Genomic DNA, 133,963 nt, shown 5'->3' on the forward strand with positions numbered 1-133,963 from the left:
ATGGGAAACAAAATCTACTCAGAAGCCAGAGTGCCTCACACACACCCCTACACCTGCTCCTGGCGGCACAGCGCCCCATAGCCCCATGCTGGGGCAATGGAGTCCACACTGACTTAGCGGGGACAGCGCCCCTACTGAGCCCCGCCTCCTGCTCCCTGCAAGCAGCCCCTAGCACCACGCTGGGGCCTTCACACTGTACTGACTCTGACCCTACAGAATCACCAAAACCCCTTCCTGCAGCGACCCGTAGAGCTGCCGTCTGCCAGGCCCGACCCTGCTGAGTCTGGCAGATCTGAGGAGGCCCCGGCCCAGAACGAAGCGGTTCTAGGCTCCCCAAAACAGCAGTGCGGGTGCAAAGTGAAAATCAGCAGCGATGCCATTGGCTCCTTAGATGGGCTGATTGAGCAGCTCCACGGGTTGTTTGCAGCCCGCCCCCATGCCCCCACAACGAGTTCGCTCCAGACCAACCTGTTCAAACCAGATCCATAGTGAACCTGCTTTACTACCGTGACCGCAATACAGAAACTGTGCAAAGGGAAACCCTGCCCACTGAATTCTGACACATGGGGATTAGCAGCCCTGGTAAATATAGTTCTGCCCTGGGCTGGCACAGGGAGCGGGGCTCGCCTGCTTTGATATGGAAATCACTCTTGGAACGGGCTGGCTTTATTCTCGATGGAGGCTCTGAGCGGCTGTGTGTTTTCTCCTCTGCTCGCATTTCAGGTCCTTTGGCACAGCCTGTTAGCGCTGCCCTCTGGGAGGGGCTGTTGATGGCAGAGATGTCCAAGCATGAGATCAGATTGTTGTTTCTTTATAAGGATGAAACAAATAGTTGTTTCAAACAGTAATAATCTATCGGGGGAATAAATTCTCCAGCTGTTTACAGGTACAGCAAGTCTTGTCTTCCTTGGTTTTGCTGGAGAACTTGTTGGAGGTTTCTGAAGGGCATCGTGAGCTTTCCCATCCTGAAACTTTCACAAAGAGGGCTTTCTTCTCCAGTGTTTGTTGGACATTTGAGTTAAAGGCTTTCAAACAAAACAAAAACCTAGAATTTTAAACAATCTGAATAAAAAACAGCCCTCAACTAGGTGTTACTTGCATGGTATCTGGGATGCCACCATCCTGCCGCTTCTTCAGTCATCCACACAGTTTTCCAGGAAATGTAAAAAATAAGCAGGACAAATGGAATTCAGGCCTTCTTTATAAGAAAGAAAGAAAGAAAGAAAGAAAGAAATGTCATAAGCCCAATTGTTTTCCTTTGTCCAAACCCTTAGTACCCAGCTTTCCACCTCCTGTTCTGTAGGTGTCACGGATGACAGCACGTACCCAAAAAATGGTCTTTCCAAAATGGATTTGGGATCCTCATCTCCAGAGCTGACGGCTGGGGCCCCGATTCAGGAAAAGATCTCTATTCAGGACAGCATATGACTATGCACACACTTATGCTTACAACCAGTGCATGCCCACATGCTTTCCTGAATCAGGACCTGACTGTGTTAATGGAGACCCCCCTTGTCTAGATGCTGAGCTCCTATGAAACGTGCACTGGGCTTTGATCAGTGTCTTCCTGCTCAAGAGGAGACTTATCCGGGATTCTGAGTCTGGCAGGGAGGCGGCGAATTCAGGCTGAGGAATAAGGCAGGAATGAAACACACCAATATCAGAGACCTCAGCAAATGGGCCTTTTCCCGGCTCTAAAAACATCAGGTCCAGTCTATGTATTAGCTCCTTCTCCGTCACTCAGCCAGCCTGGGTTTTGCCTACATGACCAGCGGGGGAACGATGAGTCATGGGCAAAATTGCGAAGGTGGCCAGGCTGCTCTGTTGTATTATCCCCTAAGGGGGACTCTTCCGAGCTGAGACACAGCCATTGGCTGGTTCTCATGTGGCAGGCAGGACCCCCAGAGAGCGGTAGGTCTGCAGTCAGAGCGGAGGGGATTCACTGAAAAGCCCAGCAGCGGCAGGAAAGCCTGGAGGGGCGTTTTCCTGCGAAGCACCCTAGCAGAATGAGCACATGTGCGGCCAATGTGTGTGATAACACCCACCTGCAGGTCTGGGCTGGAGCGGCCCCTGGAGAGGGGTGTGACTGGGGGGGGAAGGCCCAGGCCCTTGCGTTCTATCTCCACATGCTTCATTACGGAGCCGCCGTCAGCGTGCTCAGTGCTGCACAAATATAGAGGAAGTCCTGGCCCCTGCCCCAAGGCGCACACAGAGTAAATCGGGCCCTGACAACAGCATGGAGACACCTACGAGACCCAAGGCGAGGGCCAAGCTAGACGCAAGGCAGGTTCAAAATCCAGTCTCTCCGTGGTGGGTGACCATTGGGAGGAGAGTTAAGGTGGGATCTGAAGGCAATTGGACAAAATCCTGAGCCGGGTTTTCTTGCTCTGAGGCCTTGGTATCTCAGCTGATTGATGAGGGGCTGCAGAGGCCTTCACTTTGGGGGAACTGGCTTAAATCTGGGCCCAAGTCAGCTGCGAGCTGCCCTTGGATGAGGAACGGACACTGCCGGACAAAGCCCCACCACTGCAAACAGATTCTCAAAGGTCATTAGGCGCCTAACTCCTACTGATGTCAATGGGAGTTAGGTGCCAAAATACCCTTGGGGAGAGGGGCAAATAGACAAAGGAGACAAACCCCACACTGCGAAGCCCTGTCACGCCAGACCTCTGCCAGAAATAGGAAGGCAGGTCTTGCCAGCCTGGGTAAGGCGCAGCTCCCTCCAGCCCAGCAGCCCGTCTCTATCAGGGGCAGCAGCCGTCACAGATCTGGGATAAACTGCCCCTGCATTCGGTGGTCTCTAGAGAGTGATTAAAAGCCTTGAAGCCAGAGGCTTAACAACCCTTCAAAAGTAGAATATACTAGAATAACTCTGGCTATTCTTCATATCCATGTGAGGGTCCAGTCTCTCACTGGATCAGCCTAAGTGCATAGAGTCGTAGATCCCAAGGGACCAATGTGATCCTCTAGTCTGACCTCCTGCAGGCCAGAGACCTTCCCCAAAATAACCTTCTCAGCCTCAATGACCTCCTGCGGCAGTGAGTTCCACAGGCTAATCGCACGTTGTGTGGACAAAGTCCTTCTGTCTGTTTTGAATTGCCCGCCTTCTCATTTCATCGAACGTGCCCCTGCGCTTGTGTGGCGAGGCAGGGAGAAGAGAAGCTCCCAATCCACTTTCTCTAAAGCATTCAGACACCCGAAGGGCCTGTCTCTGTTTCACAACTCCGGTAAGCACTTGTCACACCTCTCTGGTCCCGTCGAACCGACTCACGTCATGGCCGTCGAGTGACCTGCTGAAGTGGAGGGATGGGGGGCCAGCCCAGCTGCCTGTTGACTGTCGCTGACTTCATGACAGGTACTAGATGGCAGGGCCTGAGGACAAGCCAAGGACTCAAGGGACCACTGGGGAGTGAATCCTTCTAATCTCATAAACAGCTCTTCCCCCAGGGCAGGGGCGAGGTGCCCTGGTGGGATGGGCTGGGGAAGTTTGCCCTGCCACACCTGCTCTGTAGATTAACGAGTTGTTGATCCAGCCCATTGACCAGCAATACAATTCACATCCTGCTCGCCTCTGTCCCCTCCTCGCTGAGCAATTTCTCCCCCTCCCTCCTAAATAACTTGTGGTTGTTAAGCGCCAAATTCCAAACAAAGCTTTTGAACCAGCGTGTGAGGGTAACAATGCAAGATACAGAGGAATGTGCTCTGCCGGGAGCAATCACCACCCAGGTGTCTGCCAACAGGGGAAGGGCCCATCCACCTGTTTGCTTATTAGGGCGGGTTAGTTTACTGGGGTGGGGAAATCTCAGCCATCTGCACCTGGATTTCCATTTTCTGACGTGGATTTTTTTTTAAGAGCTGTCCTGTCAGTTGTCCCCAGGTGTAGATTTATAAATTAAAATAAGATAATACCTAAAATAGATTCCAAAGCCCTCGGGGGTTGGGGTCTGAGTGTGCACACTGGACATCAGAACTACTAGGGGCGGCAGTGGGGTGGGGAGGGGGACGTGAGCTGAGGACTTATTCTCCCCCTCATCGGATGACTTTGATGGGAGTTATTCGTACCCTTGGGAGAATGGAGCCGTGGGGATTTTGGAACCTGTAAATGGCAGCTACTTAGTGGTGGTCAAACAACTGCTTGAGCTGAGTGAGAGGGCAAGTGCTCCCGGCAGAGTCCCGGAGACCCCGTATAGGCACTTCGCCACATGCTGTGCACCCAAAGGGAGTGCCGTGCACTGCCCGGACAGTGTGGGTCAGTCTGAGAGCCACGCACCATCATGGGTCCATGTGCATGCATCTGGATTCTGCGCACACCAGAAGCACAGATGAGCAGTGCAGATAACACAGGAAGGGCAATCAGCGTACCCAGGTGAACGGCAGACTGGAGATACTAACTCAGATCCTGCATGGGACTCACTGGTTTGATGCGTGTTATGTGTCTCCCCGTTTCACCTGAGAGGACAAAATTCTACCATGGTAACCTGCTAAGGAGTTACTCTTTTTGATCAAATGGTAGATGTGATGCACCTGGGTTCAAACCCCACCTTCTCCTGATTCAAATCTCTCCTCAGGAACACGCTTACCAAGATCCCTCCAGTAAATGAATCAACACCAGAATTTGCATATTACTAACAATTATTTTCCATGTAACTAAACTAAACAAAACGTCTATTCCCTTCCATGCACAGAAACCGGATCCCTGCAGCACTTGGCAATCAGTGCACCCAGGTGGTGTCTATGCTCCCCAGTGAAGCTGTGTGCTGGTACCCATCATGTGTACACTGGCAGGTGGCGAGGATTAGTGAAGCTTGTGTTGTTATATGTGCAGCGATACAGCCTTTATTCTACGCACACACACATAATTTGCATTACTGTGGATTCTGCACGATCAGTTTTTTCTCTGCTAGCAGGGTGGATCTGCAAATGGGGTCTGTGCCCTAGTGCAGATCCTGTGCACACAATCAGATTCTTGGTGCAGGACTTGTGTACTCACGTCAAGATGAAAACATGGATGCAGATCCTGGCCATTTGACTGAGTCCTGGGCACCCAAGTGAATACACTGGACGAATGCAGATCCTGTGCATATGTACAGATCCCAAGCACGAATGCAGACCCCGTATGCTTAATTGTGATGCTATACAAACCTGAACCTGTGCGCTGTGCACATCATACATGCTAATTGGGATCCTGTGCACACATGCAGATCCTGTGCACACAGGCCAATCCCATGCATTAATGCAGACCATAAGAGCAGCCATACGGGGTCAGATCAATGGTCCATCTAGGCCGGTCCCCTGTTTTCTGACAGTGGCCAGTGCCAAGTGCTTCAGAGGGAATGAACAGAACAGCCAATCATCCAGTGACCCATCCCCTATTGCCCATTCCTGGCTTCTGGCAATCAGAAGTTAGGGACACGCGGCGCATAGGGTTGCATCTCTGACCATCTTGGCTAACAGCTATTGAGGGACCTGTCCTCCAGGAACTTATCTAGTTCTTTTTTGAACCTTGTTACTGTTTTGGCCTTCACAACATCCCCTGGTAATGAGTTCCACCCTGCACTGTGTGAAGAAATGCTTCCTTTTGTTTCTTTTAAGGAGGCTGTCTGTTAATTTCATCAGGTGATCCCTGGCTCTTGTGTTATGTGAGGGAGTAAATAACACTTCCCTGTTCACTTTCTCCACTCCAGTCATGCTTTTATAGACCTCTGTCGTATCCCCTTAGTCATCTCTTTTCCAAGCTGAAAATTCCCCAGGTTTTTAAATCTCTCCTCATAGGGAAGCTGTTCCATCCCACTGATCATTTTTGTTATCCTTCTCTGAACCTTTTCCAGTTCTAACGTATCTTTTTTGAGATGGGATGACCAGAACTGCATGCAGTATTCAAGGTGTGGGCATACCATGGATTTCTCTAGTGGCATTATTATATTTTCTGTCTTATTATCTACCCCTTTCCTAATGGTTCCTAACTTTCTCTTAGCTTTTTTGACTGCCGCTGAACATTGAGTGGATGTTTACAGAGAACTATCCACAATGACTCCAAGATCTCTTTCCTGACTGGTAACAGCTAATTTAGACCCCATCATTTTATATGTATAGTTGGGATAATGTGTTGCAGTATGCTTTACTTTGCATTTATCAAGACTCAGTTTCATCTGCCATTTTGTTGCCCAGTCACCCAGTTGTGTGAGATCCCTTTTGTAACTCTTCATAGTCAGCTTTGGACTTAACTATCTTGAGTAATTTTGTTTCATCTGCAAATTTTGCCACCTCATCGTTTACCACTTTTTCCAGATCATTTATTAATATGTTGAACAGCTCTGATCCCAGTACAGATCCTTTGGGGATACTATTATTTACCCCTCTCCATTGTGAAAACTGACCATTTATTCCCACCCTTCGTTTCCTATCTTTTAACCAGTTACTGATTCACGAGAGGACCTTCCCTCTTATCCATTGACAGCTTAGTTTGCTTAACAGCCTGTGGTGAGGGACCTTTCAAAGGCTTTCTAAAAGTCCAAGTACGCTATTTCCACTGGATCCCTCTTGTCCACATTTCTTGCTCTCCTCCTCAAAGCATTCTAATAGATTGGTGTGACACATTGCACCCCTCATGATCACCCTTGTAGTGTCACTGAGTATTGTTTAATGCAGTGGTTCTCACCCTTTCCAAACTATTGTACCCCTTTCAAGATTTTGATTTGTCTTGCGTACCCCCAAGTTAAAAAGCTACTTAAAAGCTACTTGAAAAAAAAAGCTACTTAAAAGCTACTTGCTTACAAAAAAAGCTACTTAAAAGCTATTTGCTTACAAAATCAGACAAACACAAAAGTGTCACAGCACACTATTACTGAAAAATTGTTTACTTTCTCATTTTTACCATATAATTGTCAAATAAATAAATTTGAATATAAATATTGTACTTACATTGCAGTGTTTAGCATATATAAACAAATTTTAGTTTGTAGTGACTTTGATAGTACTTTATAATGTAGCCTGTTGTAAAATGAGGCAAATATCTAGATGAGTTGATGTACCCCCTGGAAGACCTCTGCATACCCCCAAGGGTACATGTACCCCTGGTTGAGAACCACTGGTTTAATGCAAAGTATGCCATGTAAGATGTTTCTGAAATGCTCATGAAGTACTGAACATTATTGTTATAGTAATATGTTTGTTGCAGTTCCACGTGTATGGTTATGAGGCTTCGCTATGTGATATGCCCAAAGATGTGTCTCATGGCTTAAAACATATCCAAGCAAGACTCTCTGAGCAGAGGGGCAGTTCGTGCCTCATTAGGGCCTGCATAGAACAACCCAGCTCAACATTCCAGGAACAAAGGACTGGCCTAGAAGCCAACGAATGAATCCACAAAGGACCTCAGTGACTCAGGGAACGGACGGAATCATACAGGGACATTGTTTGCCACCTGACCCTGAAGGGGAGGGGGGCAAAGCCCCAGATGGAGAAGGAACATTTTAAAAAGGAGACGCATTTTGCTGTTCTCTCTCTCTTCTATCTCCATCTACAAACACCACCAAGCAACCGAAGTGCCTGGCTGAGGAGCCTGGCTGAGGGCACACCCGCCAGCCTGTGGTGAGAATCATCCGAGTTTGTAAAGTTGTTGAAAGTGTTAAGCTTAGTTTAGAATGCGATTTGCCTTTTGTTTTCTCTTGATCAAATCTGACTTGTTTTCCTCTGACTTGTAATCACTTAAAATCTTTCTGTACTTAATGAATTTGTTTGTTTGTTTTATCTAATTCTAAAACAATGCATTTGGTTCCAGGTGTGCTAGAGACTCCATTTGAAGTGACAAAGCTGTTTCTTTGTTAAATTGATGAACTGATTATGAGCTTGCAGTGTCCAGTGGGCAGCACTGAACATTGTAAGATGGAAGTTGCTAGGTCTGCATCTTGGACTGGGAGATATTGGCTGGCGTCCTTCTGTTACATGATCTAAAGAGTGGCTTGCCAGAAGCACTCAATCAATTGGGAGCCACTGGCTTGCTGGAAGCTGTGCATGATCTGCCCAGGAGTGGGAGTCCACACAACAAAGCAGAGGTTAAGATGGGCTCCAAGAGGGGGAGATTGGGGTGATATAGTGATTCACCAGTCCAGACTGCAGAGGGGAACGTCACAATTGGATCCTGTGCCTACATGCCCATCCTGTGCATTAATACGGTGTGGCTCCCGTAGGCTAACTCGGATTCCATGCATGAATTTGGATTGTGTAGGCTAACGGGGATCCTGTGCACACCAGCCCACCTGGGCACTAATTCAGATTGTGTAGGCTAACCAGGATCCCAGGTTGCCAACTGTCTGTAAATTTACGGACAGTCAGTAAAATAATGTACAATTTTAACACTGTCCATAAATCCCTAAATAAACGAAAATGTCTGTGAAATTGGATAGAAATAAAATACATTGTATTCTGACATTGTTGTCATTCAGAATCACTTCTTGTATCATAAAAGTACACTGACTATGACTTTATCAGTGTCCTGTTTTCTATTATTGCCCACACCCAAAGAACCTGATGGATCAATTAACTGCAGCTAACTGTGTACTTCTGAATTCCTGTGTACAGAATATCCGGAGTACAGACTTGTGTGACATTATTGAATGGTTTATGGTATTTTAGTGATGTCAGTAAAAAGCTGACTGCGTCAGTAAAAAAAAAAAAATCAACGTCAGAGCTTCATGTCAGTAAAAACTCAAACGCAAGGCTGGCAACCCTAGCACTAATTCAGATTGTGCAGGCTAACTAGTATCCGAGGCACCCACCCCACCCCAAGCAGGAATTTGGATTGTGTAGGCTAACTGAGACCCCGTGCACACCAACCCACTCTGTGCACGACTTTGGATCGTGTAGGCTAACCAGGATCCCGTGCACACCTGCCCACTAATTCAGATTGGGTAGGCTAACCAGGATCCCGTGCACACCTGCCCACTAATTCAGATTGGGTAGGCTAACCAGGATCCCGTGCACACCAGTCCACCCTTCCTGTGCACTAATTCGGATTGCGCGGGCTAGCCGGGACCCCGTGCACACCAGCCCCCCGTCGGGCAGTAATTCGGATTGCGCGGGCTAGCCGGGACCCCATGCACACCAGCCCCCCGTCGGGCAGTAATTCGGATTGCGCGAGCTAGCCGGGACCCCGTGCACACCAGCCCAGCCCCAGCGGCCGGTCCCAAGCGCCGCGCGCGCGACTGACGGACCCGGCCGAGGGGGCGGGGCCCCGGGTGACTGGGGCAGGGAGCCGCGAGGGAGGCGTGCGCGCGCAGCCGCCCACCTGCCCCCGCCCCGCCCCGCCCACCTCCGTAGCGGAAGTGACGCGAGCCGCGAGGGAGGGGGGCGGGGCACAGAGCGGAAGCGGCGGCGCAGGCTCGGGCGGGTCCCCGGTGCGCGCAGCGGGCTCGGCTCCCTCCCCGGCCTCGCTCCCTCAGACCCCCCCCGGCCCGGCCCGTCCCGTCCCCGCCCCGCCGCCGGCCCCGGCCCGGCCCGGCTCCCGCGCCATGATCCTGCTCGAGGTCAACAACCGCATCATCGAGGAGACGCTGGCGCTCAAGTTCGAGGGCGCGGCCGCCGGGTGAGCGCGCGGGGGGGGGGCGCGGAGCAGCCCGGGGGTGAGGGGCTGGGGATGGGGGGTGAGGGGCTGGCATGAGGGGGGGCCGGGCGACAGACAGACAGCCAGACAGCCAGAGACGGACAGACACGCCGCCCGGCCCGGGTGCGGCACTTCCGCAGCCAGCAGGCGCGGGGGCCCCGCCCCGCCCTTCCCCGGGGGCGGTGGGTGCGACCGAGGCCCGGGCAGGTGCCGCCTCCCTGCGTGCCGGGCCGAGCCCTGCCGTGCGGGGTGGGGTGGGGGGAAGGGAGGCGCCCCCCTCTTCCCGGCTCGCAGCGGCTCAGCTCCCCCCCTCCCCCCCCGTGCTGGGGGTGCGGGTGGGTCTCAGCGGAGGAGCCCCGGTGGCTTGTGTAGGAAGGCGTGGGCCGCCAGCTCCTGGCTACCTGTCTCTGAGACCCAGCCCCCCCAGGCTGTCTCGGAAGAGGCGGGATCCTGCCAGCAGGCAGCGCGGGCACCTCTGGGCCCGGTCCGCACACCCGTCCTGTGGGCGAGGAGGAAGTTTCAGTGCAAACCATCCCCCGGTGTTGGGGGTACAGCCCCTCGGGGGGGCGCAGGTATGCCAGTGCAAAGGTGCTTGTACTGGGGTAGCTTAGTCCCCCTAGAGCACTAAACCGCTCTGCGCACTTCGAAATCGGAGTTTGCACTGCTATCGTTACAAGCTGTACGACTCCTGTCTGTAGAGAAGGCCCCAGAAAAATCAGCGTTTGCACGGAAAGCATTGGCGTTACTTTTAAAGCGTACTTCCTCTGTTAGCGGAGATGGAGCTGCCAGCCCCCTTTCTGCACACTCACAGGGCATCAGACGGGAGCCCTTGACAGGCCCCAGGTCAGGCTCAGGGGAAGGAACCCAGTCTCATGACTCTTCTGCTTTTTCTCTGTTACCCAAAGGTTTCTTTGAAGTTGTTTGCCTGGTGCGTGCAGAACAGTAGTAACCTGGGCAAAACATGACCTGCTTCTTCCCACTCCCCCCAAGCATTCAGACATTGAATAGACCTTCACAAAGTAACATGCCCGTCTTTCATCCTCGTCCACTTGTAATAAAATAGGAATCTGAACAGTCACCGGGCTTTGATCCCCTGATGAGTTTCTGTAGGCTGTAGAGTGACTTAGCTCTAAACAAACAGCTTTTCTCCTTACAAGCATTTAATGCAAAGAGTCCTGCCAAGACATGGCAACCGCATTATACACACAGCCCTCCGCTGACCCTGTTAAAGCACAGCGATTGCCTGGCCTGTATAGCACAAAATATTGTCTGTTAGAGGTTAAGTGTCTCTCAAAAGTGCTCTTGCCATGAGGCTTCTACTGAGGAGCTCTTCCTGTAGTAGGCAGCTTGGAGGACGTGTGTCACCGTTCTTATCTAATAAAGCGATTACAGCTCAGGTTGCAAAGTACAGCCTTTGGAAATTGTTGGCTCATACCACTAAAATCACCATGTTACCTTCATCCTGTAACAGTTGCATGCCTGCAGATTTCCATTTTACTCCACAATAAAACATCACTTCTGCATTGGCCATACTTACATGCAACACCAACTGTTTCTGGATTGGTTCTGCTTTATCTCGGCAACTTGGTTTGCTGATGTGGTATCTGTCTTTGCTTTATGTTAATCTAAAAACTGCTTTTAGGTTTTAAAAAATGAATCAAATAGACTTTATTTCTGTATAATCTTTGTGCCTTGGTCATGGTTCTAGTAGAGAAGAAGTTGTAACTTCTGCATTTTTTTCCTAGCTGATACTAAGGTACTCTTGTCCAGGCAAGCACAGGGCCAAGACAAGGATCTGAAACATGCAGGGATGTATTTTTCAACCTGTCATGTTTCTTATAAGTCACATGAAGTGGATTTCACTCTATGCCTTCATTAAATTGAGATCTCAAAATGCATTCCATTATTCAAAGTCAAACCGTAAATCTGGTGTGCATCCTTTTGGAAAATGGATGATTGTCCACTGTGATATCTTAAGACTTTGAGGTGGCACAGGTGGCATTTGCTTTATGTGATTTAGCTATTGTTTTATCAGGGTATATCTTAGGAACTGTTGCAGGGTGGTCATGATGAGGGCAAAATCATAGGAATTCAGTAATAGGAAAAATCAAGTCTGAACATCTTACCTGAAATAATCATTATTTTCCCAGTTTAGTCCAAATAACTTGAATTGAGCAAGTACTGTGGTGAGGTTGAACAGACTTGAACATGCCTGCTGTCATAGAGGCTGTCACGTCCAAGGCTGCGAGTCTGTCATGGAGATTGCGGAAGTCACGGATTCCATGACTTTCCACGACCTCTGTGACTTCCGCAGCTGCAGTGGCCAGTGCAGCTGGCCCCGGGGCCAGCCGCTGGGGCTTGGGCGCTCCTGGGGCCAGTCATACCGGCTGTTCCCAGGGTCTGCCTGAGCAACAGTCCCGGGGGTGGCCCTGGGGACTGTCGGAGAGCAGTCCCCGGGGGCCTCTGAATGGTGGGCTGGGGGCACTTACCCCTGACTAAATCTTAGCTGCTCTGGGCTGTTTATAGTAAAAGTCAGTCATGTACTGGTCATGGCTGTGAATTTTTGTTTGTCTGTGACCTGTCCGTGACTTTTACCAAAAATACCCATGACTAAATCTTAGACTTAGTTATATCTAATGGTTAGAACACAGGACTGGGAATCAGGAGGCCTGAGTTGTAGTTCCAACTTATCCACTGATTGGCTATATGACCATGGTCATGTCACTTAACTTAGCTTTGTTTTCCCAGCTGTAGAACAGGGATAATATCCAACTTGTGTAAAACTTTCAGAACCTCAGATGAAAGATACTTTGCACTTTCATAGAATTATATTAGAACTGATTTCTGAAATCCAGTTTAGCTTCAGGTTAAGATATAGCTTATAGCATCATTGGCGTAACAAGCACTTTATAGAAAAGCTGGGCAGCAAGGTACCTGCTCTGAGAAATGCACTGTGTAAATGTGATCCTTCAGAACATGGGTTCCATTTACTCCCATGGAAAATTATCAATGTGATAGGCCCCTGACAAGATAGATTAATAGCACTTTGCAGGCTAGGGCCCTATATGTCTCTTTAAAAAGAATCTTTCCCTTTCTCTGGAGGTTTTAAGATTTTACTAAGAATTTACTGATCTGGTTTCGTATATTTCTGAGCTCCTCATTCTGTCTCCCACTCGAACCCTGAGAGCTGCCAAGTTGAATGAGATTCTTGATGGTTCATTGCATCCACCCACCAGTATGCAATAATCCCAGAATGTCAAGTCCTGGATGTTCTTTATAAAGAAAAACCCATGGAAACTATGGAATCCATGACTCCTGTGGCAGCCAATGGCAAAAATCCAGCCCTACCATCTTTAATGTTGGGTTTAGAGAGCCTTTAAAGCAGTAACCACACAACTTATTGTACTTATTACTGCATCCATGTCACTTTAACTCCTTCATTGCTGGACTTGGTTGCATCTTCTACAGCAGAACGCTTCAGCATTTATGCCCTACAGTGAGAAAGCAATCCTAGAAGTGAAAGTGGTTAATGTTACCTATTTGCATTCATCTTCACACCTGGAAAGTGGTTTTAGAACTATTGGAACTCTGCAGGATGTCATGGTTGGGAGTTTGTCGTAGACGTGCTTCCGTCGAACAGTTTAATTTAAATCATCCTGGTTATATTGTCTTAGATAGGCTTAGCAGAAACTGCAGTGGAATCAGATTGTCTGATTTGTGTAGCCTATCCGTTTAGAGTGTAAGTGTCTCTGGGCATGCACCATGTTTGCACAGCACCAAGCGCACTCTTGTTAATACAGAAAAATGCGGGTGCTAGCCAGAGGACTAAACATGCTAGCCAACGGTAGGTATAAAATGGATGGCTTAGATCCTCATGCTGTTGGGGGAAGCCTTGCAATAGGTGACTGGCAAAGGGATTTTTCAAGCCTGGCCTTAACATAACAGTTGGTTCTCTCATGGAGTCCCGCAGTGCACAGCACAAGGCCAGCAAGGTGAATACTTGCAGTGTGTCTGCTTCAAACCAGAAAGGAAGTGTGTGTGGTTGTGGCATGCTGTATGTGACAGAGCAAGACTCCAGATATTACAGCTACGTTTCTTTGGCTGTGCCATGTCCCAGTACTCTTTATACACTGAACTTCTGTCGTGCCTTTCCACTCAGGATCTCAGAGAATTTTATCAACGAGTCTCACAACAGATTGATATCTCCAACTTACAAATGAGGGGGAATACTACAGGATGGGGAGGTGACGTGGCCAAGATCAAGGAGTGAGCGAGTGGCAGAGCTAGGAATAGAATTCAGAGTTCCTGAGTCCCAGTCCCCTGCTCTGACCACTAGACAATACTTCCTTGCTTTGATTCTTCCCTAGGTGTAATGAAGGTCATTGCAAGCTGTATCAGGCATCATGAGATGCTATCTTACCCCTCTCAGATAAACTTGTACATAGACTCCAATGACTACAAAGGGATGCTTTGTCCTGTAAGACTTTGAAGTAGTTTATTTTTATCCTTCAGAGTTGGAGATTAGCATACCTGTGCATAGCTCCTTCAGTACCATCAATAGCCTTTATTTGGTGCAGGCATTTATGAACTATGTGGTCCTCTCATCAGGCCGTCCATGTGATTACTAGCCCAGTCTGCATTTGCACATGCTCTTGATTAATATAGAAGACGAGAGGACAGTTTGAACAAGATTTATAATTCCTTTCCTCTTTTTTTAAATGAATTATAGTTACATATGGCTGCAAGCATATGTAGCCTGAGTAATGAGGGTGAGGATCTTGGAATTGTCTGAGTCAAAACTGAGGAAATGCTGTCAGATGAGGATTTGCTGTTGATAAGTGCATGTTGGAAGCTGCAGATCTTCTTGAAGCTATAGCTCTGCTGGGGGTGAAAAATCTGATTTGGAGTTCAACGTACATTGTTACATTAAGTCCACTTAATCTTATAGAAGAATCAGTTGAGGTAGGCAAGAATGGTGGGAGGAAATTTGGGCAGGCAGAAATTGTACCTGCCAGAACCCTTTTTTTATTCTTGCATCTCAGCACAGAGCAGATGTTCTTGATGGAGGATTCAGTCAGTATTTGACTGCATGTGGGTGGTTTGGACTTGATTAATATTAACACTGGTGGAAAATGGACAGCTGCCTTGGGTAAGAAGTGCTGCCATTTTGGGTTCAGAGTTCAGAAGGATTTGTCAATCAGGTCTGTCTTGTGTTTCGAGTTGGTCACAAAAAGGGAGCTGTCTGAATTATTTTTGGCGTGTAAGCCTTTTTTGTTTGCCTTTTCGCACAGAATGTAGCAAAAAGAAAAGATTGTTGTATTTTCACAGTACAGGTGGATTTTGGCTGCAGAAAACTTGAGATAGCAACTTAGCGATAAAAGAGGAGCTCATTATTCACTGTAGCAGAAGACAATGTACTGTCTGAAACCTTAAGGTTATGGAAAAACCTAGACAGTCTGACTCCAGAGAGAGCTATGTGGATCAGGGATAAGTGAACTCCATGTCAGTGCCAAATTGAGTAAACTTGATTTTGAGGAACATGGTTTCACAATGTTAAGAGGTTCAGCAGGCAGTGTCTGTTTACTGGCACAGAAAGGGAAAGCTGAGGGCGGAAGAGCAGGATGCAGAGAAAGAAGATCTTGGGTGGAAGATGTAGTATTCTGCATGGATCAAAAGGACTAGTCATCCACAAAGAGATGAGCAGAGGATCTCACAGGCTGGGCTACCATAGTTGCAAACCTCCAGTAATGGAGATGCCACATAAGAAGAATAAGGTTCCATAGTACAGACCCCTTGGATTTGTGGGCTGATATACAAACTTAGGTTGCGGTGATGCTGTTGGTGCTAAACTGCTAGCTCTTGTAGTTGTGAATTTAAAGGAATCCCTTCCGTAAGCAAGGTGATGTGTTTAAGTGTAAGAATCTGAAAGGAGCTTTTATAATGGATTTTGCCAGCAATTTGCAGGCTAAATGCTATGTGCTCTTCATCATCAGTATGATCAGGATTAGTGATCCCAGCTACTTCACCTGTTCTATTTGGAGCCCATTTTAAAGGGATAGTGTTGTGTGAGCACTTCCATTGTAACCCCCAGTTTTCAGTTGCTTGTCCGCTTCTGAAACTTTTACCTGTGGGGCTGATGTTTTTTTAGGCTTGATCTCTGCCTGGGGGGCATTTTAATTTAAGAAAAATAGTTCAAGTACTTTACTCTAAAAAACTATGGTGCCAAAAATGGCTGTGATTAGGAAGTTGAAATCTGGCAGGGAAACTCCTTGAGAAATGCCTGTGAGTATTTATTTTTCTACAGGTGCAAAGTAAGTAGGTAGGGACTCTGCTCCCTTCTTAAACATTCCTTGCCTCATTCACTGCACGTATTGTGTATAACTTGCTTTCCTGTGGTCTGGCATGCACAAGAATAGTACACAGTAGCAGAAGATATTATACTTATAAGAAAGTTTCTAGAAAATATTGATTCTGTGAGCTTGGCAAATGGTGTGTGATCATGTAATTAAAAACTGCTGTATTACCTATGCATGAGGAAGGCAGAGTTAAGGTTGCATGTGCACCCTTAACTTTAGTATTTCCTGACTCTGGAGTGTTTAACTTTACCATCTTAATGTTCCCTATGTGGGTTTTTGCTGAAATATTGCTAGTCCACACGCTTTCTTAAATTTGAGTGAATTTAATGCTCACAGAAACAAACTGATGCACTCTGCATTCCTTGCCCATGCCTTATTTCTGCTCTATTCCTTTGCATTACTTCCTATCAAAGAATGATCTATTCATGGCTGTGGTGTCAACAAAATACTTTGGGGAGGTGCTATGCACATTATTCACAATATTTTGCTCCTGGCCCCCAGGACCTCTTTGCTATTCTGCTCATGGACCTCCCTTGAGCAGAGCCACCCTGCCAATCACCATCAAGTGTGTGGTGAGTTGATGCGCACCAGTTTAATTTTTGTTTATCTGCTGTGGGCTGATTACCCAATGAGCAGAGATTAATTTGACGTGACTTGGGAATTGCGCCCTACTTCAGAACAGAAGTTATAATATAGAAGTGCCTTCTGAAGTGGAGTGGGGAGCAACTTCCCAAGACTCAGCTGGCGAGCAGAGATTAGAGAGAGAGGTCAACAAGCAACTGGTAGTCATTTTTAAATTAAAAATCTGCCCCAAGTCACTTGCATCACTTCTTCCAAGTGCTGTGTTATCTTTGCTGCTGTAGCAGTGCAAAAGATTGAGACTTTCCAGTTTCATAAGGAAGGAGGCTATTGCCTTTTACAGCTGCTAACTTACAGAAAGTAGTGACGGCTCATCATCATGCCATTGCCAGTGAGGGCTGGATAAGCCCACCAAGTGCACTTAGACCTCAGCCTCCGGAGAAGTGCCTTTCCTACCCCAGCAAAGCAATGATATGAAGTACTTGGAGCCCTAGCATTAATACTTTTCATTGCATCAGTCTTCCCATGCATCTTTGCTGAGCTTTGGCACACCTTGCTGCATTCCTGAGTCCCCACAGCAGTGATTGAAGTGGAGCTGTCTGCAAGTGGAGCAGATGGCAGGGCAGAGCAATGGCTTTTATCTTGCAAAAAAACCCATTACAATTGTTTGGTTCTGAAACAAGGTGACGAAAATAAATTCCAAGCCATTGCTCTCCCACCAGCGTTCATGTAGTTTCCCTGATATGCCAAGGTTTTCCTGGCATCTGCCAGTGTGCTCTTGCCTACAGTGAGTGAGATTCAACAAAAGGTCCAACATCTAGAGAGGGGCAGCCAGTTTGTGACCACAGGCACCCTGAAAGACATGTCTGTGTATATAGCAGCTTGATTTATTTGCTGAACTGGGCCTTTTGCTTCATTACTTCGATACATCTGGGTGAGGAGGAAAGCCAAATGCCTTATCTTCAGAGTTCTTTGGTCCTAATATTTTATGCAGTGTTTTTCATTCAATTATTTGCACCCAGTCCATTAGTGGCTACTAGATTCTGTTTTAAAAATAAACAGAGGTATAACTGCAAAATGAACAAACTGTCAATCCTCAAATTGTATGCAGTGTTGTAGCCGTGTGGGTTCCAGGATATTAGAGAGACAAGGTGGGAGAGTTAATATCTTTTATTGGACCAACTTTTGTTGGTGAGAACTCTGTGTGTCTCTCTCACCAACAGAAATTGGTCCAATAAAGGATCTTACCTCCCCCGCCTTTGTCTATCTAATCCCCAAATTGTCTACCTTGACCTTCTGTTTATCCTCTGTAGAATTCCCTGCCCATACCTTACCGCTACCTTTGTATTACTTCGCAGCAGAGAATCCCATATTAATGGCTCTGGTTTCAATAAAACCTCTCAGGATGCAGAGGCAGCAAGCAAACCACTTATGGATCATAGCAAGTTCACCCTTCATAAGCACTCAGATCCATCAGAGTAGTTAGTGCCAGTTTAACTCCATTGCCTAGAGAAATGCAACTTTTAGTGCATTGTTATTAAGCCTTTAGGCTTAGAGCATTTAGAGGCAAAGTGAAATGTTTCAAATGTCTGGTTCTTTGGGATCCTAAATTACAAACAGAAGCCTAGATACAGTTTAAATTTATATGATGAGATACACATTTGAAAAGCTTCTTGATCTATTCATCTACAAGGATCCAAGCTCCGAGGAAGGGTTTTTCTCTCCCGCAAGTCCGTGGCATCGCTAACACCTAAAGTATTGTAAGGGCTGCACTTCCCTGCCAGGCTTTACATGGCTGTGGTGATGTCCATGCTTGTAGGGGAGCCACTGACTCAGGAACTGTCCTCTTGGCAGGCTAAAAATAAAGAAAAATGATTTTAAAAATGCATGTCTTAGTAATTGTAAAGGTATGCACGCGTTGTTAATTACTTAGCGTCTTCGACTGTGATGCAGAATTCCCGTATCTATGAATAGACTCTGAGTAATATCATACTAAAATGGCAAGATTCTTTTCAAAAGCTGGGTATAGCAGTTGAGGTAAGATCATTGCTTGCAGTGAGATAGTGATGGGGAAGTACAGGACTCTGGTCGGTAACATCTTTCCTAATTGACTTGCATTAAGAAGTTGGGGCTTGCAGAAAAAGCCACTTCTCCTAATCAGAAACGTGGACATGTGGCTTTTTAAAATGAGTAAGTCAATGTTTCTGCACAATTCTAAGGGGGTTGCAGTTTGATTTTTGACATTGCCTGTTTTCTATTTTCTAGAAACAAACCAGAGGCAGTAGAAGTAACATTTGCAGGTACGTTCCGCAAAATTTTCATCTCCTTGAAAGAATTCAAGCTTGAATGGCCTGACGACATAGTGTCTGGTGTACCTGAATTCCTCTAGCACCACATGGAGAGATTTGTTTAATCGACGAATTTGCGCCGTTGTGTGTCTGTGCCACACAGTATAGTTAGTAAGAGTTCCTGTTGGCTGAATAATTCAAAGAACTGTCCTTGGAAGCGGTTAGTTTCCTTTCTCCATCCATCCTTCTCACCCAATGCATGTGCCAGTGGCAGTGAGTTAAATGGTCACAGCACTTGCACAGTGAATTAACTAAATGGTTTTAACTTGTTTACCCTGTGTGCCTGGATGTACCCATAGTGGCATGTGTAATGAGGTATGTAATGCCCATCTGGATACAGCAGATCGGAGGCTGATTTAGGACTATAAGCACTCAAATGGCCAAGATAAACAGAGCCTATTCCCTGTAGCTTACTCTCCAATGAGATGGGATGTGACTTGAAAATTGTAAGCAAGTATTCATCCTGCAATTCAAATGTTAGATTCCACGTACCAGTTAGGGTTGTACTGCTCTTAAACAGAGCATTTAAGTGAAACCAAACAGAGGCCATTCTGCCTTCTGAACCAAATGGGGAACCTAGATCGCAAACTGCCCCAGGAGACTGCCTTTGCTCTGGCTCCACTCTTCTTAGGTGCTTTCTCTTTCTGATGTGTGTAACCTACATGGTGCAAGAATGTCAGAGATTGTGTGGCTGCCAAAGGAAGCTTTCAGGCCACATGAAGAGACAAAAGTTAGCCATCTGAGAGAGCTCTTCATCTCCGGACACTTGCCTGGATTAAGCATGTGGCAGATTTGTCAGTGACAGTTCAAGCAAGGCCGGGTTGAACTTGAGAAACAAAGCTGTCAGGGATCTCTTCAGTCTTTGTTACTAATATCCAGTATCCCTACATAACATTCCCACTGTTTCCTTAATTACAGGCGACTGTGCTTGAGAGCCCAGTAGTGTGGGAGATTTAAAACAGTCCCTCTTTTTAAAAAACTATTAATGATCCAGTGCTTTGGCCCTATGAAACTACAGAAGAATTCTTAACCTCCCTCTGTTCTGCTTCCTTCCAAGATTTCGATGGAGTCCTTTATCATATTTCAAACCCCAATGGAGACAAGACAAAGGTGATGGTCAGTATTTCTCTGAAATTCTACAAAGAGCTACAGGAGCATGGTGCAGATGAGGTAAGTGAGCACACTTCCTATTTTCCCTTTCTTCCTGTTACTCTAGGCCCTGGTCCGGCAAACACTTTGTGTTGTACATGCTTACTTGACTCCCAGGAGGGGTCCCATTGACTACAATGGATCGGGACCCTATCAAGGCCCGGTGGGTTAGAAAAATGTCTCTGTAAACTAGCACCACTTCATATTTGCACTACGAAATAGACACCGTGTTACTCCTGTCGCCAACACAGAGCATCCACAATTCTGTAAGAACAGGCTGAATTCTGTTCCTGTCAATATCTGATGAGTTCCAATTACAGAGCCTTTGTTACTGGTAAAAGCATAAGAGGCAGAAGAGCACAGCTGACTTTTCAGATCCCCCTAACGGCATGTAAGACACTGGCAGTTAGAAATATCCTCTTGTAAACTGAACCCACTTGCTAAGGAAGTCACTGAGTGAATAAATATGGAACCCCACAGTGCTGCTTTTCTCATTCTAACCGCACTTGATAGCAAATGAAAGGCTGCCTTTAACATGTGTGAGCCTTTATCTGCAGGCTGCCCTGCCTCGTTCCGCTTTTGTAGCTGATGTGTGAAGTAGCAGGTTTAGTTCCTGTTCAACTGTGCTTATGCTGCAGAGAGCCATTTATGGTAGAAAGAAAAGGCCTTTTATGAACATCCATGCGTTGTGGTTGGATCTTGAAGCAGGAAGTATGACTCAGTTCCTGAATTAGTTTTCAAATCTCTTCATGTTACCTAATGGTGTTCACTCAGCAGAAAGACGCTTTGGGTGTCTTCTGTTTGTTTTTCCTGGGAAAATATGGGAAAATTGCTCATAAATGAGTTTTACTTACTAATGACTGGAAAGCGTCTCAAACCTAGAGAATTCCAACAAGGGGAGAGTTGGTACAGGAATTGTCAAACAGTGCTTGAATAAGTACAGGTGATTTGCTCATCTTGTTTCTGCCCTGTATTGACTTTGTTCAGGAATACTCTGTTTGCTTGGCCACGGGGAGCATTGGGAACTTGCTGAGAGCCAGGAGACCACACTTACCCAGTGTGGGATGGAGCAGACTGAAGATGCAGCCTGTGGAAACTGCAGGCTCCAGAAGTCTTGTCTGCATTTATCTTTTTATTAAAATCTCCCACTAGTGATCACAATGCTGGCAGCATTAGTGTAAACTGCCAGTGTTTTTACCCCATGTGGCTTAGAGCTGCTCTGAGCCAGGCCTACACTTCCAGTGGTAAAGATGCCACACAAGCGCTCTGACTATTGCATTACAGCACTGGTGAGATAGTTTAACATCAAGTTCAGTGTAGACACCGCTGGAATGTCATGTTCCATCTTCACTCAAGCAGCAGTGTGGGATCTGTAGTGTCTGTGGGCTGAAGGTCAGGGGCTCATTTCTGACTTCCCCAATGTACGTTCTCTGTATATTTCTTTATTAAAAGGGGAATTGAAATAATCTGTATTGAATTCCAAATCACTAACCGAATCCATCACATGCTCGTACTTGGAAATGAAAGGATTCTCTGAATGAAGTGAAAGGATTCTCTGAATTCTTGATGCAAAGGCCTTAGCAGATGGGGTCACCTGAATGTCTATTTTCTCCTGTCACACAGAGTAAGGACACTTGATGGCAGAATGGGGCCAACTTCTGCAGCAAGCACCCTTAAATTCTGCTGCAGTGTTAATTTATTCTGTTGCCATGAAATACTTCTTATTCCCAGCTCCCTCACAGACCCACACAACTACAGCTCATAGTTGAAAATAATCATTGATGTTAATTCAGCAGTGATTATTTCTGAAGATAGAGTCTTTCACTATGTTGTTTAGATGGCTTCATTTCCTGGGATGTTATCCAAGTGGCTTGGCAGAGACCCTCCTTCCCCCAGCTCTATATGTGTCAGGGAATGGGGTCGAGGAGGGGCTGGCTTCAGTGGGTAATCTCCCTGGGTGCTGCAGTGTGCTCTGTTGTCTTCACTTCTGGTTCTCCCTTAGTCTGGCTGCCAAGCCACTGCTGCCTGACTCCGTGGAACAGTGCAGGGATCATGCACTGGAATCAACTACCCCTCTGAGGGAACTGCAGAGCAAGGCCTGGGTGCAGGTCGGTCCCGGCAGGGTGGGAAGATGGTGAATTTTGCATCTTGGAATCCTGGCATTCACAGAGATGAATGAGAGAGTCCAAGAGGAAGCTAGTTCTGTAAAACATGGTATCCTGAGACTAATTTTCAGTGAGGCCAGCCACAGTGTTGTTGGAGCTCTAGCATGCAGAAACCCATAGTTTGGGGCTCTGGGTTAAGACCAGACATGGCCTAAACCCGTGTCCAGATAGCTGATGCAGGGCCTTCTGAGAGAAGGGAAAAGGTGTTAGCAGTGGGAAAAGAGTGTAGGGTCTGAGGGGAAGGCAAAGTCTCACGCTGCCGACGTTTTGTCTGTTTCCTAGTTATTGAAGAGAGTCTATGGAAACTTCTTGGTAAATCCAGAATCAGGTAAGCCTGAATATAATTTTTTTTAAATGTTTGCCGAACGCAACAGTGACTCTCCGCTCTCTCGCTGTTTTATAAATAAGGTTCAGATGAGCACTGTGCTTTGACACAGTTGGGCTCTTAGTACAACTGAAAAGCTTTTTAAAACAAAACAAAAAGAATCAAGGTGGGCTGGGGATAGCGGGGCCGAGTTTATATGCAGCACAAACCATAATTCTTGATTCCACCCCCGAGAAAGCCTCCGTTCCTCACAATAGGGAGTTTTGTTCTGTGTGATGAGACTGACAAGCCTTTAATGAGAGTCAGAAAACCATGGTTACTTGTGACAACCTCTCTTCCTACTCACTCGGTATAAAACTTAGGAGCAGGAACTACTGAACCATCGCTTCTATCTTTATGGGAAAGATGGGGAAATAATGCGTAATCGTACCATGGCCTCGCTCTGAGTTCAGTTAAATGGCTGCTCCCTGCGCTGGGTTAGAAAGTGTCAGACACTGACATTCGTGGGAGCCCACACCCTTCAGGGCTTTGGAAGAGGTGAGAAGGAGATAATATGGAAGCAAATTCATATGGTGGGATTTGCGTAGTAGGATTTTTGCCTCAGAAAGTGTCTAATTTCTCTCTCTCAAGTGTGATTATAAATGGTAACGGTGGGCTAACCTCCCTCTGCAGGTTACAATGTCTCTTTGCTATATGATCTGGAGAACCTTCCTGCGGCCAAGGATGCTATTGTGCACCAAGCTGGCATGCTGAAGCGGAACTGCTTTGCCTCGGTATTCGAGAAATATTTCAAATGCCAGGAAGAGGGGAAGGATGGGGAGAAGAGAGCTGTCATCCATTACAGGGACGACGAGACAATGTAAGTATGCAGAGTACATCCTGCCGCTCCCAAAGCGGTCATCAGCACAGGAAAGATGTGTTTAACTCTGCACCAGGCCTTTGTGTTCCCACATGTAGGGAATACTGTGGTAAGCTGCGAGGTCCCCAGTGTTTTATGCATGGGTTTGCTTATCCTTCAGCTTGTCGGGTGTGTTGCTAAGGCAACACTTGCCCATCTGATTGACACAGGTTTAACACCCAGTGACCTATTAGTGACATCGCTTTTTGCTGCCTGGGACTGACACTCAAATGTTGTGCCTTGTTCCTGTGGAATGCTCAGTGTCCAGGCCAAGGGGGGATTCAATATGTTCCATCACCGGTCCCTGCATATGGCCAGTATCTCCTGCAGTCACTACAGTTCACTCCATAGAGCTCACCTTGTGACTTGTCACATGAACACACTGACACGCATCACCTGGTGGCTGTGCCTCTTTCATCTGGTTTGTATGTGGCAGCAGCAAATCATTCTGCAAGCTGTGCCTGTCCCCGTGGGACGTTTTGAGCCTGTCCTCACGGTGGCTTGGTTTTCCCCCTAGGTACGTTGAGTCAAAGAAGGACCGCGTCACGGTTGTGTTCAGCACAGTATTTAAGGATGACGATGATGTGGTGATTGGGAAGGTGTTCATGCAGGTATGGAGCCTGAAGGACGTTGAGTTGTTTATGGGTGTTTATAAATGGCATATGCCAGAAATAGAAACACTTCTTAAAGTAGAATTGCTAAACAAGAAGATACTGAACTGAAATGAGATCACTGGTGGCTTAATGCATGTAAATGCTTCACAGCAGCCTGTTCTCTGTGGGATGGAATTCTGCTGGGTGGCAGAACCATGTTAATAAGTTCAGACAGTCTCTCTTCTAATCTGGTCTGTCGTATTGGTGTCTTTAATGATTGAATTCCTTGCTGGCTTAACCCAGTTGATCATATGTTACATATTTATGCAACTCCTTTCCTCCCAAAGTACTTCAGCGTACACGCAATTCCACTGAAATGCAGCCACCTCTGGTGGTGGTATTCAGCAGTAGCCGGCTAGAATTCAGCATTGGCGGGGGAGAGGTTGAATTTTGGCAAAGGATACCAGAGCAGACCTTTGTTATTATGGGAAGTGCCCTGGCATCTCTTTGGGCCTGCCTAGTAGACAGGACCATTCAAAAGTGCATTATCTCTAAGCAAGTCCAGTCCTCAGCGGATCAGTGTTATGCTGTGTTCAGGTATTAGGCTGTTATCTTCTTTGTTCCAAGAATGAATCCTATTAAAGCATATAACTTATCTCAGTGTTCAAGGGAATGCTATAGCCAGCACAATTAATAGGAACACAAGCCAATGTAGGAAAAGAACAGGTTAAAGAATATTCAGATAAGTCAGATCTATTCAAGTTGGCAGAGCCTGATGAAATTCATTCTAGGGCACTTCAGGAACTAGCTGAAGCAATCTCAGAACCATTAGCAATTATCTTTGAGAACTCCTGGAGGATGGGTGAGGTCCTAGAGGACTGGAGAAGGGCAAACATAATACCCATCTTTAAAAAGGGGAACAAAGAGGACCTGGGGAATTACAGATCAGTCAGCCTAACTTTGATACCTGGAAAGACACTGGAACAAATTGTTAATCAATGTGTAAGTACCTAGAGGTTAATAGGGTTATAAGGAATAGCCAGCATGGATTTGTCAAGAACAATCATGCCAAATCAACCTCCGTTCTTTCTTTGACAAGGTTACTAGCCTAGTGGATGGTGGAAAAGGTAGATGTGATATATCTCGATTTTTAGTAAAGTGCTTGGCACTGTTCCACACAACGTTCTTGTACTAGGGAAATGCAGTCCAGATGAAAGTACCATAAAGCGGATGCAAACTCTTTGTAAGAGAGCACTCTGAGTAGTATCAATGACTTGTTGTCAAACTGGGAGGGCACATCTAGTGAGCTCCTGCAGGGGTCAGTCTTAGGTCTGGAACTAGTCAGCATTTTCATTAATGACTTGGAGTGTGTGCTTATAAAATTTGCAGATGACACCGAGCTGGGAGGGGTAGCAAGCACTTTGGAGGACCGGGTTAGAATTAAAAAGGACCTTGACAAATTGGAAAATCAGTCTGAAATCAGCAAGATGAAATTCAATGATGACAAATGCAAAGTACTTCATTTAGGAAGGAAAAATCAAATGCACAGCTACAAAACGGGGAATAACTGGCAGGGAGTCATACTGCTGAAAAGGATCTGTGGGTTCTAGTGAATCACACATTGAATACGAGTCAACAGTGTGGTGCAGTTCCGAAAAAGGCTAATATTCTGGGAAGTATTACTAGGAGTGTCACGTGTAAGACATAGGAGGTAGTCCTCTCTGAGGGGAGACCTGATAAGTCTTCAAATACGATAAGGGCTGTTATGAAGAGGACAGTGATCAGTTGTTCTCCATGTCCACTGAAGATAGGCAAGCAGTAATGGGCTCAATCTGTGGCAAGGGAGATTTAGGTTAGATATTAGGAAAAACTTTCGAACTCTATGGGTAGTTAAGTGGTGGAACAGGCTTCCAAGGGAAGTTGTGGAATCCCCATCATTAAAGGCTTTTAAGGGCAGGTTGGACAAACACCTGTCAGGGGTGGTCTAGATTTACATGGTCCTGCCTCAGCACAGGGTGCTGGACTTTGACCTCTCGAGGTCCCTCCAGGCCTACATTTCTGTGATTCTCTGTAAATGTGTTCCACCTTAAAAACCGCTCTAGTCTGCACTAATGGGCTGTCTGCAGCGGTTGCGGGGTCTGTGTGTGTGGTATTGCTTGTGTGCGTTTTGAAAAACTATAAATATACCTAGAGCCTGGGATAAGTGCTTTTTCATATCATTCTTAAACTAAATTATTTGTAGACCATTTTTCCCATCATAGTTGTCACTTAGCCAAACTAGAGTTCTTCTCTTATTCTAATAAACAATTAGCATGTTATGTAACTACTTTCTCAGTTTGGCATGCTGAAATTTCATCTGTCTGACGTTCTGCCTGCACTTTCCGGGTTCTTATATGTCACTTAAAACAAACACTTTTGTTCACGCAACGACTTTTTCCCATCACAGCCATTTGTCAGACATGTTTATCCATCCATCCCTATTGTGCTGCCTCTCAGTGCATTGTGGGAAAAACCTGGGCAGCTGTCCCATAATGCCTCAGCAGGGAGTAGATTGCTTTGAGAACCTGTGCGGAGAGGCACAAGACATGTGGAGCAGTGCACTCTGGCATGTTCTGTTGCACAGAGAGCTGGGAGGGAGGAGGACCAGCCAGTTCAATCACATTGGCACAGCTAAGAGCCCTGTCCACATTGCAAAAAGAGTGCCAAACTTATTACGGGAGAACAGCCATGCACCATTCTAGGCTGCTGGCGGGGGTGAAACACAGTTAACAGGTATTAACCCAAGTGTTCACCGGGTCGTGGTTTAGTAGGTCTAAGACTGGGATTCCAGCCCACATAAGCTTGCATGTTCCAGCGTAACGGCTGATGCTGTCTTCTCAGCTCGCACTGTGTGTGCGTCTGCATGAGTTCAGAGCAGAGTATCTGCTTCAAACATGAATTCTCTAGCTTTTGTCAAAGTCCCCAACTTTAAGTGCACAGTGCTATGCTGATTCTGGTGTCCCCGAATTTCAGCTCTGTGAATGAGGGGAAACCCTTTAGTTGTTAAAACAGGTTTTAAGGCAGGTCTCCAAGGCGTTGCTTGGAGCCTTCCATGGGATGGGCTGCTGTAGACTCTCTACCGCGTCTAAAAACTTGCTATTCAAGCCACAGGAATTTCCACTCTGAGTCATGCTAACACCGTCCTGCAGCTCTCGCCCTCCTTCTGCTCAGTTATGTAATGTGGCAGTGTCTAACACTACCTATAACTGAGCTTTCCTTTCATGGAGCTGATACTCCCTTAACCACCTCAGCCAGAGTGAAGCTCTTTGAACTGGCTTATCCAATGGCCGTAGCAGTTGGATGTCAAAGCTGTGACGTTTAATACAAGGAGATCCCAATAAACGGCACCAGTCGATTAATTAGTAACCAACCTGAACTCTCCCAAAGATGGGATGCGTGTGTTTCTCCTTCCGTTTCTACAGCAAGGAACCATGCTAAGGATATGGAGGGTGAAGAGTTCAGACACTGGAGATGCTGTGCAGCTAACGAAGGACAGCTGATGATATTTATGATATGTTTAATGTTGAGTTAGTGATGTGCACCTACCGCGTGTGAAGGGGTGAAGTTGCAAGTAGTGTGTACGTGGTTAATTAAGGAAAACAGCACTACATTGCCTGGCGTCTGGGTGATGCCAGGAGGAAGGGCCCCCTCTCAACCTGAAAAGGATGTCTGCAGGTCTGTCGCTCCTGTGTATTCATTATGTTAGAGCTGTGGGACAAATCACTTTTTTGTTTATTTTATTTCAAATTAGGATAGTGAAAAGGGCCCATGTACAAGCTGTGAGCACAACGCCTAGGATCCTGTTACCAAATGAAATGCATGTTTGTCAGCTCTTCTGCCAAACAACTGCTCTTCATCCACCAGCCAGAGCCCCCCACCCCATGTCAAAGGACACATGAAACAAATGCGCCCTGAAAGCTGACAAATCTGGGCTATTTTGCAGGAGGGTGAGAGAGAGATACCAGCGCTCCGGGGCCCATCTGGGGAGTATCCTGCCAGCAGCCTCCCATCTGTTACAACCTTGGGGAAGTTAGCATCTTTGTAGCATTTGGCTGTGTTTCACCTAGTTAGCGTTGGCTTAAGGCTTACAGTTTCAATTAGGACCCATTCTTTCACATGCTTCTCGTATTCTGCATGAAATGTGCCGTCATTGGTAGGTGACAATTCTTAAATTCTTTTGCCTTAAAGAAGGAAACAGTTTTGCAAGGAAACTGACAGTCAGAAGCAGCTCCCGTGGGAAAGCACAAATGACTCTTACTAGTGACTGCTCTTTAGCCTCTCCTCCCATGTTTTGATTTTGTGCGTTAGTTTTGTGTGAAGTAGGAAGCTTTCTACTCCTGAGTTTCATGTCCCTGATCTCAGTTTGTGTTACTGTTGGTTAATTTGGCAGGGTTTTAATCTAATAAACAAAGCCTGCACGGGATTAGGAAATCTCTGGTATAACAGGACTCTGATTCCACTGAACTAAATATTTATTATGCCTGTAAAGGAGGGAGGGAGAGAGAAAGAACGCGAACGAATACACACTGCTTGGCATCAGAAGCCAGTGTTCACACTTCCTGCAGGCGTGTGTAGTGTGAGAGGCTGAGATTGCAGTGGGGAGACCCTCAGTTTACACTGGAGTGAATGCATGCTGGTTTTATCGTGTCTTCTCAGGAATTTAAGGAAGGTCGCCGTGCCAGTCACACAGCTCCACAGGTGCTCTTCAACCACAGGGAGCCACCCCTGGAGCTGAAAGACACAGACGCAGCAGTAGGTGACAACATTGGCTACATCACCTTTGGTAAGTTGGGCCTAGCCAGGGCAATTTATCCCGGCCCTTCAGTGCTCACTGCAGAGAGCTGCTTCGCACTGTCTGGTAGCTCAAGACAGGAAGTGAAGCTGTGAAACTCCTCATGACAGTGTTCTGCATACGGATTGGGATGTGATACAGAGACTGATGCTGCAGTCATTCACCGCAGGGGATCAGTTTCATATCCTGCTGGGCAGTGAGTCTTGCACTCATGCTAACGTAAGGTGCCTGTAAACTTCGGACAGTTGTCTTCTTACATGTCCGTAAAGTGCCAAACATGCAACTGGTGATGACTGTCCCTATTGGAGACGAGTTCCCATCCTAAAACCATTGATTGCCCATCTTGCTGAGCCAATCTGCAGCTCAGGACTGAAACAGGAATGCTGCAAGTTCAGACTGGCAGATTGGTCAGAGCAGTGTGGGAAAACGTTCAGAGCTTTTGCTCCACAATTCTTGGCTCCAGGACATGCTATTAATGTCATGTTGTCGCGGTGTGTTTGGGTCCAAATGTACCACAGCTTTATATGAAGTAATAATAGTAACCATCTGTCTGGATATTTCTCAGTTGGGGCAGAGAGAGACAAATGGAATTCCTGTAGTTTGAAAAAAATTGTTCTGGGGGTAACAGAAGTCCACAGTATCACATCTTCATCTGTCATCTCTCCCCTCCCTTCGAGAAGAACATCCATTTGCTGTGTTCCAAGTTTTCTTTGTTCTCTCTAATAGAAGATAAAGAAATGGAGAAGAGAAGGTTAATCATTCATAGTCCAGGTCATTAAGCATGTTAAATAATTCGAAACAAGGGAAAGATAGAAACAGGGTTATGGTTTAATGCATCACAGTATTTTAAAAGTGCAATTTCAGATGACGACAAAAGGGTATCGCTGTGAGTTATTCATTCAGGAGATGATGTGCATATTTTTTGTATAATTTCTTTGGCCACAGATGTTTTTTTGGCAAATATTCTATTAGAGGCATGGTCTGAATGCACAGCTGGGACCTGGAACTTCCATCTCGGCTCTCCAACATTCTTGTTGGTCTTCGACAAATCATTGGAGCTCTGCCACTAACTTTCATCTGTAAAGCAGAGAGACTTGTGACACCCATCCGTGCCTAGGGTAGCCACCTGAAAATGCCAAGGTCAGGACAGGCTGCAAAAGGAGAGCAGATTCTCCCACCACTGGTGGGTGGCACTGAAGCCAGACTTCCCAACCAGCCACAAACTGTGCTTCTGATTCCCCCAAACCGGTTATCGAGAAGCCAGTACACAAATACACACAGCCCCCTTTACTGCATTTCAGTCTCTGGCTTCCAATCAGCCACTAGGTCCAGTAAAGAGATCAGTTATTTAAACTCTCTGCTCTTTACTAAAAAGGTTCCTTCTGACCCCAAAGAGTCAGCCATAGCACCAGTTCATATAAGTTTGGATCTTACCCAAAATACCACGCTGCCAGCCAATCCTTTAGTAACTAAAACTAAAGATTTATTATAAAAAGAAAGGAACAAACAATAAGAGAAATGTTAAAGTATTAAAGCAATCAGACACATACAAATGATTTGAAAGTCCATATACATCAGGTTTCTAGAAGAATCATGGAGTTTGCAGGCTTGTATAGTCCCTCTGGTGTACATCCAGTACTTGGATGGGTCTCAGTCCTTTGTTTCACAGCTTCAGCTCAGTTGTAGATGAGCTGATCCAGAGGTAGGTTGGTAGCTGAAGCTGAATCCCGACTGAAGAACAAAATGGATTCTGAGGCTTTTGCCTTATATATCCTCTGGCCCTGGCCATGCTGCTTGTGGAATTTTACAAGAACCAAAATGGAGTCCAGAGTCACATGAGCAAGTCCTGGTGATTCATCAGGTAAATCTCTGGCTTCTCCCCCTGGGCCCCTTGCACCTGTGAGTGTCTCAATGGGCCGTGAAGCAGGCTATTGTTCTGCAGCCATCCTGACTGAGATGCCACTCCGACAGCACAATTTGAAATGCTGATACACCAAACATATCTATAACTTCCATTACACCTATAACACATGAACATAAACATCCTCATCTTACTCAGCACATTATAGCCTTTCTAACAGTACCTGACATGGCATAGCTCACATGATGAATCATTATGGTTTTGACATACTGGTGTCAAACAATATCATAAATGCCTTTCCCCACCCCCCCCCCCCCGCCCCCCCATCCAACCAGTGTGACAACTTGCTTCCCAGGAGTGCTGTGAGGTGTAGTTAATATTTGCAAAGCACCACATGGTGCTAGATACTCCCCTGGAATAGTGTTCCCTCCTGCCCATTTTCATGCAACAGAGTTAGGAGCTGTTAGTATTGGCTAGAAACAGATCTGCAAGCAGGCACTGAGCAGACTTCTCCCTGAGAGCTGAGCCAACCCACCTGATTCCTGAGCTGCAACACCCTCTGCTGTACTCGTCCCGATCCTTTCCTGTGATGCTTGACACCAGACTCTGATTTCTGTGATGAACACTATTGCCATGTGAGGATTAGAGGGACCTAAGTAAGGACTGGAATGCAAGACTCCAGTAATAAAAATACTGAGGTGTTAGCCTGTACATAGGCGTAGGTGTAGCATATACCACATGTATTGGTATTCATAGACTCTCAGAAGATGAGGGTTGGAAGAGACCTCAGGAGGTATCTAGTCCAACCTCTGCTCAAAGCAGGACCAACTAAATCATCCCAGCCAGGGCTTTGTCAAGCCGGGCCTTAAAAACCTCTATTATGTACATACTATAGACATAATATACATTACATATATGGTTGTTGGGAAGTTAACTGAACAATCAGGTTCTACCCACTCTTCTGTTCACACATGCCAGGTATCCCATGACACTTTGCAAAGCTGAAGTCAGCTGTGGCATTAGAAAAGCTGCATGACTGCCTTGTACCAAGGAGAGTTAGGGAGTTCTGTCATGGCTCATCAGTACTTGGGATGTAGTATTCGAAACGAGAGAAGGGAAACTATAGGGATGTACCCTCATAGACCAGTACCTGGAAAGCTTGTATCCAGAACAAAGAGAAGGACGGTAGACAGCAACAAGTACAAACTGGTGGGTTGGATCTTAGCTACGTATAGAAAGTTGTGAAACTTTTTTTGTAAAGCTGTGTTATAAATATAGCTAGTTTAAATGCATATTTCCGAAGCTCACTTTTGGTGTGAGGTGAATGCGCTGTGAGATAAGAATTGCTTCTCAGAAGCCGGGTGTTTGTCTCCTTTTGTATGGTGCTATTCTGTCTTTAGGCAATACATTTGGTTAAATTCGCTTATTGGTCTCTCGAGCATTTTTAAGACTGAGCCAGGAGTGTAGTTAAACAATTGGCTGCACCTTTTCATCAATAGATGAAACGTGGGTTAGTACATTAAGGCTTTTCACTTGAGAGCACCCTTTCTTGCACACCTGCTGCTGCCTCCCTTTGCTGAAAAAAGCTGAATTAGTACGGGTATGTTGTTGCTATACCTGTCTGGGCAAGAGCCCCGAGCTAATACTCCTATCTAAGAGACATCCGGCAACGCATGGGTGATACGGGAGCACAGAGTAATAGCAGTTCTTAAACCAGGCACAAGCTCTGCAACTTGCTTTAGGTCACAGGCTTTGTTTGTGAGCGGTTCCTCTTCAGTGTCTGATTTAACTGCCCCTTTGTGAGATTATCCCCTTGCCAGAGGCCTTTCAGTCTTTGGAATAGTAATTGAGTTGTTCCCACAAAATAACAGCTCCTGGAACTGTGCATGCCTGCCACTCACAGTTGGTGCCGTGCTTCCTGGGCCAGCGTAACTAATAGTGCTTGGCTTATCTAGCCAGCAGACAGGCCGCATGGTAGTGCCGAGACCTGCCTTCTGTTTGTACTGTGGCGGAAGGATGCAAAATTTCATCTTAGGCAGTAATTTTCCTCCGGATGCGTCAGGATTTTAGCAGATTCTGCTCAGTGGCAACAGAGCAATCAGCAGCCTCTGGATGGCTTCCCGAGATGCTGTGCAAGTGTACCACTCTGCCCCGTCAGCTTGGAGCCAGGGGGAGGAGTGATTGGCAGGGGGCCGAGTCTGGGGTTGAGCAGGGATCATTTCAGAGGGTAGAATCCTGATACGTTGCTACTAATGAGCACCTACTGTATCGGTGCCTTTTCGTTTTGTTGCTCCTCCGCGGCTGTTGCTGTTACGGGGAGTGTTGATAATTCATAGCAGGGCAAGTGTTTGCAGGGGAAACGATGCTTGTAAGAAGTGGTTGCTCTTACGAAGTGCTGCTGCAAACGGGTGTCTACCGTGTGCATACAATATTGCTTTGCTGTGTAAAATCACACATTCTCTAATTGGCCTCTTAAATCTTAATGCCAGCGAAGGTCGCCGCTGTGCATTAGATCAGGAGAAAGATTTCTGCTGTATCATTAGCAGAACACATGTAACCTGTCTGTGTTACTCGTTTGGAAGAGACATGCGGGATTAGATTGCTTTCCATGTTTCGTTCACAGAACAGGCCGGTTTTTAGTTCATTTTGCCTCTCTGCCCTCTGAGGTATCTGTTGAAAGACATTCCTCTAGCTTAGGAAAAGGGAACGAAAAGTATTTTTCACAGTTACAACAACGTGATCATCTGCAGGCGATTGGAGTTAAACATCTGTGTCATCCAGACAGTATCCGATTGTACAGCTGGCAGAGTTGCCATGGGTGACTCCCATTGCACGAGACAGCAAATGCTGGAGAGGCGCTGTTAAACCTTATGTTAAAATTCCAGGTGCCAGTCCGTCATATGGTGCAGGAAAGGGCCCTTTCATAGACCTCTTGGGTGTTACGGCTCATGTACTTAAACATATCTTCAGTATCTGTTCATGGATGTGTCTGCCTTTGCCACTAGACTAGGCAGGAGGCGCTCTCTTTCTAGTGGTGCTCAGCCTTGGTTGGAAATAAAACTCTTTGCACCCTTGCTTTATCTTTCCAGTGCTGTTCCCCCGCCACACCAACACTGCTGCCAGGGACAACACCATCAACCTGATCCACACGTTCCGGGACTACCTGCACTATCATATCAAATGCTCTAAGGTACAGAGGGGCCGCTGGAGAAGGGACTGTGCTGATTTCATGTCACACTGTGTTCTAGAGGGCGTGTGTGTGTGGGTGGGTGGGAGGGGTTATGATAAGCATTCCGAGGAGGGTTTTTAAATGCAGAATTCATCTCGGCATCTCTGATTCATGTGCTTCCCGTGCTGAGAACACCGTGTGTAGCGCTTTGGAAACTTTTAAGTGCTACATAAGTGCCCAGCGCTGTCCTCCCTGAGTGCAGAAAGAATCCGCAGAGAGTGCACGTCTTAAACCCTGCCCTCGTCTTTGGTTCTGTCCGTGAGACAGCATCGCAGGGCATCTCCATCTTATGGGGGGATTTGTCCCCAAACTCTACCACAGCTCACTCCCACCTGTTTGCAAAAAATAAGAATTGCCACTCGAGGGTAGACCAGCGGGGCTTCAACTCTGGGATCTGGACTTGTCATGGGCCAGGGTCATAAGCATGGAAAACATAAGCCCCCTCTCCCCGGCCTAATTCTCCCATCACTGGGTATGAGTGACTCCCACAGAAACTAGTGAACTACACTGGAGTAGTACCCTAACGCCTAGAAACCCTAGTCATGGACCACTGTGCTAGGTGCTGTACAAACAACAAAAACTGTGCCTGTCCCAATGAGCCTACAACTTGAGTATTAGAGACAACAGATGAATACAGACAGACGGGGTCCTTTGTGCCACAACATACCACTTCTTCAGGATCCTTGTCCATCAGGTGGCTCTGCCAGAGTCTAGCGTATCTAGGGTAGTGCTATTCTCTTGGGGAATCACCTCCACCCCCGAACATGAGCAACTCCCAGCTACTAGAAACAGTGTCCCTGAATCAGGAAAGAGTCTCAGTCCCAGATCCCCGGCAGGACAATGTGTGTTGCTGGTATTCACATGCCAGCCCTAGGGATTTCAGAGGCTCGTCCTGTTATGGTGATAACGGGTGATGTTTGAAAAACAAAGTGTGAGGATGGAACTTTCAGCCATTTGTGGTTTGTTTGTTTTTTTAATGAAACATAGGCCTATATTCACACACGTATGAGGGCAAAAACGTCAGATTTCCTCAAGGTGCTGAACCGTGCCCGTCCAGACGCGGAGAAGAAGGAAATGAAAACAATCACGTGAGTATCAAAGCTGGGACCCTAGGGCCTGTAAGATCATCATCATCGCGGGTCACACTCTTATTGTTAAAGCCAACACCGTGCGTGTTGGGGAGGTTCTCAGGAGCTGGCAGTGGTGATCACACATTAAAAAGGCAAGACTTCCTAGTGAGTAAGCCCTGTTATAAAATGGAGTAGAATTTTTTGTCCGGAGCCCAGGGAAGCTGTGGGAAGAGTAGAGTAGAATAGAGAAGTAAGACTTCTGCTGTGCGACCTTCTCTTTTTTAATAATCCGAGTTATTTATAAAGTGCACTCCGCCTTTCCCAAGAGGGCATTTTCTCGATTTGGAAAGGGGTAGCTCTGGGTTGGTAGAAGGCAGCAGACTTGGAGACATGAAAGCATTTTGATACCTCTGTATATCCATCTTTTATACAAACCGCATTGCTGAGCTGCGCGGAAGAAAGCATCCCAAGTGCTGGGCTGGCGTGGCTTTGCTGGCTGAGTTTTTGCAGCAGCAAGTCTAGCGTGCACGTCAGGGTCTTTCCTTCACAGAGTGAAAGTGCAGTTGATTCTCCGGATTGCATGATTGGTTTTGTACCTAGAATAATTAAAAACTTGTGAAAATAAATGCAACTCTCCTCCACATTTAAATATTGTTAGGACAAAATAGAACTCTGGGAAAGTCTGACCCTTAATGCTGTCCTCAAGGCAGAAGAGTAGCGTGCTCAATGTTGTCAGCTTAACTTTGAATGTCCTGCCTTTTGTTGGATACTCTCACATTTAGGCAACTCCCTTCAAAATAGATTCAGCTTCTCCATGGCCCACTCAAGTCTGGAATGTAAATCTGGACCGGGCACATGCACAGTTGATAAACTTGGTGAAAAGTGTTCTTACAGGCCCATCCCAGGCTAAGAATTGGGCTCAATAAATATTCACCCCTAACTAAGGGATCTGACCGCAGACTAGTTAGTTAGCAGATTGCACCTTTAAATCCACACTAAACCTAAAATCAAATCTCAAACTGGCGGACTTTTCCTTCATGCATGCATTTGAAAAGCAAGCTCGCTTTCAGGTTATTAGGTAGGACTTTCCCTCCTAGTGGAAACCTTGGGGGAGAGGAACCCCCATGGCATGGGAACCCGAGGCTGAATTTCCCTCATGCTGCGGTCTTGGACAAGTGAAATTACTGCATTGCCTCTGTTCCCTTTTCTGTGAAATGGGGGTGTGTAAATGTTCCCCGGCGTGGGCGGGGGGGGTGGCCCTTCCTTGCTGTCAGTCACTGAGGGAGGCCACACCTCCTGGCCGCTACCGGGTGGTACCAATAACTACCACCATCCCCAAGAGGAGGAGGATGTCTGTAAAGTGCTCTGAACGTTGAATGCATGGGAGATTTAAGTAGTAACGTTATGTGAGACGTCCGCTGCCCTGGGAGCAAAAGAGAATCCCAGAAAATCAGAATGCGAGATCTAGCTGTTCACTTACGGTGCGATACTATAAATGTGGTTCTGTAATTCAGACCAGAGGGGCTGGACCATCAGGGCTTAATCCTGCATCAGGCTCTTGTCGCACTGGGACGGTGCTGTTTGAAGTTACTGCACTAGTCCTCTCTCCCTGGCTAATCCTGGGACCACCGAGGGGAAGGGTCATCCTTGAGAATTGGGAAAGGTTGATCTGCCAGCAGTTCGGTGGATGCCCAACATGTTCAGCTATTCTGCATGTGAATCACACCCAACTGCCTGTTTTAAAGGGAAATAAAAGCTTTCTCTCACACCTGGCTTGTCCAGGAAATGGGAAAAAGCTAAAATGTCTGCCTGCCTGCCTGCCTGCCTCCATTAAACAGGTCATTCTTGTCATGGCTGGCCTCAATAAGTGCCTTCAATGGGCTTATCTTCGCTCCCGTCGCCAGCTGGAGCGGTTTCTGGTGGGACTGGTTTGCTGTTGAAGAGCAGGCAGTTTGCAAGCTCAGTCCTAGCGCCGTGGGTGTACGCCTGCTGAGGTCTCCTAAGGGCGCCTTGGCCCGTTGGGTCTCGTGGGAAGGTTTTCAGGCAGTTCTGTAACGAAGTGCTGGAGAAGCTTCTCTCACGTGTTTTCTGTGATGATCAGTAAGTTTAGTCCTCGCAGGCCTGGCGTTCAGATCTCTCACTGACCATGAAGCACTTAGTTACCATTTAAACTCAGCTTTAGGGCTAAAGAAGAATGAGCCAGGATGTCTTGCCCATTTCCAGAAGAGTACGCGCTCCCCTATTGTAATATGGGGTATTTGGCAGTCACAATCTCTGAGCCCTAGATAGGGTGGGGCAGAATTACCTCTCACCCACTCGATAGGGTGGACTGGCTAAATCCAGATTAAGGCTATTGGAGGGGCATAAAGAAACCACACAGCGGTTCTCAGCTGGGCTAGGCCGCTTGATGAGGAAAGTGTTGGCATCCATCCCTAAGCTGTTCACGTAAAGAGAGAGTACGGGTGGGTCCCGGTGGGGGGCAGGGCAGACAGTGGGCATGGGGGTTGAGGTTTGAGCTGGCTGTGGAAGCCTAGCTACGAGGGCATAACCCAGATGGAGAGGTGCATTAAAATGAGCTCGGATCCCATCACCTCTCCTTCGTTCTGCTGTGGTGCTCGCTTATTTCCCGCTTCGCTTCTTGTTCGCAGGAGCCTCTTCCGTGCCAGGCAGTTCCCTAGCGACTCCCTTCAGCAGGCAGAGTCCCGCACAGGTGTCACGGTGCAGAGCAAAAGGCTGACAGGCAGAGCAGTTGAGGCCAAGAGATGAAACCGCAGATAGGTACAGCAGAAAGGCAGCTGGCTCGGTCATCCTGCCAGCAATCAGTCCTCTTAAGGACTAGACAGGAAAGCTGGGGTTTGTAAGTAGATACCAAATTGTCTGTAATGCTCCATTTAGTCTTTTAATGCTACTTGCTTATCTAGCAGGATGCTGGACAGGAACTGACTAGTCACTGGCATGAGCAGCAGGTTAGCGTGGTGCCAGCTGTCGGGCATCTCTCCTCATGAGACGGAAGAAATGCCTGAGGGGGTTTCACAGGTCGCATGCAGTGCCTTCAGAGAGAACTGTCCCTACGGCACACATTGCTATGGTGAGCTTTGGGACCAGCCAGTCAGTGTCTGTCTGAGGCGGACAGAACTTGGCGGGGTGCAGAGATACAGCTCTAAAATAATTGTTGCTGCTGTAAGTGGAGTTAGAGATAGAGGAGGCCTTATCCAGGATCTCTGAATGGTAATGTCTTAGTGGCTGATGAAGTGATTGGTGCATCCTCCGTCTCTTAAAGTGACATTGCTGGCTATGAATCCTCCTTTAAAAAGTAGTTTAGAAAATCTCTGGGCTGGTAAGAGGGGTGTGAAAATGGGGGAGGGATGGAAGGAGCTCATTTACTTAACACCATTTGTGCTCTGTTTACATTTTGCACCTCACTCACTTCGGGCAGTGAAAATACACGTGTCAGTTTCACCTTATAGCTCTCCTGCATCCGCGAGGAGTGACGGTTTGGGGGAGCGTTTGAAGTCCCTTGTGTCTGGAATTTCCATTAAGCTTTGCAGAATGTCTTCAAAAGCCAGATTTTGAGTCTGGTGCAAATATTGTGTCTGTTGAAGCACCTGGAGTAAGAGGATGCTCTGCAGAGGCGGATTGTTCCAGCTAGAGGGGTAATACTTTGGGGAACATTTGAAGTGGGTCAGCCTTGTGAAGGTTCTTGCCATAGAAACGCTCAGGTTTGTTACATCTATGAGCCCTCCGTGCAGAATAGTGAAACACTGGAAAGGAACCAAAGGACCACATACAGAAATGTTGCATCCTTAGAGAGATGACAGGGCAAGTCTCAGCCAGACTTTCAAGACAGCCCTGTGCACTCTGTCAGCGTTCTCCGACTGTAGCTGGCTTTATTGAAAAGGGGATGGGCTCATTTTTAATCCAAGATATGCCCACGGTGCAGTTGCTCAGGTACGCTCTTCTCCTCGGCATGCGGAAGGATGCTCTCCAGCAGTGGAGAATTGCTTAATGCCTCTGGTGTGGAGCTGTGGTGGAAAGTGCTGATTCATTTTGAGTTAACACTTTGCCTTGGGGAAATTCCAGCTACCTGGAGCAGTTCCTTGGGAGTTTATTACGCTATAAAATTCTCTCCTCTTACAAAATGGTTGTGAGCTGTTGGGACAGCCTGGGGGAAAGAAGGGGGCAGAACTGCTTGGTCCCAACACCCACTAACTGGGGATGTTTGCTGTCTTCATTCTCCAAAAGGTGGTTGGTGCTTTTCTGAGGAGTTTAGCAAAAGCTGGGGCATCGATAGTGGTTTTTAAATGGCTGCTCCTCGTATCACATCTGTCCAGTGCATTGAAGCCTCTTAGGGTGTCTACACAGCAACATAAGCCCTTGCAACCACACACCAATTGTGTTAACCTAGGGCTCGAACCTAGGTCCCAGGACCCTGCAGAGCTGGAGGGGCTGAGCCTGCGTTAAGCTGGGACCTAGGGTCCCAGCCCTATTGCTTTCCTGTGTGCTCACAGCCCTGGCTTGACTTGGGTCCCAGACGTCATCTGGCTATATCCCAGAGTTCCTTGGGGCAACTTCCTTATCCTCTCCATGCTGACAATCTGTGGTGCCACGCCTCCCTTTGCAAACGGCAGCAGCTCTGGTCAGTGTGAATCCACTGTCTATTGAGCACCGGTCTGCAAGCACGCTACTGGAGAGCCCTGCAGGGTTTGCAATGCAGACCGATCAGAAGAAGCCTTTTGCAGAGAGAGCTGCGTCCTGGTCGCAAGAGCACAGCCAGATTCTGGTGCATGTTGTCCAGGCGCCCCTGCACACGCAGCCTGTGAGTCGGGGGAGGGGCAGAGAGCAGAGGAGGGACTAAGCGGCTGCCCTATAAGGAAGGAGAGCAGCAGAGCTCCTGGCTCAGCACAGCCGGGGGAGGATGTACCCCAACATCCTGGTTGCTCACTCTCCCTGCAGGGCAGCTTGCATGCTCCCCATTCCACTCTCTGGTCCCTGCTGCCCTCCCTGGAGCTGCATATGCAGGGGCGTCCAGCCAGCTGCAGGGGGCACGGGGTGTTTTTCCTCTGAAGCCTACATTTTGTCAAACTTTGAAACAGACAAAAATAAATAAAAAACCAACCAAACAAAACCACCTTCACTGAACATCCCATTTAAAAAACTAAATGCTAACTGCGGTATGTAACCTAGCATTTAAATAGCTTCTGTACCAGGTGACTGGAGGACAATTAATATGATGCCAATTTGTAAAAAAGGCTCCAGAGGGGATCCTGGCAATTACAGGTCGGTAAGCCTAACTTCAGTACCAGGCAAATTGGTTGAAACTGTAGCAAAGAACAGATTGATCAGACACATAGCTGAATACAATTTGTTGGCGAAAGTCACCATGGTTTTTGTAAAGGGAAATCATGCCTCACCAATCTACTAGAATTCTTTGAGGGAGTCAACAAGCATGTGGACAAGGGTGATCCCATGGATATAGTGTACTTAGATTTTTCAGAAAGCCTTTGACAAGGTCCCTCACCAAAGGCTCTTAAGCAAAGTAAGCTGTCATGGGATAAGAGGGAATGTCCTCTCCTGGATCAGTAACTGGTTAAAGATAGGAAACAAAGGGTAGGAATAAATGGTCAGTTTTCAGAATGGAGAGAGGTAAATAGTGGTTTCTCTCAGGGGTCTGCACTGAGACCAGTGCTGCTCAACATATTCAGAAATGATCTGGAGAAGGGGTAAACAGTGAGGTGGCAAAATTTGCAGATGATACAAAACTATTCAAGATAGTTAAGTCCAAAGCAGACTGCAAAGAGTTACAAAGGGATCTCACACAACTGGGTGACTGGGCAACAAAATGGCAGATGAAATTCTGTGTTAATAAATGCCAAGTAAAGCACTTTGGAAAACATAATTCCAAGTATATCTATACAATGATGGGGTCTAAACTAGCCGTTCCCACTTAGGAAAGAGATCTTGGAGTCATTGTGGATAGTTCTCTGAAAACATCCATTCAGTGTGCAGCGGCAGTCAAAAGAGGTAACAATGTAAGGAATCATTAGCAAAGGGATAAATAATAAGACAGAAAATATATTGCCTCTAGAAATCCATGGTATGCCCATATCTTGAATATGGCATGCAGATTTGGTCACCCTATCTCAAAAAGAGGTATATCAGAATTGGAAACGGACAACAAAAATGTTTAGGGGTATGGAAAAGCTTCCATATGAGAAGAGATTTATAAAACTGGGACTTTTCAGGTTGGAAAAGAGATGACTAAGGGGGATATGATAGAGGTCTATAAAATCATGACTGGTGTGGAGAAAGTAAATAAGGAAGTGTTATTTACTCCTCATAATACAAGAACCAGGGGCCATCCAATGAAATTAATAGGCAGCAGTTTTAAAAAGAACAAAAGGAAGTATTACTTCACATAAGGCACAGTCAACCTGTGGAACTCCTTGCCAGAGGATGTTGTGGAGGCCAAGACTATAACAGGATTCAAAAAAGACAGATAGGTTCATGGAGGATAGATCCATCAATGGCTATTAGCCAGGATGGGCAGGGATTGCTGTTTGCCAGAGGCTGGGAATGGGCGATGGGATGGATCACTGGATGATTACCTGTTCTGTTCATTCCCTCTGAAGCACCTGGCATTGTCCACTGTGGGAAGACAGGAGACTGGGATAGATGGACCATTGGTCTGACCCAGTCTGGCTGTCCTTATATTAAGTGTTGCAAAGTTTCATTTTAATAGTTGGACAGCCCTGGGGGATCCTCATTTTCCTGCCAGTGTGACTCCGCCTAGACGCGGAGAGCCCAATTTTCAGATTGAGAAGGCTTTCTGCTGAACTACCATCTAAACTGCAGCCATTCTACTGAGACAGCCACCACAGGAGCAGTTTATGTGCTCCTCGTGGGCACCGTCCCAGTTAGGAAATAGCATGGGCAGTACAGTTTTCCCCCACTGCAACACATTCATAGGGTTAGAGTGTAGACACGGGGGTGGGGAAGCGCTCTGGAATAGGGTCACTTGCACTCGGGTCTGTACACTACAGTGTGGACACCAGAGCCCTAGGTCTGAGAACGGGTCAGAAAGTCTGTAACCTAGGGTTAAAATACAGTGTAGGCGCTCAAGCCCAGGATTCCCTGACGTGGGTCAGCTGACTTGAGTTCCACTGACCCATGGCGTGCCTTGCTCAGCAGACATACCCTCACAGTTCTTGACCGTAACATTGGTGGTGCTGAAGACAAGAAGGGTGCCTTACTGTGACCCATGCGCGTATCGGTCTGGCTCTAACCGAGAATGGGGTCTTCTTCCGCTTAACACGCTCACAACAAACTGCCCAGGGAAAGCAAACCGGACTGAGACTGACCTTCTGTGGCTGGTGGCTCTATAGCTTGGGGCATGTGCACCTTGTCTAGGCAGCTTCGACCCTCTTCCCCCCATAGCTCTGCTCTCATTTCCTTTCATGCTCCTTGCAGTTCTCCTTCTCCTCTTCCCCCTCTTGGCTGTCTATCGCCCAGCCCCCACCATCCTGGAACAGGCTCCCACTTCTGCCTGCCGAGCACCTCCCTCTTGAAAACACTCCCCCCAATCTGCTCCACATCGGTGGTCTCGCTACAACCTCGCTGACCCAGCCTGCATGGACTCACCCATGTTAAAGGGAGCCCAGTGTGTGTCTGCAGGGCCATGGGAACGCAGGACTCTGCTGTGAGTGAGTAATGTACGAGGGAGGCTTTGTGAGAGAATAGCCCTAACGTTGCCCTTCTGATCCTTACAGGGGGAAGACGTTCTCATCCCGTTAACGCATGGGGTGTGGCGGCGGCCGCCACTGAAGACAGAAGGCTGGAGCACTTGCTACCTGATAATCGTAGCTTTTAATGTTGCACCTTTCTGGGCTCTTAAGGAATGCAACCAATCGGGGTCTGTTTTGTACAACAGTTTGGGAAGTAATCTGCGGAAACGAGCTGTGCTTGCAGGGACTTACTAGTTCAAAAAACAAACAACCACCTTTATTCCATTGGGATCAATTTGATTTCTTTTCTTTTGCGTTTTTTTCCCTTTTCAAGCTGTTTTGCTTTGCAATATGTTACTGGTAATGAGTTGCAGTATTTCTTATGAGAATAATGCAATATTAACTTGTTTTCTTCTGAGTATTTGAGTTCAAAACTCCTGTATCTGAAGAAATACTGTTGGGGTTCATTAATAAAGGAGATCTTTCTATCTTAACGGCTTGTGTGGTTTTGGATTGTTAGAGAAATTGGACATGGACAAGACCTATGACGTCCCGCTTAGCAGTTCCTAGTGCCAACACAGGAGCGTTCTCTGCATCTTGGGCAGAGTGTAGGCTGAACAAGCATTTCTGTTCTAAGCACTTTCCCCTGCTTGTAACATCTTCAGTTTTTTGGGGGTGAAATTTTGCAAGTTCAATCTTAACCCGGGGGGGCGGGGGGAATATTTTCCAGAGATGAAGCAAAGTTCTGGCTTTGATTTTTGAAAAACAGGTGAAAATATTTTCTCCATGGTAACGTGAAATGTGATCCTTGATCAGCTGGGGTACCTCAGCGGTTTGAGCTGAAACTTGAACGGCTCGGGGGTGATAGCACTTATATTGCGTAGGGGTCTCTGCTCTTGTGAAAATTGCCTGATGTGTGAAAAGTGTTAGTGTGCTCTGTGCCACGCCTACAGGCTCTGTGCCATGCCTACAGGCTCTGCACACTTGGGTGCAGCTTAGGACAACTGAAAGCATGACCTGGAAAAGTGTAGAATTGAGGGCAGGGCTCCTATCTGCTGTGTGGCATGTTTCACTGTTGCCAGGCAGCCAGGTGAATATCTGGGAACATCTCTACCGTCATTTCTTTTTAAAAAATGAGGAAATTCCATTTTAAAAAACTCCGTTAAGATCAGCCAGTGAAGTAATAGGGAGGCAGGCCACGCTAGGCAAGGTTACTTGTGGCAGTCCAGTGGCGGCTGTTGTGGGTGCTTTGTGTTACTTCACACCACCTCTCTCCACTGCGCCTTGGATCGCCCTAAACCCCTGGCTATCATTCTGGCTGCTTCCCTACCTAACCTCCCAAGCCCAGACTTCTAATGGATTTGGTTGGAGGTAAATATTGGGCCAGGACTGAAGAGATCAAACCCGAATGCTCTCTGCAGGAGCCAGCTTGCAGCAGTGCTGGTCATGGGGCTCATATCACATACCAGCTCTCATTCAGTTCATGTGAATAGCACCTCAGTGGATAAGCTGCTCCCATTACAGGTTGGCCTGGTAAGCATCCTGTGTGTTACAACCCTTAGCACAGGGGCAGGTTTGGTTCCAGGCCAGGGCTCCTGGGTGCTCTGGTAACAGAAGAGGAAGGCAGTTTTGCATAGCCAGGAACAGCACCCCATGCATGGGGTCCTGTGGGAGCAGCCTATGCAAATAGGGCATCAAAGCCAGCAGCCATTTGTTAAGTAAAGTGTCAGCTCAGGGGAAGGGCAGAGCCTGAAACAGTCTGGGGCTGTTTTATCACACTTGCTGTTCCTTCCCCTCAGATCCCCTGTGAATTCAGGCCGCTGATTGTACTGGGAAAGCCAGGGGCCCCATCTCCTACAATAACTCCTTTTCAGTCAGCTGGGGGCCTTTTACTGTCTATGGCCAAACAGAGGAGGAGCTTATTGAACACCCCCAGGAGGGTGGAGTCGGATAATGCCCCAAGGAGTATGCTGTGGGAGTAGACCACTGAGGACCCCATAGGATGTCTTGTTCTGGTATGAAACCCCTCCACGACAGGAGACTTGGGGATCCCTAAACACCAGAGCTCACCCACTGATGCCCAGACAAACCAGAGGTAACAGGAGCCATTTCTGGGTTCTCAGAAGATCTTTATTCAGCAGCCTCCCGCTCCCAGCAGAGCACAGACCTCTACAGCAGACAACGCAGCCCCCACCCCTGGTTTACAAAAGCAGACAGCCCAGCTCTAAACGCTGCAGTGGTAGATTTGGATTTCCCTCGTTACTGAATGACTTCCTCAGATCGCTGGGCAATCACTTTCCCATCCACAATCTCCTGGGTGGTGACCACCACCTTCTTAATCGTCTGCCTCCTGGAGCCTGTCAGAGAAGGGAAAAGGGTCATTAGACGGTCCCAGAGGCTTGGCGCTGCCCTACGCTCAGATCTGGGCTGCAGAGGCAGGGGGACGGGTGCAAGGGAAGCGTTGAAGAGGAAGTGCCGGGGGGGTGACGTGGAACAGCGGCAGCTGGGAGCAGCGCGCCTTGTCTCGGTGCAGAGACTAAGGGGTTAGTTGGCTCCGTGCAGGATGCTACTGCTGGAAGGAAAGCGGGTCTGTGAGGCCTCCTCAGGCTTGTAGAAGCCGTCGCTGTTAGCCCAACAGACCAACGCTTCAAGGTGTGCTTCTACGACACTCTTCGAGGGCAGAACTGAGCCCCCCTGCTGCTTTCATCCCCCACTCCAGCGGGCCTACATTGGGGTACCCCCATGCAGTGGGAACACCCCTCCCCTGCCATGTTTTCTGGATCCGGATGTGCAGTGGTTCTACTCAGAACGCCACTTTCCAACAAGACAGGAGACCACGGCTGAGGGACGTGTAGCGCTGGTAGAAAAGGAAGAGTAGCAAGGCAGACAGGATGTGGCCTGGGGCAGGGAGATCAGCACCACACAGGAAGCGTGCAAGCAGGTCGATGGGAGGGGGGCAGGCAGCGGCAGCGAAGCAGCGTGCTCTGGAACTAGCTAGCACCTCTACGCTAGTGGCACCACCCTGGGTCACTTACCCACTTTGGCTGGATTCAGCATCTCCTCTCTGCAAACACAAAACAGGGCAGCGTTTGTGTGGCCACCAGCCCTCCGGCGGGGTGATTTGCTTACAGGGGGCACCGCTCCCCGTACAGCCCGGGGCACCCGCCGCCGTAGGCAGCGTGGGATTTGCATGCCTTTTGCTGCTTCCTCTCTTCACAGCAGCTGCTATAAACGCAGTCCCTGCCTGGCAACCGGGGCTTGCGAAGCCACGGGCTAAAAATACCACGCGCCACCCCCTCCGGCTCTTATCAGCACCTTTCCACCAGCCACACCAGGTTAGACTCCTGCTCCAGTGAGGGAACCCCAGCCTCTTCGGTAAGGGCACAGAGCTAGCTTTTCCTATCCAAAAAGAAAGCAGGTAAATAAGCCCCCCAGGGCAATGCCAGCAGAGCAGAGACCACAGCCCAGCCCCAGTGCTGATTTCATCCTGCATCCAGCAAGGAGACACTGCAGAGGGGAAGGATAAAGCACAGTGCAAGGGGACCAAGGGGTCTGGAATTGACTCCATCAGCCCTGAGCAGGAGGAGGAAGCGTATCCGGTGCCAGAATGGGAGCAGAGCATCTGAAATTCCCAGGAGGGGTCGCATGGGAGCCCCACAGCCAGCCGGAGGGGGGAGAGCAACGGAGGGAGCGGAGCGTTCGTGGCCCCACAGCCAGTTACCTGTCGGTCACTCCCTCGATCAGCTGGCGGTACTGATTGATCTCATTCTCCAGCTTGCTCTTCAGGTCCAGCAGGGCTTCGTAGTCCCGGGCCTGGCACTCCAGGTCAGCCCGGCAGGCGGCCAGCTCCTCCTGCAGCTTGGCAATGATGTGATTGAGCTTGGCCAGCTCCTCGTTGTAGTGGCCTTCTGTGTTCTTCAGCGTGTTCTCCAGCGTGCTGACCTGCGGAGGAGCAGGGCCCAGAGCCGTTACCTCTGACAGCCTAGGGCACGGGCGCCTGCACCAGCCCACGGGCCATGGCCGGGTTCCTGGGTGCCACTAGAAGGGACCAATGCACCCCCTGCCCCCGTGTTCTAGGACCAGGCAGCCCAGATGTGCCTCCCGCCAGCCCGAGGCAGGTGCCCGCTGTCCTTTTCCTTCACGTGCAGTTAATGCTCAGCTCTGACGTCGGACCACCCCATAGTCTAGGCACTTTCTTTACCCGTCTCTCCCCCCGCCCCAAGCACGTCTGGCGTCAGTGCGCTCCGTGCTGCCGCCCCGTGGAAGGGATGAGGCCAGCACCAGAGCAGTTAGCGGGGAGTCGGTCCAGTACAGTCTGAGAATTGGAGGCAGCTGTTTTTTTTGAAGCCTGCATCCTCACTGAAGTGGGAGGGGGTGAGCTGCTAGCCCTGGGGCGGTGTAGCCGGCCTCAGGAACCACGCGTGGCGCCTCAGGCTTACGGCCTTTCTGGGCAAGGGCGTGGCACTTGCTAAGGTTTAGAGGAGCTGCAACCAGAGAGTCGGGTTCAGGTCGGGCCTGCAAGGACCCTTCTGGGGTGTGGAACAGGCGCTGCTCAACCTGGCTCTCTGCACAGCTTCAGGAGATGGGCAAAACGTGAGACCCTCACTCCTTTCCTAGGGAAAGGGGCTCATTTCGGTAGAGACCAGCCCTGCCCCAGCCGGGAGAGGGGCTTGGGTGACTTCCTCCCCCCTCAAACCCCTGCTTCCTCATCCTGCAGCAGGAAAGCGTCGCCCTGCCAGGGAGCAGGACGTGCGGCAGGGATGGGGGCAGCAGGGGCTCCCTCACCATTTTCTGGAGGGTCTGGTATTCGAGCTCCAGGCCCTGCAGCTGCCGGCGCAGCTCGGCCAGCTCGCTCTTGGCTTCCTCCAGCGCGTGGCTGTTCACGTTGGCTTCCTGGGACATGGAGTCGAACTAGGGGAGAGGAGAGAGACAGGCCGGTTACGTCAGGCGGTCGCGGCGCGACGCTGCAGCCCTTCTCCCGGGTTCTGCCCTCACCTTGTCCTTGAACCAGCTCTCGGCCTCGGCCCGGTTCTGGTCGGCCGCTTTCTCGTACTGGCTCCGGACCTGGGCGATGCTCTCGCTCAGATCCGGCTTCCTCGGGTTATCCACCTCCACCAGCACGTCGGATTTCGCGATCAGCGCCCGGAGGGCCTCCGCTTCCTACGGAGAGGGCAGAGGGGCGTTAGCAGCTCGCGGCCCAGCAATGGTCCCACCGCGGCCCCGTCGCCCCAGGCAAAGCACAGCCAAGCTAACTCCGCTCCCACGCCTCCCCTCTTCTGCCACGGCTCCGGCAGTCGCCGAGCGGCCCCTGCCCGGCCGTTACCTCCTGGTGGCTCTTGCGCAGGTGGGCGAGCTCTTCCTTGAGCGCCTCCAACTCCGCCTCCAGCTTCATGCGCAGGAAGTTGGTTTCCTCCATGATTTTGCGCAGGCCCTGGGTGTCCTTCTGCACGCTGTCGCACACGGCCTGCTCTGCCTCCAGCCTGCGGGACAGGCGGGAGATCAGACCCTGCCCGAGGGAGGCGCAACGCCAAGCCTTGGCTTCTCTTTCTGCAGGAAAGGGTCTTGGAGCCAGGCAAGGAAGAGTTAACCCAGCCAGCTGTGAGCACCCCGGGGGCTTGCGGACTCCTACCTGCCCAGACTCCACGGTGAAGGACACAACGAAAGGCGGACAGACGCCTCCAAAGCACCGATGGGGCCAGTGGTCTGGAAGACACCAGCCTACTTAACAGGCCGGGGGAGAGGCTGCCCCCCTGGGGCAAGGATAGCCTTCGAACTCAGCAAGCTGTGAAAATTCAGCTCAAGGACATGGATCCGTCCCACCCACCAAGCAGGGTGGAGGGGAAGCCCCGAAGCCAACCCGAAGACCAGCAGATCGTGTCTAGAAAGGCTTCGCCGTTCGGCCGCGGAGGGCGGGGGAAGCAACGATGAGTGGTTTGGTTGTGCCAGGACAGCGGGGCAGCCCCGCCTGGAAGTAGCTCCTCTCTGGAGCTGTGGCCCTTTGGAAATGCCCTCCCATCCCAGGGGGGCAAGCGTAATTCAGGGGCTTGCTTCTGTTTCCTCCCCCAGTTGAGCAGCTGGTCACAGGAAAAGGCCTTGAGGAGACCAGCAAGGGAAGCCAGGGCCCCTGCCCTGCGCTGTAGCTGGAATCCTCTCCTGCCATGCTGAACAGCTGACGCTTTGCGCCTGCCAAGTGGGGCATGGGGCCATGGGTTCCAGCCCTGGGGGATTGCTACAGGTGCGCAGCGGCGGAGTGTGTCTATTTCCCCAAGGGCAGGGGCTGTACGGGCCCAGGGAGAAGCTGCACTTCACAGCGTGTCTGTTTCCCAGCCTCCCCTCTCTGCACAGTTCGCGCGTGCTCGCCCAGGGCGGCCGCGACGCTCGTAGGTGTGCAAGTGAGTCGACCTACTTGACCTTGAAGTCGTCGGCCGCCAGCCTGGCGTTATCGATCTGCAGCAGCAGCTTGGCATTGTCCATGTTGAGATCTTCCACCTGCAAGAGAGGCCAGGGAGGTCAGGCTAAAGCAAAGGCGCTGTTTGCCCACGGAGCGCCGGGCTCGTGGCTGACAGAGGAACCCCGAGGCAGAGCAGTTCACGTCTGTCAGCGTGCGTCTGTCCCTCAGACAGCCCCAGGGTCGGATCTTGGGACTCAAAACTTCTGCAATCCTAGCCTCAGCCCTGTGCAGATCCTCTGGGCTCTGACATCACTTAACACCCCCACCGACAGCAACGAGAGCTGGCGGGGCTCAGCATCTCTCAAGCCAGGCCCCTAATCTCTGAGCCCAGCGTTCTGCTCGCAGGGAGCCGTGGAACGTGAAGCTCTTCGAATGGGAACAGGCCCCTCTCCTAGATCGAAGACCCGAAAGGGTGATGAGATCTCGTCTGACAGATCCGCGCTCAGTCTTCATTATTCCCCTCTCTCCATCAGCCTGTCCCGCTCCCAGACCGCCTGCATTCCCTGTGCCCGGACTTGCCTTGATTCCCACATGGCACCCATCCCCCACTGGTACCCAGGGCCAGCCACAGCTGAAGGGTGCACGTGTGATATTTCCCTCTAGACCTGCTCCCTCTTTTTAAACATCCACTCAAAACCCTGGCCTCCCTTTCTGCCCGCAGGCAGCCTTCCCTTCCTGGCAAAGCCTGGCCTGGCTCCCGCTCACCCTGCCCGTCCTCCACACTTGTCCTCCCCCAATAGCAAGTCTGAGCCATCTAGTCAATCCCCAGCTACAGGAACTAGGTGGTGCTTGTATAACCCCTGGTTACTGGTGGCTGAGCACTTCCCAGTCCATTTATCTTCATAATCCCCCCTCTCCCCTCTAAGGCAGGGCAGGCCCAGATCCCAGACCTGAACCCTTGGACCGTCCTTCCAACGCTGAGCCTGACCTGCCCTCCATCCTCCTGCCATTGCTGTCACTACGTGACATGATTTCACGGGTCCTCATCCCCACACACACCCCCCCCCTTCTCTCAGCCCTGAGCCGGCCTGCAGCTTAGATCCTCCTGAAACAAGGTAAGACCGGGAACCTGCCCCTGGGTTTCACGTTTCAGAAACTGGCGCATTGGCAAAACAAAAACAAGGCGTTTGTTTCCTTCCCAGCCTCCCTGGGCTCTTTGAGTCACCGGCTGGGATTACCACAAAGTCAAACCAAGGGCAGGTGGCTGCATTGGCCCAGGGAGAAGCTGTATTTTACAGCCGGGTGCGGGGAGAGGATCCAGGACAGAGGGCATCTCTTCTCTGGACCCCAGGAGCATTGACAGGGAGTGAAGAGTCACGTTCTAGGGAGGAGAATTTAACTGAGACCATCCAGCTGCTAGTGGTGGCATTTCCCTGGAGGCACCTGGAAATAAGCTGCTTCCTGCTCATTCGAGTCCATGGAAGCCTTCCTGTGGTCTTCAGTGGGCAACGGCTCGACGCTTCTGTTCCAAACACAGTTCTAAACGTCACAAGCCAGCCGCTGCGTTTCCACACCACCTTTCCAGCCACCCCCACTCAGACACCTGGCAAGGTTCCCCCCTCTTCAGTTGGCAGAAGCAGAGGATGGTGAGGCATGAGAGCGCTGCAGTGTTTCACCCCAGAAGCAGATGCATTTCAGGGGTGGGGAAAGTGATCCCATGCCCAGTTTAAGGCCCGGATCCTGCAGTGCACTCGATGTGGGCAGACTCTTGTTCCCCCAGGGCGGTGTCTGTCTCCAGGGGGCTCAGGGCAGGATCAGACCCCACTGAGGTAGAAGACAACCCGGTGAGTGCAAGCTTGGGTCTGTAGGAGGTAGCCCCTGGATTCCGTACGACACTGAGTGAGGAGTCTGATGTAAGACCCAGTAATCGAGGTGTCTCCCTGCCAGGCAATGCTCAGGGGGCCGAGAGAGACTGGGAGGCCCTCACGTTAGACAGCTGCACCAGTGCTCTTTGAGATGCTGAGCACCCTGCACTCTCTGAAGGCAGCAGGTACCCAGCACCTCTGGAACACGACTCAGGGCTGCTTCTGTTTCAGGGGGAGATTTTCAAATGCGCCCAAGGGACTTCGCCATCCAAACCCCTAGGATCCCCGTGCCTCAATCTCTCTAGTGCTGTTGAAAATCCTACCTGGGCCCCCTTTACTTTTAACACAAGCTGGATCAGCCATTAGATAGTTAAAGCAAGCCAAGCCTGCCTCCTGCTGGTGGAAATAATGCATCGTTTGCTAATAGTTTGCTGGGTTTAAAAACAAAAAACCCCACCAATTCCAGCTGTCCTCCGTGCGTTCCCTCTAGTATTCCCATCAGAAATGCATTGGTGCGAGGGAAGGAGGAACAGTGTGTTAGGGAAGGGGCTAGGAGCAGCGAAAGGTCCCTTGCTCTTCTACGGGGCTGGAATGCAAATATTTAACCAAATCACCCCCACCCTGCATCGGAGGCTCGTTTTCCAGCTGGAAATCTCAGTGAGAGCTGGGCTTTACAGACTGCCCGTACCTACCACTGAAATGTAGCCACTTCTGGGCCGACAGAGTCTGGGACAGGAAAGGAGAAGAACATTGTGTACTACAGAAAACGGAGAAGCGGCGTGTAGAGGCCAGCACTGGAATTGGCGTTGGACACCCAGGCCAACCAGCTCAGCCTTGCCAGAAGTGCCCCGAAATGCTGAGCACCAAGAGGGAGTCACAGGTGAGACTGCAGAACTACGAACTGGGGCGTGTAACCTCTCGCCTAAATCAGCCTTTGGACCAGATGACAAGCGGCTAGCTAACGTGACACCGATTTTTTTTTTTTTTTTTTTTTTTTTAAAAAGCCTCCAGAGGTGATCCTGGCAATTACAGGCCAGTGAGCCTAACTTCAGTCCCAGGCCCATTGGCTGAAACGATAATAAAGAACAGAATTATCAGACACACCGACGAACACTCTATGTTGGGGAAGAGTCAACACGGCTTTTGTGAAGGGAAATCATACCTCACCAATCTACTAGAATTCTTTGAGGGAGTCAACAAACATGTGGAGCAAGGTGATCCAATGCATCTAGTGTACAGGGACTTTCAGAAAGCCTTTGACAAGGTCCCTCAAAAGCTTTTAGGCAAAGTGAGCAGTTATAGGATAAGAGGGACGGTCCTCTCATGGATCAGTAAGTGGTTAAAAGACTGGAGAGAGAGTAGGAATAAATGGTCAACTTTCACAGTGGAGAGAGGTAAATAACAAGGTCCTCCGAGGACCAGCGCTGTTCCACCTGTTCATAAATGAGCTGGAAGAAAGGGGTAAACAGTGAGGTGACAACGGTTGCAGAAGAAACAAAATGAATCAAGCTGAAGCTGACGGCAGAGAGTTACCAACGGGTCTCTCAAAACTGGGTAACAAAATGGCAGATGAAATTCAGTGTTGATAAATGTAAGGCGCACAAGAACAATCCCCATTATACATACAAAAGGTGGGGGTCTAAATTAGCTGTTAACACTCAGGAAAGATCTTGGAGTCATTGTGGATGGTTCTCTGAAAACATCTGCCAAGCGTGTGGCAGTCCAAAAGAACTCATGTAGGAACAATTAGGAATGGGATAGATAGTAATCTAGAAAGTGTCAGAACGCTGCCATATAAATCTTTGCGCTGCCCACACCTTGAATACTGCGTGCAGTTCTGCTCACCTGATCTAAAAACCATATCTCAGAATGGGGTAGAGTACAGGAGAGGGCAACAGAAATGATTGGGGGTCTGGAACAGCTTCCGTATGAGGAGAGTAAGAGGACTGGGACCATTCATCTTAGAAGTGAGACAACTCAGAGGAGAAATAGGATAGAGGGCTATAAAATCCTGAATGATGTGGAGAAAGTGAAGCAGGCAGTGTTATTTATCCCTTCATACAACACACAAAGTGGGGTCACCCAATGAAATTAACAGGCTGCAGATTTAAAGCAAACACAAGGAAGTATTTCTTCACATAACGCATAGTGAACCTGGGGAACTCCTTGCCTGGGGATGTTGGGAAGGCCAAGCGTATAATTGGGTTCAAAACCGAATGAGAAGTTCCTGAAGGATAGGTTCAGCAATGGCTAATAGCCAACATGTCAGAGATGCTGTGGGTGTCCCTAAACCGCTGGCTGCCAGAAAGTGGGATTGGACAACAGGGAATGGATCACTTAGTAATTGGCCTGTTGTGTTTTTTCCCCCTCTGAAGCATCTGGCACGGGCTGTTGTCAGAGACAGGAACCTGCACTAGATGGACCATTGCTCTGACCCAATCTGGCCCTTTTTAGGTTCTTAAATGTTTAATGACCACAATTGGGGAGGAGTCCAGATTTCTAGCTCGTACAAGCAAGGGCTCAGCCCCTCTCCCCCCCCTCCCCAGAGCCAGGCTGGGAACAGAGAATCCTGGAATCCCCAGCGCTTCTGGAGGCCTAGACCAGCTGTCCTTGTGGGGAAGAAGTCTGCTCTCAGGCAGGATGTTGATAAATTGGAGAGAGGCGAGCCGTGAGAACGATTAAAGGATTAGCCAACATGCCTTACACCGACCGACTTGAGGAGCGCCATCTATTCACCTGCACAAAGAGAAGGTGAAGGGATGACGTGGCTACAGACTATAAGCACCGACACAAGGAACAAATATTTAATGATGGGCACCTTCTCTTTGAGAACAAAGGAGACAATCCCGTGCTGAAAGCTGATGCTAGAGTGAGTCAGACTGGAAAGGTGGCGTAAATTGTAAGAATGAGGGTAACTGACCTGGGGAAAATTGTTCCCGGGGTTATGGTGGGATTGCCCATCACTGAATTTTTAAAGCAAGAATGGGTGTTTTTCCAGAAAATCTGCTCTAGGAATTATTTTGGGTCAACTCTGCTAGGCAGGGAGGGGGGTCAGATTAATGATCACAAGGATCCTCTTCTGGCTGTAGAATGTATTAATCTATATTCAGCGACCCTGCCTCCAGCTTGATTCTGCTTGAACCCAGAGGGCGTGTCCAGATCCTTGCTCGTACTGTTTGGACAGAAGACAAGATTTACACACAAAGGGAATCCAGCTCTCTGCGCCTTTGTTTACTCTCAGAAGGCTAATAATGGAGAGAGAGAAAACAAACACTTCTGTTTGGCCGCTTCCTCAGGAGAGATTGTTTAACCAAGCAGCCCCAAGAGACTGCCAGAAGCAAGGCAGGATGGGGAAGAGAAGCAGGGCTAGGCCAGGCAGGCAGGGCTGTGGGACATCTGGCCAAGCACAGGCCAGCTGTGTTGAGCAGGTACCTTCAGTCTCGGGAGAAGAAGGGATTTCAGTTCAGCAACTCCAGAAGCCCAGCGCCTCTCTGCAGGCCTTTATTCCCTTCTCCCCTGCCTGGCTGCTTGGTTTGGAAACGGGGGGATTAGACAGCAGGGGACCCCCTGCAGATTTGCAAACCTGCAGAGCCTCACTGACTGATGGGCGAAGCAGCAGCGATGCAGGAGACTCCTGCCCGATCAGTCCCCCGGCGCCACATTTTTAAAACGGGGCCGTTCTGGGCACGTAACTTGCAACACCTGGAAGAGGCCTGATTTTCAGCCCTGTCTGAAACGGTCAAGCCTCGAAATAACCCCCCTGACCTCCCCCAGCACTTTCCCCCCTTGGCCCGGGGCAGCAGGGCCAGGCAGAATGGAGCTGTACAGAGCAGTCTTGGTGGTTCAGGCTCTACCTCTGCCTGGGGTCTGGCTGTCCAGGGCAAGGCGAGGCCTGCTGCCGTCTCACTAACAGAAGAAAGTGCGAGCTCCTGGGCGCAAGGGGCGGTGGCCCTAGAAGAAGCAGCTTTTGGAGTTTGTGGTTCCTGCCCCGCCCGCCCTGTTGGATCTAAAGTGAGGGGCGCTTCTCCAGAAACCAAGACCCTGCTCTGACAGGCTTCCCACCTGAGCACGTCTGTCTCTGTCTGTTTGTCTGTCCCACCTCTCAGCGGTGCCTGCCCCCTTGCACCCTGAGATCTCTCCGCCCAGGCGCCTCTCTCAGCTGGGGAGGGGGCGGTTCTAACCCCCCGCCCCCCAGCTCTGTAACCCCAGGGAGGGGGCCAGGCAGCCCCCATGGATGGGGGGCAATAAGAAAAGGGCCCCCTCTGCCCTGTTTCTAATGTTGCCCCAGCAGGGCACAGGGCAAGCGTGAGTCCCCCGGGCTAAGCCCTGCCCTGGCCTATTCCCCCCCGGCTGCGGCAGCTCACCCCCCCTCTCCACCCCCTGCCTGCCCCCCCAAACAAACCCAGCGAGCCCCCCTGCTCCCGCCGGCTGCCCCCCTACCTGCTTGCGCAGCTCCCCCAGGGGCCGCTCGCAGGACTCCCAGTCCCGCTGGCCGGCGGCCCCCCGGCGGGCCCGCAGCTGGGCGATCTCCTCCTCCAGCGCCCGGTTGGCCGCCTCCAGCCCCCGCACCCGCCCCAGGTAGCCGGCCAGCCGCTCGTTCAGCCCCTGCAGCGCCTCCTGCTGGCTGCCCTGCTGCAAGCGGAGCAGCGCCGGCCGCAGCGAGTCCAGGCCGACCCGCAGGCTGGGCAGCGAGAGCCGGGGCTCCAGGCCGCCCGCCCCCCCGTACATGCTGCCGGCCGAGAAGCCGGACCGCGGGCGGGCCGGGAAGCCGCTGCTGGCGCGGGACATGCTGCCGGGCTGGGGCTGGGGCGGCTCCCCAGCCCGTTATATCCACCTGCGGCCGCTGCATTATTCAGGAGGGGGAGGCTCATTTGCATGCCCAGGTAGACGCCGGCCAATGGAAGGCGCCGCCGCGGGCCCCGCCCCCCGCACGGGAAAGGGGCAGATTGGCGAAGCCCCCGGGGCAGGGGCGGGGCTATGCTAATGAGGGTGGGGGACAGGTCGGGGCCGCGCTGAGCCTAGGATGACCGGGGATGCGGCCGCAGGTGCGCCCAGGTGGGCAGGGGCGGGGCTATGCTAATGAGGGTGGGGGACAGGTAGGGGCCGCGCTGAGTCTAGGGACACCGGGGCTGGGGCCGCAGGTGCGTCCAGGTGGGCAGGGGCGGGGCTATGCTAATGAGGGTTGGGGGGTTGGGGACACAGGTGGGCAGGGGCGGGGCTATGCTAATGGTAGGGGCCGCGCTGAGTCTAGGGACACCGGGGCTGGGGCCGCAGGTGTGCCCAGGTGGGCAGGGGCGGGGCTATGCTAATGACGGCGCCCCGGGGGCGAGGCTAGGCTAATGTCCCCCCGTTATTAGGCGCGGGCGGGGGCTCCCCCCCAGCTCTGTCTCCGGCTCTCTCCGCGATGAGCAGCTACGCGCGCCCCGGGGCGCCGGGCTTCAGCAGCCGCTCGCAGGGCTCCCTGTACCGGCCCGGCTCGGCCTCGGGCTTCCAGCCGGGGCTGCGCAGCTCCCCCAGCCCGAGCCGCCTCGGGCCCGGCGCCCTCTCCACCCCGTTCCTGCTCGCCTCGCTGCCCCGCCTGGAGATCGACCCGGCGCTGCAGCAGCTCCGCGCCGACGAGAAGGAGCAGATCAAGGGGCTGAACGACCAGTTCGTCTCCTTCATCGACAAGGTGAGGCGGGGGGAGCGGCCGCCCCCCACCCCCGGCCACGCGCCCCGGCTCCTGACTCGGGTCCGCCCGCCCCGGTCCTTACAACCCGCCCGGGTGGGGGTCCCAGCCCTGCTCTGCGCGACGGAGTTTTGCCAGCCCCGGGCCCAGCCCTTGTCAACCGGGAGACGCTAAAAGCACCGGCCCGGGGGAAGGCTGAGTCCCTAGATCCCCCCTCCCGCCTCACAGTGCCGTGTAGACGCAGCGTCGATCCGAATCGCAGCCTCTAGCCACGCGTCCCTGCCGTGTCTGTCTCCGGGGTTGTTTCCCAGCTGATGTTTTGGGAAGGACACAAATGTTAAATGTTCAGCGGCGGGTGGAGGAGAAACCAGCAGGGAGAGATGCTGGGGTAAGGTGAGTCCTCGTCAGCCCTTCTCCTCCCCCCCGGCCAGAGCTCACTGCTTGAATTTAAAACATTAGACATTGAATTAGACATGTGCAGGTCCGGGGATTATGGACCCACTCCAAGGGCTCCCAGTCACGTCAGCCGGCCTGGGTCCGGTCCTGCCAGCGCTGGATAATCTGACTAGAAAAAGAATTTAGGAAAATGCTCCGTCCTGCTCAGACCCTGGCAACCCCAGCAGATTAGGAGCTGGCTGCGTGTCCTGCCAGCCACCTGCCACGCCTCAAAGCTTCCAGTCACCAGAAATATTGCCAACCTGTGGTCGCCTGTGGTGGCGGTGTAGCCTCCGTAGCTCTGTTATTCTCTCTCATATTTCTAATGGCAGAATTCCTCATCTGAGCCGCACCTACAAAATTAAAACACTTTCCCAGGTAGGCACGGCCTGAGTCTTCGGTCCGTGGTATGGACCCAAGCATAATTTTTTCGGGCCCAGTACAAACTTGTAACACAGGCCCTCTCCCACACACATACCCATGGGGGTTGCAGCCTGGGCCCCGGTAAAGTGTACTCTTTTTCCCCCCATGTGGGACCCCTGCGTGGTGTAAATCTTAGTTCTTCTTGGCTGTCCACCTGTGCTTTGAGAGACGTGGCATTCAAGGGCCTAATCAGAGCCTCAAAACACAGATTGAAGCTGCTGATTTGAGGACTTCAGTAACCCAGTCACAGGTCAGGGTCTGTCACAGGAGTGGGTGGGGGAGGTTCTGTGACCTGCGTTGCGCAGGAGGTCAGACTAGGTGATCATGATGGTCCCTTCTGACCTCAGAGTCTATGAGTCTATGGATGATGCTATTTACCTGCCTCCGAGCGTGTGAGACGCCGAACTCCCGAAAATCCATTGTACTCCTGGGGTGGAAGGGGCTAGAGAGGTACAAATTATAGCCCAGTCCTGTAGTTGGAACCACGCAGAGGGACACCTGTACCTGTGCTCAGCCCTAGGGGACTCTGTCTGGGGATAACTGTCACCCACATGGATCCATCTGCGGGATCAGGACCACTATGGTTATTTTAGATACAGGTCAGAAAATGGGACGATAGACAAGAATCCTACCTCGAGTTCGACTCACTGCGCTGTATTCAGTGCTGTGTTAACCTGGGACGTAGCTGACTGTTCCAGCAAAACTAAACGTGACGGGGCAGACTCCCAGTTACTCACTCTTGAATATTGCACTTGACCTTTTCCTGGTATATCTGAGCGTCAGCGACGCAAAGACCGCTATCCAAATACTAATTCCAGAGCTCTCGGTTTGTTTCATTCGGATTTCTCTCTGGCTCTTGGATTCCTCTGTTCCTTTTCCCGCCGGCCTGACACACACACTCCGATCTAACTCCCGGACTGGCTTCACAGCCTCTCAGATGACGCCATTGTTTTCTTCAGGATTCGTGAAATGAAGCTATTCAAATGTAATCCACCCACGGGACGTTTGTATTTATTAATAATAGCATGACCGTCATCTGACCACCTGGTAGCTCTGCTGTTCTGACTGATCTGATGCTTTTTTTTTTTTTGCTGCTTCCTGATGGATCAAGCACATGGACGGGTTTTTGAAAGAATCTGTTCTGGTTTTTCACATTAGCAATTCAGCTCCTGTCTAAGGTACAATGCTCTGGCAGCTAGTGAAATAGTGATATTGCACGAGCCCCGAGTGAAAACTGAGCCACTGGGAGGGGCTGTTTTTAGTCTGATTGTCAGGCAGTTTTAAAACTCTTTGGATTTTCTGTTTGCTTATTTAACTCCAATAGCTAGCAAACATGTTAGAGAAAGAAAGTCTTTGTTAAAGATTTACACACGGCTCCGCCCCATGCGAGACATCTCACAGAACTACCAGCAAAACCAGGGAAGAGCAGATTTGACCTTCCTGATATTCCCAAGGTTAAAAACAAGCAGGGAGGGGAGGGGAGGGGGGGGGGGAAATCTCAAAACCAAACAACATTTGTTGGGTTAGGCTTTCTTTATCCGGCATAAAGACATGAAACCGGCACAAGCCTGATTTTTTTTTTTTTAAAGTGTCCTGTGCAGATCACCTGTAAGCTATTGCGTGCCTTAGTGTAGCTAAAAACTTAATAAGGAAGCTGCCACTGAATGCAAAAAGGTGGTTTTGGAACCTGATCGGCCTCGGAATGCCACCACTCCTGTTCCCACACAGCATCAAGAATAAAACTCCCACCGGGCGGGACTGAGCCCCTAGTTCATGTCAGCCACCCCCAAGGGCTCAGTCACAATGACCAGGCTGGCAGGACACCTGCACCGAGCCAGACATGAGAGAAGGCTGTTGGTAACAAAGCCACCAGGAAGTTCTGTGGAGGCTAAAAGCAACCACCCGATCCCTTCCCATGGCAGAGAAGAACAAAAGACTCTTCATTCCTCTTTTATTCTGCAGGTTAAATACAAATAAGAATTTCCACAAGAAGCTTTGTGGCTGTTTAGATAGCAAGCCCTGCTGGTCTGAAACAGAACCTGCTGGGGAGGGGCTGGCCCTGATGACGGGGTACAGAGCCTAAATCACTGGCTCAAATCCAGCCCTCGCCTGAAGGTGCCTGCAGGTCATTGCCCACCGATGGCTGTGGGGTGGCCCGTATGAAATCAGTTGGTGGGGCTCAGTGCAGGTCTCATCCGACGAACATCCACACCCCAGACGCTAGAGTAATGAGCAGCACGGAAACCCTTAGCCGTAGAATAAATAGATTCACAAATCGCTGCAGGAGCCGGAAACCCTATGAGGCCGTTTCCTGCGAGAGCACGTGGAAGGTAGGAATCCCAGCCTGATCCGTGCACTTCATGTTTGCTTAGTGGTTTCCCTCTCCAAATCCTGCATCTTGGCAGGGGGTTGGACTTGATGACGCCCATGGTCCCTTCCGACCCTTTGTTCTGTGGTCATGCCCCCCTCCCGCCCCGGCCTCTCTGTCTGCTGAACTGGCAGGGCCATCCGAGCAGCCGTTCCTTTAGACACAAAGGGCTCCTGCATGCCGCACTTCCATTATTCTGCTGTCCGTGCTGAATCCAACCGGAGGAGCTCAGGTGTCTGTGCCATTCCCTCAGGGTTCAGGTATGTGGGGAGGCTCAGATCCCATGGAACCTACTAACCGCCTCAGTGGCAAAATGCCCTCCCCGCTGCGCTGTGCCCGGGAGGGACCCAGATGCAGAATAGGTTGATTCTTGTCTGTGACCTAGAAGATGGATAAACCAGAGGGCTGCAAGATGGAGCTCTCCTGCCATGCTTTCTTTAACGGAGCTGGGTACCTGGTTGCTTGAGAGCTGCCTTTGTGGGTTATTCCCTCTCCACCTCAGACAGATCACCGTTTTGTTCTGGGTCTGTACAGCACCTAGCACAGTGGTCCCTGACTGGGCTGCCAAGCATTGCAGTAGTGCAAAAAATAATTGCTTCCCGTGCGGTCACCACTGTGGCCCGTGGGTAGGATGCACGGTCCGGCTTGCAAGCATTGGTTATGCTCTCTAAGAGAGGGAGACACTGCACCCCCCTTGTGGTGAAGCTGGGATCTCTCGGTTTGGATCCCTCAGTGCAGCCGTTCTCAACTTGTGGTCCGCAGACCCCTGGGGGGCTGCAGACTCTAAGATTTCCAGAGGGGTCTGCACCACCACCTGACATTTTTTTAGGGGTCCACAACTGAAAAAAGGTTGAAAACCCCTGCCTTGGGCCAAAGGGGGCTGGCGAATCGATGGAGCTGTTTGAAAACCAGAGTTTTCCTTTCGGGGGGGGGGATTTTGACTTTTCGCCGTTACTTTTTGTTCCGGGCCGGAACGAATACTCTGGGCATCCCCCCCAAAAATAACGTGGAAACGTTTCAAATCGGAAACGTCAAACCAGACAACACGGCTGTGTTTTGATCAAAGTCAAACGATTGGAGACACGCAAAGGGGCTGGGCTGCGTTCGAAACGGCGATTCGAAACACATTCGTGTTTGAGTCAAAAACCAGCCTTTTCCCTGCAGGAAACGTTAGTAGTTTTTTTTTTTTTTTTAAATGAAACCACCTTTTCTGATGGGGAAAATTATTTTGGCTGAAAACCTTCAGCCAGCAATACTGCCTGACACCTGTCCTGTGTCTGTAGAGCACCTTTCAAGCTGCCTGCTCTGTGCCTGCAGCCAGCGCGTGGCCGTCCCTCACCACGCGAGGGTGGTGGTTTTCCAGGCGTTCTGCTCTAGGGATGATTTCGGGGCAGGTCTCTGGCCTTCGTTAGATGGGAGGTCAGACCAGATGATCACCATGGTCCCTTCTGGCCTTGGAATCTATGGTGGGGAGGGGAAACGTTGGCCACGGGGGAGTTCTTCTGGATCTACGTGGGCAGGGCAGGGCCAGGATTCACACCTCTCCGGTTCCAGGGAGTGTGGGGATTTTACACCTGATGCTTAGCCCAGCACCATAGGCTCACCCTTTCCTCCCCCCTGCCTCCAGGCCCGTAACCTCGAGCAGCAGAACAAAGTGCTGAAGATGCAGCTGAAGCTGCTGAAGGACAAGGACCAGTACAAGTCCAACTTCGGGCAGATCATGGCCCTCTCCAGCCAGAACCTGAAGCACCAGATTGAGACGCTGAACCAGGACAAAAGCAAGCTGCAGGCGGAGCTGGACCACATGCAGGCGCTGCTGGAGGAGCTGAAGAACAGGTACATGTGTCCAGGAGCAGGTGTCCCCACAGGGGGGCCGGGGCCTTCGGTCTGAAGGGGTGAACTCCAGGAGGGAGGAAGCCATGAACGGTGGGGTGGGAACTGAGCAAAGGAAAGGCCATGTCAGTGAGATCCATTGGCCCCATCACCCAGGATATCGGCGGCCCGGCCCCAGATAAATCCCGGAGGATCCCAGCAGTTTCTCCTCCTAAGTCCACCCTCTCAAAAGGCTTCATGTTCCCGCCCGCCCCAGCCTGGGGAGCTGAGACATGCCCAGGATTCGAACCTGGAGCCCGTCCCTGGTCAGCTGGACCTGGAGTCCGAGCATCCCTCCCCACGCTCCGGTGGGCGGGTCCTGGGCTCGCTACGTGAAGGCCCCAGGGAGGCGGCCGCGCTGCCCGCACGTCCTGGCACGTCCCCTCTCTCTCCCCAGGTACGAGGACGAGATCAACCGCCGGAACCACCTGGAGAACGAATTCGTCGTGACGAAGAAGGTGAGAACCCCCCACCTCTCCCCCGGGGGCTGTCTCTGCCCAGCCGGCCCCTGCGTCACCAGCACGGCCCAGCAGGTCCATGCTCTGCCCACTGGGACCAAGTTCCCATCCCAGACATCGGCACACACGTCAAAGCTGGATCGGTCTCGGGGCTGCTGCCTGGTTAGAGGAGACGTTCAGCCCAGATCCCTTCCACCCGGCTCCGGTGTCTCTTCCCAGTGGAAGAGACCAAAGAAATCTGATGAGGTTCAACCAGGACAAGTGCAGAGTCCTGCACTTAGGACGGAAGAATCCCATGCACAGCTATAGACTGGGGACCGACGGGCTAGGCAGCAGTTCTGCAGAAAAGGACCTGGGGGTGACAGTGGATAAGAAGCTGGATATGAGTCAGCAGTGTGCCCTGGTTGCCAAGAAGGCTAATAGCATATTGGGCTGCATTAGTAGGAGCATTGCCAGCAGATGGAGGGAAGTGATTATTCCCCTCTATTCGGCATTGGTGAGGCTGCATTTGGAGTATTGTGTCCAGTTTTGGGCCCCCCTCTACAAAAAGGATGTGGAGAAGTTGGAGAGAGTACAGCGGAGGGCAACAAAAATGATGAGGGGGCTGGAGCACAAGACTTATGAGGAGAGGCTGAGGGAACTGGGCTTGTTTAGTCTGCAAAAGAGAAGAATGAGGGGGGATTTGATAGCAGCGTTTAACTACCTGAAAGGGGGTTCCAGGGAGGATGGAGCTAGGCTGTTCTCAGGGGTGGCAGATGACAGAACAAGGAGCAATTGTCTCAAGTTGCAGTGGGGGAGGTCTAGGTTGGACATTAGGAAAACGTTTCCCCCTAGCAGGGTGGTGAAGCACTGGAATGGGTTACCTGGGGAGGTGGGGGAATCTCCATCCTTAGAGGTTTTTAAGCTGTGGTTTGACAAAGCCTGGCTGGGATGGTTTAGTTGGGGTTAGTCCTGCTGTGAGCAGGGGGTGGGACTAGGTGACCTCTTGGGATCCCTTCCATCCTTCATCTTCTAGGATTCTAAGATGAAGACACAAAGAGCGTTTGAGGAGGGAAATAAGGGGAGAACCCAGGTATCCTGGCCAACCCCCCCCCCCCCACACACACCCTCTCGCCCCGCTGACCGGACTGGCTGCAGCGCCTGGCTGCCCAGTCCCCGTCCGGCTGGGTTCTGCCCCCAGGGCGCGCTGCGGCACGACGGGCGCTGGAGAGGTGGCCTGACCGTGTCTCTCCCCTGTCGGCAGGATCTTGACGACCTGTATCTGCAGAAGGTGGACATCGAATCGAAGCTGGAGAGTGTCACCGACGAAATCAACTACCTCAAGCAGCTGTTTGATGAGGTGGGGGCTGCGTGGGGGGCCGGCCGCCGCGTCTGTAGCACAGGAAACACCGCGGGCAGCGGGACGGGGGGGGGAGTGGCTGGCACCGGGATCCAGAGACTCGGCCGCGTCTGTTCGCTGGCCGCCCCTGCAGGGGAGCGCTGGGGTGCTGCCGGCTGGGGGAGTCCATGCGAAAAGCGACCAGAGACGAATCCCGGTACTCCTCTGCCTCCATCCTGGCCCCTCCATCCCCCCCCAACTGAATTCCTGCCGCCCCCCAGGAGCTGCGGGAGCTGCAGTCCCAGATCCAAAACACGCAGGTGATGGTGGAGATGGATCACGGCCAGGAGCTGGAGATGAAGCAGATCATAGACGAGGTGAAGGCTCAGTACCAGGCCATGGCGGCCAAGAGCCGGGAGGAGGCTGAGCAGTGGTACAAGCACAAGGTGAGTGTCGTGCCCCCTCCTCCCCCCGCCCACTGACCTGCGTGCACACACGGTCACGCTGCCTCCTGCGCGTGGGCGCGTTCCCCTGCAGGCCGCCTGTCCTCCAGGACCTGCCCGTTCCCCCTGCATCCAGACGCTCGCCTGCACACCCCTCCTTCGCCTGCCCGTCCAGGAGTTTGCCTCCCACCAGCTGATCCAGCCTGTCCCTGCCCTCACGGAGACTCGCACGCGGTCCACGGGCGCCAGGAGCTCGCTGATGTGCGAACCCGGTCCTGGTGCGTGCACGAGCCAACTCTGCGCACGAGCTCCGGGCTTGCACTCCGGCCCGTGGCGTTCTCCAGACACGGCTTCCACAATGACCCCGGGCGAACGAGCACTGAGACCCTCCCCCCCCCCCCTTCCCCCGGCCCTAGGGGTCAATGAGCCCCTCTGCCCTCTCATGCCCTCTGCCAGTGCCGCTCTGGAGCCGGCGAGGGGCTCTGGAAATGAGGCGAGCTCTTGGCAATCCCTCCATCTCCCCCCCACCCTGCAGTTTGAGGACATGGCGACCCAGGCCCGGAAGCACAACGACGAGATGAAAAGCATCAAGGGGGAGATCGCGGAGCTGAACCGCTACGCCCAGAGGCTCAACGGGGACATCGAGGCCCTGAAAAACCAGGTGAGCCTCCCCGTGTGCTGCCCGCCTCCCGGCCGGGGGGGGCTCGGCGCAGGGCGGGGTGGGGACGCGCTCCTTTTCCAGGAGCCCTCCTGCAACGCCGCTGCCAGGGGGCAGCTGGGTTCTCCTTCTCCCTCCCGCTGGGGGGGGGAGAGCAATTATCCCCCCTGCCTTGGTCCCCAAGGCTGCCCTGGGAAGGGCGATGGAGGCTGGTGCAAACGATTCTGGGGGTGCAATGGCAGACGGCGTCTCTGTGCAGTCGCGCCCTCCCTTTGACGCTCTGCTCCGGGCAGCCCAGATACTACCCCCCCTCCCGCTGCCCCTCCACCTCCTCCTCCTGGGCCCCAGTCCCCCCCCCCCCCCCCGTGCCCTGAGGTGCCCTTGTTTCCGACCCCGGCGCTAGCGAGCCAGCCTGGAGAGCGCCATCACGCTGGCGGAGGAGCAGGGCGAGCAGGCTCTGCGGGGCGCCCGGGACGCCATCCGGGAGCTGGAGGAGGCGCTGAAGAGAGCAAAGCAGGACATGGCCCGGAAGGTGCGGGAGTACCAGGAGCTGATGAACATCAAGCTGGCCCTGGACATCGAGATCGCCACCTACAGGAAGCTGCTGGAGGGCGAGGAGGACCGGTGAGCGCTCCCCAGGGGCGCTGCGGGGCAGAGCGGGGAGACCCGGCTTGGACTCCCGGCTTGGGTGCCCAGGGGATCTTGTCGAAGCCCCGTTTTCCCCCCGTTTGGCTGGGGTAGGGAGGGGGCTGCGGGTCGGGATTGAGGGGCACCACTTCGGTGGGTGGGGGGGACCCAGGGCTGGAATCACGGGTTGCCTTGGTGGAAGCGACCCCGGGCGCTGGCAAACTCCTCCCCTGGAAGAAGCTAGTGGGAGGCCACCTGGGCAGGCAGCAGCGAGGGGGGGGGGGGCGGGTGTTTGAAACCCCAGAAGGGGCACGTTCATCCTTACTAAGCCAGGGGCAGCGTGGCCTAGCGGGCTGAGCTCCCCGCTGTGTGGGATCCTGGACAAGCCGCTGGCCTCCCCACCGATGAACGGATAAACGCGCCCCACCCCCAAGAGCGAGCTGCCTGGGTGCCTAGGGACACGTCTCAGCCCTCTGGGCGGCCCGGGCCCATTGAGGCGGGGTGGGTCTCCGCCAGGTCTCCGGTGGGCGGGGGGCCACCCTGTAACGTGGGGCGCCTGCGTCTGCTCTCTCTCTCTTTCCCAGGATGATCGGCCACGGTTCCAACCCGCAAATCAGCGCGCTGGACAAGCTGAGTGAGTCTCTTCCCCCCCACCCACCCCACCCTGCCCTCTGGGCTGGGGGAGTGCGACCCGTTTCCTGGGCCAGCGCTCTCTGCTTCGCAGTGGCCTGCATGGGCCCTGCCCGCCGGGGAGTGGGGTCCCGGGACAGCAGCCCCGTTGCCGTGGGGGGTAGGACGTGGGCAGTGGACGGGGGCCCCAGGCGCTTAGATCATCTGTACTGGCACCGGCTTGCAGGGGGCCAGCGATGAAGATTCCAGCTGGGCCCGGTGTCTTGTGCAATGGGGATCTGGCTGTGACCCCCCACCCCACACCTCTGGCTGGATCATGGGGGGTCCCAGCTCTGCAGCTAGGCTGGGGGGGTCCCCAAAACTTGATCCGAGGGACGAGCCCCGCCCGTAAAAGCCTGGCACGCAGCGAGTGGGGCCCTCGGGTCGCTGCTGCTTCGATCTACGTGGGCAGGGCCTGATGTCCTGGAACAAGCCAGCGCCCATGTGCCCTGGCGCTGGGGATGCCGGAGGGGTTCTGGTGCCCGTTGCTGGAGAGCCAAGACCTGCCGCGGGGAAACGCTGAGCCAGCAGAACAACCCTGGACGCCAGCTGGGCCCCGGCAGCTGAGAGGGGGGATGAGACACACTCGCTGCTACCCCTTGAGCTAGGGACTGGGGGGCCAAGCTTCTCCTAGGTACTGAGGCGCCCAATCTCCCCAGCTGTGAGTGAGGAGAGGCCTGTCACCGGGACCGGCCACGCCAGCGATGCGACGTCCCATGCACGGCCCGATCCACTGAGGCTGCTTCCATTGCCAGGCCTCTGGATTTGTCCCTGAGCCGCAGCGGGTATCTCTGTATGCAAATATATGTAAATCACAGACCTGATGCAAATTAGCCGCTCTCAATCTGCCTCTGGGTGCCCGACTGTCTGAGCCAGGGCAGCGGTGTCCCACAAAGCTCCGCCCATCGATTTATTTTGCATGCATAAATCCTTGCCTCTGATTGGCCAGCCAATCCCAGCTTGCCCGCCTCTCATTTCCTGAATCACTTTGGGAACCAATCAAGAGCCTCTTCCTAAAACCGAACCCTTTCTGATTTCTTGATTAGATTTCTAAACCCAACCCCCACCCCCTTCCTGACTTGCTTACGCAGCCGGACCCCTGCCTCCCAGAGCGGCGCTCCCCTCCCCGGGCAGGGCCGCCACGCCTCCCGGACCCGAGTCAACCTCCTCGTACAAGAGGCCCCTCCTGATCAAGACCATCGAGACCAGGGACGGGAGAGTCCTCTCGGAGTCCAGCCGCTTCTCGGAAGACTAGCCCGAGCACAAACCGGAGGAGACGGATTTAAACCTGGATAATGGCCGTGACGCAAATGGCCGAAGGCCCCATTCTGCCCTGCTTTCCGGTGAAGTCACCGAGGGCAGAATTGGGCCGGGAGATTGTAAACTCCATGGGGCAGGGACCTCTTTCCGCGATGCATGTGCACAGTGTTCTGCAGCACAGTGACGGTGCGAGGGAAACCATCGAGCCAGCGGCAGGATCCATGCTGCCGTGATTCTCTGACTACCACCCCAGCCTCTTTAGCAGGGAGTGAGCTGGCAGAAAAGGGGTTAAATGGGTGCGGGGCTGGCTCGTTAATCCACTTAATATAAGGGAGGTGGGAGTAGCCTCTGGCTGGAGAGGGGTGGTTGGGACAGGCAGGGCTGCTGGGAGAATTTTAGCAAAGCCATGTCCTAGAGAATCTCTTCGCTCCAACTAGCCCCTTTCCTGCTACCCAGATCCTAGGAAGGGCTGGCTTCCTTCTGAGATGTTATCAGCCTGGGGCCAGGGAGGGCCAAGCGGGCAAACTCTGCCAGGGCTGGGCAAGGGCCAGCCACTTATGCTTGGAATTATGCTGGGATAGGCTGCCTCTGCTGGCACCCCTGGGACTATGGGTTGGTTCCCCACTTGGTTTTAGGAATGCATTAAAACCCAGCTCAAGGGATGGACAAAAGCAGCTTGCAGGTGTGGGCAGGGGCGTGGTAGGAGAAGCTGAGTGGAACGGAGTAACTGAGAGGGCCTATTAAATCTGATGCAGCCTTGGCGTGCGTGCATGAGGGCATCTTCTAAGCGAGAGTAATCTCCTAGGAGAGACGGGAGATCTGCTGCGTGGGTTTTAGTGTGTTTCTAGAATGACAGAGCTCACTTCTGTGCCCGCAGGAGACAAATGAGGCGGAGGGGAAGGTGGGCCCAAGGGTGAGGGGGCTAGGCTGGGGTGTGGAAAGTGCAAATTGAATTCCGTGCTCTGTCACTGACTCCCTCCGTGACCTGAGACCATTCGTTCCTTCTCTCTGTGCTGCAGTTCCCCATCTGTGCCCAGGGGCCAATAGCCCGGCCTGCATCACGTCATTACCTGAGATAAACGTCCCTGCCCCAGGCCCTTTACCATCTCCATCAGGCGCACCTGCTGCTTTGCCCAGGGGATTATTCCCTGCTGCTCTTGATTGTCTCCTGGCCTGTTTGTGTAAATCTGACCTACCGCTGCTGGGCTCAGCTCCCTGGAAGGAAGATGGCCGTTAAATAGGCACCTGTATCCATTTGTCTGCTGTAGGGTATCTCTGTCAATGTCCAGCCAGCCCTGGGGTGTGACGCAGACAGAATCCCTGCCTGCTAGCAGCCTCTCGCTGTGCGTCAGCCCAAAAAAGGGGAGACTGGAAAAGCTGAAAAGAGACAGGAATAAAAATGCTCTTTGCTGCGTTTCTGCCGTTATTCATTGCTGAGGAATGTCTGGGTGAAGAGAGCAGAGCGTGGCGATTCCTGCCTTATCCCACTTCCTTAACCAGCACTTCACCCAGTCCTGCACCACGGAAACTCACCCCATGGAACAACCTCCGTGCCAACAGCCAGCAGCTGTGACTGGCCGGGTGGGGGTCCGTTGGACAGCCAGGCCCCTGGCTGGCTGGGGGCATGTTCCTCCAGCTGTGAGCAGCAGGCTCTTCGGGTTGGTGGGACTGGCCCCAGGAAGGAGAGAGAAGGGTACACCCCCACCCCCACTCTGCATCCCGTACAAGAGCCTGGAAGGGTTTTCAACAGCGGGGTGGAGTGCAGAGATGGGGGCCTGCAGGGCGTAACAGAAATCTCAGTGTGGCCCAGGCCTGTGACTTTCGTGCAAACCTTGTGATTTTGCAGCTTTCCTTAAAGTCCCCAGATACTGGAACCTTGTTACTACCCTGAGCATCGCTGCTATCATTTAAAAAATACCTTTTAGCCTTCCTGGTTACAGGGGAAAACTTGAAAAGGTGGTCTCTGAATGCTCTAACACCAAATAACCGCTCTCCCCCCGCCCCCCGGCACCACATTCATTTTTCTTTCAATCTCATGAACACGGGGGCCCATACCGCACACGAGTTGTGGGAAACTAGCCGCCAGGGGCGATCAACCGCCCGTGTGAGGAAGACGAGTGTTGGGTACCAAACTGGGAAAGATCAGGGGGTTGGCGCTTGTTTGGGTTTTGAAATAGGGGGGAGAAGCGGGGCTTGGAAATAATGCCCTAACCCCCTCCCCCTCTCCTCTGTTGGAAGGATTCTCTGCCAACCCCCCCTGTTGGAAGTGCTGTTATTTCGGCCCCCCATAGCAGGACAGCGAGTTCTGACATTAGGGCTGTCTCCTGGCCCCAGCTGATGGATGCCAGAGGCGGGGGCCGCTCTCGTGGTGTTCTCTGGTTCATCCCCATGCGTCATGGGCACGTTGCGGGTCTGCTCTGCTTTAACTGAGCGAGAAGGAAGCCCGAGCCCTGGACAATGAGATGCAAGCCCTGAACTAAGAAGTTAAATACTAAGAGCCAGCTGGAGTTGAAAGGAAGGCGGTAAAGGGTCAGCGAGGGGCTGGGATAGATGGGCCATGTGTGCGGGGCTGGGGGCGGGAGGGCAGATCAGGAGGCGGCTGTGGCTGGGTCCTGGACGATGTCAAAGAGACAGGATTTACTCTGCCACAATCAGCCTCAGGGTTAGGAAGGGATTCGTCCGCCCGCCCCCGGCCGTGTCTGACGGCAGCTTTCCCGCTGCATCCCACCCGTTCCCGTCCCCGGGGCAGGAGGTGAGCCGCACGGCGGGTGCTTTTAAGAAACAAAATAGAAAATTCCTGGCCCTTTAAAGGCAATCTGGTGGCTGTGGAGGCCTAAGACTGATTTGCCCCCGTTTGGGGGAGGTGGGGAGGGGTGAAATGTCAGCAGCGCTAGGGCCAAAAACCAGGAAAAGGGGAATATCCTTCCAGTGCTTCACCCAGTCCCCGCGGCGGTCGGGCAGCAGGAAGGCAAGCCATGTGCCCCCCTGTCTGGTGAGCATCCTCAGCCGTGGCCCCTGCTAGGAGCCAGGGCCAGGAGTGGCCACACAGGGAATCCGCTCCCTGCTGGTTTGCAGCAGGACCCTGCATCTGGGTCTCAGCCCCCAGAGCCTCCCCCCAGCTCTGACTGCTTAGCCATCAGCCTCCACGCCCGCACCTCCCATTAGTCAGAATTCCTGGCGCTGGCTCAGGCCCCAAAACCCTCCCTGCTCTGACTCTTCCCCATCAGCCTCTGCACCCCGTGACCCTCCGTGCTGCGACTCACACCCCGTACTTGTGCTCACAGGGGACCTGAGTTGACCTGGGTTCATCCGTCTCCGCCGCCCCTCAGCTCAGGCCCGAAAGCGGCACGCCAGGGCTGTCTCAAAGCTGCATGCCCCCAGCTGCTCTCAGCCGTAGGACTCGAACCCAGGACCGTTGGCTCCCCTAGCACAGGAAAGCCATACACCCCCTGGCTCGCCCAAGTAGCATGGCTTTTCTATGCCGCGGGCTTCAGCCACAAGCTGGCGACTTTTCTACCTGCCCACTCAGCCAGGTACAGTGCATGCAACTTACGGACCGAGGACCCGGTGCAACGGGCTTCCCGCTTCTAGGGTGGCATTAAACCGGAGCTGAGGGATTTGCTGAGGGCCCCTGTTCTTCTCAACAACAGAGGAGAGCAACAAAAATGACAGACGCTTTAGAAAACCTGACCTAAGAGGAAGGTTACAAAGCAGACTCAGGGGGGGGGGGGGGGATCTGAGACCAGGCTTTTAATAGGTGATGGGCTGTTAGAAAGAGAACCGGGATCAATTGTTTTCCACGGCCACTGACGGTAGGACAAGCAGGAACGGGCTCAATCTGTGGCCAGGGCGAGTTAGGTTAGACATTAGGAAAAGTGTCTCACTCTCAGGGTCGTTAAAGGCTGGAACAGGCTTGCCAGGAAGGTCGTGGGCTCCCCGACACAGGAGGCTTTTAGGAAAAGGTTGGCCAGGCCCTGGCTGGGGATGGGCTCGGTTGGCTTGGTCCTGCCTCTGCGCAGGGGCCTGGACTTGGTGACTTCTAGAGGTCCCTCCAGCCGGACACGTCTGTGATCCCCGGCAAACGTTTGATTTCTGTTTCTGCCCCTCATCCCCCAGGTCTCGCCCTTTGCTACCTGCCCTGTTTTTGTCCTGGAAAACGTGAAAAATTACCCACAAATTGATTCCCCTCCCCCCTGCATTTTTGGTGTTTCATTGAAACATACAGAAAATTTCAGCTGAAACAAAAAAATTCTGAACCCCGTCCCGCTGCCCTGCTCTGGAACCAGCCCTGGATTTTACAACGCACCGTGGGGGCCCAGGTTCTGGTCTCACTCCCTGGCTAGGCAAGGCCTGTAAACGGATTTTATTACCTGCCATAGGTGGCAAATGATATTGTGGTTACAGGTGGCAGTCAGAAGGCCTGGGTACTAGACTGGGTTCAGGCACAGATGCACTGTAGGGCCATGGGCACTCTTTGATGGCCGGACTAAGAGAGGAGGATGCAGACTCCAGCGCAGGGGGGGGGGGCTCGAGGCGTCTGTCGCCCACAGCGAGTGACTCATGCCAGCTGAAAAATTAACCTCCGCTTCGACCGCTGCACCCTTTGCAAGCGAATCCCCCTCAGCCCCCCGCTCCCTCCGCGCAGACGTTTTCCATCGGAAAATGCCCTGCGAAAGGTCGCTCGCGCCCCGTCTGCTTTTCCTCTCCTGTCAGGCCGGTGCCAAGGCTGCTGCAGACTCCGAGGCCCGGTTCCAAGCTGTCCCTGGCAACGGCGCAATGGGAAGATGGCGGTGAACTAGCCAGGCCGGTCCTAGGCCCGTGTCTCGGTGGTTTATGGGCCATGTGGGTTTAGTGGAAGGAGAACAGGACGTGCTGAGCAAACACCTCCTGCTAGCGTGGCACAAGCTTACTCCAGTGCAATCACACCAGTTCAGTTAGCAGCGGTCCAGTTCCCTAGTGTAGACGCAGTCCCAGGCACACCTGGCGGGGGGTGGGGTTCCTGCCCGAACATGCAAGCAACACCTGTCTCAAACCAGAGAGGACAACGCCGTGTCGTGCAGGCAGCAGGCGCAGACAAACCCATAAGGAACAAGCCTGCAGACCCCGTGTGCTGATAAAATCCGCTGGGTATGACGTGCTGAGAATCCGGGAGGTCACAGCCGGGACGTGAAGCCAAGTCGGGGAGAGAGCGAGAGAGCGAGCGCTTTACCGTTAATATTTATACAGCGCAGCCAAAAATACTCAGCTTCCAGCAAAAACATTTAAACAGCTCGTTCGTGGAGCAAGCCAGAATGGATGACAGCGGGTCTCTTCTCCCCAGCATGGGGCCCAACAGTGGGTAGATGTCTGGCCCCAGGCCGGACCAATAGCAACACTGTTTGAACTGCAGCATGTTTTAATTTTCCTCAGCGTTGACACATGCTGGTGGCATCATGTCACGGAAGGGCCCGGAGATCACAGCCCCACGTGTGGGGTGCTGCATATACACACGGTGAGACAGTCCCTTCCCCACAGTGTTTGCAATCTAAACAGACAGTATCACGGGCCTCTTTGCTCCTTCCTGGCACCCCAGTTCCGGCCTGTTAAACTCAGCTGGCCCCCAGCATCATTACTGCCGCCACTGTGTGTTGGGTTTAGTAGCTGCCAAGCATTTTGTGATCCAGGCTGTGTGAGACACTATTAAATAACATGAGCGACTTTGAATCTGGAGTGACTCTGGAGTGACTCCGGATTTCCACCAGTGCACTGAGAGCAGCATCGGGTCCACATTTAATATAAAATGGTCAGGCTAAACAAGACGCAGGTGAGGCTAATCTGACACACACGCCCCCTTCCCCCTGCTGCATGCTGTGTTATCTAAACACACAGCCTCTTTGAACCCCACCTGAGCATCCAGTTTCGCTCCAGCTGTCTCTTCCCCTGGTCAGTTGAGGCTAATCCCTTTTCTAAAGGGCTCGCTCCGAAGAACTCAAACAGGCGTTTTACAGCAGGGAATGTGAACTGCGCCTAACAGCTCAATGCTATGGTGATGGGCAGAGAATCCTAGCAGATGAGGGTTGGAAGGGACCTCAGGAGGTATCTAGTCCTACCCCCTGCTCAAAGCAGGACCAACCCCAACTAAATCATCCCAGACAGGGCTTTGTCAGGCCAGGCCTTAAAAACCTTTAAGGATGGAGATTCCACCACCTCCCTAGGTAACCCATTCCAGTGCTTCACCACCCTCCTAGTGAAAAACCTTTTCCTAATGTCCAACCTAGACCTCCCCCACTGCAACTTGAGACCGTTGCTCCTTGTTCTGTCACCTGCCACCACTGAGAACAGCCTACCTCCATCCTCCCTGGAACCCCCTTTCAGGTAGTTAAAGGCTGCTATCAAATCCCCCCTCATTCTTCTCTTCTGCAGACTAAACAAGCCCAGTTACCTCAGCCTCTCCTCATAAGTCTTGTGCTCCAGCCTCCTAATCATTTTTGTTGCCCTCCGCTGTACTCTCTCCAACGTGTCCACATCCTTCCTGTAGTGGGGGTCCAAAACTGGACACAATACTCCAAATGCAGTCTCACCAATGCCGAATAGAGGGGAATAATCACTTCCCTCCATCTGCTGGCAATGCTCCTACTAATGCAGCCCAATATGCCGTTAGCCTTCTTGGCAACCAGGGCACACTGCTGACTCCTATCCAGCTTCTTGTCCACTGTAACCCGCAGGTTGTTATCCAAATAACAAATATCACAGGATCTTTGTCAGGGGATAAGGCAACAAGTCACATTTATTGTGAATACAGAAATTTGGGCAATAGTATCAATAATGCAAATACCAGGGAAACAGGATCAACACTGTAACAGTATCAATATTGTGCTTTATCTAGTGATTACAAATACAGAGACTCTTGTCCTTGTTGAACCTCATCAGATTTCTTTTTGGCCCAATCCTCCAATTTGTCTAGGTCCTGTATTTGTCTGTATCTTATCCCTGCCCTCCAGCGTCTCTAGCGCTCCCCTGATGCATCAGCATAAGAAGAGAGATCAATCCAGAAGTGGCATTTTATTAGAACAGGTTTTAAATGCTTCAGTTTGGCTTTCACCGTGTGACAGGACCCTGCTAATCGGAGCTCCGCTTTGTAAGATGCAATTCATCCAAAAGGTCGCTCCCGCTGCGGGGGGAAGGAATCCGAAAGCTGCCCAGTCTCCACGAGGTGGTGCTGTGCTCGCCTGAAGAGCAAAGGCCAACGTTCAAATGTGAGAGGTGAAGCCAGCAAAGCCAGCAGAGTTATGCCAGGGTGAGTTCGGACTGGCGTGTGGGAACGCAGCGCTCAGCTCGTCTGTGAGGTACATGTGCAAGGAGGCTGCAGAGCAGAGCTAATCCGCTGGCAGGCTGGCTGAGCATTTGCTACGGAGGTGGGCCCTTCCAGGCGTTTATTATGATGCTCCTAACTGGAGGGGGGCATCATGGTACGAGAGCCACTTTGAAGCAACTCAGCATGTGGTATCCGAGCACCTCGCCCCTAGGTTTTGTCCCCCGGGGGGAATAATTGCCAGCTGATCTCAGAGAGGTGAGTGCCTCAGAAAAGCACGTTAGAAAGAAAGAGAGAACCGGGCGCTTAGACAGCACGGGGGACAACTGAGTGAAACCGAGCCAAAGGGGGAAAAAATGTCGTCTTAATAGCAGGGGGACTGTCCTTATGGCGAGAGGTTGACTAGCCCCCCAAGAGATGTGGTGGAAGCCACGTTGCTTGAGTCAGTTAAAAGTCGACGAGAGAACTCATTGCACATTCACGCCTCCACCCAGGGACGAGCTAGGACCGGCTAAGTCATCCATCCCCATCTATCTCTGTGCCTTTCCAGGGAAGGCTAGAAATCCCAAGCTCTTAGGAGACGGAAGAGGCTCTCGTCATGAGGTGTGGGGTGCCGCCAGCCAGAAACATTAGAAAATCACAAGAAAGGCCCCAAAAAATCACAACATTATCTTAAAAAACATGAGATTTTAAAAGCTAGTCTTTGAGTTCCTTTCTTTGCCTTCTGGCTTTCGAGCCCTCAGGTCACGCAGTCAGGATTTTCTCTGCAGCCATGAGGGCTAGACACTTATTTTTTTACTGAAAGCTGAGCGTCTCACCTAATCACATGACTCCCGGTGCTGGGGCTTTCAAGTAAAGCATCCAGTATTGTAAGATTCTTGCTAAAAAGCACCAGGCGTGGAAATGTGGCATGTGGTTGTCCAAGATCGCACCGTGGGTCTGGGCCTCTTTTACACTGGCAAATTCATTGCAGGAAATCAGTCTGCTCCTGTGTGTTAGTCTGGTTAAGGTGCAGATTGAATTTACAATAATGTGTTTAGTGTTTAGACATTATGAAATGCTTGTAAATTGCTGCCTGCCCTAATCGAACTGACCCTAGCTTTATCGCACGCGACAAGGTAATATTTACGTGTTTGCTTTATAACTAAAAAAAGTTTGCGTAGAAACAGTGAACCCATCAGGCGGGATCATCTCCTGCCCATCAAAAAGGCTATCAAAATTAAATGGGCCATCGTGGACCATCACAAGACAAAAACTGTGTTAATTGCCCCTTCACATCCAGGAAGAGGATGTGCAAACCGGCTCAGCCCATCAGCTTGAATTCTGGAAGAAGGGAATAAAAATAGCAGGCAAGAAAAATGTTCAGCTCTTGGGCTGTTTGGATTCTCATAGTGCCTCAGCTACGAAACAGAAGCAGCGACGCCCTGGGTGAGCCCTAAAAGACATTAAGAGCTGACAGATTGCTACAACTCCATTGCTTTTAAAAGCATGTTTGTGTGTGTGTGTTTGCTTGATTCAGCTTTGTAATCACTCTCGCATTTCTTTACGTGGTTAATAAACCTTTGGTTAGTTCGCTCCAGGGCTGGCTACAAATGTCTCTGCTGTGAGGTCTGACCTGGGGGAAGGGACTGGTCTCCTGGGACAGGGAAGAACCTGGATATCTGTGTTCTTTGGTGTCTAGCAACTGACTGCCACTGAGTCCTGCATGCTTGGGTGGCCAGATAGACTGGTGTGCTGGAGAGGACTGGCCGTAACGCCCATGCTACGCTGTTCTAGTGCTTTAGCAGGTCACGCTTGTTACTGGGCGGGTGAAATCGAACAGACCATGCCCCAGTTTGGGGGGGCTGCCATGTTTGTTGTCAATCTGCCCGGAGGTTGGCCCTCCCGGTCGTCAGCCGGTCCAGATGGCGTGACAGCCTCCATTTCCCCGCCACCCGGTAGGGACCAGTCCAAAACAAGCGTTTCTTTGTGTCTCGAGGGCTTCGTTTATTGGGCATGAAAATGGAGGCAAGTAAACCTGGCTTCTGGGAACAGTCTTTGTCTCCAGTTCATTCGCATCAAACCCTGTCGCGTCTCTTCCCGAAAGCAGCCACGAGGCCCTCGCCTTCTGGGCCCTGCCCCCCCCGTTCCTCCCCAGCAATCCCCCCGTCAGAGCCTGTCTCAATTCCTCCCCTAGGAACTAGTCTTTTCATTCCCTCCCTCGCCCGTGCTTTCAGATGACCTGCTCCCTCGCTGGGAGCTACCTTTTAAATGCAGGCCTCTCTAGGGGCCCTTTCCTCTCCCGCTCCCTATCGGGGACGCCCCATCTATCCTTGATTTCACCATGCAGCCCCTGCAGCCTTCGTATAGGAATCCGGTGCTCTGCTACTGACTGGCAATAACCCCGTGCCTCCAGTCCCCCGATGCTCCCAGGCAGAGTTCATAGGGCCACCATGGGGCCAGGTTCCCTTTGAAGGGCGACCGGCCCCATGACAGTGATGCTTCAGGGAGATTCTGTTGCCTGTCCCAGGAAGCCAGCCAGACAGGATGACGCCGGGTGGATTCACATGCGGCTGAAGATCCTCTTTCTGGTTGCAAGAGGAGAATAGAGGGACGGCCCTGAGCTTTCCCGGGCAACTCAGTTTGTCAACAGCCAAAGCGAGAGGGCGTCAGCTCAGGAGATGAAATCGAGGGCCTCTTTTCACTTCCCCTGCCCTGCATCTCTCTCTCTTTCCCCCCGCTGCCTTTCAGCCGGAGGGATTTCCAAGCCCCTTCCAAGCGAGATACGCAGGGATCTCGTTATTCCTGGGATTGGTACCTGTGCTAAACAGCCATTGCCACAACTCCCCGGGATTCTTCCTCTCTGGAAGTGACGACTGGACGCCGTCTAAAAGATCTGGTCTAGCCCAAACAGAAGCGACGGGGGTGATGCAGGAATCACTGTCCTGGTCCTACTGGATTATCAGAACAGTCCTTTCTGGCCTTAAAACCTCTGCATTTTTCTCTGCAGCATCACCCATCCGAGGGCCAGCCACTCAAGCATGGGAACTCGTGGGCAGAGGGGCCATGCTGCAGAGATATGACCTGAAACCACATTAGCCTCTTCACCCGCCCGACAGTCACCCAGAGAGCAGCTGGTTTGGGCTCCCGCCTGTCTCGGATCACAGGGAGGGAGCGCAGGGGAAGGCGTCCGGCTGATATTAGCTGTGGGCCAGCACGGAGCCATGCAGGAAATTTACAGCTAAATTAGAAGTCACTGAAACTGTTGTCCATCTTCCCCAATGACTCCCCCTCCCTGAACCACAGCTGCCCCTTGGGATTCCCTCCTATGCTTTATTGGGAGGGGACAAATCACCCGGGGGGGGCTAGTGACTTGCCCATCGCCAGCAGCACCGGCTGATCCTGTCTGGGTGCAGTTTCCACAGGCCTCCTTCGGTGGCCTCCTTGGCAGCACATTGTCCCGCCACCAGACGGTGCTTGCAGGAGGACGCCTCGTTCTGCTGGGCCGTGAGAGACGCTGTGGCTGGCCAGACCTGTACGGGGATGGAGGAGGTATCTGAGCTCATCTTCTACGGCCACACTCCCGGGACGGCTCAGGGCAGGAGAGGGCATCCGGCCTGCACGGGCAGCACTAAGGGTCATGATTGATCTGGAGGATGGGGTGGATGCACCCTCAGCATGTTTGCAGATGACACTAAGCTGGGGGGAGTGGTAGATACCCTGGAATGCAGGGATAGGATACAGAGTGACCTAGACACATTGGAGGATTGGGCCCAAAGAAATCTGCTGAGGTTCAACAAGGACAAGTGCAGAGTCCTGCACTTAGGACGGAAGAATCCCATGCACTGCTACAGACTGAGGACCGACGGGCTAGGTAGCAGTTCTGCAGAAAAGGACCTGGGGGTGACAGTGGATAAGAAGCTGGATATGAGTCAGCAGTGTGCCCTGGTTGCCAAGAAGGCTAATAGCATATTGGGCTGCATTAGTAGGAGTGTTGCTAGCAGATGGCGGGAAGTGATTATTCCCTCTATTCAGCATTGGTGAGGCTGCATTTGGAGTATTGTGTCCAGTTTTGGGCCCCCCACTACAACAAGGATGTGGACAAATTGGAGCGAGTCCAGTGGAGGGCAACAAAAATGATGAGGGGGCTGGAGCACAAGACTTATGAGGAGAGGCTGAGGGAACTAGGCTTGTTCAGTCTGCAGGAGAGAAGAATGAGGGGGGATTTGATAGCAGCCTTCAACTACCTGAAAGGGGGTTCCAGGGAGGACGGGGCTAGGCTGTTCTCAGTGGTGGCAGATGACAGAACAAGGAGCAACGGTCTCAAGTTGCAGTGGGGGAGGTCTAGGTTGGATATTAGGAAAAGCTTTTCCCCTAGGAGGGTGGTGAAGCACTGGAATGGGTCACACCTTTGTCTTATATAGGTGCCTGTTACCCTCCAGCCCCCTCCCAATTTTTCGCACTTGCTCTGAGATCACCCTCCATGCATCGCTTGCACCAGCTTGTTTTCTAACGCACGTGTGAGCCCAGCTGGGTTTTAAAATCGCTTCCCAAAAATGCGGCCCCGTGATGTTAGCCGGGGACCCGCATTTCGGAGGCAGGGGGCTCAGTAAGGCAGGACAAAATGATGGTTCAGGTTGGGGTCTGGCTCCAGTAGACATACTGGTTCGAACTGGTTCTCCTGAGCTGGTTCCACTACCTGCTAACAGAGAGGGGCGCGACGCCACAAATTGCCAGGCTGCGGTCGAGCCAGGAAAGGCGCGCCCAGGGCTGTGCAAATCCCCGGCGCGGGGGAGCACGCACACAGATGGAGGGACAGACTCAGAGGTGGGAGATGCAGCCGGGATCGGCCAGGGACGGAGCGCAGGGCCGGCTGCGTGTCTCTCCGATGGAGGCAGGGCCAGATGCAAATCCCTGGGCTGGCGGATTTGCTTAGCAAAGAGCTGGGTGATGTGGGCGCAGCCCCGAGATGGCAGAGATAAGAGCAGGCACACAGGGGAAGGGACACCACGGGTGCTGGGTGCAGGGTAAGAGGCCCCAGGACAGAATGGGGGGACTGCAGGCCCCAGGAGGGTGAATGGGGACAGTGCGGGGTCTAGGACCCCAGGAGGATTCAGGGCACCAGGAGCTGGAAGGAAACCGGGAGACCTATGGGCATCAGGTCTCTGTGGGGGAAGTGGGACCCTATAATCAGGGCAGCAGGACCCCAGGGTGCACCCCAGGGGCTAATAGGGGGATAACGGGGGTGCTGCAGGCTGGACTCGGGGGGGGGTACGCAGGCAACAGCCCCCCCCCGGGAAATGCATAGACAAAAGAGTGCCCCCTTTCCACCCCCCGCACACACCCCGAAGGGGGCAGCCCCACCTGAGACAGTCCTTGCCATGGGCAGCTTCGGGGCGATGCTGGGTGGTCTCCACGGGAGGAACCGCTCCCCATCCCTGCCCCTTGGGCTACCTGCCAGGTTTCCACTGAGCCAAAGGCTGTTCTGGAGCAGCCCCCCAGAGAGCAGACAGGGCCGGATCCCTCGGGACCGGTCCTGCCCCGCTCCGTTAGCTAGAGGGGCCTTCCCCGGCTGTTCCCCATCCCACGCCCGCCTGGCCTGGCGGGCAGGGGCCAAGCTATGTCGTGCGGGCACCACGGGGCAGTCGGCAAGCTGGGGGCAGGGGGTTCTGCAGCTCAGCTCCGGGCCCCCACCCAACTTTACTGATGTCCCTCCTGGCTGAGCTGGGAGCTGGGGGGGGGCTGGGGATCAGGACTGATGTAAAAGGGGACGGGCCAGTTGTTTAAAGCCTCCCTGTGGCATATCCAGGCCCCCTCAGCGTCCTTCCCCCCACCCCCAACTCCTGGGCAGGGCTGGATCAGGGCCCAGAGGGTGCTGGGACATACTGGCACGGGGCAGGTCCTTCCCACACTCGGCCCTGGCTTGATTCCCACCTGGCCTGCGAAACAAGGGGGGAGCCCTGGGGCAGGCCCAGCCGGGATGGAAGTTCCCCACGAGGCCTGGAGAAAGGGTCACAGGAAAAAAACCCAGTTGCAAAGCAGAAGTCCCTGGGAAGCAGCTGGGCTGTGGGATAAACAGTGGGTGGGACCAGGCTGCAGCGAGGGACCCGGCCACAGTGAATATCCGCCCCCAGGAGAGCCAGGATCCCAGGCTCGCCAAGGGACCGCCGCCAGCCAGCCACACGCGAGCAGCAAGAGAAATCAGGCCGCAGTTCCCGTAGGGAAGGGTCCATCAGCCAACGCACGGGGCCGCGGCCCGCCACGTGGGATACCCCTTCCCGGCTCCGTGGCCTGACGCTTGTGCCTCTCCGTGGGGAGACGCGATCAGAGGAGAGGGGTGCGGACCAGGCATGGAGCATCTGGTGCCCTCAGAGCCAGGCCGAAGGGCACCCAGGACCGAGACGGCACCGGGCATGGCCGTACAGGGGGGCGAGGGTGCCTGAAGCCTGTAGACTCCTTTCCCCACCCCACTGAGTCTCCAGCCAGTCACTTTCTGTCCCCACCCTCTGCTCGCTGAGGGCTGTGGTTTTTTACCCACATGGGAGCAGTTTCTGGCTTCCTGTGTTGCGGGCTGACACATCCGTGACCGTAACGTCAGCTCGGCAGAACAGGGGACAGGAAGGAAAAGCGGGAGCTCTGCCGTCAAGCAATCTCACCCCCTGAAGCGCCCGTCTCTGAACCCCCAGGGGGTGTCATGCCCTGGTCCGATCTGGGACCCACGCAGCACTAACCCCACTTTTGAGGGGGTGCTACCGTCCAATCGCACGTGGGGGCATGGAAACGCTGAAGGCAGCGCCAGCGAGGGTGCTGGGGCGCCAGAGATCCCACCTCCGCTGGCAGCAGGAATACAGAGGGCCTCCCTCAGAGCTTTAATACAGACTTCACCCTGGGCTGAGGGGGTGCAGCGACATTACACAGCCACCGCAGGGTTAACGCCGCCAAGGCGGGCGGCCAGAGCACCCTAGACCCCGCCAGGATCGGGCCCCACCTCAGCCCAGAAACTCAGGTGTCCCCCCCCCGGTCCAGGGACGAATACATTTCAGGAGCATCATCGCGGGACAGACGCCGCCCCAGCCCACGGGGTTGCAGGCGGGCGGCTGGCGTAGGGAGGGGTCCGGCCGCTCAGCAGCCGAGACCGTTCCCGGAATCGACGCCCTGCTTTGAGAAACGCCGGTGCCAAGACCCGACTGGCCGAGGCAGGAGAAAGCAGCTTGTTCGTTAGGCCAGTGGCAGGGCAGATGGCGGCAGCGGGGTGAGGGGGTAGGAGGTTACCTGCCCGCCTCAGTCCTTAAAACCTAACGGCCCAGTAAAATCACGGGATCCCTTCGGAGGGGCCCTGTGGACCCCCCCAGCTGCTTAGCCCTGGGCTTCTCTTGTTGTGGTACGAGGCCCTTGTTGCAGGTTCGGTGTCTCCATCGCGAGGGCCAGGCCATCAGCCGGGAGCTCCGGCCAAGCCTTCTGCCGGAGGGGCCCTGCCCCGGGACGTCCTCCCCTCCCCTCGCTCACCGCCCTGTGCCCTGCAGCTGCCCCAGCCCTTGGCGGCCGCGTCCCTCCAGAACTGCGTGTACTGCCGGCTGCTGAGGCCCAGGATGACGGGCACCAGGGCGGCGCTGCCACTGCCCACGCAGGTGAGGATGACGAGGGTGGCCGTGTCGATGGAGTACTTCTGGAGGGCCAGCACGGAGACGTGCAGGCCGGCCACGTAGGGCACCCAGCAGGCCAGGAACATCAGCGAGAGGCAGGCAATGCACTTGGCGTGCCTCAGCTCCAGCTCCTGCTCCAGCTCCGAGCGGCCCTGGCCCTGGCGCCCGGCCCGCAGCACCTTCTTGATCTCCTGCAGCTGGCGCCTGGCCGCCCGCAGCACCTGGGTGGCCATGAAGGCCATGGCCAGGATGGCGGGGATGAGGAAGCCGTAGATCTCCAGGTAGAGGTAGGCAGTGGGGAAGACGAGGTGGTAGGAGCAGTTGGATTTGGGCTCCCAGTGGTTCCAGCCCAGCACGGGCAGGCAGGCGAAGAGCAAAGGCAGCGCCCAGGTCAGGAGCAGGCAGAGGGGCACCCAGCGGTGCACCCACAAGTGGGGGTAGTGCAGTGGGTAGCTGATGCACAGGTACTTCTCGTAGTGCACCACCAGCAGGTTGGCCAGGAAGGAGAGGAAGAGGAAATTGGGGGCCACGTGGATGAAGAAGCAGCTGTGATAGCCCCGGCTGTCCTCCAGCCTCTGCCGGGGGATGAAGGGCAGGGCCGCCCCGGCCAGGAGGTCGGCAAACAGCAGGCTGAGGAAGAGCCGGTTGGCCGTGCCGTGGAGCTTCCGGTTGAAGAGGATCCCGAGGATGATGAAGAGGTTGGCCAGGATGATGAAGACCGAGAGCGGGGCCGACAGCCAGAAGATGAGGCGCATCGTGCCGCTCCTCTCCGCCGTGGAGTTCCCCGAGGAGTTCTCCATCCCTCGGCTCAGCGCTGGCGGCGGGCCGGGGCGGGATCAGGCCGTGCAGAGAAGGTCTCGGGGCTCATCCTCCGCCCTCCCTCAGGACAGGACGCAGCCTCCTGCCGGGAGAGAGACCGTATCGTAGCGTTACTCTCTGCAGCGCCTCCCTTCTGCCTAGACCCCTGGCATGTCCACGGGCCCTGGAGAATCTATCATTTCCTGTCTCAGCAGCAGCCCGCCTGCGGCCATGACATCAGGCCCAGGTGGTGTAAGATCTCCCCAGCCTTCCTGTGGTTCAGCTGCCTCCCCGGGATGCACAAACAGGAACTTGCAAACTTACGAGAGGGCATGCTGCTGGAGGGGATGGGGTGGCCGACCCCAGAGGCGGCATGCTGCTGGAAGGGGGCACCGACCTTTTGTTAAACTTGGCCATAAAACCAAAGTTACTGATGTGATCCCGCACAGCTGGGAAGGGTCCCATGACGCTTTGTGCAGGGGTCTAAGCTACCACACCCCGGGCACCCGTCAGACAGGAGACAAGGCAGCAAAACATACCAAAAAGGCCTTGAAAAACCCAGGAGGTAAATCAACTAGCTAAATCAGTTGAGCTAAAAAGCCACACGCGTGAGAAAAGGAGGCATAGATAGAGGTGGACAGATTAGATGAGTGGCTCTAGATATAATTCCTGTCATGGATTTTGTTTATTTAAAGAGAAACAGCTACAAAAGCCACCTCTTTGGTAAGTCTGAAGTGCCCAGGCTGTGCGAACAAAAACCTGACAATTCATGGTCTGATCACAATAGGTTGGCTCTCCCTCAATCACAAATCCACGACCCGGGGTCCAAGAAAGACAGGATTTATGTTCATCCAGCAGTGTGAGCCTCCCGCTGCTCAGAACCACCCGTTCAAACAGGCAGCAGAAAGGATGCCAAAGCAGTATTTAAATCATGTGTCTCCACCACAGCTAGTTCACTGTTTGCAAAAGCACTGAGACATATCGATCTGTACCGAACCCCCTGCCCCGCATGTTTAGACTGTGACAGTATCTCTGTGTGTGATGGAAATCAACACGTAAACATTGCTTGGGATTAGGCACTTGACTCCGTGCTTGGTTGGCTGATAAAGGCACCAGAGCCCCTGTTCTGGTGAACGCGTGGCTCCGAAACGCGGCGCGACAAGCTAATACCTGGCCTTCCGTCAGCGCCGTCTGCTGGTGCTTTATTGTAGTTCAGCCCCCTTCAGCGACGCTGCTCCTTTGCCCTCGCTGGCGTTAGGCTTCGGCTTGGTAGAAGTGAGGAGAATATTAGTGTGTTGATGGCGCCACGTTTCTAGCAGGGGTGGACTTTCTTCTCTCTGCTCAGCGGCCCCCATTTGGGCAGACTGTCTGGGCTGAGGAGGAGACAATTGACAGGTCACCTTGGACCAGGGACCTGCTTGCTGTGCCTCGGTTTCCCCATCTGCCTAAAGCGGTGATTCTCAACCTTTCCCGACCTCCGTACCCCGATTCGTCTTGTGTGCCCTGAGTTTCACTGCACTTAGAAACCACTCGCTTACAATCAGACAAAACAATACACGTCACAGCACACAATTGCTTCCTTTCTCATTTTTACCATACAATCATAAACTAAATTGCCACCCCCCCACGTTGAGAACCACTGATCTAGTACATAGAGCAATACAATCAAGTCATTGACGCTGAAATTTTAGTTTGTGCTGACTTTGCTAGTGCTTTTCAAGTTGCCTGTTGTAAAACGATGCATAGATCTAGACGAGCTGATGTGCCCCCTAGAAAACCTCTGTAGACCCCCAAGGGAACATGTACCCCTGGCTGAGAAGCACTGGCCTAAGGAGCTTTGAGATCCTCGGATGAAAGGCGCCATCTACATGCAACGTACGGTCATTAAGGCCAGGCTGTACCCACCCCGTCTCCAGCCTGCAAGACCCCTTATCAACAAGCCAACCAGAGTCCAGTGAAAGCTATGAAGCCTATGGGGTGTCAGGCTGGTACAGCTTAGCACCAGGAAGAGAAAGGCAATACGGGGAAAGGTCTCACTGTCACGCCTGCTGCAACGCCCTCGGCAGGGACCTGCGGGCAGCGGGGCAGGGGGTAACAGCCCGGCAGGATTCTCCACCGCTTCATTAACCAGACGGTTTCTCTCCCACCTGCAGTCCAGCTCGCCCACCTGCCTCTGGTCAGGACAATTCACCTGCCACCCTCGGCAGACTAGTCATCATAAGTGTCTGCGCATCAGCCTCCGCCCTGTCACAAACTCCTCTGACTCTTGGCTTCGGGCTGACGAGATTTCCCCCTTAGGTGGCCAGACACTCTCGGCCCACGGGAATGTGGCGCAGCGTCGCTGGGGGGCCGTGCCCATCCTCTGAAGCATCCCGTCTGTTGACAGTGGTTTTAAAGTGAAGTCCGGGCTGCTGGACGGAGTCACTGCTTATCTCCAGAGCCGGTGAAATGGCCCTCCCCAGGAGATCCACTGGAGAGCCGGAGTGCTTTGCCGAGACTGCTGGAACGGGCGCCAGGCCACGCCACAGGCGCTGCTGCTGCCTCGCTGGGAGATGAAGGGGCGGGGGGCTGGTTGGGGACCGGCCAAGTTAAACTGACTGGAAAGCCCAGCCTGAGGCCGGAGACACTTGGCGCACCCAGCAACGGAGGCATCGAGGCCCGCGTTCCATTCACAGCCCATTGAGTCAAGCCGCCGGCAGCTGGCCCCTTGCCACGCCGGCTCATTTGCCAGAGGCGAAGAATCATAAAAGGCTTTGCACCAGGGGAAACACACTTTGCCTTGGGTGCAGGAGCAGCCGGCGCTGGGCAGCCGTGGCAATAACCGCCGCAGGGATGGGCCTTTAATGGACTCATAAAGAAACTGGAGCGAGGACGCAGGCTTGGTAGGGAGCAGGCAGATTGCCCTCTCCGGGGGCCAATTAGATTATTACAGCTAGATAATGACAGGCAGGAGCCTTTGATCGAACCAGACACCCCCCCCCCACCCTCCCCAGCTGAGAGCAGGTCGCAGCAGAACAAGCTGCTCAGCTTTTATTTCATTAAAATGTCATTTTCTGAGTCGAAGCGGATTCAGCGCCCAGGAAACGTGTATCCAGCGGGGCCATGGCTGCTCCTCCACCACGACCCAGCTGGGATCAGGCATTGAACCAGGCCACATGAGATCTGGGCACTTGATCGCGCTGTGCCTCGGTTTCCCCGTCTGTTCTCCTGCCTGCCTGCAGCTGTCTTGTCCCTTTAGAACGTGACCCCGGCAGCCGTGGGACTGTCTCTTGCCGTGTCCACGCAGCACCCAGAACAATGGGACCCTGATCAAAGTTAGGTCCCTATGTACTTAAAGGGACAGCTGCAGGGACTCCCCCCGCCCCCCAAGGCATATTCATCTTTCATGGCCCATTCCATCCCCAGCCTCTCGGCTGACCCCATCCACAAGGCATCGAGTATTCCCCAGGGTGGCAGCAGGCTCCAGAGGAGGGGACACATACTAGGAGACCTGGCTTCTATTCCATGTGCTGCCAGCGACCCTGCCCCCGTCTTTGTGCCTCAGTTTCCCCATCTGTAAAACGGGGGTAACGACAGTGGCCCACTTGGGTGCAAAGCACTTTAAAAATCAAGGGGGGGGGGGGCAAGAGAAGGAAGGCGTGTGAAAAGGCGCTGATGGGTTTGATTGCATGGACAAACCGATCACCACAGCCTGGGCTGAGACCTGCTAACTCGTTTCACAGGATCCCCGCAGCAGCGAGTAACCATTTCTGGTCAGTAAGACCCCCGGGGTGCCGATTTAAACCAGCAAAGATTAAAGGGACAGAGCACCCCTCTTCCCATCGCACGTGCCCAGTGCTCTAGAGGTCACGTGTTTTTCTATCTCCTGCCCAGCCTGTAGGAGCTGGCCCCACAAAAAGCCGAGTGCAGGACTGGGAACTTCAGGGCGGCAGGATCTTGGCTAAGCAGCATGAGCAGGGAAACGTCTCTTATTTCTGATGTGGGGGGAAGCGGCTTCTTCTGGGGCCACTTTCCCCCAATCACCAGAAAATTCTTATGGTTCTTTCTCCCCCCGCTGACCCTCCCCAGGGGAACGTGGAGAGTCATTTTAGTTGTACAGAGCCTCCTGGCAGGAGGGGGCGGTGAGGTACAGAACACAATAAAACACATTTCCACGCCCTGTCATCCAACGTTCCTCAACGCTTTTATTGGCATGCCAGCCGCTTCACCTAGCGCCGAAATCCAGGCACCTCTGGGGTGGAACGCAGCAGCTATTTCACAGCCCACAGCAACGCTGTGCAACAGCTCAGGGCCGGAAGTGATAAAGCAGCCCGTCTCTAAATTCAACAGGAAAAGAGGGTGAGATGACGAGTGAATCCCCTCTCGGGACTGCGGCCAAGTCAGGGGGAGAACTCTTCTGAAAGTGCCAGGCGGTCTTTAGTAAGCATAGCTGCGGGTTTGTCATCTCACTGTTCACATCAGCAGCCGGGGCGGGGGCTGAGTTCCTACCATCTTAACCAGGCTGAACCTGATGATCTCCAGAGGAGAAAGCGGGTTTTAAATCTAATTCATTCTTCTCTTAAGATGGTTCGCTGGCTCCATTCCTGTAGTATCTGAGCCCCTCACGCTCTTTAACGTACTTGCCCTTCCAGCAGCTGAGGGAAACAGAGAAGTGCCACTTTCCCCTTTCTGCAGCCAAGGTACAGAAATGCTAAGAGAGGGGCCCGAGGCCATAGAGAAAGGCTGTAGCGAAGCAGGAAATGGACCTAGGGCCCCTGAGTTCCCCACTGCCTGGTATGGCCTCCTTCCTCATTCTCTAAAAATGGAGAAATACAAACCCGGATCCTTCTAGTGAGAAACCTTTAGCCCTGAGACTTGAAACTGAAAACTAATGATCCAGGAAAGGGCTGTGTCTTGCTGTGTCTCGGCCATTTGGGGGCCCTGATCTGAGCTACAAGGAATTCCACCTTGCCATAAACAGCCAACCCCCCATTACAATTGCCTGGACTAAAGACCTGGAGCCCAGGTTACTAGCCCAGCGCCTGGCCGTGGGGGCTGAAGCTGCTCAATTTCTCCCACGCCCCCTTCAGCTAGAAGGAAAACAAGCCAACTTACATCAGTGCTGGCAGCAGGTCCCCCGACCACTGGGTCCCTGCCTCGCCCGGGGGAGTAACCCGCTCTTCTGCCACTTCAATCACCCCCTTTGGCAGGCAGCAGGTTGTGCCCGTCTCCTCTGCAGCCTCTCTGCAGAGAGCACAGTCTGGCTGGCCACAGGAGGAGTGCAGAGAAGACAGGGTGTGATGGGAACAGACAGTCCCCAGCCACTCCCCTACTAGGGAAGGGCCAGGGGAACCAATAGCTCTTTCCCCTCCTTAGCTGGACTGATTCTTCTCCTTCCCCCAGGCGGAGCAGTCCCCCTCACCCTCCCCCCCAAATTGCTGGCAGCAGGCCTGGAGGGGGAAATGAGCAGGGCATTCCCTGCCAAGTTCTCTGCTCCGTGCTGGCTTCTGCCGGGACTCTCCTTCCTTGGGGTGTCCTGATCCTTAAGGGGTGTGAGACCAGACAGGAGGGCAGCCCGCTCCGTTCTGCGGCTGTCCATGGCCTTGCCGGGGGATCCAGAGACTGCAGGATCCTCTCCAGCACAGCCTGCCCCTCGCCGCCCCACTCCTGCCTGCCTGCCCGGGCTGAGACTTTTCCATTGCACAGTGAGGCAAACGGGCAGATGTGCGTTAACAAACCCGGGCAGCCTTCACCCAGCCCTCCTCGCAAGCCTTAAGTGTCAGCAAAGCTCTCCTCGGCCCAGCACCCACCACAAGGGACGGGGACTTTGTAAGGAGACAGGGTCCATTAAATGCATGCAAGACAAATTAAGGGAATGCAACGGGCCAAGGGCACCAAGGAATTATCGGTTTGTGCTTTGACAGCACCTCTCCTCAGCAGATCCCAAAGTGCTGCAGGCAGCAGTTAACTCAGCCCCACCGCCCCGGGTATTAGCTCCCTTTTACAGATGGGGAAACTGAGGCACGGGGCAGTGACTCACCCCAGAAGTCATTGGCAGAGCTGGGAACAGAATCCAAGAACCATAACCCTAACCCATAAACCTTGACAGGCCTTCCCTCCGTGTCGGACTGGCAGGTCTCTGCAGGGGATGCGGACAGCAGAGGGGGCGGCAGACACAGGACAGAAGCAAACTGCCAGGAACCTGGCCAGATCAGAGGCCATGGGGCAGCAGGCAGCGAGGGGGAACAGAGTCCTCCTGACATCAGGACCCCTTCCCCACCAAGCCAGCTTCTTGGGCTGGGCCACTGTGGAAGGTAGCCAGCTAGCCACCCCTCCCTGTACCGCCTGAAGAGGCTCCATCTGCCCCCTCGCTCCTGCCTGGAGCTGGCACCTCCCTTCCAGGGCGAGGAGGAAAAGCGACCACAACAGCCGGGCTACACGGCCCCTTCTCCCTTATCTTCACCTCTCCTGGCCTTGTCACTCTCCCCATCCCAGGCAGATCAGCCGCCCTCCGGGCACAGCCCCCCACCCCATTGCTGGCCTGAATCAATGACAAGGGAGCCTCCCTCCCCCACCCGCTGCAGGTGGTTTGGGTCCGTAAGTCCCTGCAGCTCCCAAGAGAAGCAGCAGCCAAGAGACACACCCTGCCCCACAGCAGGTGAGATTCTGACCCACAGCCAGCCCAAGCTTTGCTCCCCCTCGGACCTGGCCCTGCATTCCCTGGCCCTGCCAGCGGGAGGCTGGCCCAGGAGTCAGGGAGCCCCCCTGGAACGCTGGAGAGCCGGGTTCAAGTCCCCACTCTGCCTAGGCGATGTTAGCCAAGCTCTCTGTGCAGTGGGGTAAGAGCCCCACCCTGTCTCACAGGGGAGGGAGGATGGATGCATTAGGGAGGGGAAAGTGGTGAGGCCAGGCAGAGACGGGGGCCAGAAATGTTCCCTAAATCCAGGCAGCACGCTGGAGCCAGGTACAGGGGAAGGGTTTTGGGGAGCCAGCCTCGCTCTCAGGAGGCCCAGGAAGGTTTGAGTCATTGCTCCCCACCCTCCAGCAGGCCCAGGGTTTGAACGCTGGGGACGGGATCTTCCAGAAGGGGCCACCTGGTAAGCAGGCAGAGCCCCAGCCGGCTGCATTTCAGCGCAGGGCCGAGATCCCAGGGCGCCTTCATCGGCACCACGGTTAGAGCAAAGCCTCCTGTGGGAAGCTGCCTGCCTGCCCCGCAGCAAGCTCACCCCTGCACGGACCCGAATAACGCCCAGCGTGGCAGCGCACAGGAACCAGCCAGCCCTGCAGGGAGCCAGCGGTTGGTACAGCCCTGGGGGCCTGAGAGAACTGCCTGGCCACGCCGCCTGCAGAGGGGAGAGAAGGAAGAGTCCTACAGCGGAGACAATTCGGGGGACTCAAGTTCCCACAGGGTGCCCCTGGAGCATCCAGGCAGCGGAGGGCAGATCTGCTCCCCCCACAGATTATCTGAAACAGGAGCTCACAGGAGCTGTGGGGAGATGTGGGAACAGGCAGGCGCCAGTAAGCGAAATAATTTATATAATTAAAACATTTCATACAAAACCCTGGGATTAGCCCAACACCTCAGGGGGCGGAGCAATAACTGAAGGATCAGGTGTCCCCTGCACGGCGCACGCCAGCCGCCCACCCCCGGGTTCCAGCCGTGGATGTCTCCATCTCGCTTCGCGGCTGGGTTTATTTTGTTTCCCCTATCCCACAATGCACTGCTTTCCAGGGACCGATGCTGCTAACGATCCGGACGCTGCACGCAGAACACTTTGGCTTGGTGATCCCCGGACGTTGTCACCACTATGGAGGCGTCCCTGGGAAAGAGACGGGCGATCGGGTTAGAGAGGCTATGGGGAGAAAGGGCAGCCGCCCACAGTTCTGGGGTCCGGAAAGAGAAGGGGGGCAGAGATATGAGTGGCTAGCTTCGTGGTAGCGGTCTACGCACCTCAGCCCGTCCCACAGGCTATTCCAGTCCAGCCTCTACTTCCCTCGGCTCTGCCAGCATCCCTCCGTCCCAATCCACGCAGCGCGCAACCCCTCCCCGTTCAGCACATGCTCCCGTTCCTCCAGACCCGGGCGTCGAAGATCAACTTCCCCCACTTCCCGGATGCTCCCAGCCACTCCGGAGCATTTGCTGCCCCTCCCGCCGTCTCAAGGGGCAGAGAGCTGCTCTCACCCCAGCCTGACAAAGCGCCGAAATGCGGACCCCGAGTGTGATCACACCCATCGCCGCTGCTGTGTTGGACTCAAGCCGGCGGGGCTGGGACAGCTCATGGTTTCTGAGCACAAAGCTCTCAGACTTTATGTACATGGAAACCAATTCCGCTTCCCCCCTCCCCTCCCCACCCACCCCAGCCGGAACACCAGCACCCGGGCAGATCCTGCCTCGCCCACTCACTTGTTGATGGCAAAGTCCAGGATTTCGGCTGAGTGGCCCCGATACTCGCTGATCATCTTCCCGCAGCGAGCGTCCCACAGGCGCACGGCCCCGTCCAGGCTGCAGGTGTAGACCACGGCCGAGCTGTCCTCCCACAAGAGCTGCACGATACCCGACTGCAGGCACGGAAGTCAGCGAGGGCACCCGGAGGCCAATTACTGACTCCCACCCCACGGCCCCAGCCGCTGGGATTCCCGTCGCCCATCCAAGTGCTGGCCTAAGCTACACAGGGCAGGGCCGGAACTGCCAAGACACCTCGGTGACCCCACAGGACAAGGACACGGGCTGGCTCGCCCACAAGGGGCCGGCAAGGGCAGCCGTCCTGACACACTAGGGGGATACAGACCCCACTCTTCTGGCTCGGTCAGGGCTGAACCCTGGCCCCATGGAGAAGGCAGCAGCATCTGGAGGTTAGCGACCGCCTTGCGGGAACGAGGTTTTACATCGAGATCGGCCCAGAGCCCCGCTGGGAGCGGCCGGCCCCAGCCCACGGGGACAGCCCCGGGCCCACGGACGGGCAGGAAAGCACGCCCGCCGAGCAGATCCGAGTGTCCTGATGTTCTATGGGGCAGCCTGAAGCCTCCAGGGGCCACAGGGCAGGGAACTGCCCCCCCCCACACACACACACCCCCACAGCGCCACCTAGTGCCCAGCCCCTTACCTCGTGCTGACACCTCTGCCTCAGGCTTTGCGTGGGGATGTCATAAATGGCCAAGGTCCCGTCCAGGTAGCCCACAGCTGCCAGCGGCATCCTGCCCGGGGGAGGGGAGGGGCATGAGAGCGAGGCACGGGGGCGCCCTGACCCCCAGAGTGCCACCTCAAGAAGGAAGGGGGGAGGGGCCAGTTTACCCGCCAGACCCCCTCTTAGGAGCAAAGGTTGGGGGGGAGGGGAGAGGATTTCGAAGGAACCGGCCCCCCCGCTTCATTGGCCGAGCAGCCTGGGTGGGGGGCGGGGCTCATCGACAGGCCCTTACCCAGAGCGGCGGCGGGATCTACAGAGGGGACAGGAGACAACGGCACCCTAGCCCCCACCCGGCCTTCGCCCGCCCATAGCAAATCAGCACCCCCTACCCTCTCCACGCAGGTGCTGGGGTCGCCTCTGCCCACTGCTCCGCCCCCAACATCCAGCCAGCCAGCCCCCACCCTCCACATCCAGCCCCCGCCCCCTCAACATCCAGCCCCCCAGGCCGAGCGGGGAGGGTTCGCATTTCCCCCGCCCAGCCAGGACTCACACATTGCAGAAGCCCAGGGACTCCACCGAGTTCGATTCGGCCTCCTCTGCCGAAGGCTTTGAAGCTGCACTTTCCATCTTAAACACACAGACCACCTGGGGCAGAGAGGAGACACTCCCCGTCAGGCCCAGTGGGGTGGGGGCCTGGGAGCCAAGCCAGCCTCGCCCCCACCCCAAGGACAGGAGGGTGGTGATCCAAGACACCCTGGAAGGACTGGGAGAGGAGCAGCTCCGCAAAGTTCAACACCGAACCCGGGCCCCACTGGATCCATTATGTCCCTAGGGAAACGAAGGCCAGCAGGGATCCCACCTGGGATCTCCAAGCACGGGCCTTTTACGCCTGTGCCAAAAACCCAAGTCGCCAAGAGACTGCTGAGGCTGCTAAAGCCGCGGGCGAGCACATTATTCCGCTGGCGCCTCCCCTACTCCAGAGCGGAGGCCCTGCAAACACAGACCAGGCCATCCTCCTTCCCCAGTAACCGAGGAGGGGTTCCCATCAGAACCCGAGACGAGAACCCGACTGGGCCAGAAGAGCCGGCGATCCCACCCCGCTGCGTCCAGCCTCCAGCAGCCCTGAACCCCAGTAACCCCTCCGGACAGCCAGGGCAGCGTGGCGCCTTCATCGAGAGCCGTCTCTGCTGGCAGATCAATGCCAGGGCAGGCACGGCCCGGAGGGGGAAGCCAGCGAGACCAGGCAGCAGATCAACGATCCGGGAAGCAGAGCGAGACCAGGCTGGGACAGACCCGGGCAGCTCGTTCCCCCAGAGCGGCAGGGCCACAGAAAGGGAGACTCGTTTGGGGCAGCGAAATCAGTACAGCCCCTTCCCCAGTTTCGGCCGTGGAGCAGCAAAACTCCCAGGCGCGCTGGCTCAAGGCCCCCCCGCGCCGCCACTCAGCCCGGGGCAGGAAGCAGCCTCACCTTGCCGGAGGCAGAGTTCACCAGCTTGGTGTGACAATCCACGGACCCCGTCATGACCAGGCTGCCGTCTTTATTGCTGGCCACGCACGTCAAGGGGCCCTGGTGCCCATCCTGACCTGAGGAAAGTCCACAGCCAACGGGAGGTCAGACGCCTTGACTGCGAGCGCCATGTTCCCGCCCCGCCCGAGGGAGCTTGGAGCCGGCGAGCGCCCAGCCACGCCAGCTCTGCTTTTGCCCCTCGATGACATACGGCCTCCCTGTGCCCTGCGAGGAGAAGCCGGGCCCCCTCCTGCCAGTGTACAGATCTGCCAATGCAGAGACCCACCAGAGTCTCCACCAAAGGGCGTCAGAACCGCTTGGCCTGTATAGACAGGCTCCCCGCGCCCCTCTGATGGCTATTACCTGAGTCCAGGGGCAGGGGCTGTTGGACCCAGCCACCCCCCATCCCGCCCCGTGGTTCCTTTGGTGCAGACCCTGGTAAGACGGAGCAGCTTACAGGAACCCGACCCAAGGACCCGACGCTCTGCACTTCCCAGCTAGCAACGGATGGCGGAGGGTTGGAGGGGCGGGGCGGTAAAACGGGGACACGAGCCCTTCCGTACCTTTGAGAACGTGGAGCGAATTTCCCTGCTTCAGGTCCCAGATCCGCACTGTGCCATCCTCATAGCCAACCACCGCTCGCTTCCCTGGACAGAGAGAAGCACCGGAGCCGCTTGTTTGACCCTCCCCTCCCACACAACATGCCCAAAAGGGAGCAGGAGGCCCTCCCTGCCCCCCATCCTTCCCACTGCACACCCAGGGACACAGGCAAAATCCTCGCAGGGCTCAGTGACCCCTGCCCTGCTGGCTCCATAGGTGCCCCCTGCCTGCTGGCCGTGGGGCGGTGGAAAGGACATACGGCTCCCAGTCGGATTAGCTGGGGGATGGCTCACCGGCAGAGCCAGTGACCGGCAGGGCAGCCCCACGGCCTACTTTCCAGGCCCAGCATCCCCAAAGCCCTGCCCCCAGCCCTCTGCCCTCACCGTCAGGAAGGACCCTGCCGCAGGTGGCGGGGCAGCTCGGCCCCTGGAAGGTCTTGCACTCGCCGCCGGGGATCTTCCACATCCAGGAGTTGCCATCAGCCGTGCCCGCCAGCAGGACGTGGGCCTCAGGGTGCCACTCCATCCACTGGGGAAAGAGGGAGACCGACGGAGGGGGATGCTGAAGAGGAAGGAACAGGCCCTGGCGGAGATCCACAGGTTACAGGCCTGGCTCAGCCATGACGGGAGGAGCCAGAAGTGGGGCCCACAGAAGGCAATCAAGGCTGGGCACATGGGCTTCCTGTAGGGCCGGGTCCATACCACCTCCCCTGCCAACGGGCACAGGAGCAAGGAGACGTGTGCAGCCGCACCCGGGGATGCTGCCCCGACTCCCAGTCTCCACAGAAGCAAGAGGTCCACGGGCAAAATGTGGGCAGCGCTGCCTAGTAGTTAGAGCACGGGGGCTTCTGGGTTCTCTCCAGGCTCTCTCTCTCTCTCTGACTGGGTGACCGTACACAAGTCACTGCCCCTCCGTGACTCAGTTTCCCCAGCTGTACATGACAGGATGGCGACCCATCTTCGGAACATACGTTCAGATCTCCGGGTGAACGCCGCAATGTACAGCGCGTGTCAAGCGTCTAACTCGCTACCTAAAGGCAGGGGGCTGGAATCGTTTTTGTAGTGGGGGTGCTGAGTCAGTGAACCGAACTGTACATCCGGGAGATGATGGAAGCCATTTCAAGCCAGAGGAGGCAGCAGCCCGCCCAGCCCCAGCCCCTTTGCCTAAAGGGACACAAGCTGCATTCATGACACGACCCTCCTCACCTGCGTCGGTTACGTCAGCTAACCAGAAATGTCTAGAAAGGTTTTAAAATCCAGTTCACTGGTACAATCTGCCTAATCCCTGCACATCTTCACACGTTGGCACAGAGCTTCGACTCCGTCTGAGAACACCCTGACTTTCCTTTGGTGACGTTAAGAGGAGGAAGAAGAAACACAAAGGAGGACGTGTTCTCTGATTGCTTCATTCAGGGCCCACGTATGGCAGGAAAGCCACGTAGGGAAACCCACCCATCACGCAGCTCCTGAGACAGCGAACGGATGCTACAAAGCCTTATGGAGCAAAATTCCCAGCGGCTTCCAACCCAGCAGTCATTTGGACAATTCTGTGTTTCCAGGGCCTGACCCATATGTCCCCATCCCCGGTCAATTTGCCAGCACAGCACGCTGCGGTATCCTTTCCACTTCACGCCAGTGGAAAAACAGGACAACTGCTCAGCCTGGGAGAGAGGAACTAGACCGGTCAGCTTCACCTCCTGGAGAAGATTCCCCGGTACCTGCCTGTGGGCTCCTCACACAGGCTGAGGTTCTACGTGGTCTCTCAAAAAAAGAAAAACGCTGCTTTCCCCTCCCCGAGTGGGCTCCAGATTCCATGAGCCATGTCCCTTTAATTCCCTCTCCCCGCTTCTCACCTCCAAGTCACCCACTTCAAACGACCAGATCTCTTCCTTGGTGTCCACCCGCCACACTTTGATCAGGCCGCTCATGTCACCCGTGGCCACATATGTGGAGTCGTGGCTGAAACCAGCGCAGGTGACAGAGTCCTTGTGACCTGAGGAGACAGCAATGGGGAGCAGGGGATGGCGATTTGGCCAGCTTAGGTTAGCTGCTGCAATTAAGACGGTTAACATCAAGCCAAGCAGTGAAGATTATCCATAGCAGGAGGATGGCTCCAGGCACCAACAGCTGTAAGCCATTAGTTTTCTTTGTACAGCTCGTCCTCCCTAAAGATCCCAGCTCTCTCTCTTTTTACCCACCACTGCAATGCAGCTCTCTCTGGGGAGGAACATGGCAGTTGTTTAACACCACCTAGTAACACCCCCCAAAGGAATCAAGCCACAGCAACCAGGAATGGAAGCAAAACGACAGAGAATGGCCCAACTCAGTGCACCTCACCTGAGCATTCAAACAGGCGTTCGCCGTCGCTCAGCCGCCACACGAAGGCCTTGTCGTCCTCTCCACCCGTCACCGCCAGGGCATTGGTCTTGGGATCGAGGCTCACGCAGAAAACGGAGGCTTCCCGGGAGAGAACAGCAGTGAGAGACATCACATGTCAACCACACAGCGAATGCCAGCCTACTTCCCAACCTGCACTTCACTAGGGTTCAACCCCAGACCGGCTCAGGAGCGGATCTGGATAATTCTATGCCCAGTGGCCATCCAAGACCCAGGACAGGAGGTGGCAGCTTACAGAGTAGAGGGCGCTGGAGATTCGTGCCATCGGGATACGCCAAGGGAACTCTTCTGCCACATTCAGCATCAGCACAGCGGGAGCGAAGGGAAGGGGTGATCTAGTCGGCCAGCAGGGATGGCAGGCTAGATGGCGGCTGTCTCAGGCAGAGTGGCCAGTTTGGCGAGCAGAGAAGAAAACTGGCCCAGGACTGCCCAGCCCTTCTTTCAGCTCCCACTTGTGAGTCAGTTTTCAGCCATCCCCAGCCTGGATGGAGAAGCTCTGGCTACTATGATCAGCCAGCAGTCACTAGTGATCAATTCAAGGCACGGTGGGGAGGAACATCTGGTCTTTGTGACCAGGAACATCTGGTCTTAGCAGACAGACGGACACAACCCCACTAAGAAAAGCCAGGAGCCAAGCCGGCTCAAGGGGACTAAGCTGATCAAGCCCTGCCCCATTTCCTGTGAGGGGTGCAGAGATCACCCCTCACCCTGGCAGAGCCAATCCACCAGACAAGAGCCACTCCACACACTCCCCCCTCCTCCCCCTCAGCCCAGATGTAGCTGGAGCAGCGGAGCTGGGAGAAAGCTGTAGCGAACATCCGGACAGGAGACAACACGTGTGCGATGTCAGTGCAGTGATCCCCCGACACCCACCGCTCCTGCACCTGGCCCCTGCCCGCAGCTCACCCGAGTGCTCGGAGAAAGTGACCTCGCTGTCATCCTGGGCTTCCATGCCCTCCACCCCCTCGTCTTCCTCCTCCGTCTCCCAGGCCTGGTCATCCGCCCCTTCGACAGCCTCCTCCTCAAAATCCACATCTTCCATCTCATTGGCCAGGTCATCTGCGGAGGCAAAACAGGGGAACGTGAGCACCAGGGGGGGTCTCACTCTGCCCTGCCCCACACTGGACACTGGATGCCCAGGAGAAGCTGGGGGACGGGGGGCCCTGTCGCGAAGACCCAGGTCACCAGCCTGCACGAGGTGAGCGAGTCTCAGTCGACCCGACGCAGGACAAACCTGCACGCCACCGCATCCAGCGTCCTCGCTGCCGGGCCCCGGGTCGGCTGAGGCCAGGACGGCCCGTGGAGACCGACCTGCCCTCCGGGCTCCACGGGCTGTGGCGAGGGGGCTCCCGGGCAAGGCGCAGGGGGGTGTCCCGCTGCTCCTGGGGCGGCTGCTTTGCAGGCCAGGGACAGAGGATCCGAGCTGCCCCCGTGCAGGGACCGCCCGGCAGCAGCAGAAGGGGCGGCTCCAGGATCCGTGCGGGCAGCAGCGCACGGGGAAGGGGCCGCTTGGCAGACTCCCGACTCCCCTAAGCCCCTCGGGCCTAACTCCCCTAGGTTCCCCTCCGGGCAGGAACCCCCCAGAACCGCCCCCCCCCCCGCGCCCGACTCCCCTAGGCAGGGCCCGCCCCGCGCCCAACTCCCCAAGGCCCCCCGCGCCCGACTCCCCTAGGCCCCCGGCGCCCCACTCCCCTAGGCTCCCCCGAGGCAGGGCCCGCCCCGCGCCCAACTCCCCTAGGCCCCCCGCGCCCAACTCCCCTAGGCCCCCGGCGCCCCACTCCCCTAGGCCGCGCTCACCGGGGCCGGGCGGGCCCAGCTCCACCACCTCGATGATCTCCTCGTCCCCGTGGAAGTGCAGCGCGCCCGAGGCGCCGGCGGGCTCCATGCCGGGCTGGCTGCGCTCGGGCCGGGCCGACCCGCTCCGGACTCCCCGCGCCGTCGTCGCCCGACCTGCAGCGGGGGCTGCTGCTGCTGCTACTCCACACGCAGGGGGCGGGACGCGGGAGGCTCCGCCAATCACCTCGCGGAGCTGGGGCGCTCGAGCCAATCAGCGCTGGCGGCGCTTGGAGCCCCGCCCCTCGCCCCGGGCCGCGTGACCCCGCCGGGCCTTCTGGGAGTTGTAGTCGGCCCGGCGGATGAGGGGCGAGAGGGTCGGGTCGGCTGGGAGCCCCGGCTCCGCCTCGCCCTGAGCATGCTGGGAGTTGTAGTCGTCGCGCCGCAGGGACTTCTGGGGGCTGTCGTTCCGGGTCTCGCCTCCCGCAGCGCTCTGGCGCCCAGCATGCACCGCGGCTGGGCGCGCTGCCTGCCGGGACTGAGGCGGACTGTGTGTGTGTGTGTGTGCTCCTCGCGGGCCGGAGCGACGAGCGGCGTCATGGCGGCGGCCGGCCGTTGGTTGCGCGGTAACGGAGCGGCGGGGGGGGAGGGGTGGCGCGCCCCTTGGGCCCGGCCCGGCTCGGCTCGGCTCGGCTCGGCTACAGGACCGCGACCGGGGCCAGGCCCCTCCCCCCACCGCCCGGGGCCAGGCCCCTCCCCCGCTCCCTTCCCCCCCCGTCCCGGGACCGGGGCTAGGCCGCTCCCCTCCCCCCGCCAGGCCCCTGCCCCGCTCCCCCTGCTCTCATTGCCGCCGGGGGCAGGGCAGGGCAGGGCAGGGCAGGTGAGAGGCTGAGGTGTCGGGGGGTTAAATACCGGCCAGGCCCCTTTGGGCCCCAACCAGCGCGGCGGGGCCCCGATCCTGAACTGGGGCCCCCGGGTGCTGGTCTGAGACCGACGCGAAAGGATTCTAAAACGGGAGCCTGCTCTGATGGGCGCAGAGATCCGCAGGGAACCCCGCCTCGCCCCCTCCCCGCGCAGGGCCGGTTTGTGGCCGGGCCGCGCTCTCTTGGCGTTCGGGATAACCTTGCTTTCTGTCTTCGGCAGGGTTTTTCTCCGCTGCTCTGAGCCGGGCGGCGTGCGTAGCCGTGACCCGTAGACCCCTGGCTCAGCTCAGTGCCAGACTCCTCCATGGCGGCGGCCGAGCCCCGCTGGAATTACGAGCCAAGCCGGAACCGGGCAGGCGACTCCACGGAGTCCCAGCCTTCACCTCTAAACGGAAAGACAAGAACGCCATGAAAATTATTGCTTTGGCCTGGTGAGTCTTGCTAATCACTGGTCGTCCCTGGCACGCTGTGCGGGCAGGCGTGTCGTCAGCATCAGCGTCCCCTGCTTAGACATGCCCTCAGACACGCGGTGTTGGGCACATTTCCTCACACAGTCAGCTTGCAAACCCCTATAGAGACAGCTTGTTCAGGCCTCGGCATGCCATGGGAGAGTCTGGCATCCTCTCCAGTAACGTAAAGAACAGCACGGGCCATGCCTCAAAGAGGATCTGTATTTGGGGATACCAGAGCTGGAATTGGGGAGCTACAAGTCAGAATTGAGGCATCGGCAGAACTGGGAGAAGCCGGACAGCACCTGCCCTGAGGCAGCGCAAGCCTCTCGCTTTGACTTGCCCTCTCCTGCCTGTTGGATGCTGAGCGTCCTGTAGTTTAACCGCAGCTCTGGTTTCCCACAGGGCCGTCGGCTTCCCCTCTGGTATAACCCTTTTCGTCCTGACCAAGCGCCAAGTGGACAAGAACCGCCTGAAGCAGCTAAAGTCTCGCCAGAAGATGAAGGAGTCCAACGTGGGGGACTACACGAGTGAGCGGTACAAGAGAACCTCGGTGGGGCCAGTGGGCATGACCAACACCAAGGCCTAGTCCTGGGACACAGAGCCGAGGAACAGAGACTCCCTTCCTGATCCGAGCTCGGGGACTTGGAGGCAAATCTTCTCGACGCTGCAGAATGAGAAACTCTATCCTGGTGTGATTGGTCTGGGGTGCTAACAGCACGTCCGTATGTATGAGTCCCTCCCCTGGGCAACCGTGCTGCTTACGTCCAAATCCCTCTGTGCCCTGCTCTGATTTCTCACCTTGCCTCTGTACATTGCGCACAGCTGGTGAGGGGCAGAAGTGAGATCCGAACTGAACCTTCACCTCAGAGAAACCTGCCCCTGGGCAGTTATCGCCCCGAGGGCAGCCATAGGAAGGGGAAGTTGCACCAAGTGTCCTGAGCCATCAGCAGCGCTGCATGGAGATCTGGCCCAGAGCCCCTCCACGCTGCATATGGGGGTGAGGGCAGTTACCACTTTTGAAAGGCTGGTGGTGGGAGATGGGGAGAGCTTGCTCAAGCCTCCACAGTATCCCTGCAGCGTGGTGGGTAATGCTGCTGCGCCAGGAATCTGGCTTGGATATTGCACGGGGCTGAGGAGCTGTGTTGAATAGGGTCCAGCCCCATGGTGCCTGACCGTTATTCCAGTGGATGCCAGCTGTGAGGGGCTGTATGAAATGAGACGGTGAGACTTAATCCTGATCTGATTCAGGAGGTAGCTGTGTTCCTCCTCCAATCCACATCACTATAGTTAAACCTCCTTGTTGACAGCCTCAGCTGAGGGGCTGGGGACTGCATGTGCCCCGGGGACCAAGCTCCCCTCTCATTTCTAGAGATGGTCTCTGTGGGGTGGGCGCATGTCAGTGGTTTGGAGTGGGTGTGCTTTCTCCGCCTCCAGCATCTCTGGTCTGGGCCTGGAGGATTAAGGACCCAGGGTGTGACGCCCACCACTATCACTTTCAAACAAGCATGAATGAAAATCAAAAGATGCAGGATGCTTGCAAAATTACACAGTGTTTCTCTTTATTGAGTGCAACTTGTCTGTGTTCTTTGGTGCTGGGAGCCGACCGCGCCTCTCCCGTTGGCTGCAGCATTAGAAGATAATACAGCTTGTGCTCTACAGGCATCCGTCACACCCCCTGCTGCACGGACAAGGGGCGACTCTGAGCCTAGGCTGGTGGTGTGCGGAGGGGGCTCCAGGTCTGTTCTGCAGGGGGGTCAGGTGAGCCAAGCCACTAACCCAGGCAGTGCACCCGACGGTCCTTTGCATAAGAAAGCTAACCACAGCCAGCTCATTCCCCCTCCCTCAGCCAGGACAGAGCTGGGCTGGGCACAGGAGCAGCTCTGCCTCCAAGGCCGGCACCCAGGACAGGCTGTTCTCCCTTCCTAGACGTGTGGGGCGCACAGGTCTGACGGGGGTTGCACGTGAAAGGGGCAACTCCCTGACGTGTGCTGTGCTGACCTCACGACTGCCGGGAACAGCCGGATTTAAGGCACTGACTAAATAAGGCTGGACCAAGATGCTAAATTCCTGGAAGGAGCCCAAAGGGTTAATGCAAGCTTCACCCCAGTTCTCGTGCCCCCGCCCTGCCCTTCTCGCAGTTCACTGGGGATCCTGTTCTGAGCCGGCTCTTCCCAGTAGGAGTTGGGAACGGGGTCTGGTTCAGCGCTGTCCTGCAGGAACTAGAGTGCTCAACCACCCCGGTTTTGCCCCGTCCTGTAGGTGGAAGTGGGCAGAGATGCCCCCACTTAAAGCATCTATTCCAGCCTCTAGAGTGAGGGAGGGGGACTTACAACATTGCCTGAGGCCCCTGCCTGCAGCCCCTGTTCTGTTTCCTCCTGCGATAAGCGAACACCTAACACCGCGCTGGAGAGCATGAGCAATACACAGCGTGTGTTTCATTGCAGTTCCCCTTGTGCCGTTCCCTTCTCCCCACACCAAACAATATTATTTCAATGCTCTTTGGCTTTCCAGACTAGCCGAATATAGGAGATGGCAGCTCGATCAGTAACAAACCTTTGCTTAACCAAGGATAAAATACGTTGAATTAGAAACAACAAAAGTATGCAGAGAGCCCCCAGGGTCATGGCGCTGTACGTTTTGCCTCCCCAGCCTGTGACAAAGTAGATTTCCATAAGGCTAGAAGCTTAAGGCAGGGAACAGCCCCAAAGGCAAAACATTAGTGTTAGCCCTGAAGTCTGGGCTACACAACTACAGGGTGGGTGACAACCCTACTGGAATTGAAACGCCCTGATTTATTTATGGCAGATGATAAATCTCCCACCCCACTTTAAAATCAGCTCTGTGCACTGATTGCAACCCCTTCTGCTCCTCCCCACTGGCGGGCGCTCTGCGGAACAGAGGGAACATGCCCACCAAGGTTCAGAACAGAGCGAGGACCCAGCCCGTCTTTCTGCTCTCCCTGGAATGGGTTTGGATTTGATGACGGCGCTGCCCCTCTGCCTAGCATCCAACCTGGGTCGGAACAACAGTGAGCCCCAGTGGGTTGCGATTTTGACCTCAGGCAGCTCCACGTAATGGAAGTCAGCCTGCAAGTTATTTCCAAATAATGCTGCCTGCCAGGCCTGTGAGGCTTACAACGTGTGAGTTAGCGGAGCAATGCAGGGAGAAGTGAATCCATGCCCATCAGGGCTGAAGATCTCCCTCACCGCTCAATACACGGAGCGGGGATGTCCAGAAATGCCCTTTTTCAGCTCGTTCTGCACGCTGGAGCCCTGGTCTGAGCAGGCTGTGGGGGTGGTTACCTCCCTCCAGGCAGCCCCGCTCGCTCCGTTGCTGTGGGATCCCGCTTAGAGGTGCTTGTACCATTTCAAACAGAAAAATCAGCTTGTTAAGGGACCACGACAGTTACCCTCGCCTTAGCCGCCCGGGACAGGAGAATCTAGCTCTGGGCTCCGAGGGTGCCGCTGGGCCCTGGAAATGAGACCAGATGCCAGCCTGCCAGGTGAAGGAACGTTCCTCCCCGTGGGAATGCGGCAGAAGGGGCAGCTTGTCATCTGGCCGCCGCAACGGAGGGAGCCCATTGGCAAAGAACGCAGCCGAGATGACGGCAGAGGGGTGGCTGGCTTCCTCACACAGCGTGGCACGCGAGTCCTTTATTAGCCGTGAGTGCCACTGATAAAGCGGCTGTGAGGCCTGTCCCCACTCCACTCCCCCCCATATTCCCGGCACCCTTGGCAGAGGGAGGCTAATCATTTAAAAACTGTTTAAAAACGGACTCCCAAGCCCCCGACCCGGGGATCCTCTCAGCAAGGCAGGGGCTGCCCTTGGATTTCTCCCTGCGAGAGCAGACGGCTTCCAGGGGGACCTGTGCCAAGAAGATCTGGGCTCGGAAGCAGTGCCAGGGACACACCTCTGCAAGAGAGGATGCGAAGGGGGTTAACTCAGTGCACGGACACGTCCCTGGGGGCAGCGGGGGGAGAGAAGAAAGCCAGGAGGCCGCCTGAGAGCACAGAAGGCAGCAGAGCAATTAACGGGGCAGGCAGAAATCTGCTGATGCCGGCGTCATCGCTGGGCAAAGCCTCGTTCTGGGGCTTCTGCAGGGCCCGGGAGCCAGTTTCACCCGCTCCCCCTCTATGCACAGGCTATGGGAATCCCGCGCTGGGCTCCCCGGGTGCGAAGGGAAACCGGAGGCCATCGGCTTGGGGCGGGAAGGGGTGAGGGAAAGGAAGGCGGCAAGGTGTTCCGAGTGCTCCTCGCCCTGGGGCGGTTCCAGCCGGGAGCCCCGCTGGCGGCTTTAGCTGCGGCCCACAATCTGCAGCAGGAAGGTGAAGATCTGGACGATGTTCATGTAGATCTCCATGGCGCCATAGACGTACTCCTCAGGGCTGATCGTGTTCTTCCTGTTGCCCAGCAACAGCTGGGTGTTGTAAGCTAGGAACTGCGGGGGGAGCACCAGAGACAGGGCAACGGGTCAGCCTCGCCGCTTGAGATCCTCTGCCCCGCACGACTGAGCCATGCGCTGCCTCCATCCTCCCCCAGGAACGCGGCCCACGGAGACTCCCAGCTCAGTGGGGACAGCGCGCGAGCGAGGTTACTCACCAGGGTGAAGACGATTGCACCGATGGCCGCGTATAGCATGTGGAGCCATGCGATCTGCAAGGAGAAGGGGACGCACGGGGGCGGTCAGAGGACAGGGGTCTGCAACCCGCAAGCCCAGGGCTGGAGAAAAACTAGCCCAGGCTGTATATGCCAGGAATTGCTTCGTCCGGCCCTGCAATGCAGCCACCTCTGGGGAGGAGCATGACACTTGATGGCCAACAACCTAACTTTAGAGAGATGCCACCTTTGAACCAAAAGCGAGGCCACAGGCTCTCAGGATGCTTGGGATTTGCTTGTCCCCCCCACTCCCCCAAATACCATGTCTGCAGCACAGCTGCCTTTTAAAGAGAACCCTGGAGGTCAAGTCTCCTGGGCAACTTTCCCTCTGTCACCAAAACGCCCCGACACCCCGGGCAGAGTGCGAGCTGTTGCCGAGTGCAGCTGGCTCGAGGACAGAGATTTACTTCCATGCAAAATACTGACGCGGGGTCAATCTGGGAGACGAAGTTATGGTGACTCCTTTCGCCCCCTGCCCACCATCCCCGGGCAGGCAGCTGGAGGCATCCACTGAAGTGAGTGGGGATGAAATCACCCGGCTGCTGCCACTCTGGCGTGCCCTCATTAGGTTTCAGAGCCCGCCTCTCCCCTGTGTAAACGGGGCTGCTCAGCACCCGTCAGGGCTATGACTTCAGGCTCTTGGCAGACTCAGGCAGCGCAGGCAGGTCTGCAGCTACGGATGGAGCCAGCAGAGGGCAGCGCTGGTGTCATGCCCCAGCCTGGCCCGCAGCGGGTCTCCCCCGGCCCCTACTCACATATTTGAATGAGAGGACGATGGCGGTGATGATGCCCGTCACCATGACGACGATTCCCAGCACGCAGAACAGGCCGGTGCATGAGGTGAAATCCACCTGCCAGCGGGAGGGCGGTGAGGCGTTAGGGATGGGCTCATGGAGCCTGGCAGGAACGCAGCTGCCCCACGGCACCAGGCTTCCCCCGCAGGAGGCGCCGGAGCCAGGGGGACATCTGCTCCCCATAGCAGTGAGGATCAGCTGCGTTGCCGCCCCTGCAGGGTCACTGAGCCGGCTCTCTATGGCCGCCGTGTGAGATCCAGGTTCGATTCCTGCTCCGTTGGTCCCAGAGCTGGGCGGAGGCCGCGTGTGTTGTCCCCCCCCACTTCCCCCCCCAGGGGAAGGGGCTCTCTGCCACCCCCAGCACCCCACTCTGGACCATGCAGCATCTGACCCCGTGTCCAGTCCCAGCCTATGACGCAGCATCTGACACCACCCCACCTCCGGTCACTGCTGACCCCTGCTGGGCAGGGACCCCCTGGAGCCTCACCTTGGTCTGGAAGCAGAAGATGGTGACAATTATGGCCACCACAGCAGTGATCCCCATGGAGATCAGGACAGCCTTGGTGCTATACATGCTGCAAACCAGAGGTTGGGGTGTTAGTTTAAAGCCAGTCACAATTATTTCCCAATTCACCCTCCGCATGTAACGGGGGCTCAGAAATGGGGCTGGCTCCCCGGCAGCGCAATCCAGGGGGTGGCAGCCGGGTGGGGGGCCCCGTTCAGACACTGCCCTGACAGGCCCTACAGAAAAGCCATCACGGGCAGCCTGCAATTCTGCGACTCGCCCCCAGACGGTGCCTGTTTGAGTCCCGGCTCCAGAGCGACGCTAAGCAAGGGGGGATTCCTTCCAAAGCTGGAGATCCTGGTGCCACGGGGGCTGGCTTCCCTTTCCGGCAGAGCCACCGTCCCCACGCAGGGCTAGTGACCCAAACACGGCAGAGCCGGGCTGTGCGTGAAGACACCGGCTGCCTCTATTTGCCCTGTCCAGCCAGAGAAAGACATCAGCAGACACAGAGGTGCCTGGCCAGATCCTTTACCGCCTTGCCCCTGCGGGCGACAGGCGAGCTCGGGAAAGCCGGAGGAGGGAAGGGGCTCAGAGCGGGTGTCCCCAGTCGGTACCTGGCGATGGTTCCCGTCATGAACGACATGGCCAGCGTCTGCAGCAAAGAAAAGGAAAAAGTGCGATTAGCTACAGAGCCAGCCCCAGGGAGGGATCAAAGCCCTCGTGGCGGGGAGGGAACGTCTTCCCGGGGCCACGCAGAGACGGGGGGATTCAAGGCAGGAGGCACTAAGGTGCCCGTGGCCTGAGGGGTGTGTTTTAGCCACAGGTGTGACCCATGAAACACACCCACACCACCAAACCTTCCCTTTTCCGTCCCGCTCCTCCCCGTTTCACCCCTGCAGTCCCCCTCCCAGGATCACTGCCCCCCCCCCCCCCCCCCCCTGTACAACCCGGCCCCACTGCGTCACTTACGAAGATGCTCAGCAGGATGATGTTCCAGGGGAAGCGTCTCCTGAGGGAAGGCAGTGAACACAAAGGTCAGGGCACAGGTGGTCTGAGCCCAGGGCGCCGCGCTGCAGGCTGGGGGGGGGACCCGAGGGGGTCGGGGTTTCTGGGGTGAGCTCATCGTGATGTCGCCTAGGGCGAGTGCAACACATCGGCCCAATGAGATTGCAGGGCACGGGTGGGGGGACCCATGACAATCAGCCCTCCAGCTGGGGTGGGCGGCGGCCCCGGATGGACGGGACTCACCCCTGGGGCGCAGCCTTGTCTCGTCGCCCCTGGGGGATGGAGCCAGAAGCCATTTGGACCTCGACCCTCCTGCCTCAGACACTCCCCCCACCCCACCCGATTGCCAGGTGCCCAGGGGACTCTGAGCCGGAGCGTGGACTCGGAGGGGGGGGCCGCTCTCTGCTCCCCGGCGCTGATGGAGACACTCACCTGGGGCCCTTGCAGCAGGCCAGCACCAGGTAGGTGACCAGGAACACAGCGCTGGGGAGGGAAAGAGACAGACGTCGGAGCCGTTCCCTGCCTCCGCTGCCCTCCAGGAGCCAGTGACCGGTCAGAGACTCATGCAGGGCAGCAGAAGGGCTGAGGTTCATTTGTTACATTTCACGTGGTACTGCGGCAGCAGGGAAGCATTATCCCCATTGCACCATGGGGGAAACTGAGGCACGGAGCAGGGAAGCAGCTCCCCTGAGGTCAGGTGATGTGGTAGGGCCTGTATCAACAGGCTCACACTCCAACCCTGAGCCCGGGCTCCCCGTGCACCTCCGTGCCTTCCTGCTTTCGCTGATACCAACGACAGTGCCAGCCGCGCCCTCTGGCGTGGGGCCTCAGTGCCCTGTGCCACTCAGCAGGGAGCCTGGCGGGCCACTGCCAGATCTCACACGGCAGCACAAGGCCCCAGTCCTCAGGGAGGTCGGCCCCGGTCGAGCCAGGAGGGGGACTGGCGTCAGCAGCGCTGCCCCCCGGGTGCACGTAGGGCCGGGTGGTACTTACTAAGAGGCGTAGTAAATGGCAATGTTCCTCCGCACAAAGGTGTTGACTCGGGAGCTGCGCAGAGGGAGAAGAGTGTGAGATCGGCCCCTGGGTTCACCCCGGAGGCAGGGGGCCCAAGGCCCCTTCTCCTCCCCCATCCCCCATGGTTTCAACCCCCGTCCCCGGCATTCGCAGCCCGGGCCCTGGAGAACAGCAGACTGAGCAGCAGCAGGGAAGGCTGGGGAGCGAGATGCTGTCTGCCCCCGCCCCGCCCAGCGCAGACCAGCTGCGGAGTCCCCAGCCCGGGACCAAGGGCAGGTCTTATATCCTGCCCCGCTTTGTGCCTGACTCCCCGGACAGACCCGCCAGGATCCGTCCGCCCTCCTGCCAGGGCCAGGGCAGGGTCACCCCGCACAGCCCGTCCCGCAGGGCTGCTTCCAGCCCGGCTTTAAACAGCTCTGGGGTGGGGGTCTCCCCGGCCTTGTGAGACAGTGCCCATCTCCTGGAGCCCCCAGTGGGGAACGGGGCCCCGGGGGCAGCCGTCTTTGTTCCTCCGGAGGGTCCCTGAGACGTCACAGCTCCTGGGGCCCCGCGGAGCAGGGACCAGCCCCCTGGGCCGGCAGCAGCCGGGGGCTAGCAGGCGAGGGCAGGGGACTCACACGAAGGTGAAGACGGCAATGATGCCCACGGTCACCAGCAGCTGGACAGAGATGATGGTGTAGACCTGAGAGAGACGGGCACAGAGGGGTCAGCGCAGGCAGCGGCCCCGCAGGGCGCGGGCAGGGACAGAGGGGTCGGCCGCGGGCCCCCCCTGCATCCCCAGGGGCCGGGCAGCCCGGCTCCCTCCGGAGTTACCTTGCGGATGAAGGCGTGTCGCACTTTCTTGTCATCCCAGTCGCTCGATCTCAGCCCGTTGTCCTCCCCCGAGCCACCACTACCGTAACTGTCCCCTGATGGGGGGATGCACAAAAGGAGGGAGCCGTCAGCGCCCGGCCCCTGGCACGCCTGGGGGCATCGGCTTTCCCCGGGCCCCTGCTGACAGGGCTAGCGTCCGGGGGCTGCTCTGCACAAGCGTCAAGTCGTCCCCCGTCCCCCCCCCCGACCGCCTCTCCCCGGGAAGGGGCTGCCCCACGGGACGTCCCGCCCCGACGGCCCCTCGGCACCAGCCGGGGTCTCGCTGACACCCAGGCTGAGAGGGCTGGGTCCGGGCTGGAGGTGCCGGCCTGGCACGTGGCCAGGGGAGGCCGGGCGTGCGTCAGGCGCAGGGAAGTCACCGCCCGGTGGCACCGACCCTGTGGGTGGATGGAACAGACCGTTCCCCGCAGGGCAGCCCTTGTCCCCTGGATCGTCCCCCGGCCAGCTCGGGGCCTTTCCCTCTCCCAAGCCCTGCGGTTTCCGAGGCTGCCCCACGATCTCGCCAGCTCTGCGGGCCGGGGTGAGCAGATCACACCGCCACGGGCGGCAGGGCCTGGCCGGTGCCAGCTCAGCCCAGCGTGGAGGCGACGGGCCCGGAGACTGGAATAATTTGCCTCTTATCAGGACGTCTCCTCTCTATCAGATCCGGGGGAGCGACAGATCGGAACCCGACCATCCCAGGGGTCAAGGAGATCCCTCCCCTAGCCCCACACACCCACGCCAGGGTCCTGCCCAGCCTGAGACACCGTATCCATTTCCCTGCCCTGTCAGAGACCCCCCGCCCCACCATCTTCTCTGCCTTGCGTCATTCCTCACCCTCTGCCCCCACATGGGCACTGCCACCCTGACGGCCCCTCTGGCCCCATCCCCTGAGAGCAGAATCCAGCCCATTGCTGCTCTCTTGGCCCCTGGGGCGACCTGCCTCTGTGCAGAACAGGGCCCAAGAACCGCTGGAACCAGGTCCAGACCTTCGTCTCTTTCAGCCCCTGGAAGGCCCAGTGGGTTTACTCTGATCCCAGAGGCTGGTTGCTGGTCCCTGTTTGCAGCCCTCTAAGCTCCGGGGCTGCGGCACAGCGGCCCCCATAAGATGCACCCCACCGTGAATGCGCAGCTCACCTAAGTCCATCGGGAGTGCTGTCATGGGGGGCACCGGGCCAGCTGGGTAGGGGTAGCCCCCCGAGGGTGCATATCCTCCTGGCTGCGGGTAGCCCCCGGGATAGGGTGCAGGCTGCGGGTAACCCCCGGGATAGGGGGCAGGCTGCGGGTAACCCCCGGGATAGCCTCCGGGCTGCGGGTAGCCCCCGGGATGCGGAGGGTTGAGGGGGTTTTTGTCATCGTAGGGAGGGGGGGCACTGGGATACGACATGCTGATTCCAGAACGCGCCAAGCCTCTCTCGAGCACCTGGAGACAGAGGGAGAGAAAAAATCTGCCGTTACGGTCACTGCTCAATTCATGGATCCTCAGCCAAAACACACAACGCCTGGGCCATGGTGGCTCTGTGCCCTGGAGCCCCAGCTCCGTTCAGACCCACCGGGGAGAAACCCTCCTTCCAAGATCTCCAGGGTGGTATTCTTGCCTGGTCGATAAAGAATATTAATGACCCTCCAGAGAGACCCAGCGCAAGGCAGATCCCGGTAAGCACGGAGTCAGCTCAAAGGGTGGGTCTGCAAAGCCAACGATCAGCTAATTCATCCTTCCCTGGGATCCCAGACTGAGAATGTCCCCCCCTACCCCCAAGTCCTTCCGGGGTTCAGATCGAGTGATCTCTGAATGCAGGGCCAGGGCAGCAACTCGGCACCGTCACAGCCAGCGAGGAAGGACTAGGACAGACAGGACCATGGGGCCAGCTCGCAGGAACGCGTGTGTGAAAGGCCCCAAATCCCTGCCACCGGCTTCGTGTCCTGACAGGCCAGGGGCCCTTTAAACCCCGCTCCCTGCAGCAGGCTCGCGACAGCCGGACATTTTCCATAGGGGCCCGATCCTGCGGCCAGTAAAACCCAGGGGAGTCGGGCCAGCGATCAGACGGGAGCAGGAGGGGGCTCTGCCCGAAGCCGGGATCCCAGCCGGCACGTTGCAGCAGCTGTGGGAACGGGGGTGTCATTCTGCTGCATCCACCAGCCCGGAGAGCAGGCTCCGGCTCTTCCTAGATTTCATCCCACTTTGTCCCCAAGGGGCTCGCGTCGGGACAGACTCAGGGCGAGCCAGAAAGAGGCGACGGCCCATGACCGGTCAGCGAGCTGCCAAGGAGGTGGGCAGCGACCGAGGCCGCAGGCGTTTGGAGAACAAATTCTAGTCCCGATTTCTAGTAAGGGTCCGTTAAACGGGGCTAATAAACGACGGCTCAATCGTTACAGACACCAGCGGGGCAATAGGTTGCTTGTCCCCATCTGCAGCACCTTCTGATAACCACCAATGCGATTCTGACAGCTGCTCCTATGGACTGTCCCTTCACCAAGGGAACCTGAAGGGAAAGCGGGACCCAGATTCCATCCCACGATAGGCCGGGGTTTGGACACCCCCTGCCCCCATCATTCAGGGTCACATTAATTGACAATCCACTGTTGGAGCCTCCAGGAAGTTTTCCATGTCATGACTAGGTGCTGGAGGATGCGACGCCAGGGAAAATCCAGCCAGTGGCTCTCCAGCCATTCACTGCCCAGCTGGGATCCTTGAGCTGAGACAAGGGCACCGATCCGCAGCCATCACTTGGGCAGCGCTTGCCCCGACAGCCCCGGTGCCGGGTGTGTCACCGATCCAGCCATTAGCGATCTCGACAGTCCCAGCCAAAGCCAGCTCACCGCCCAGCAGCCGTGACGAGTCAGGGCACCTCCAATGAGCGAGGGAGCTCGGATGTCACAGGGCAAAGCCACGCAGTGCAGGGATCCCAGACCTGTTTGTGGCCCGGGGTGAAAGTCTAGCCTCAAGAGTCCATTGCAAAACTCACCCTGAGAGTCCTGTAGCACCTTAAAGACTAACACATTTCTGCAGGCGTCAGCTTTCCTGGGCTGCAACCTGCTTTGTCAGATGTGTCTGACTTCGATGCAGCCGGGACGGCACGGCGGGTACGGAGCAGCATGGAAGTACGTGTCACGGTCCCTGCCCCAAAGAGCTCAGAGCCCACAACACACAGGAGAGGAGTTCAGTGAAGAAAGCGAGACCAAGCTAGGGAGGAACCGGGCTTTAAAGGGGCCGCGAGGTGAACAGGCAGGAGCAGAGCGTGCGTGGCGGCACAGAGCAGCAGAAGGAGGGGTAACGAAGCGGTACGGGAGAGAGGCCTGCCTGTGCAATGCACAAGCTGTGTGTGAGCCCGTGGCGTGCTCGTGGGTGGGCCTGCAGAGGGGCTACGGGATCTACTGATGCTGCCAGCTAAGGGAGATCTCCTTTAGTTCAAGAGGCAGAGAAGAAAATTTCCATGCCAAGGAGCCGGGTTTTAGCCCCGGCTCTGGGTGCGTGTGATTTCTCCAGTCCCTGGAGCCGGACTGGTTGCAAGCAGGAGGCGGGGACTGGGAGGCTGCCACGTAACAGGCTAATTATCCCCCCGTTGCACCTCAGGGAAAGAGGAGACCTGACGCAGGCCATCAGCGCTGAGGTTAGCACCATGCCTTGGGCACAGCTTGTTATTAGAGAGCGCCACCGTAGCCAGCCTCCGCGGTGCAACGCAACACGCCCAGGGCCTTCCCCCGGCTGTCACACCCAGGCTGGGGGGACCAGGAGAGACGTGAGAGAGACACACCTATGAAAGCCGGTTGTCTGGTGGCCCCAAGCGGGTCAGAAGACCAGGGCCTGATCCTGAGCTTCCTTGTACGCCCGCACAACCCCTCCAACTTGGCTGCGCTCCTGATGCGGCCGGTGTGAGAGGAGAATCCGGCCCCACGTCTGCGCCTACACGAACCCGCTCCAGCCTGCGGATCTATTATACACAGCTGATAGTCGGGTCGTGGGGGGCACCACAGGCATTTTAACATCTGCCAACATCTTGGGCCGCGGGTGGTCCCCTGGGGACTCCTTGATGTCCTGGAGCTGCTCGGGGCTGTCTTGATTTTTAAAAAGTGTCCATTTTTTTCCTAATCCTCGTTTGGATCCTCCTCCTCCTAATCCCTGGTGGATAGAGCCTCGGACACCTGGGTTCTGTTCCCAGCTCTGTCACTGGCCTGCTGGGGGACCTTGGGCAAGTCACTCCCCCGGCCCCGTGCCTCGGTTTCCCCATCTGTGTGATCCTTTGAAAAGCGCTTTGCGCTCCACGGATGAAAAGCGCTGTATCGGAGCTAGAGATCAGCGGTTCCTTGGCACAGAGGGGTAGGTTCTTTCCAGGCACCCAAAGGGGGGCAGCTTCCTTTTAATACATTTCATGTACGTCGCACCTTTTGATTTTTAAAGAGGTTAAGGATATCTCTCCTAAACAGTCCCAGGCCTTTTACACCCCTCCCCCTCATTCTGCCCTCCCCCACGGTTTGAATATTCCTATCTGCTGAGCTCAAATGAGAATGCCGGTAGGAAACGGGCAGATGGCTGAGTGCTTAAAGGACTGGGACTCTGGCCTGGGCCAGGGGTTCCCTGTGCGGCTCCTGGAGGGAGGCCAGTCTAGTGGTTAGAGCAGGAGACCCGGTGTCAGCAGAGCCCAGCGACTGACTCACGACCTGACCGCACGCAAATCACTCCCGCTCTCCGTGCCTCAGTCTCCCCATCGTGAGAGCGGGGGATGATAAATACCTCCCTGCCACCTGGGTGGGGTTAAGTAATAGCTGAAACCTACCCCCGTCCTTCCACTGTGAGGCACCAAAGGAGAGGAAAATACTGTATCCAATTCAGGACCACCTAAGAACATCCACTCTGAAATTCCCAGCAGCAGCGATGGGGCCAGAGCAAGGCCCTTCCAGCTAGAGAAGTCCCTCCAACCGGAGCAAAGGAGAATCCCCCTTTGCCACTAGCAGTATAGGGTCTATGACACAGTCTGGCCGTTCTGATCCCAGCCAGCAGAGGGAAACGCCGATTGACACACGCGGCTTTGACACGGAGGCAAAGGGGAGCTGGCTGCCCCAGCAGGGGGTGAGCACAGGGCAATCTGATCCGCTCCTCAATGACCTCCTCAAATCACCACCCATCCTAGCGAATCTGAGCCTGAGCCACACCCGTTAGATCCTAGCGCAGAGGCGGGGGTGAAGCTGCAGGTCAGAACAATGGGGAGGCTGATCAGAAAGGAAAGGAAGGAAGCAGTTGTTCTCAGGGAGACCCTGCCAGATGTCTGGGCTTTGGAGAGGTAGGGGAACACGAGGCCCACAAGCCCCAGGCCGAGGTTTCCAGCACATCCGGCTGCAAGCGTCCCAGGTACAACAGGACAGGCCCCACTCAGCTGCCACAGCTCTGCTCCCTGAGAGGTTCAACCTTTGGTTCTTTTATTTAGCAGCCCATCTAGAGAAGCACCCGCAATCCACAGAGCAAGCTGCCAGGGGCTTCAGCGGGTGCCCAGATTTCGCAGCGGCAGGGCCATCTAAGTGCCTAGCGAGAGGCTCGGCAGGCCAGTGAAAATAAAGCCGGTCAGTTTCACTTTTCTTCCTGATCAGTTTCACTTGGCCCTCCCAGGTCCCAGCCAAACCCTGTAGGGCCAGGCTGCAAACTGGGCAAGGCAGAGAGGATCTGCTGCTTCCTCAGATGACACAGACTGGGCGCTAACCCATGGTCTTGTTGCGTACTTCTCAACTTCCCCCTATTTCCCTCTCTGCCTGGTCAGATGGCAGGCCAGCCTAGGACTGTCAGTTCCCTGTGGCAATCCCCGCTGCTTGACCTTTGTCTCCCCTCTCCCTGGCTGGGTAAAAAGGCCTCAGCGAGTAAAATGAAATCAAGATGGAAAATCAGGCTAGGAAGAGCCATCGCCCAGGGGAAGGGGTGGGAGCCTGGCGGCCGGGGATTTTTACAGTTAGTCTAAACAAAACACCAGGAAACGAACGATCTCGTGCTGGGTGGGACGAGTTCACGTGAGCGAGCCTGAAGCAGAGACAGGATGGGAGCAGACCCCAGACCTGATGCCTGCTCTGGGGCTTAGCCACAGGCCGTGCTGCTTCCTCCCTAATGACGTAACAGGCCAGTGCTGTGCTTGATCTGCTCTGATCCAAAGCAAGACCCGGAATGAAAAGGTCAAGAAATCCAGCAGGCGCCTTGACAGACTGAACAATTACAGAGCTGAAAGCAAAAGTGGAAAATTCAAGGGGGGTGTTGATCAGATAGTGAGAAACATCCACAATCCCTGGGTGATGGGACAGCTTGCGACAGAGACCCTGGGGAGGGGAGGGCTGGTTTAACACACCTTGCTGGGGCCGGGGGGACCTTACCGTGGGGATCGATCCTGAGCCCAGAAAGGATGCATTGGGAGCTAAGGTCCTGCAAGGAGCTGAGAGTCACTGATGACCTGGGTTTGCCTCTGTCCCCTGCAAACCTGCAGCCCCGTCTCTTCCCAATCTCAGAAACACCAAGCCGTGAACCGGAGGGAGGGTACTGGCTAGGATCACAATGGCACGTAGACGGCTAAATCTGGGTTCAGGCACATAAGTCCCAGTTTTAGGCTGTAGGTGTCTAAAGTCACATGGTGCCTCAATTTTGGGGGTGAAAGTTCCCTAGATCCTTAACTTTCTGCCTTGGGGCGTGCGCACTGCCGCCTCCCTCTCGGCATCTGGCCAGGAGCAAACCACAGCCCGGAGGAAGACGGCAGGCGTGCTCGGAGGCCACCTACCGGATTGGGTCCCTTTCCAAAGCCAGCCGGAGGAGGCGGAACGGCAAGCGGCCCATCTTATAACTTTCCGCCTAGTGGTTAGAGCGCTCGCCTGGGGCGTGGGAGTCCCAACCTCAGTGCCCGCCTCTGCCGGAGGGGGAGAAAGCACTTGAAGAGGGGTCTGTGCCCCCTAGCTATGGGACAGTCTGAAGTGGGGTGGAGGCTGTTCCACTGGGTCTAAGCTTCCCCACCCCCAAGCGATCGCCAGTCGCCCTGGCCCCGTGACCCTTTAGGTATCTTGCCCCGTTCATTGTTTGTGAAGCCCAGTGCTGATCCTGTGATTTTCTCGCTGGGCATCAGCGTCTCCTCCGTGACTCTCCCCCTTCGCCTTATGGGATTGCGTTATCATGTATAACCCCTTCCCGCCAGGGCCCCCCGCGGCCTCTGGGAACAACAGCCCCACCCTGGGAGTGGCAGGTGCAGGAGGCTGGCACAAGGGGGATCTTTGCCCCATGCGTTTCCAGTGATGCTCCCTGCTATGGGTTGCCCCCTGGGCCGGGGGGGGAGCCGGAGAATAACCTGGGGAGGGCCTGACACTGCATCTGGACGCTGCTTCCCATGTCACCAGCTTCTCTCCCCCCCGCCCAGGCATCCTCCGGCAGGGACGGAACTAAACCAGCCGGACTGGTTTGCTGCCAGAGATGCCCTCTCCTGACAGGCCGGCATGCCGGCATTCCTCGTGTGTCCGTGACGCAATTGCCTGGCAACCACGGGGAAACCCAGGCCCCTGCCCAGCTCTCTGTGTGCCGCGCGCTGGATGACGCCAGTCCCACCCCCCTCAAGGCCTCCTGGCTACGGACTCACCGGCCTGGGGCGCAGGGGCAGTCACCTTGCTGGCCTGGGCGAGGTCTATTCCTGGCTCTTCCAGGAACGCCTCTCCGCATGCCCCTCTCCTGACTCATACTCCAGGCACTTTGAGGCACCACTCACAGCGCGGCGAGAGGCCTGGTGCAGCTGCTCCCAACCTGTCACCTTCCCAGGAGGCCCCCAGCACCCTGCTGGGTCTGGGCGGCTCTGAGGATCGTGCGTGAGCAGCCACAGATCGGACCAAGAGTGAGAAGAGAGAGCTGCAGGGTACCCGCAGCAACGCACCCAGGGGTCAGCAGCATTCAGGGGGGGTGGCAGCTGGCAGAGACAGATTCCCGCCCCCCCTTCCCACTCAGGCTTTAACCCATGTCCCCCCTATCCCCCAGCCTCTCGCTGCCTTGACTCTTCTCTATCTCTAGCCAGACCCTCAGTGCCACGCCCCCGGCAGCAGAGCGGGGCTCGTCGCTGTCCTTTAGACAGCCTTAGCCACCAGGGCCAGGCTGCTCTGCGGCGCTTGACAGCTCATTCCAGGGCTTTATCGGTGTGCTCCTTACACAGCGCAGCCAGCGCCTGCACACATTGCTACCTACCCTCCTGATCGCCCCAGCCTTTGCCCTGTTACCCCCGCTCTCGCTGCCCCCTCCTATTCTCCTGTCAGTCTCTTTCGCATCTCCATCTCCACATGCCCTGGCGGACTTTGCTGTTCTCCCGCCCGTCCCGTGATCTCTGGTTTCCCCAGCCTGCTCTTGTCTTTCCCCTATCATCTGCTCACCGGACACCGCCAGGCTGCCCCGTTCCTTCCCAACAGAGACGTCCCATCCCCACCAGTCCCTCTCTGACCAACACGGGGGCAGCGCGTGGAAGAGATTGCTCCCCCAGCCTCCCCGCGATCATGCGTCGAGCGGGAGGTGCTTTTTTCCGACGCCAGCTCCACCAGCTTCCAGAAATAATTATAGCACCGACCCTCGCCCTCCAGCTGGTTCATCCATCCAATCCTAGCCAGCAGCCTCCCCCGCCGGGTGGCGTAGCTCAGCCACAATCCGACCGGGCAGCGGTAACAGCCCAGGTGGCCCAGCAGAACCCGCCTGGGACAGGAGCTGGGGTCCGGCTGGGAGATTCTGGCCCAGAGGAGGCAGCGACAGCCAGACAGCCCAGGTCTTGCGAGTCCTGAGACGACTCCTTCCCTCTCTCCCCCTCCCCCACAGCTGGAACACATCTGCCCCTCTCCCCCCTCACCCCCGCCCGGCCTCCTGGCGGCTCTTGGGGGGGAGGAAGTGGATTCCAGACCCGAGCTCTGTGCAACAGTGCGGCACGGTCGGGGCTTCAGGAACACGAGCTAAAACGAACTGTCCCTGCTGCCCCCTTCCAGGCTGGGTAGGACCAACGGCCCCACGCTCCAGCTTCTCTCTCGTGTCTAGAGAACAACTTCCTGCCCATCCTGGGCCAACCAGCTCTCCTCTCTGACCTGTCACCTGCTGCACTGGGCCACGCTACAGCCCAGGCCAGGAGCGCTAGTGACCTGGGGACTTACCCTCCCGCACGCCTCAGACTGGGCTTTCCTGCTCTCCTGGCCTTCGCTAATCGCGCCCGCCAACTCACCGAGTCCCGGTCCTTGGCAGCCGGCTGGTCAGCGTGGATTCTGCTGGGCAATAATCCCGCTCACGGGCAACCAGCCTCTCCACACAGCAGGGAAAAAAAAACCAGCACCAGGGAGCAGCCGGGCACAACTGGGTCTCGGATAAGCACCTCTGAACAAACACGCCCCCCTGCAGCTGGCCTCTGCTAGCTTCCGTGGCCCAGAACGCAGTGAGCGCCGCTAGCAGGCTCACCAGCCAGTTAAAGGGGTGCTGTCCTCTGCGCCGCGCAGCCCGTTACAGCTCGCTGTGCCGCCCACTCCGGCTGCGCGCACAGGATTTCCTCTCTCGCTTCGGGGCTCGTCCCTGGCTCTGCTGCAAGTTGATGGGATGACGCAGCAGAGAGACGTCAGCTGCCAGCCACACGGTCCCTGGGCAGCGCTGACAACACATGGGCCCAAGGAGACAAGGCACCCCAGGCTCCCCCATCTGAGACCGGAGCCCAGGGCAACCTTCCCCCAAGCAGCTGCTGAGTCTGGGGAGCTGAAGTTAACCCTCAGGAGCAGGCAGGCCATCATAGCTGGGTCTGCTCTGTCGGCTAGCCAAGCACCATAAGTTCAACCGTCCCAGGCACCTGGCCTGGTTGATTTGCATGGCAATGGGGCTGAGTTGCTTTGCAGCTGATTTGCAAACACTGCCAGTTAGCTGGCCCTCGGGACGACGCGGATGGGGAACAAAAACCAGCCACAGCATTTCCTCCTGGCCTCTAGCACAAGATCAGCCGACACCCCCTGCAACGTAGATCCCTACGCACGTTGACGGTCCCCATGCCGGGACGTCTCTGCCACCTGCTCGCCCGCTCTCTGTAAGCCAACCCTCCTCCGCCATGCTTCTGACGTAGGATCCCCCTTTGACAAGCCCCCTTGCCACTCTGTGCCTCAGTTTCCCTGTCACGGCCGGGGGATAATGATATCGATCCAGCTCGAAGGGGGGGTCACGCGGTTGAATTAATCAAAGGGGCGTCGTCGGGTTAACACAGACGGGCTTGATTCTGGCCGCAGGACCCCGCCGGCTCCAGCGGAGCCATTCCCGATTTAAACCCGAGTCCAGGGTAGAAACACACAAACGTCCCGGCCTCCGTCACTAAGGACGTCGCCGGTTACGAGGAATGAACGGGCATAAATCGGCGCAGCGCCACAGTGGCACCATCTCAGGGGTCCATCTACAACACAGCCACGCTCGTCTCCCCCGGCTGAAGATCGGCTCCAAAGCAATCTGCCTGCCTCCTCTCCCTGGATGCTGCGTGGCTCTCTCCCTGCACCGCCCGCCGCTCGGGCAATGGAAATGGAGTGAGTTTCCTGGTCCAGTCCTCCTGCCCAGGGCTACGGAGCCTGATCCTGCTCCGCACTGTTATTCACCCGCTGTGCAAAGCCGGCACCAAGCAGCACCCTGCCCCTCTGGACTTTGCACTGGTGTCATTGGCGACACGAGTTGCCAGGCAGCAGAAGGAGGCTGTCACTGGGGCATGCTGAAATCCCAGCCGGTCACTGCCGTTCAAAGGAGGCAACGGTTTTGCTGACGCTGGGCCGTGGGGGGGAGGAACCTTTTCAGCTGAGCAATTGATCACATACCCCTGGGGCCTAGAGTTATCCTGAAAACACTTGTGCTTAGGAGACTGGCTCAGAGCTGAGGTCCAGCTAGCCCAGAAGCCTGGCTCTGTGGCTGGTACCCTTCGGGTTCCGGGACGTGGGTGGGCACAAGCCCCTCCCCCCAGCCCAAGGGGAGGAGATACAGAGCCCGGGACTCAACGGATTAGGGACCGGAACAGGCGTGAAGGTCCAAGGGCTAAATGGAGGGAATCTCAGTGGCTGGTCCCAGGAAGGCGTAAGAGCTCCACGGCAACAGATGTGGGATAATCTGCCCCTCACATACGCCGTCCGGATTTCCAATGGTTAGAGACTGGCTCAAACCCTGACGCAGGCGGTTTAATACCCTGCCACAATTTACCCTGGCATGGGTTATTTTAACGGGATAGTCTTTGTGTCCATATAAAGGTCCTATCCCTTTTTTACATCTTGTGACGCTCTTGGCCTCCGCAGCTTCCTGTGGCAGAGAGTTCCACAGGCCAATTACACGCTGCTTTTCAAAGTGTTTCCTTCTTTCCGTTTGGAATTCGCCACCTTTTCGTTTCATTGCCTGTCCCTGGCTCTTGTGTTAGGGGAGAACAGACGCTCCCCCCGCTGCTTTCTCTGCCCCAGTCACTATTTGAACAGGGTTATCCTTTTTAATGTAACAGTCCCAGTCTTTCGAATCGCTCTGCCTACCAAAGCTTTTCCAAGCCTGGATCCTTCTCCGCGCCCTCCCCTGAGCCCTTCTCCTTCCCCTAGCCTGAGTTCGAAGGCTTGCCCTATGCACCATACAGGTGAGAACACACCCTTGATTTATCAGGCATTAGAACGTTCTCCATATGAATCACCGGGCCGTTCCACAGCCAGCTCAAATGGATAATAATGAGAACTGCTAATAAACTAAACTCTGCATTGTAGGTCCCAGGATATCAGAGAGATACGGTGGGTGAGGTCATCTTTTATTTTATAACGGAAGTTGGTCCAATAAACGATATTGCCTCGCCCACCTTTCTCTCCCTAATAAACTCTCTGACAGTGTCCATTTAATAGCTGGGAAGTGCTGTTTAATCCTCGAAAGGCGCTATAGAGAAGTGATTTTTTATTGTTATTATTAACTTAAGAACCTACGAACGGCCATGCTGGGTCAGACCAATGGTCCATCCAGCCCAGTGTCCTGTCCTCCGACAGCGGGAATGAACAGAACGGGGCAATTAGTGAGAACGCCGTCCCCCGGCAGTCACCCAGTCCCAGCTTTCGGAGGTGTAAGGACATCTGAAGCGTTGCATCCCTGACCACCCTGTCTCGCAGCCATCGCTGGACCTGTCCTCTGGGAACGTATCTGTTCTTTTTCGAACCCAGTTATAGTCACAGCGTCCCCTGGCAACGAGCATCACAGGCTGACCGCGCGCTGTCCGAAGAAAGATTGCCTTAAACCTGCTGCCTGTTCCTTTCATTGGGTGACCCCCCTTTCTTGTGTTACGTGGAGGGGTCAGTAACGCTTCCCTAGGCACTTTCTCCACACCAGTCACGGCTGTATAGACCTCTGTCCTGGTCCCCCTTCGTTGTCTCTTTTCCAAGCTAAACAGTGTCTACGGACAGGGCGACTGGGCCTTTAACGGGAGGTGTTCTTGCCCTCCCAGCTGAGACTGATCAGCTGCAGTTCAGGTGAGTATAAAAGCCAGGGAGGGGGCCAGCTGTGGGGGGAGTTCCTAGGAGCAGGCAAGTTTTGTGGTGAGGCTGGGATGGGGAGCAGGGCAGGTGGGTGGCGGCTGTTGGATGCTCTGGACAGACTAGGTGAGTGGCTGGTAGACTGGGAGCCTGTGGGAAATCGAGGGACCCCGGCAGAAAACCCTGGCTTAGCCGGGGCAGGGGGTGATTGTGCTGAACGGGTTCTAAGTTGGAAGAAACCAAGCTGAAGCCCTGAGAAAAAGGGCCTGAAACAGACGTGGGTGTGTAACAGACACTGGTTCCTTCCTGCGCTGGAAAGACAGGCCTGCAGACCCAGCTGAGATCAGGACCTCCAGGGAGACGCGCAGATCCAGTGGGTCTGTCTATGCCGGAGCTGGGGTGTCACTTCAGCTCCGATGTACCTGCGCTAGCTGGGCTGGAGCTGATGCACTAAAGATCGCCGGGTAGCCAGGCGGGGACGGGCTGTCGGCCAGAGTACGTGCCTAGGGTTTCCTACCTAGTGCATCCCGCGAGCTGCAGCTGTGCGTCTGTCGCTCGGGCGCTAGCGTGGGGCTGTCTCCTGTCCCTTAGCAAGCACTCCCCCAAAGGGCTTCGACAAGACCGGCCAGGGGTGGGGATATAAAAGCAGCATGGATGCTGGGCTGCAAATGTACGGCCAGTTGCACGGAGGTTTAAAACTGATCCATTATAAGAAGCAGCGTTAATGAGGCTCGCTTAGTCCCGACGATCTGGTTTTACAGAGCAAAATGCGGCTTGGCTGAGGGGTGAGTTGGGCGTGTGCAGAACTCCCAGCTCTGGGAATCTGCGTGCTCCAGGGCGCTCACACACCCAGCCTAGAAAAATACAAACAAGGGAAGAGTGAGTCATGCCGAGGTGGGCCTGCTCCAGCTGCTCCAGGAGGAAAGCCGTGCTGGGCACGCGCTGGAGAGCCCAACACACTCAATAAAGCAAGGAGCAGCAGCAGCGTCTGACCAAGGTGCAACCCGGCTAACCTGCACACGGCTGAGCCTCCTCCCACTCGCTGCGGAGTGACTCTGGAGTGACTCCACTGCACTCCCCGTGCTTCCACGGGGGTGGGAGACAGGGGAAGCGGACCGAGGGAGCAGGCAAAGCCAGAAGTTTAGGGGCAGCTGACTGCCACTCCTAAGGCCAATGTCTGGCTCGAGGGCGACGGGCGCCCCCGACACGCCTTGGCTGAGAGGAGCACTCACAGGGGGTTACGGCACAACCGCCAGGCTGGGAACAGAGGGTGGGCCTGGGCCTTCCCCGTGTGGCTGATGTGGGCCTCTGGGGCTGGGGCGCAGGGAAACCTCTCTCAGCGGAAGAGGAAGAGCAGCTTCCTCAGGGGACCAGCCCAGCCCCACCCTTCTCCCAGGCCTCTGACTCTTCGGCCCCCACGCTGTGATAAGCACCCCCAGATACGCGGACGCTGTAACTGCAGGAGGCCCTTCTCCAGCTGTCCACAGCCCAGGGCTGGGATAGCAGGGGCCGCGGCAGAGCTGTGTATGGGGAGCACCCAGGGCTGGGATAGCAGGGGGCTGGGCAGTGGTGTACCGTGGGTCTCCGGTGCCAGGGGGCCATATTTACATTGGCAACCCCCCCAGTCAGTGGCAGCCCCCTGCAGGGGAGGGTCTGTGGACCTCTTTCCCTGCTCTCCCCCTGCTATGGGGGTGGCGGGGGCTGCCTGGAGGTGCAGGGGGGCATGATGGGCTCTGGTCCCCGCAGCTCCCTCTTTGCACCCAGCGCAGGGGCGGAGGGACTAGGAGGACGCCCTGGCTGCCTGTGATGGAGGGGGGATTGAAGCCCTCTGTCCTCCCCGAAACACAAACTGCTCCAAGTCCCTGAGCCCTCCCGGCTCAGCTCCAGCTGCCGGCACCTGTGCAACCAGGAGCCTGACCCCACCAGAGCCAAAAAACAGCAGGCGCTGTGCCAGGAAGGAGACGGGCCGGCCCCTGTGTCACACCCCCGCCTCCTGGAGGGGTCCAGGCAGCTCCTTGCCCAGGAGCTGGGCTCCAGTCCAGACCCTGGGGCACGACCGCCCGCCCATCTCCTCCCCTGCCGCCTTCCCAGGGGAGTTTCCCCTCCACCAGGTCAATATCACACCTAGCAACTGTCCCCCACGCAGCAGCCTGGGACTAGGCGGGCGCCCTCCGGCCGCGCTAGAAGAGGAAGGCTGGGTGCCAGCTACGTGCCAAGCGGCTTGGCCGGCCGCCGCCTGCCTTCTCTCTGAAAACACCACACGGCGCGAAGGGAGGCCTGGACGCCAGAGAAGTTGTGAGTGGATTCCGCACCTGAACCCGGAGCCCCAGGCCTTTCCTCTGCCCAGAAACCCATGGCCAGGGTGGGGGGAAAGCCGAGTCGAGTGAAATGGGCACGAAGCAGAGCGAGGAGGTTGCCGGGCTGGGCTTGGCATCTGTGGCGTGCCAGGGTCCCTGTCTGCCAGCTGTGCCCTGCCTTCCCACCCAGCTTCATTCCTAGGCAGGGCAGGAGCTGGGCAGCAGCCAGACGGCTTCCCAGGTCAGCCCTGCTCTTTGTGGGGAGGGGAGAGGGGGTGAGAAAAGTTCCCAGCCCTCGCCCGCCTCCTCCAGCCCCTGCAATCGGTCCCTGGGGCTGTGCCCAGGTGGGAAAAGCCAGCTCCTTACCTGGGGTCTAGGCCTCTCTGGTGTGTCTCTCTCCCCAGCAGCAGGGTGGGAGCTTGTTTGTGTGTCAGCCTGTCTGTCTCCTCCCTGGAGTTCCCAGCAGCTGCTTCGCAACCGGAGAAGGCAGGGAGGATCCTGGCAGGCAACTCCTCCTCCTCCAGCGGCTGTGTAACCCGCTCCTCTCCGGGGCCAGTGCACAGCATGGCCAGGAGGTGTGCAGCTGCTAATGCACCCGGTCCCTGCACCCCAGGGCCCCGGCCATTGCCAGGGACAGAGGCAGGGCTCCGGACAAGCTCCTGGCAGCAGGTGTGGCCTGGCTGTTCATCGTCCTGAGCCCCCCGCTTCCCCAGCCCCCCGGAACCCGCCAGCCTTGTGCCCTCAGAGATGGGCGTGCCGGCGCCCTGCATCGCCCTGGGCTGTTTGGCCCGAAGATGGGGCTTTGGACCCCTCGCACCGAGCCCCTCCAGCGGGTGACGGGAGGAAACCCCAGCAGAGCCGAGTGTGGGGCCCGCTCTGTTGGGGGGGGGAGCTCCAAAGGAGTCGGGGCCTGCAGCTGGAGGGGGGCCGGGGTGGGGTGGCGGGAGGATGCTTTTCATGACATCTCCCCCCAACACCTGCCTGCACCTCATCGTGATCTGGTTTGATCCCTGCTGCTGACAACTCCCCTGGAGCAAAGGGGTGTGTTGGCTTAGCAGGGCTCCTTCCTGCTCCTGGCTGGGGAAACACCTCTGCCCCACGGCGGCATCTGCAAAGAGGCAGGGAGGCCAGTGGGTCTAGAGATCAGTGTCTGGGGGGTCGCTCCAGGACAGGGACAAGCCCTTCTCCCCCCACTCCTCCGGGACGAGCAGGTGCCCGCTCTGCCAGGGGACCCTGACGGGGATCTGTGCAGGTTTCTCTGCCCACAGGGGGAGCCATGGGAGGCCAGCTCAGTGCAGAGGGCTCAGGGTGGATCTGCTGACGGTGCCCAGATATCTGGAGTAGACGAGGCCGGAGCACAGGACACAAGAGGGCAAAGAAACGCTGCCTCAGGGGCTTGGAAGAAGGTGGGGTGCAGGGAAACCGCAGAGCTGACGTTTCAGATGAGGCGACGGCGCTGTGGTTTGTGCCGCTGCACTCCTTGCTAGCAACGTCCCAGCGCCGGCTGCCGAATCAGCTGGTCCAGTCTCAAGCAGCCAGACTAGTCTGAGTGGGGGCGGCCAGCAGTGGGAAATGCACTGCCTGTGTGGGTTTGAGGGGTGTCGCCCTCTAGTGGCTGGACTCGTAGGAGGATAAGAGACCTACTACAGCTACCAGCTAGACGATCCCCTTCCGGTTGAGCAAGATCTTTTCACAGATTCCAAGGCCCGAAGGGACCATAAAGTCATCTTGTCTGACTCCTGTTTATTGCTGGAGACTTTGAGTGAATCCCCCACTTCTCTGGGGAGTTTGTTCTAGGGGTTGATCTGCCCGACTGTTAACAACTTGTGCTGTGTTTCCAACTGGAATTTTGTCTGGTTTCAGCTTTCAGCCATTGGTTCTTGTCTTGCCTTTCTCGGCTCAGTTAAAGAGCGCTTTAGTACCGGGCCTTTTCTCCCCGTGAGAAAAAGGACACAGCGCATACCCCCAAAATACAATGTACAATCGAGGCAATCAAGCAGCTTTTTAAACGCATTTTAAACACACCCCGACACACCGTTTAAAAGCAACATTTCACAGAATAATAGCAGATGAGGGTTGGGAGGGACCTCAGGAGGTCATCTAGTCCAACCCGCTGCTCAAAGCAGGACTAACCCAACTAAAACATCCCAGCCAGGGCTTGGTCAAGCCGCACCTTAAAAACCTCTAAGGATGGAGATTCCACCACCTCCATAGGTAACCCATTCCAGTGCTTCACCACCCTCCTAGGGAAAACGTTTTTCCTAATATCCAACCTGGACCTCCCCCACTGCAACTTGAGACCATTGCTCCTAGTTCTGTCATCTGCCACCACCGAGAACAGCCTAGCTCCATCCTCCCTGGAACCCCCTTTCAGGTAGTTAAAGGCTGCTATCAAATCCCCCCTCATTCTTCTCTTCTGCAGACTAAACAAGCCCAGTTCCCTCAGCCTCTCCTCAGAAGTCTTGTGCTCCAGCCCCCTCAGCATTTTTGTTGCCCTCCACTGGACTCTCTCCAACTTCTCCACATCCTTCCTGTAGTGGGGGCCCAAAACTGGACACAATACTCCAAATACAGCCTCACCAATGCCAAATAGAGGGGAATAATCACTTCCCTCCATCTGCTGGCAATGCTCCTACGAATGCAGCCCAATATGCTGTTAGCCTTCTTGGCAACCAGGGCACACTGTGGACTCAACTCGCCTTCACAAACTTGCCTTCCACCACGTGATAAAGACCCGCTGGAGGTTTCTTTTGTTTTCCCTCCATTATTTTTTTGGTCTTGGGCTAAATGAGTAAGCCACAGTTTAATTAGCATCACCCCTTAACTGCTTCCCTTACTATGATTACACAAACACATATGCAGACCCTTTAAAGATAGGCTTTTCCAAACCAGTATTAAACCCAGGCAGAGTTAAAATGGAGACTTACTTGCCCCTGGTGAATTACAACTTGAAGTTGCTCTTTTGAAATATCTTAACTCTTCATTTCATTAACTCTTCATTTCCCAGTTTGTTTTACTCGAACTTGAGGCCCGGGAAAGGCATGATATATCACCGGGCAACCTTAACTCTGTATTAACGAAGTTTGTTGTCTGTGAATTTCCTAGCCTTTTGAACAGAAAGAGAAATGTTATGGTAGGAGTTAGGAGCCATTTAGGCAGTTGTAATCCTAGAACCATAGGGTTAGAAGGGACCACAGGGGTCATCTAGTCTAACCCCTGCCAAGACGCAGGATTTGATGTGTCTAAACCATCCAAGACAGATAACTATCCAGCCACTTCTTGAAAACCTCCAGTGAAGGAGCTTCCATTACCTCTCGAGGCCATCTGTTCCATGCGCTGACTGCTCTTACAGTTCGGATGTTTTTCCTGAGATTTAGCTGAGGTTGGTCCTGCTTTGAGCAGGGGGTTGGACTAGATACCTCCTGAGGTCCCTGCCAACCCTTGTCTTCTAGGATTCTACGATTTAATCTAAATCTGCTGTGCTGTAGTTTGAACACATGGCCTCTTGTCCTGCCCTCTGCGGCAAGAGAGAACAATTTTTCTCCATCTTTTTTTATGGCAGCCTTTTAAGTATTTGAAGACCGCTATGATGTCCCCCCTTATTCTCCTCTTTTCCAAACTAAATATACCCAGTTCCTTCAGCCTTTGCTCGCGTGGCTTGCATCCCATCCCTTGGATCATCTGTCGCTCACTTCTGGATCCTTTCCAGCTGCGCTATATCCTTTCTCTACACTGCTGACCAAAACGGGATATAGTACTCCAGCTGAGACGTGACCAGTGCTGAGCAGAGCGGTGCTATCACCTCCTGGGACTTGCATGCTATTGTCACCTGTCCTGTTGTACACATTTATCACGTCATGACATAAAAAGCATCCGCTTAGCCACTGCTATAGCTGGAAAACTGCAAGATCTGGAAGCTAAGGATATTTCGATAAAAATGAAAATCAGCATATCTGAGACGTCAGTCACGCTGATACCGCTGTATGGGTTGGCATGACACTCCCACGAGGCTAAGCAAATTTCAGGATAATCCCAGCACGCATGTGGATTTTAAAGCACTTCAAAGAATTGCCCTTGAACCAGAAAAGTCGAGGGGGGGGGGCATGTGGATAATTTGTTCTTGGTCTCTGCAGGGGTAACTGCGTGACTTGTAATGGCGTGTGTCACGCAGGAGGTCAGACGAGATGATTTCATGATCCCTTCTGGCCTTATAATTCTGTGAATCAGAGACTCCTGCCAGATGGTGTGACCAGCTGTTCACGGTGTTCCACTGACCTGCTGGTGCCGGTGCTACCAGGGAGCGTCACACTGCACGGAACCGTGGCTTTGGCGATCACACGCGACTCCCGATAGAGCAAAACCATCAACCGAACAACTACGCAGAACGGCTGGCGTGTCTGGGCTGTTCACTGCAATGGCCAGTTACTCACGGCTGGGCCTCTACGTACAATGGGACTTCCTGCAGTCGCTAATCACCGGTTGTTTAAGCTCCTTGCAGCCCCCCCAGGCCAGCCCTGTGCTGTATTCCTTGTCTATTTCTGCCTGGGGGGTAGCTTGACAGCTGAAGCCAGCGAAATTTGGGGCGAAACCCTTGCAGAAATAGCCCATCTAATCCGCAAGGCAGAAATAGCGAGCGCCGAAGAGCTGTGGAAGGCTGGGTTGTGTATCCTGTGCTAGGTACTTCCATAGCCCCGTCCCTGTGGCGTCTGAGCATCTGCCTGCATTTACCCTCACGCCTCCCCTGTGCGGCTGCGCTGTTATCTCCATCGTACAGGTGAGAGCGCGAGGGATGGAAGCTGTGTCTACACTGCATGTGGGAGACCCGGGCTTGTGGACTCAGGGTTTCCAAAGCTGCGCTGGAGCAGCTACGCTGCATTGCGAACCCAGGCTCACGCTTGCTGGCCTCGGCTCTCACGGCCGTGCTAACGCGTCCATGCTGCGCTACGCCGGCCTTCTGCCTCGGCTCTGCATTCTGAGCTGCATCCACGCTGCAAGAGGACAGGGCTTGGACCCGAGCGCTGAGCCACCTTCCCAGCAGGGCCCTAGGACCCGGGTCCTGAGGGCTCGCTGACCCAGTCAAACTGACTCGTATGTGGACGGAAGTGGGGGGAGGGCTTACACCTGAGCTTAGTGTGCAATACAGACATACCCACTGGGGCTAAGTGACTTGCTGAAGGACAGAGGAATTCTGTGGTGGCGCAGGGACTTGAGCAGAGCTCTCCCAAGTACTAAGCCGGGGTCCTAACCACTGGGCCATCCTTCCTCAATCGGCCCATTGCTACGATGATTATTAGCTGGGGGAACGGAGTAGTTACTACTTGTTCCTTGGGATTGAAGACGGGGCATGAGCTCTCGCTAGTTGTCATACAGGGGATTGTTTGATTCACTAAACACACCCCTATACCCCAGCCAAACAAAACCATTGCCGGGCAGCTGTTTGTTCTGCTAAGGGAACAGGAGACCAGAGTAAGCTATAAAACATGGCAGATTAACGCCTCCTGCGGAGAACATCCAGCGGAACTGAGACGCGTAAACCCAACTCCACCTAATCCAGCATGGGTGAGAGCCCCTGAAATTGGATTCCTGAAGCTGGAGTGGCAGCGGATGTGTGGGTGGGCGAGGTTCTGTGGCCTGCGAGGTGCAGGAGGCCAGAGGAGAGGATCAAGGTGATGGTCCCTTTCCAGTCCGAGTTTCATGACTACCTCTGTGAAGCCAAGTCTCTGGTGTACACAGACAACAGCCCGTTATCGTCTGTGCTAGCAGCAGCCGGGCTGGATGCCACGTGACACCGAGTGTCTCTCGCCATTGTCCACCCGTGACTTCAGTCTGCAGTGCCGGCCTGGCCTGAACAATGCTGATGCCCTGAGTTGGGAGTGTAAGGTGGGAAACTGAGTCACACAGCCACCCACTTTAGGCTTAATCCATTTTCACCTTTGTAAGTGTTTGGGCAGAATTAGTGTCACTTATTGTGTCTGAATCTCCATTTATGCCAGACAATAAACAAATGTGACGGAACAGGCAGGGGCCCAAGTTACGGAATTTCAGAGTACAGGAGCTTCTCTTGTACTGCATGATGGTCTTTGCGGCTTTGGATCCCTAGACTGGTCCTTCAGCCTCATTCCTTCACTTGAGGAACGAGCAAAATTAGTGACAAAGCGTCTTCCTGGCTTTGAGCCTCTCTGTCACTTGGATTCTTATACATTTCCACATCACGCACTCATTAACTTTTTCTCCAATCTGCATTAAGCCTTTGTCTTTACATAACCTGTGCAATGTGCCTGTGTGAGCTTCAGGTTACACAACTTTTGCTGTTGCTGCAATTTTCATGTCATCTTCCCCTTATTTCTCCTAGCAGAAGGGACTTTTTAGCATTACATGTTTGTGTATTTAGCATACGGATTAACTCTGCCTTTCACCTAAAATCTTCCAACGCGACATGTCACTTCTGTCCTGCCAGCAGCCAATCTCTGTAAGAGAAACAACTTGGCAAAACGACCCTCGTGCCAGCCAAAATTAGGCAAAGGCCTTGGCCTAAAGTCATTCGCTATCCATAATTATAAATGATTAAAGCATAATTAACCAAGCTCTTAAATGACCATTTAGCAATTCTTCTTCTCGGTCTTTGTGTCAGAATTCAGTATACGTGCACCATCCTCATCCTCATCTTATGGGGGAGGGGAGGGTTCAAGGAGCACCATGACATTCAAATGTCACGATTGATTGATTTTCTTCAAAAACGGGTTGTCAAGAAACTTGCTATTCAAAGTCCACGGGTGTGTCAGTGACTCACTTCAAAAGAAGCTTCGTCAGTAACTTTGCTCCCTGCATTTTGAGGGGTGCCCTGTGCTTTAAGACCTTAACAATCATTGTTCTCCCGCCTCTGTCTTGAATGTCCTCAACCCGGGCTGGACCCATCTGATTCCTGGAGGACTCTTCCTGCACCTGGGCTAAAGGCTCTGTGCCATCCCCTGGGTCTGACAAACAGCTGCCAACCCAGAGAGGGTGGTGGACCAGTTGGGAGCCCCTCCAGGAGCTCTGGTCACCTCCTATGCCTGCTTCACCAGTTCGGATGTGACTTCTCCACCGCTGCAGAACAAATCAGAACAGACTGAGCCCAGTTTAAGGGGCTTCTTTTCTGCCCTGGAGAAGGGAAGGCTGGAGTCCTCAGTGAAGGCTAGATGCCCCTGTGCTTACAGGAAAGACGTAAACTTACCCCGAGAAGCAACCTGTGGCATCACATAAGTCCGGGGTCCCCAGCCCTGAAGAAAGTTGATGCTCCCTGTAAAATTTAGGGCGATTGTCCGGTGTTCTCTGCATGAAGACATGAGATGCCTCCAGAGGACAAGACCCTTGACTTAGCAAACTCCAGATTCTATTGTATTCTTGTATGGCATGGTGTCGAAAGACTGCAACGCTTACTCATGGCACATCCAGTGGAAAACCTTGCCCAAAACATCTGCTCTTTAGTCAACATTATCAGAACCATTGGCTCTTGTCTGTACGGACTTTCAGAGCTTGGTGAACGACGGTGACAAATTGGACCCATACTCATTCAGATCTCTTCTTCCGACAGGCTCAGATCTTTCCCACCAACGACCAGAAAGCGACCACCATTGCAAAGGTATTGTGGGAAGAGTTCTTTGTTCACTGTGGACTGCCCTGCAGAATCCACTCGGATCCAGGGGCAGAATTCAAGAGCCACTTTGTCCAGGTGCTATTGCAGATGGCCAGTGGAGAGGAAATCCAGACCAACTTCCTCCAATCCCCCTGGAGAGGTTTCATGGGACCTGATTAAACTGTGAACCCTGATTTAAAAATCCAGAGGAAGCCAGCAGATCAGATGTGTAGTACGTGCCTACAAGTGCACAAAGAACGGATCCGCGGGATGTTCCCCATGCTGTCTGGTGTTTGGGAGTGATGCTAGACGGCCTGCGGACTTGTGCTTTGGAGCCTCTGCGGATGGAGCTTGCCCCGAAACCGACCTCCAGTGTGTCCACCCGGCTTCTTTCAATCGTGCTCCCGGCTTACAAAACAGCAACAGACGCCGTGAGGAGAAGCAGCGTCTGACAAAGCCGGATACGATACCTGCGTCAGACCAAGCCCCACGACCCGGAGACCGACTCTTGATGCGGAACCTTGGACTCCGGGGGAAGCGGAAGCCTGCAGCCCTTTGGCGGGCTGCAACCCTACACCCCAGACGTTGCCGGGCCGTCTTGCCTACCAAGTTCAGTCTGAGGAGGGCCTACCAAGGTTCTCCACAGACACCAGCGGGTGCCAGTTGGCCGGCTTGTCCCCGATACTACAGCCGTGGCAAGGGCCCCTGTCCCAAGACCTCCTGTCGCTTTGACAGGGAAGAAAGGCGAGAGAACCGCACAGCCTCCCCTGCCATCTCCTGGTCGAGGCCCCTCCGGTTCCACCCAAGGAAGAAGCTGGCGTTTCTGACGACGACGGCGGGTGCAGTTTCCCCCCAGTGGAAGATTCATCGATGAGTGTGTCTCTCCTTTGGTGGGATGAGCCCCAGGGGGCATCTGACAGCACAAACCCAGACGAACACCCGCCACCAGCCTGACCAGTCCATCCCTGATGCGCCAGCTAGACGCTGAACACGTCCTTCCACCGAGACATGCAGAGGAAACCGCCCGGGGCAGACCCTGGGAGGAACCTACTGAGGGAGGAAGTGTGGACCATGGCCTGCCGCGAGCAGCCAGGTGCTCTGGTCCATAGATGATTGAAACCCATCATCTGGGTAACCCTGGTCTCCTCTGATGTGTCTCTTCGTGTGATCCAGACACGAGGGGCAGGGAGCAGCCAGCCCGGTGCCGGCTCGCCTCTACCTGGCCCTCAGGTTTTAGCAGGAGGCGGCACAGGGGTGCGTTAATTCCGGCCCTGGACATGCTGCCTGGATTATGGCAGTTGTCATCGGAGGGCGGCGTCTGTAGGAGCGTGGGTGCATCTCTGCTGTGTCCTGCACCGCTTTGTGCTCCTCCTGGAGCCGGGGTGGCGACATCAAGTTTCCTAGCCAGGGGAGGGTGCAGCCCCCCATCCCCCGACCTAGCCCAGTTCCTGGAGCTGCAGTTGCAGCTGGGGTGGCCACCAGGGAGGGCGCTGGATCTGACTCCAGACCCCCCCTGCCTGCAGAATTCGGAGTGAGTGGGCGGAGTCGGGACAAACCTTGGATCCGGACGAGCCGTGCCCTGGGCCAATCACAAACCGGAGCAGCGCCTCCCTGGCAAGTGAAGGGGGCGGGGGAGGAGGCGGCAGCGCCAGAAAGCGAAGCCCTTTCGGTTTCATTTCGGAGTCGCGGCGGAGGAGGAGGGAGGCAGCGTGCGCGGAGTCCCGAAAGGACGGTTGCAGCAGCAAACTGCTCCCGAGCATCAGGCAGCTCCGGCCGGGCAGTGACCTCCAGGATCCGGAGTGAGACCGGAGCAGCCCCGAGCCAGAGCCCCGGAGCATTCCAGAGCAGGGAGCCCGCCCGCCAGCCCCCTGCCAGCCTCCCCGCGGGAGAACAAGTAAGGGGGGGTCTGCGGTTTCACACGCCCCCCCCCCGACCCTCCCCTCCCCTGCCACAGCGCGGAGACACCCCCTTGTCGGGACCTGCTGCCCTCGCCTGGGGCAGGGGCAGGCGGGGGCCGGCGTGGGGGCAGGGTTGAGGTAGGGTAGTTCCTTGCCCCGATCCCCATGCAGTGCCCCTGCCCGCGGCTGCTGCTCCTGCTGTCTGTCTGTCCCCTTTGCTGTGCTGGCTTTGGTGCTCTCCTGTCGGCTGGATTCTCGGGGGACACCAGCCCCTGTCCTGGTGTCTGGCCGGGGGGTGCTCGCCGGGAAAGGCACCAAGAAAAATAACCCAGGCTCCCTGCCAGGCAAAGATGGAGGCCGCTTCCGGCCGGCCGTGGGGCGAGCAAAGGAGGAGAGATTTTGCCCCGTCGTGGGGAGGCCGACCCGGGGCTTAGCTTCTCTGCCTGGGGAGCGCGGCAGCGCTACCTATTCTGCACGAGTTACACCGGCCTCTTCCCCGTCCTGGCCAGGGCCTGCCCTCGGGCTGTCTGGGGGAGCCCTGCCAGAGGAACCGCTGCAGGGTCAGTGCCTGGGGAAACGGACCAGAGATCCCTGTTCAGCCTCTCAGGACGGCAGAGCCCCCGGCTGAATGCTCCCAACCCCCTGGTGTGGCATGGGGTCATAGTCCGAACACGGCAAACTCCCTGGAGGATCCAACAGTGGATTGTCCGATAGTCCTCAGAGCTCTCCGTGACCCTGAGTGATGGGGCAGGGGGTGTCCAAACCCGGCCTATCGTGGGGTGGAATCTGGGTCCCGCTTTCCCTTCAGGTTCCCTTGGTGAAGGGAGAGTCCATAGGAGCAGCTGTTAGAATCGCATTGATGGTTATCAGCAGGTCAGCAGAAGGTGCTGCAGATGGGGACAAGCAACCTATTGCCCCGCTGGTGTCTGTAACGATTGAGCCGTCGTTTATCAGCCCCGTTTAACGGACCCTTACTAGAAATCGGGACTAGAATTTGTTCTCCAAACGCCTGCGGCTTCGGTCGCTGGCCACCTTCTTGGCAGCTCGCTGACCGGTCACGGGCCGTCGCCTCTTTCTGGCTTGCCCTGAGTCTGTCCCGACGCGAGCCCCTTGGGGACAAAGTGGGATGAAATCTAGGAAGAGCCGGAGCCTGCTCTCCGGGCTGGTGGATGCAGCAGAATGACACCCCCGTTCCCACAGCTGCTGCAACGTGCCGGC

General features: G+C 55.0%; 7 protein-coding genes and 1 long non-coding RNA gene across 13 annotated transcripts; 3 read left to right on the top strand and 5 right to left on the bottom strand.

Moving 5' to 3' along the window:
• Positions 1-9,365: 9,365 nt before the first annotated feature.
• Positions 9,366-43,220, top strand: ARPC2 (actin related protein 2/3 complex subunit 2). The gene is made up of 10 exons (XM_067570079.1): positions 9,366-9,583; positions 18,802-18,836; positions 19,942-20,054; positions 22,481-22,526; positions 23,196-23,382; positions 23,939-24,032; positions 28,710-28,836; positions 33,796-33,896; positions 34,923-35,023; positions 42,772-43,220. The coding sequence occupies exons 1-10, from the start codon at positions 9,510-9,512 to the stop codon at positions 42,794-42,796; spliced, it is 903 nt and encodes a 300-aa protein (XP_067426180.1). The 5' UTR covers positions 9,366-9,509; the 3' UTR covers positions 42,797-43,220.
• A 1,393-nt stretch (positions 43,221-44,613) lies between these two features.
• Positions 44,614-55,771, bottom strand: LOC137167821 (keratin, type I cytoskeletal 18-like). Of its 2 annotated transcripts, XM_067570120.1 has the most exons (8): positions 55,423-55,771; positions 49,133-49,215; positions 48,050-48,206; positions 47,722-47,886; positions 47,512-47,637; positions 46,448-46,668; positions 45,762-45,790; positions 44,614-45,083 (listed from the first exon to the last, which is right to left on the bottom strand). In XM_067570120.1, exons 1-8 carry the CDS (start codon positions 55,768-55,770, stop codon positions 44,986-44,988), a joined length of 1,227 nt encoding a protein of 408 aa, XP_067426221.1. In that variant the 5' UTR covers position 55,771; the 3' UTR covers positions 44,614-44,985. The 2 variants fall into 2 exon arrangements, with proteins under 2 accessions (XP_067426221.1, XP_067426222.1); XM_067570121.1 differs by lacking the exon at positions 45,762-45,790.
• Positions 55,772-56,570: 799 nt separating this feature from the next.
• Positions 56,571-68,862, top strand: LOC137167785 (keratin, type II cytoskeletal 8-like). 3 transcript variants are annotated; one of them, XM_067570066.1, is made up of 9 exons: positions 56,571-56,653; positions 61,504-61,712; positions 62,146-62,206; positions 63,450-63,545; positions 63,806-63,970; positions 64,503-64,628; positions 65,029-65,249; positions 65,837-65,886; positions 67,013-68,862. In XM_067570066.1, the coding sequence occupies exons 2-9, from the start codon at positions 61,540-61,542 to the stop codon at positions 67,174-67,176; spliced, it is 1,056 nt and encodes a 351-aa protein (XP_067426167.1). In that variant the 5' UTR covers positions 56,571-56,653; positions 61,504-61,539; the 3' UTR covers positions 67,177-68,862. The 3 variants fall into 3 exon arrangements, with proteins under 3 accessions (XP_067426167.1, XP_067426169.1, XP_067426168.1); XM_067570068.1 differs by having other exon boundaries at positions 66,968-67,153; XM_067570067.1 differs by lacking the exon at positions 67,013-68,862 and adding an exon at positions 66,581-66,940.
• Positions 68,863-81,325: 12,463 nt separating this feature from the next.
• GPBAR1 (G protein-coupled bile acid receptor 1) lies at positions 81,326-82,894 on the bottom strand. The gene has a single exon (XM_067529441.1). The coding sequence runs from the start codon at positions 82,892-82,894 to the stop codon at positions 81,884-81,886; it is 1,011 nt and encodes a 336-aa protein (XP_067385542.1). The 3' UTR covers positions 81,326-81,883.
• A 4,164-nt stretch (positions 82,895-87,058) lies between these two features.
• Positions 87,059-88,588, bottom strand: LOC137167804 (uncharacterized). Its single transcript, XR_010924198.1, has 2 exons — positions 87,987-88,588; positions 87,059-87,526 (listed from the first exon to the last, which is right to left on the bottom strand). It is a non-coding gene; the product is annotated as an uncharacterized lncRNA (long non-coding RNA).
• Positions 88,589-89,004: 416 nt separating this feature from the next.
• On the bottom strand, positions 89,005-98,461 carry AAMP (angio associated migratory cell protein). Of its 2 annotated transcripts, none has more exons than XM_067570115.1 (11): positions 98,297-98,461; positions 97,406-97,558; positions 96,440-96,559; positions 95,956-96,095; positions 94,487-94,631; positions 94,067-94,150; positions 93,465-93,580; positions 92,547-92,641; positions 91,976-92,066; positions 91,276-91,430; positions 89,005-90,691 (listed from the first exon to the last, which is right to left on the bottom strand). In XM_067570115.1, exons 1-11 carry the CDS (start codon positions 98,382-98,384, stop codon positions 90,616-90,618), a joined length of 1,263 nt encoding a protein of 420 aa, XP_067426216.1. In that variant the 5' UTR covers positions 98,385-98,461; the 3' UTR covers positions 89,005-90,615. The 2 variants fall into 2 exon arrangements, with proteins under 2 accessions (XP_067426216.1, XP_067426215.1); XM_067570114.1 differs by having other exon boundaries at positions 94,487-94,664.
• Positions 98,462-98,739: 278 nt separating this feature from the next.
• PNKD (PNKD metallo-beta-lactamase domain containing) lies at positions 98,740-101,209 on the top strand. The gene is made up of 3 exons (XM_067529449.1): positions 98,740-98,898; positions 99,416-99,626; positions 100,050-101,209. The coding sequence occupies exons 1-3, from the start codon at positions 98,778-98,780 to the stop codon at positions 100,231-100,233; spliced, it is 516 nt and encodes a 171-aa protein (XP_067385550.1). The 5' UTR covers positions 98,740-98,777; the 3' UTR covers positions 100,234-101,209.
• Positions 101,210-101,637: 428 nt separating this feature from the next.
• Positions 101,638-123,999, bottom strand: TMBIM1 (transmembrane BAX inhibitor motif containing 1). Of its 2 annotated transcripts, none has more exons than XM_067529446.1 (12): positions 123,599-123,999; positions 109,611-109,896; positions 108,435-108,529; positions 108,239-108,303; positions 107,601-107,654; positions 107,040-107,090; positions 106,572-106,611; positions 106,217-106,254; positions 105,585-105,672; positions 105,059-105,154; positions 104,247-104,300; positions 101,638-104,085 (listed from the first exon to the last, which is right to left on the bottom strand). In XM_067529446.1, exons 2-12 carry the CDS (start codon positions 109,858-109,860, stop codon positions 103,942-103,944), a joined length of 975 nt encoding a protein of 324 aa, XP_067385547.1. In that variant the 5' UTR covers positions 109,861-109,896; positions 123,599-123,999; the 3' UTR covers positions 101,638-103,941. The 2 variants fall into 2 exon arrangements, with proteins under 2 accessions (XP_067385547.1, XP_067385548.1); XM_067529447.1 differs by lacking the exon at positions 123,599-123,999 and adding an exon at positions 117,665-117,745.
• Positions 124,000-133,963: the final 9,964 nt, after the last annotated feature.

Source organism: Emydura macquarii, unplaced genomic scaffold, assembly GCF_026122565.2.
Source record: "Emydura macquarii macquarii isolate MOO-44397 ecotype Brisbane River unplaced genomic scaffold, CSIRO-AGI_Emac_v2 contig_2988, whole genome shotgun sequence".
NCBI classification, from domain to species: Eukaryota; Metazoa; Chordata; order Testudines; family Chelidae; genus Emydura; species Emydura macquarii.

Coding starts and splice junctions, on each gene's coding strand:
- TMBIM1 (XM_067529446.1), bottom strand. CDS start 109,860: ATGTCGTATCCCAGTGCCCCCCCTCCCTACGATGACAAAAACCCCCTC. Junction 108,304..108,434: donor GACACGCCTTCATCCGCAAG/GTAACTCCGGAG, acceptor CGTCTCTCTCAG/GTCTACACCATCATCTCTGT. Junction 106,255..106,571: donor TCATCCTGCTGAGCATCTTC/GTAAGTGACGCA, acceptor TCTTTGCTGCAG/ACGCTGGCCATGTCGTTCAT.
- LOC137167785 (XM_067570066.1), top strand. CDS start 61,540: ATGCAGCTGAAGCTGCTGAAGGACAAGGACCAGTACAAGTCCAACTTC. Junction 62,207..63,449: donor AATTCGTCGTGACGAAGAAG/GTGAGAACCCCC, acceptor CCCTGTCGGCAG/GATCTTGACGACCTGTATCT. Junction 63,971..64,502: donor AGCAGTGGTACAAGCACAAG/GTGAGTGTCGTG, acceptor CCCACCCTGCAG/TTTGAGGACATGGCGACCCA.
- GPBAR1 (XM_067529441.1), bottom strand. CDS start 82,894: ATGGAGAACTCCTCGGGGAACTCCACGGCGGAGAGGAGCGGCACGATG.
- LOC137167821 (XM_067570120.1), bottom strand. CDS start 55,770: ATGTCCCGCGCCAGCAGCGGCTTCCCGGCCCGCCCGCGGTCCGGCTTC. Junction 49,216..55,422: donor TGGGGGAGCTGCGCAAGCAG/GTAGGGGGGCAG, acceptor CCTCTCTTGCAG/GTGGAAGATCTCAACATGGA. Junction 47,887..48,049: donor TGCGCAAGAGCCACCAGGAG/GTAACGGCCGGG, acceptor CCCTCTCCGTAG/GAAGCGGAGGCCCTCCGGGC.
- ARPC2 (XM_067570079.1), top strand. CDS start 9,510: ATGATCCTGCTCGAGGTCAACAACCGCATCATCGAGGAGACGCTGGCG. Junction 20,055..22,480: donor AGGAGCATGGTGCAGATGAG/GTAAGTGAGCAC, acceptor TCTGTTTCCTAG/TTATTGAAGAGAGTCTATGG. Junction 35,024..42,771: donor AAGGAAATGAAAACAATCAC/GTGAGTATCAAA, acceptor TGATCCTTACAG/GGGGAAGACGTTCTCATCCC.
- PNKD (XM_067529449.1), top strand. CDS start 98,778: ATGCACCGCGGCTGGGCGCGCTGCCTGCCGGGACTGAGGCGGACTGTG. Junction 98,899..99,415: donor GGCCGGCCGTTGGTTGCGCG/GTAACGGAGCGG, acceptor TGTCTTCGGCAG/GGTTTTTCTCCGCTGCTCTG. Junction 99,627..100,049: donor AAAATTATTGCTTTGGCCTG/GTGAGTCTTGCT, acceptor GGTTTCCCACAG/GGCCGTCGGCTTCCCCTCTG.
- AAMP (XM_067570114.1), bottom strand. CDS start 98,384: ATGGAGCCCGCCGGCGCCTCGGGCGCGCTGCACTTCCACGGGGACGAG. Junction 96,560..97,405: donor CACTTTCTCCGAGCACTCGG/GTGAGCTGCGGG, acceptor TCTCCCGGGAAG/CCTCCGTTTTCTGCGTGAGC. Junction 90,692..91,275: donor CTGGACTTTGCCATCAACAA/GTGAGTGGGCGA, acceptor TCTCTTTCCCAG/GGACGCCTCCATAGTGGTGA.